The sequence below is a fragment of the Pyrgilauda ruficollis genome, unplaced genomic scaffold, assembly GCF_017590135.1.
Source record: "Pyrgilauda ruficollis isolate IOZ18807 unplaced genomic scaffold, ASM1759013v1 scaffold272, whole genome shotgun sequence".
In the NCBI taxonomy this organism is placed as follows: domain Eukaryota; kingdom Metazoa; phylum Chordata; class Aves; order Passeriformes; family Passeridae; genus Pyrgilauda; species Pyrgilauda ruficollis.
In genome coordinates, this window is record NW_024524067.1 from 1,403 (window position 1) to 145,581 (window position 144,179).

The 144,179-nt window shown below is 37.9% G+C and overlaps 2 protein-coding genes across 49 annotated transcripts in view; one reads left to right on the forward strand and one right to left on the reverse strand.

The window, feature by feature from the left end:
• Nucleotides 1–1,958: 1,958 nt before the first annotated feature.
• Nucleotides 1,959–75,600, reverse strand: GOLGA4 (golgin A4). 10 transcript variants are annotated; one of them, XM_041471671.1, is made up of 26 exons: nt 75,468–75,597; nt 70,206–70,301; nt 61,305–61,403; nt 55,396–55,461; nt 53,999–54,313; nt 51,977–52,024; nt 51,536–51,592; nt 47,877–47,975; nt 47,207–47,345; nt 44,379–44,566; nt 43,334–43,417; nt 42,381–42,528; nt 35,613–35,791; nt 34,463–34,594; nt 32,214–32,369; nt 25,558–29,633; nt 24,745–24,866; nt 23,467–23,597; nt 19,146–19,259; nt 11,781–11,801; nt 11,539–11,607; nt 10,830–10,905; nt 8,941–9,044; nt 7,164–7,250; nt 4,717–4,780; nt 1,959–2,690 (listed from the first exon to the last, which is right to left on the reverse strand). In XM_041471671.1, the coding sequence occupies exons 1-25, from the start codon at nt 75,552–75,554 to the stop codon at nt 4,751–4,753; spliced, it is 6,723 nt and encodes a 2,240-aa protein (XP_041327605.1). In that variant the 5' UTR covers nt 75,555–75,597; the 3' UTR covers nt 1,959–2,690; nt 4,717–4,750. The 10 variants fall into 10 exon arrangements, with proteins under 10 accessions (XP_041327605.1, XP_041327602.1, XP_041327604.1 ...); XM_041471668.1 differs by lacking the exon at nt 4,717–4,780 and adding an exon at nt 5,859–5,982; XM_041471670.1 differs by having other exon boundaries at nt 7,155–7,250.
• A 30,994-nt stretch (nt 75,601–106,594) lies between these two features.
• LRRFIP2 (LRR binding FLII interacting protein 2) overlaps nt 106,595–144,179 on the forward strand; it is a 57,402-nt gene continuing 19,817 nt past the window's right edge. For 6 of the 39 annotated variants that reach the window (XM_041471655.1, XM_041471659.1, XM_041471661.1 and 3 more), the window contains exons 1-3: nt 106,689–107,220; nt 115,322–115,426; nt 124,543–124,629. In XM_041471655.1, coding sequence (XP_041327589.1) covers nt 115,337–115,426; nt 124,543–124,629 — 177 coding nt within the window. In that variant the 5' untranslated portion in view covers nt 106,689–107,220; nt 115,322–115,336. Of the gene's footprint in view, nt 107,221–110,000; nt 110,021–115,321; nt 115,427–123,859; nt 124,047–124,542; nt 124,630–125,275; nt 125,327–129,793; nt 129,848–130,978; nt 131,045–136,861; nt 136,937–137,679; nt 137,728–139,380; nt 139,435–141,921; nt 142,030–144,179 lie in introns of those variants that run through there. The other 33 variants (XM_041471637.1, XM_041471646.1, XM_041471635.1 and 30 more) reach the window with 26 other exon arrangements.

The window sequence follows — 144,179 nt, forward strand, 5'->3', positions numbered from 1 at the left end:
CTTGCTTTGTTTTCTAATTCTGTAAATATGGTTGCTGACTCTATCTATGTTGTCAATCTGGTCAAGCATTTGAATCAAGCAGTGTTGTATAGTATTCAAGATCTCATCAGTCTTAATATGTGTTCATAGTAGTTAGAGGGTGTGATTTAGGTTTGTGCTGACCAAGACAATGCAGGGTTTTAGAACCCTTGTTCTGGTATTCCTACAACTCCTTTTGAGCATTGGGAGTGGTTGTAGTTCACGGTTTTATAAGATAAAGTTGTTAAAAGCACTTATAGATGAATGAAGGACAAGAATGATTGTACTGAGAATGGGAATGTTAATGTTGTTGATAGTTATGATTGTTGCCTTGTGTTTCACCTGTCTGCTTGGATTTTTGCAAAAGGCCCTGCAAAAGTCCATAGCAGTTGTGCTTACAGATCAAAAACAAAAAGGGGGAATCGTGGAAGGAGCTAACAGTGGGCCTGTTAGCTGAAGGAGCAAGAAACAAAGAAATAGCTGATAAGGAGCTGTCTTCAAAGGCTGTAACCAAGGAGACCAAGAGAAGTGAGGAACAGAAGAAAGATAAGAAGAGAACTTCGCAGCTAGATGGAGTATTTTTAGAAAGTTAGTTAAGTCACTGTAACTTTTCACCAATGGTGTTATGGTGATTTATTGTAGCCAATAGTTAAGGTAGAAGAAGTATAAACTATCACAGAGTGTATAAAAAGTCGGACATATTTCGTATTAAACAGTTACCAAATGAGACTGCTTCTAGTCTCTTCGTTGTGTCGTGACCGCCTCAACAGCAACACTGGTGCTCTTTAACATCTTTATCAGTGACAGACAATGGGATTGAGTGTACCCTCGGCAAGTCTGAAGATGACATAAAGCTGAGTGGTGCAGTTGGCACAAGGAAGGGATGCCATGCAGGGGCATCTGGACTAACCTGAAAAGTGGGCCCATAAAAACCTCATGAGATTTAACAAGTCTAAGTGCAAAGTCCTACAGCCTTGGTTGGAAGCACTTCAATGAGTCCAGACTGGGAGAACACTGGGAGAAGAAATCATTGAGAACAGTCCTCTGGAGAACAACTTGGGGGTAGCTGGTCATGACCTGGCAATGTGCACTCACAGCCCAGAAGGCCAATGGTATCCTAGGCTGCAACAAAAGTGGATTTGCAACAGGTTAAGTTAGGTGACTGTCCCCTTCTACTCTCTCATGAGACCCCACGTGCAGTGCTATGCCCAGATCTGACGTCCTCAGCACAAGAAAAATCATGGATCTGTTGGAGTGGGTCCAGAGGAGGCCACAAAGATGCTCAGCGGGCTAGAGCAGCTCTGCTATGAAGGCAGACTGATAGAGTTAGGGTTGTTCATCTAGAGAGAAGAAAAGGCTCCAAGACTACCTCATTGCAGCCTTTCAGAACAAGTTTTTACACAGGCAGATAGTGACAGGACAAAGGGGAGTGGTTCTAAACTGAAAGAGGAGAAATTTAGATTAGCTGTTAGGAAGAAACTCTTTACTGTGAGCATGGTAAGGCACAGGAACAAGTTGCCCAGAAAAGTTGTAAATGTCCCATTCCTGGAAGTATCCAAGGCCAGGCGGGAGAGGGCTCTGAGCAACCTGGTCTAGTGAAAGGTATGCCTGCCCATGGCATGGGGATTAGAACTAGATGATCTTTAAGGTCCCTTCAAACCCAAACCAGACTGTAATTCTACGATAATTTAGAAGTTTTACAAATCAAGCTTCTTTATTTGCTACATTCTCATGCTAGCTTTTCAGCCCACCATTTATCTGTTTTGCAGGCTGTGACCCCTTGGAAACTTGTTGTCTCCATTGACTTACAGTTTAATGTACTTGAATAGTTGTTCTTATGAGACTGATTTCAGCCTGGAAATATCTCAGCTAACAATGTCTCCAACAGGAGTAAGAACAAAACTGGTGTGTCCTTTAAAAGAAAAATCACACCAAAGTTGTTCCAAAATTATACAGTATATAAACTTTATTTCATCTCAGCTCTATTCATATTAGTGCTGTCAACAGTCACAGATCAGCGTATGATACAGTTATGTAGTAACTATTTACAATTTACAGCAACACACCTTTTATTCAGAAAATATAAGTACAAAAGCTAGGAGTAAACAAAGTGCTGCAATTTGCATTTGTTGTAGGCAAAAGCATATAGAAGTGACCTTCTAGCAAACAATCAAGTTCAAATCAGGCGAGAATAGTCAACAAGACTGTCTAATTCATCAGAAAAATCACCTCAATCGCTATCCATCCAAAATGTATTGCACAATTCAATCAAAAATAAAAAAAAAATAAATAGAACAAACAAATCATTTATTTGAACTTTTAGAAAACACCCAGTAAAACCTGTATAGAGATACAGTAGCAGGCAATTCTTTCCTAGGATAAAATTTTTTCTCTCCTTTAAAAAAATAACCTTTAACACAATATAGAAGACAGTATTCAATAGAAGAGAAATAACCAAATAACCCCTGATTAGCATTTCTGCCAAGGCAGTATATTATATTCACAGTCCAAAGGTGGTGCTGAGTTTTGGTTCTTGCTGTTCTGTTTGTGATCTTGAACAATAGCTTTTCTTCTTGTCCCTTCTCAAGAGGCAACAGATATAAACTTAATTTTAAGCAGCAATGTCATGGGACATTCTCATCACAAAATCTTCAAGATGGTCGTAGCCACAACTAAAAGAAATTAAATCAAATGTTACATTATTGAGAACAACTGAGAAGCTCTTAATATTAAAACAATTGCATTGTTTATTAATATGATCAGGAGACAGAAGAATTTCAAGTAAGTCAAACTGCCAATTATTTGAGCAAGCAATTCCATTCCAGTACCTGCAAAACAGTTGAGAAGCTGATGAAAGCAAAACAAGGTGTAACAAAATGGTCAGCAGTCTCACTGGAAATAGTCTACCACATCACTGCATATTAATCCAAACAAAAAAAATTTGGACTCTCTTGCATAAGGCTTATCATCAAAATTGAGATGATGATGCAGAATTTTGGACCTAGCACATAGCCACCTCTAGAGGAAAATATCAATTGCATGCCAATGAAGTCAGCATCCCCCTTAATTTCTAAGTTATATACATTCAAGAATACGAGACAAAAATACCTGAGATTAAGTAGGCAACTACAATCTAATAATGAAGTATGAACAGTTTACATATACATTAGCTGATGTTATGAAAGTGTAACCAATAATTTCTGACATTAAGGTCAATATCAACAAGTCTTTCTGTGATATGTTTCAAAGGCAGCTCAGAACACCTGAATTTTTTTACACCATCATTATAGACAGCATGACAAATGTAAATTTCCGTCATACCTTCTGCAACCTATTATGCAATAGTGTTGTAAATACCTTTGGTCCATCAGTATCTACAATTCAATTGTTTCCAACAGAGGGATAGAGAAAACAGTTGCTGATTTTGTCAGAACTGATGAAGGCTGTTGGCAAACAGTCCAAACTCTACTGCTTTTTAAGTGCAATAATGTGCATTCACTATTTTATTTAAAGATGGAAAAAACACAAAGTAGAAACCATGACTGTTAGACAAACAATTTTTTTTCCTTTGAAAGAGGTATTATTTTGTGTTGAAGACTGTGTTTGCATGACAGCAGGAGAAGAAGATAACCTCCCAACTGCACTGTGGTAAATGGTAAATGGCAATGGCAATAGCCTAAGTTAATTAATTTTGCCTTGGCAGTTATGCAGGCCAACAAATGCATTTCAACCAAGTGATAGCAACTGCTTCACATGCACTGAACGCCTGACAACTCTGCAAAGCTTTCCATTTGCAAAGGAGGAAAAAAAAGTTGAACCAACCATATCCTACAGAATTCATCTGCAGAGTTTATTAAATATCATACACCACTAGTGATTCAAATCGTAATCTTTATCAGCCAGTGCAGAAAGTTTTTTCCTGTGTAGTTCCATAGCCCAGTCCTGTCTCAACCAGCTATTGCATATGTGTTGCTTGTTTAGCTAGGCTAGTCTGATGCAACCTGCATGTTCAGGCCTATGTCAGCTGTTCCGTTCTTGTAATGTTACAACTAGCATTGGAGATTCATAATTGAAGTAGCTTAACAAAACTTGAAGAAAGACACAAACTGAGAGCATAAAGCTCCCCTAATTGTTCTCCATTATCTCTCTGCTTTAGCGTCTCTTGATATCAAACCAAAGCTATGATTCAGAAAGGTACTGATGTTTAAATGCAATTATATCCTAATCCCTCTGCAGAGAATATTCATCTTTTTTAATATAATGCATTTTCATATTTACAAGATGTAGTAATTCATTTCAAGCAGTACAGTATGTCTCCCACAAATCTGATTTGTTTGCCTATTCAAAAAAGGAACTTAGAATAAATACAAAACAAAGCCAAGTGCAATAAAATTCAATATTACATATTAATTGATTTAAAATCTGATTTTATTTCTACTACTGAGATTTTTGTGGCTCAGTCAACACTGGAAGTTATGTTTAGGATTAGGGTCACTCAAAAAGCCTGGTTTTGAATCAAACTCAGCTTTGTAAAGCAAAACATGATTAAGAGGAAAACAAAAATTATCATATGCATATACAACCAGAATTTGTTCTTTAACAAAGGAAAGCAGGCAAGAAAAAAAAGCAGAAGAACCATTAATTGCATAATACAGATTTCATTTTACATAAAACAAGAATGTATTAGACTTCACTCACCCACATGCTAGCTAAACACAGACTGGTGGCATATTCAAAAGATACCACTGCGAGGTGAGGCAAACTACAAAGCCAGAAGGAAAAGAGCTTATTGGACTATTTGACTGATAGTGTTATGTAGTGTTAACAAGTAAGAACTCTGTGGGAATCTATTGATGAGATTGCTGCAGTTAGATCACAACAACAACATAGTAAAAACCAGATTACTGAAGATTACATTAATCTAGCCTATGTTCATTAACCAGGAACTGCTACAAGTTTTCAGAAACTTGTTAAATATATGCCCACTAAGAGGGTATAAAATTACTTACAGATACTTAGTACCACATACTTACTCTAGTAGCACAGTAAGTTAATAATTTACATATCAAAATTACTTACAGATGTTTTAGCAATAAACTAAAAGCTCTATGTTAAAATGCACATTTATGTTGTAGTTCAGAACTTCATTGCTCCTGAGAGCTAAACATTGGATATTTTCATATTCTGGCATCAGTCCAATATTAAGTATGGAGAAACACGAGAGCCATGTCAGTCAATAAATTAAAAAAAAAAGAAACCAAGCATATTTCTTGGTTTCTTTAGTTCTAAACAGAATTATGGAAGACTCATCCCCAGAATAGTTTGTGCTTCAGCAAACGAACAAATAATGTTGAAAGTGAAGGAAAAAATACTTCTTCCTTCATAATATGCCTTAATATTTGAGTTTCTATTAGATGTGCAACTCAGGCTCTTTGTGGATTTGGAAAAGAGAAAATTCATAGGCCATATATGAGCCAAGAAGGGACTGCTGTGTGAAACCCAAGAGCTCTTTGAACAAAGATATTAACAAATCAAAGCACTTGTAGCCTGCAAAAAAACCTCACTGTGTGTTTTAGACAAAATTTAATATCAAGGATGAAAATTTGTTTGATGAATTCAAGTTAAATTTTTATTTTGTATCAAAAGTTGTGAATGTCTGTTGTAGGAAGAACAGGTTTAAATATCAAAAAGCTGAAGTGGCTGCCAAACAAGGCCCATCTCTCTGTTCTCAAAATCTTTCCTAAATATTACTCTGGCTTACCAAAACAAAACAAAAAAGTCTCAGCTTTCTATTTTAATGTCAAAGAGAGAAAATCATGCTTTGAATACATGATACTTACTGGAGCTGCAGTATAATCAAGATTCTTATCGTCTAAAAGTATTTAAAATATTTAATATTGCAAGGCTCTCAACCATACTAAGTGTACAGGAAAATGTTGAAGTATTTAACACTTTCCTCAGATGCTGCAAGATGAAAATACAGACTTTTAAAAATTTTTTTAAAGAATCAACAGGACTTTAATGTATCTACAAGTGAAATGAAATTACTAATATTTTTATTTTATTCTGTATTTGCAAGCATGAAATAACTATATATGCAAGGCCAGTGAGAGAAACTGAAAGCAATTCTTCCTCTCACTTTAATTCCTAAATATTTCATTAAGGTGCCCCACAAAGAGAGGGATCACAGTGTTGATTCCAGATACAACGTAGAGGAGACTATTACTGTAGTTTTTATTTTAATTAAAAGTAGCTCCTATACATAAAACAGTAAAAGTAATACCAAAGAAATGCTTAAGCTCAAATAATCTTACCTCCTTTTGCATCTGTTTTTCAAAGCCAATTTCACCTTTCTAGTAAATAGATCAACTGCTAAATACTAAGCAAATGTAAAAAAAAACTGGGAAAAAAAACCAACACAAACTGTTGATGACTCTTATTTTTGACCTGTCCTGACCCAGAGTGAACCAACATATTTTCGTGTTTTTTCAATACAAAAATAAAGCAGGCTCACACAAAAATACCCAAAACCTAATCAAAACCCCAACCTTGTTAGGATGCCCACTTAAATTTGTACACATCTTACTTCAAACACGTATCTTAGGTGATTGAGATAATCAACTTTCTATTCTACAAGCAAAACGCCTGTTGTTTTTGCCAGAAATTTTACTTCAGGGCTGGAAATGTTTCTTGGTGTATTTTTCATAAAAACTGGTATGTCTCCACAAAAACGTCCAAATTTAAGAAGCATTAATTTCATATATTATATGTATGTGTGTGTATATATAAATATATATATATATATATCTTTAATATGCCAATTACTTTTTTAATTTAGACAACTCATCCACAGAATAGCAGTGATGCTTGAACTTGCTTTGGTCCTATTGTACCCATCACTATTAGAAATATGTCTTAACTGAGGAAAAATACTAGTAAAGAAAACATGCTTGCTTTTTTTCTCACTCTTGCTATAAATTCAAACCTAGAGCTGGAATTTGATATTTCACTGAAGAAGAGGGAAGCAAAGAGAAGAGGAGTCCACTTGAATGTGGACACAGAAAAGAAAACATAAAAAAGTTTTTAATTCCTTATTCTTGAAACCTACTCCTCCTGCATAAACTCGTTTTACTTACATAACTTACCACTGGTCGAGCATCTTCTCGTTCTAGTATCTTCTGAGTCTGATCTGCTGGGAACTTCAGCACTGTTGTTATAACCTTGGCCATTGTCTAAAGAAATATAGGTTATCCATACATAATTCCACATCCACAAAAATGTCTGTAATATTTTTAAATTAATTTAATTTAATAATACTGGATATTATTTTATTAATGTCAATGGAAAACACTGAAATCAGCAAGATGTAACTATTTGTTTCACATTGTATATGCATGATGTGAATTATATGAAAACAATGTTTGCACATGGTCACAAACTTCAGCTACTGTAGTGTGATGTAAGATCTATGGCATCTATGCTCAAATGATAGAGTCCATTAATAAGAAAGCATACTAGATAAAGTGCATGCCTAGAAAAAGCAATCTGTCAGTCTTGTTGCAGATATCCTACCAAGCAAGAGGCAAATAATAAAGTTGGACTGGAGGGCAATACAGTAAAACCTCCCAGCAAATACACATACACACCTTGGTAAAGCAGTTTACAAAGAATGTGGTTAAGTACCCACATTAAAAGTCATGACACTAATTCCTGACTCTTAGATCCACATCAACCTCTACATTTCTCTTATGTCTCCAATACTGTAGATGAACTGGTGCATTCATTAATGTCTTGATTGTATTCCAGTATCATTTACTAGGATGCATAATTGGAAATACGTCCTAGATATTTTGCACAGATTCTTTTGAACTCTGTTCAAAAAAGAGGAAGCATATCCACAGATATCAACAATTCCACTACTGAATCATCCTTGAGACAAGAGATACATATTTGCACTAGTAAAGGGGATCATGCACAGAGAAGGGCCACCAAAATAACCTTACAAGACAGAATTAGATTTAAAAAATGCCTCTTCTTGTCCAGGAAAAAAAAAGTTGAGAGAAAGGACAATCTGTACTGAAAAGATAAATTACAATGTAGATCTTTTAACTTAAGAACTGTGTTGGGGGCATGGTGGAAAGCACAGTAATACTTTACAAGCATACTTAAAACTGTTTTAAGAAGTTCTGTCATTTGCATCATCACTGCTCATGGTTTTCCAGTTCATGTAGCAGGATGAAACCAGTTCTTAAGACATATCCATAGATTTATGATTATATGATACAATTCTGAAGAGAGCACACACTAAGCTCAGTGTCCTCCAGAAACACATCTAATGACTGAAAGGAAACCAGCATATGAAATCAAGAAGCCTATTGTCCAGCTTTTCACTACTTTTAAGAGTGAATTAATAACATCTAAAGTACACAGATTCAGGAATACTATGAAACATCTTTAAGCAATTACTGAAGAGGTATTTTACCATCTTCAGCTGGTAACACAGCTACTAACAAACTGTTATTTAATCGAACTTTAACTTACCGTGTTTGTGTCAAGACTACATCAAAAGATCACTTTTGCTAATATTCTGCATACCAGCTTTCATTTTACATCAAGTTTGACTGACAAACAAACTTTTGCTGATAAAACTGTATCTACCCATAAAGGTTTTTGTCTTCATAGGTGCAGCGGTGAGTGATGTGAAAACCCACTCCACCTACCACTCATCTTGGCAAGCTGATGAAGTTTTGAAGTTATGAATCATGTATCTTTGGGAAAAAAATGTGAAAGCCTATTGAATCCTGTGTCAAAAATAAACAGCATATAACAAATCACAAACACATGGTACTTCACATCATACAGCAAGGGCGTTAAACATTACTCTAACCTAGATCACCTGTAAGCATATACAAATTTCCATACCTTTGTCTCACGACCCATCATATATTCAAAGAGCACTTTCCTCAAGTATTCAAACTCAGTGGGTTCCTCAAATAGAGAAACGTCAGTATGGTGAAGGTTTCCATCTGTGTAAGCAAAAAGAAGAGAACATTTATACTGAGAGTCACTCAACCGAATCCAAGTCTCACTAATGGCAAAAAACCAAACAAGAACAAATGCTGCATTCTGCACCTTAGATGGAGTAACCGCAGCCCTTCAGAAAGGCATCTGGGGGTGCTGGTTGGCAGGAGGTGCAACAGGAATCACCAGTGTATGTGCCCTTGGCAGCCAAGAGGACAAACCTCATCCTGGAGTTCATCAAACACAGCATCATCAGTTGGTCAGAAGAGGTGATTATCCCATCCTATTTAGCACTGGTGCAGCCTCAACCTTGAGTACTGTGTGCTGTTCAGGGCCTCACCATTTAAAAAGGATGGGAAGGTACATGAACACACCCAGAGGGTACCTCTACTACTGGATAAGGTGCTGACAGGCATGTCCTCTGAGAAGAAGCTGAGGAGTCCAGTTTGTCTAATTTGGAGAAATGGAGGCTAAGGGGTGACCTCAGTGCTCTCTACGGTTTCCTGAGGACATGCTGATAGGCAGGTACTGCTCTCTTCTCCCTGGTACCCAGTGCCAGGACACATGGAAAATGGTTGAAACCTTCATCTATCATGGGGAGTTCAGACTTGATGAGAGGAAACATTCTTTACCAAGAGGGTGTCAAACTCTGGAACAGACCTCTTGGAGAGGTGATTGATGCCTGTTTGTCAGTGTTGAAGAGGCATTTGGACAGTGCCCTTAAAGACATACTTTACCTTTTCATCAGCCCTGAAGCGGTCATACAGCTGGACTGTGAAACTGATGTTGGTCCCTTCCAGCTGAAGTATGTTTCTTGCGTCGCTCTCTACCAGTACATGCTGAGGAAATCCTTGATTACATTTCCTCCCAGCCCTGCACTAGCAGAACGCACTGAATACCCACAACCATCTCCCATCATTGGTTCAGTCACCTTGAGGGAAGGAGGCATGGACCTTCTGAGGGGATGAGAGATGTAGATCATCCTGAGATAATTTGACCATTTGCACAAATTTGCAAAAAGCAAGCGTGACATGGCTTCTGAGTTCATCCAGCTAAGATGGATCTGTGCAGGATGACAAAATCCCACATCTCTAACATTAGCAAGGCTCAGTGCTTGAGCCCTCTGTCTCATGCAGCACATACTCCTCAAGTAAACAGCTGCAAATCTTTTGGAGGTGAACAATACCTATTTATTTCCCTGTGCACTTTTCTATCTTATGTGAAGAGTCTGAGAGGAACAGTATACCACCAGAGAGAAGGTCCATAAGCCCACACTCTATCTCCAAACTGTCCAACCACCAGTGTCTAAAGGACAGCACACGAACAGTGCAAGTCTGCTTCTGCCTGGGTCCTGGGGCTGCGCACAGGCCTTGGGTGGCTGGGGCCATCCTCCTGGGACCCCCACCGTCTCCTGCCAAGTGCCCAAGGGATGTGTCCCAGCTCAGCCTGGGACCTTCTGTCCCCACCTGTGCCTTGCCGTAGGTGTGCCCATCTCTGCCCCTGTCTACTGGACGCTCTTGGGTCCTGTACTGCAGAGAGTTTAAGAATTCTGATACAGAGCTCTTTTAACTAGATGACATAAAAAAGAAAACATCAAACAAAACGCTTGACCAAAAAGATTTGGTCATCTGAAATCACACACCAACTCTATTATAATAGACAAGAGAAAACAAGGATGTCATAAGTGCATTATGTAAGTGTTTTAAAAAGACTGATGTTTTATTTTCTAGACCAAAATGTATCTTTCTAACAAACAAAAAACTTATTTGTGATGAAAACTGTGTATTTACCTCTATATGGTGTTCCAACTGATGTGACATACATATTTTTCTCATAATGTTTCAGCTGGTCTTCCAGTATGTGAATCTAAACAGAGAACAAGTTGACATGATAAATGGTGTTAAACCTAAACAGCAGCTAAAATAAGCATAACTGAAACAGTTTCCAGCTACATATCATCTCTTATAAAAGCAAAATGCATTTGCCTTTTATGGAAGGAAAACATTAAAAACTGTGTTATTAAAAACTGTCCCAATGCTGTACATCTGTACATACACGTAAAAAAATATATAGCAAATGTCATGCATATATTATATATTCATGTTTCTATTTTATATATAAGCATATATATATATATCTATCTTTTTTATAGATAAAAAGCTTACAACAAAAATTATACTTAAACATCAAAAAACGTTTAATTTCGAAAAAAATTCCAGAATTTCATAAAGTGCACTGTACCCTTTTTCACTGTGCAATGGCTTTGCTAATCAGTATGACAAGCAGATGTTTTTATTCTCAGGGGATAGAGGAATACTTTGAAAAGTACACAGATCTTCTGAGAGCAAGTATGAGTGAAAACTATTTTTTTGTCTATTATATTCATAGTACCTTGTATGGAGATGTACCACATCATCACTTGAAAAAACAAACCTTTTAATATTGCAAACACCAAGTATCAAACAAGAATACTTCTTAATCATTCAATGTCACCCTTACCTGCTCTTTCAATTCCTGCTCCTTCAGTTTTGAATCATTGACTAGAGTTGTCTTCTGTGCAAGTTGTGCCTGAAAAGACAGTCACATATGGAAATTGCTGAAAATACATCATAGGTACCTTTGCAAAAAACCTATTTCTCCTTTTAACACACACTTATAAGCAAACTTATAAGCAGTATTTCAGCTTTAAAACTGCTCTGCAATGAAAGTATTAGAGAGTATCAATACCATGTAAGACTTACCTTTAGTTCTGTTATTGTGACCTATAACAACAATAAAAATTTAGATTAAAATGTATGAAAAATACTGACTATATCAAGCACTGGAGAAAGAAATATCAACAATCAAGACCTTATACAGTGTATTACTTGAGGATGACAAAACCTGAAATTATCAAATAATAACAACTAGTCTCATAAATAGTTTAACTTATTTGTATTGACAGTACATAAAGCTGATATTTAAATTATCTCATTTGATTCTGTAAGACAATCATCATAAATATAACTTTAAGAACCTAGTGTTTCCAAATCTTCATTAAACGCATATTGGAGATTAATAATAATTCAATGAGTATGAAATACATCACAGGATGCCCTAACTACAATTAATACTATTCAGAATATTTTATGTCTTTCTTAATTCTTCAAGACACATTTGGAAATGTGAACATATACCTGAAAATAGCTTCAGTTAAGAGCTTCATGAGCTGTGTATCTTGCAAAGATGTTTATAAAGTACAGAAAAAAGTCTAAGCTGAAATTTCTATCTTACAGTGTTTCATCTCTAAGGAAAATAATATTTCAGTAGTCATGGGTGTAACTCAAGGCTGTATAAGCATTTCAACATCAAATAATTTATGTGTGATTTCTTTTTAAGGTAGGCTAAACCTTAACACAGAAATTGTATGTATTCCAGAATCACAGAATACTGTAAGTTGGAAGTAAGCCACAAGGAGCTGAGTTCAACTTTTAAAGTGAATGGCCCATGCAGGGATTAAACCTGTGACTCCGGCATAATTAGCATCATGCTTTAATCAACTCAGCTGATCTCAGCATCAATATTACTTTTTCCTTCCCAAGTGTCTTTGCAATTGTGTCAAAAAGGAGATCTATTCCCCATCTCAGGTTGATAAAATCTGTGGGGTCTCCTACACTCCACAAACAGAAAATAGGGGAGAATCATTCCTCTCAGGATCTCAAACCTCTAAGTTAAATTCTTGCTTCTGAAAACCTCAATCAGGCATTTATTTTCTGATATGGAGAGACACTTTCTGATATTTTTACCTCCAAACATTAATACTTAAGGTTGTTAGCATCTGTCAATTTTTTATCACAATCAGACAAGTACTGTTCCAATATCTAGGGTACACTTCATGTCCAAATGGTTATGTTATGTGTAATGTTTGGTCTAGGCTGACAACAAGCAGCACAGAAAGTTTTGTAAGACAAACTTCTGTGATTTGGGAGTCTCTGATTTTAGACAAAATATGTTACCCACAAAAAGTTGCATCCAGTCAATGGAAGACTTCAAACTGTTTGACTACTAATGCTGAAGGGTAAAAAAAACAAAACCCCAAAATGTTGCAAAGCAACAAAATAAAAAAGAAAATCAAGTGACACAAAAAATACCATGGCAAATACAATTCATTTAAATGCACTGTAAAATCCAGATGTGAATTTATAGAGTTTTGTTCAGGTATGTTGACAAGTTCCACAGGCCCTGTCTAATTTTCTCATATAGCCCTGTAATGCTGCCTATATATGCCATTGTAGCCATTGTAAATATGTACTATTGAACCAGGTTAAAGCAAAATTAAGTTTCCTACAAACATACCAAGCAGAGGCAACAGACAAAGTGAGACAGGATTAAAAATTAAAAACAACTCAATTTCTAAGTAGGACAAAAGCAAACTACCTCTTGACCCCAGAACAGATTGTGTCAGAATATGAATTAAATCCTTTAAATTAAATCCTAAAGAATAAAATACTGATAAAACAGGAACTAAAAGCCCACTTACATTACTCTAAATATTTGAGTTTTGACTGGATCAGAAGATATACCAGGAATTATGTGCAAATTCCACAGTACAATCTATTAGAATAGTTCCATTTTTTTAAGACGAAATCACCATTGTGAATCATATCAAATAAGGCATTTACATTTAGTTGAATCAGCTATGCAAAAGAAAGCTTGTGAACAATTTGCTAAATTTGAATTTAGTTGGAATTCTCAAAATTACTCAGAAAAGTCTGATGCCTGTATTCTAGAGAAATCACATATATACACTCGGGGGGGAAAAAAAACCAAACCTGCATTCTTATTCTGCCACTACTTTGAACCTGGATGCTTTAACTGTATCTAAGTACCAGCACTACCACACAACCTGGTCGCCTTCCCCCACAAATGAAACCTCCTTTATCCTTTAAAACTAAGCTGTTTATCAGTCGTGGAGTTCTCTGAACTGGTTTGTACCCACTTATACCCTGGAGAACTGCTTTGAGTTTCTCCAAAGTCTGCCATGGGAACTCCAAGGAGTGGAGAGCTGTGGACAACATTCCAGACACAGGCAAAATTAAATGTTCATTTTATTAATTGTAAACATATTCACTTTTAGACATTTAATATTTGCAATATTCAAATACTTTACAGGTCATTGCCAATCTGTCTGATACATTTCCGGGAACAACTGAGGAATCAATCATAGAATGCTAACAGGTTGGAATGGACCTTAAAGATATCTAGTCTCAACACTCTGCCATGGGCAGGGACATTTCCCAGTAGACCAGGTTGCTCAAGGCCTTATAAAACCTGACACTGAACACTGTCAGGGTTGGGGCATCCACAACATCCCTGCACAACCTGTTCAGTCTCACCACACTCAAAAATTCCTAACAGCTACTTTAAATATCCCCTCCATCAAGTTATACCCTTTATTCCTTGTCCTTTCGCTACAGTTCCTGATAAAAAGTCTCTCTCCAGCTTCCCTGTAGGCCCCCTTCAGATACTGGAAGTTTGCCATGAGGTCTCCAGGCAACCTTCTCTTCTCCAGGCTGAACAGGCTCAGCTTTCTCAGCCTCAGATTTCTCAGCCTGTGTTCACAGGGAAGGTGCTCCAGTCCACTTACAAACTTCATGGCCCTCCTCTGGACTTGCTCCAACAGTTCCATGTCCTCCTTAAGATGGGGACACCAGAATTGTTCACAGTACTACAAGGGGATCACATGTGAGCAGAGGGGCAGAATCATCTCCTGTGACCTCCCAGCCATGCTCCTTGTGATGCAGCCCAGGACTTGATTGGCTTTCTGAGCTGTGAGCACACACAGCTGGCTCATGTTGAGTTTTTCATCACCTGTCACTCCCTGGTCTTTCTTACCAGGGCTGCTCTCAATCACTTCTCTGCCCAACCCATTGGCATGTCTGGGATTGCAGTGATCCAGGTGTAGGACCTTGCACTTTGCTTTGCAGAATTTCATAAGGTTTGCTTCAGCCTACATCTCAAGCCTGTTGAGATCCCTCTGGATGATATTACATTTTCCCTCTATCGTGTTGACTGCACCACCACAGAGCTTGTTGTTTCCAACAGATTTGCTGAGGGTGCACTCAGCACCGACAGATTTCACTGTCTATGTCACTGACAAAGATACTGAATAGTATCAGCCCCAGCTAGTACTGACCCCATGACTGCATCAAAGACACCATCATCAGTCAAAAGAGGTGATTTATCCTACTCTATTTATCACTGCTGCAACCTCTGCATTTAACTGGTCTCCAAGTGGACAACGAGCCATTAACCCAGACTCTGTGTGTGTGGCCATACAGCCAATTCTGTATCCACCAAATAGTCCATCCATTAAATTCCAACAGTTCCATGTCCTCCTTAAGATGGGGACACCAGAATTGTTCACAGTACTACAAGGGGATCACATGTGAGCAGAGGGGCAGAATCATCTCCTGTGACCTCCCAGCCATGCTCCTTGTGATGCAGCCCAGGACTTGATTGGCTTTCTGAGCTGTGAGCACACACAGCTGGCTCATGTTGAGTTTTTCATCACCTGTCACTCCCTGGTCTTTCTTACCAGGGCTGCTCTCAATCACTTCTCTGCCCAACCCATTGGCATGTCTGGGATTGCAGTGATCCAGGTGTAGGACCTTGCACTTTGCTTTGCAGAATTTCATAAGGTTTGCTTCAGCCTACATCTCAAGCCTGTTGAGATCCCTCTGGATGATATTACATTTTCCCTCTATCGTGTTGACTGCACCACCACAGAGCTTGTTGTTTCCAACAGATTTGCTGAGGGTGCACTCAGCACCGACAGATTTCACTGTCTATGTCACTGACAAAGATACTGAATAGTATCAGCCCCAGCTAGTACTGACCCCATGACTGCATCAAAGACACCATCATCAGTCAAAAGAGGTGATTTATCCTACTCTATTTATCACTGCTGCAACCTCTGCATTTAACTGGTCTCCAAGTGGACAACGAGCCATTAACCCAGACTCTGTGTGTGTGGCCATACAGCCAATTCTGTATCCACCAAATAGTCCATCCATTAAATTCCTGTCTCTCCAATCTGGAGACAAGGATGCCATGCAAAAGTGTGAAATGCTTTGCATTTAGTCCAGGTAGACAATGTCAGTTGCTCTGCTCCTGTCCACCAATGCTGCAGCCCCATCAGAGAAGTTCACCAAATTTGTTAGGCATGATCTCCCCCTTGTAAAGCCATTTTGGCTGTTACCATTCACCTCTTTTTTCTTTTTTTCCTATGTGCCTTTACATAGTTTCCAGTGCTCTATGATCTTGCCTAGCACAGACGTGAGACTGATTCATCCATAGTTTCACTGATATTCCAGTTTCCCCTTTCTAAAAATGGGGGTTATATTTCTCTTTTTCCAGTCATCAGGGACTTACCCAATTGACACAATTTTTCAAAAATGATGGACAGCAGCTCAGCAACTTAATCTCCAGCTCCCTCAGGACCCATGCATGAACGTCACTGGGTCCCATGGACTTGTGCATATTCAGGTTCCTTAGATGGTTTCAAACATGATCCTATTCTACAGTGAAGTATTGGTTTTGCTCAGCCTGGTTTTTCGTAGTGGTGGGGCCACAAAGGTGCCTTCTGTGAGAAGCTGCTAGAAGTTTCCACCATGTGCAGCAGAGCCAATCTCTGATGCGTCTAAAGATGGACATGCCGAGGCTGGGCCAATTAGAGATAATGGTAACACCTCTGTGATAACATATTTAAGAAGAAAATCAAAATAAAGTGGTGGTGCAGTTTTAATTCCAGCCAGAGAAGAGGAGGTGAGAACATGTGAGGGAAACAACATGGAGACACCAAGCTCAGTGGAGAAGGAGGGGCAGGAGGTGCTCCAAGCACCAGAGCTGAGATTCCTCTGGAAGTTGTGGTAAACACCATGGTGAAGCACCTGTGCCCCTGCACCCCATGGGGGTCCATGGGGGATGCAGAGATCCACCGGCACCCCATGGGGGAGGTGCTCACACTGGAGTGGGTAGATGCCCTGGAGGAGGCTGTGATCTAGTGGGAGACACAGTGGATAGAGGCGGCCCCTGCTTCCAGGCTGGAGCAGCCTGTCCTTGGAGGACTGCACCCCGTGGTAGAGTGACCTATGCTGCAGCAGTTTTGGGAGGACTGTTTGCTCATGGGAGGGTCGTACATTGCAGCAGTTTTGGGAGAACTGCTGCTCATGAGATTGAAACCAGGCTGGAGAAGTTCACAGAGAACTGTTTCCCATGGGAAGGGACCCCACAGAGAGCAGGGATGGACTCCTCTCCCTGAGCAGCAGAAGAAAATTTCAGGTGACAAACTGACCAAAACCCTCATCCCGTCTCCCTGTGCTGTCATTGGGAAGGAGGGAAGGTCTGGGGGAAGAAGAGGTGTTTTTAAGGGCTTATTTTACTTCTCATTATCCTCTTCTGTAATAAATTCACTTTGTAAGTCTATGTTGAGCCTGTTTTGCCCTTGGAGTGTTTTCTCCTGGTCCTCATCTCAACTCACGAAGCCTTCATGAAAATTTTTTTCTCCTCTGCCCAGCTGTGGTAGGGGAGGGTGAGTGAGCAGCTTTAATGGCTGCCTTGCATTTGCCCAGCGTCAAGCCAAGTGGGCTCAGGGTCTTCATCCTCCCAGTCCCTGTAGCTGCCTTTCTTGACTTGGGTGGCATGGCTGGAGCACTTGCCATTGAAGACAGAGGCATAGAAGTTGCTGAGAACCCCAGCCTACTCTTTGTCCAGGGTAGCCAAGTTTCCTATTTTCTTCCCTAGTCTTTCTTTTGTTTGCAACATACGTATAGAAGCCCTTCCTGTTTGCCTTACTTTTCCTGGCTACAACAATTCTAACTGGGCTTTGGCTTCCCTAACTTTGTCCCTAGCTTCCCGTACAATTTCCCCGTATTACTCTCAGGCCACCTGTCTTCGTTTCCATTTCCTAAAAGCTCCTTTTTTTTTTTTTTTTTTTTACTGAGATTGCCCAGCAGGTCCTTATTCATCCATGGAGGTCTCCTGGAATTTTTGCTTCATTTACTCCTTGTTAGGATGTATCGCTTCTGAGCTGAATACATGAAATACCATTGCTGGTATATAAATTTGATATAACTGTCATATCAGTAATCCCTAAGATGAATGTATAATACAATACTCAATGACTGCCTATATTTATAGCAGACTGCTATAACAAACAAGGAGTGAAACAGTTAACAAAGAAGTCCTAAAGAAAACGTACTCTTCAGACTTTTCATAATCATGTTTTAAAAGTTAGGAGTCTCTTAAAGAATCTTCCTCTAGATAGTAAGATTATGTAAGACTATCAGTAGATGAACAAAGGTTAATTAAGAATACAAGGCAGTCTTAGATTTCTGCTTTTCCTGTTATGAAAACAACTCATACTATGGAAAAGTAATATAAACGGTTTTGTACGCAAGTGCAACGCAGAAGTAACAAACACTAGGTCAGTGAGAAAATTTGTACTTTCGGTTTCTAATGTCAAATATATAAATTTACTCTCCCCAGGGCTATCTGTTGTAAAAATGAAAATATTAAAAGTAAGGTCAATATGAATTCTCATCTATGACACAACAACTCGTACAACACTTTTTCTCTCCTTAATCTAATAACAGCTAGTAGTATTTTCATCAGAGAATTCTTCAAATTAAAATGTAATCTCAGAAAGACAAAAGAATGAAGGCAGTCTTGTTTCAATGAAGGTCTCTCTGTCCATAACTGACATATTCAAGGCACTACTTCAGACACCTCTGAAATACGAATTTTTACAAAATCACTCTAAAAATGACAATGGGATTTTCTTTCCTTCTAAAGGGCTTCCAGTAAAAGCAACATAAACACATGTAGAAGATGAAAAAAACCCACCTTAATAATAACAATAGAACTGCACTTTTCAAAATACCAATTAAAAAGGTAATATTTGGTAAAAAGGCCAAATATTGCAGATTCTAAAGCTATTCGTTTTGTATGTGAAAGTGAAGGCCAGATACATAAATAAAGTCCAATTAGCAATAAACTACAGAATTTCCCATGGACCAAGAATTCCACACTTGGAGATATAAAAACAAATGTCAGTGCCAGCTCACTTTTTCACTGTTGCTATGTTCCTCTTCCACAATCCTTTGTTTATATTCCTTCTGTAAGTCTTCCAGCTGTGCCTGCAACTCATGAACTTTTGCTGTCATCTCTTCTTCACGAGTCTTCAAAATACAGGCAAAAACTTACTTATACAATTAATCATTTAACTACTCAAAACTTTAACTGTGGTGGACATAAAGCAATCAACAAACATTATACTATACACAGAAAGGATATGCTTGATATTTGTGTAAAAGCTAGATACACCAGACTCCTACAGAACAGACCAAGAAAAATAATTGGTGCTTAACAAGATTTTGTAGGTCTCCAACAATAAAGATTACATAGCTAGGATTACAGTTACTTTTTTTTTTTTTTTTTTTTTTTAACGAAAAAAAATATTTTTTTTTTGGGGGATGCCAAAAAAGATCTATTTCTTTTGGGCACTAAAACAGCATTTGAGTATAATCCAGAAAGTGCATGAAGGTCATGACCTTCATGGAAGTGGCAGATGACAATACAGAATTAATTCCTATATTATGGAAGTGACAAGGACCTAATTCCTTTCCTCAGCCACTCTCACAAAGATGCTATGAATGCAGTTTTAAGCACATTTTCCAAAACAATGACCAACAATTTCCTGTTCTCAAGGGTTTGAAAGGCAGTATTCAGTATAGAGGAAAGAAGCAGTAACAAGAATGGTAGGGAGGAAATTAACTCTTCCTTTACAGGAGAAAAGTACAATGACCTAAATCCTAGGGAGTTAATCCATCTATATGGCACTTTGCAAAAACAAGTATTTTTTAAAATTGTGTCCCCTCTGGCCTTCTTGTGAGAGAATATGTTAGGAACCTTATAAAACAGCACTCCAATTCCTAGTGCATGTCTCTGTTGCTGAACAAAACTAAAACTCTACTTTCACTCATGCTAACCATACATGGCTGTCAGTCAATTGATGGCTTTACTAATAGAGTAGTATTTCAAGTCAAATTAGCACAATTAATTAACTGACAACAAGTCCAGAACTGATGATGCAAATTTTGTTCTATTCAAAAATCTTGGGAGTACAAATTATAATGATACAGAATATTCTCTGGAAAAGTAAGTGTAGGACTAGAAAGCTGATCTAAGCTTAAAAGATTTATGGAACGCCATTACTAATAAGAGAATTACTTCCCTCTAAGACCAATTTTTAAGGTGTTCCTTGCACATGAGTTAAGAATAAAACACCTTCCCCATGCAGCCCCACAGTCTAGAATGCATCACCAAAAAGAAATTAAGAAAATCTACCCACAAATAATGGGTACAATGCAGTATCTGAGCAATATGATAAGAGTATCTGAGCCATTTTTACAGCCACAAAGTTTAAAAAATATCCATCAAGAAAAACCTTACTCAAACATCATGACCTCCAAACAATGTTAGCTTCTATTCACTCCCATGATTTTTCTACGCCCTCAGAAGTGCATCAACAATTAATCATATCTAAAAAACTTTTTTTTCCTTTTTTATAGATGGTTATACTCCCCAGTTTAAAATTTCTCAATACCTGGCATATTAAGGGATAGTGATGGTTGTTGTTTTGGCTTTTGCAGATTTTTTTTTATTTTTTCGTCCACCAAGAATCTAAAATTTTACAATTTGTACACAACTGTTTCATTTAGTAAACCAAAATTGAATGCACTTCATTCTTAGTTATAAAAGGTAGTTGAGAGGCTGAAAAGAAATTAAACTCAAAATGATAAATTACACTTTTGTAAAAAGGACACACCTCTGAGCAAGTATTTGGATAAACCCCTGAAGAGAGATTTTTATTCTGAATTCAAAATTATTAGCAATCAAGTTGGATTCCAACATGCTACTGATCTGCATTTACAGTAAGAACTTATTGTTCTATATAGCATCTGGCATACTCTGAAAATAAACTACATGATATTTGGATGTAATTACAATTATAGACTAAGACTTCAAAAATGTTATAGTTTCCCAAATCTTAATCAGAAAGCCTATCCTGTACTCTCGTGGAAGGCATTACAAGAAATGAAAAGATACATAACTGAAGTTAGGTATTTTATTTTTAGCTTACAGTTAGGCTAGCTGGAAAACAGCTGGAAAACTCAATTTTTCTCTAATTATATACTTTAGTTGAAGAAAAAATACTCTGCTCCCTAATTAGAGGCTATGCCAATCTAAAAATCCTTTAATTAGGGAGACTTTAATGAAATCTTACGTGATTAAAGTTTTCATAAAATAAAACAACACATAAAGCAAAAGTGGAGCAATTCACAAGCAAATCATATTAACAGATGGAATGATTATTGCTTGTCTTTGAGGATAAATAAACCAAGTTAGACAATTTTTAGCATCAACCATGTTTGAAGAGCAACAAAGTTATATGAGCAAGGTTCATTCTTGCAATCGGTTTTATTTTTGCTTCATCTTCTTACCATTTGAGATGAACTTCTCTGCACGGTATGAAATTTCTCAAATGCACCGTAAGCCAAATCAAGTATAAGTGAGGTGATAACTGGTAATTTTATGCTAAATCTGGTGATGTATATGTTCCTATTTCTATCAGACATGTCAATGAACATGATATACATCCAATTTAACATAAGTATTGCAAGCATCTCAACCTTTGAGATGCTTGCAATACTTCTTTCAGGAAAAAAAACCTCTATATTTTTTTTAATTCCCTAAAGTAACAGAAATAAAACACTCACACATATACTTATGAAAGACAGATATACAGAATACCCATGGATTCTGTAATTTAAAACTACAAATTACAGTTTATTTCAGTTCCAGGTAACTGTCATTGCCATCATCAATGAGATGCAAAAAAAAGTGTTTATGTCCTCCAATTGCACATAAGTCAAATTAGCCTAAACCTTCAAGATCATGCAATGACTACATCATACTTGTTTCTGACATTAAGGATGAAAGGAGCAGAAAACATGAAAGAATCACAAGTGCATGATTTGAAATCACATACCCATCTGGGCCTATAAACTAAGGACCTGAATGGCAACACACTGCACAGTGAGGTAAGAAAAATTTAAATCCTCCAGAAATGCAGAATTTAGACCTATGTTATGAAAAAATCCCTACAAAACAAAACAAAAACCACCAACAAAATAACAAAACACACACACACACAAAAAACTCCAAAAAACCCACAAAAACAAAAAAAAAAAACCCCACAACCCCCCATCAAAAACCCTTGTTTTTTTAATATCAATCAATTTTTATAAATTAGGAAACAAAAGAAGAGGACTCTAAATGTAAAACCCTGCTAAATGCTATTCATACTGCTAGAAGTTCAAAAATCAGAGTGAAACATACCAGCCTGCTTACATGTTTGAAATTTTTTAGTATGAAGCACTCATAAATGTTAAGTGCATAGATCTTTGGACTGGTAACTGATCACAAGCAAACAGTCCACTTACATCTATTACTGCTGGCTCTATTAATGTAATAGTCTCTTTTTTTTTAAACACTATTTGTGTAAATATTTTTTTACACAAATACATTGTGTACTTTTTACATTATTTTTAGTGTAAAAAATATATTTTTTTTAATTACACTATTTGTGCAAAGAGGACTAAGATTAACAAAGTTAAAGCCTGCATTCCAATATGATGTATAGTCTAGCGCTGAAAACCATTTAATGTTTTCGACACGTACAGACAGGACTGGGAAAAATCACTTCGCTAAAACAAGAGGTATCCTTGGTGAAGTATACTTAAACTGAAATTGGCTGGTCACTTCTGGTTGAAATGCTGTTACAGAAAAAAGTACGTCTGTCTGCAAATGTCATGCAGAAAAACTGTTCATTAAAAACAAAACAAAGAAATCTTTATTAGCATAAAAACTATGTAAACACACTGCACCCTGCATGAAACAGAACTTTAAGGGCTATGGCACCAATCTCAGCAGGGCATCAGAGGAAGGAGATAAAGAGTGAGACTGCCCCATAAACACTGTATTTATAAAAACGACAAACCACTAGCACAATTCCACTAAAATCTTAAATGTCACTCAGTTTTCTCATTCTAGTCTGGCACACAAACTGCTCAAGGATGTAAGGACTTAGCCATCTAATTTTTATTGAGTGATCAAAGTTAGGGCTTAATTTCTGATGTTCTTTCATGCCCATAAACTACAGAAACAAATATTTTAATTGCAAGCTGGGTCACCAGACATATCAAGTGTAATTCAAGCAGTAAGACCTTCACTAGAAAGAACTACAATTTTTCTATCTAGATATGCAATCAAAAAAGTGTAATTTTGAAATTTATGTAGTCATATCACTTTTCAAAAAGGTACCTCAAGGATTTCTTCATATTTTTTCACAGTTCTTTTCAGATCATCATCTTTTTCAACAATTTTTTTATGCAACTGTGTTGTCTCTGTATGATGATTTTCTATCAGTTCATTTTCTACCTCCTGGGCTTTACCTACAAAAAAAAGTTAGGCAGTATTAAGAAAAGCATGGTTTTGTTTTTGTTCTGTTTGTTTGGGTTTTTTTTAATTATGTCATAACTGATAACAAGTCCAGAACTGCTGATGGAAATTTTGTTCTATTCAAAAATCTCAGGAGTACAAATCATAATGATACAGAATATTCTCTGGAAACGTAAGTGTAGGACTTACTACATTTTAAAAATGTTTACAAGTAACTATAAGGAAAACTTGCCAGGAAAATTCATTTTTCCACACTATCAGTTACTATTATGTCCTTTGATTCTAACATGTACAAAATTTGTTGTCTGCAGTTTGGTACCTGGAGCAATTTTTTCTACCTGGTGCTGGAACTAGTTTCTAGAAGATGACAATCAATATTTATTAACCAATTCTATCTCCTATTCTATCTAGAGATGTGACTGAACCATTTGCAATTTTCAGAAACTCCTCACCTGTAGGTGTACTTCTAGTAACTGGAATCAAACCACACCTTTTTCCTCACTTTTTTAATCTCCAAGTTACACTATGGTGGCAAAAGACTGAGAAGACGAAATATGTTGTACTCTAGTTATAATCACATTGTGTTACATTCAGACATCATACCCAGTTAGTGGTTAGTGAATGAAGTCTGCAAGATGCAGCTAAGAAAAGGCAATTCTGATTCTCAGCTGGATCTAAGTTTCTCTAAAAGGTGAGTAAGTTTCTCTCCAGATGCCATATATTCAACAATGGAATGTTAAAGTTTTTACTACTGGAGACAAAGTAGCATTGCAACGGAAATTTACCGAAGCACTTTCACCTTCAAAATTTTGCTCTCATTTTCTTTTATTATATACATATGACAGAAAGATACCTATGGCTATCATGGTTAACTCTTGCCATGGCAGATGTAAAGAGTGCTAGATCAAAGACCCATCCTGCAGAACAGCTACGTATGCATTTTCCTAATTGTACTACAATAAATATTTAAGTTACCTCCTGAGCAAGACAAGTTATTTCCCTAAGTTCTCTAGACACTCATAAAACACAACATGTGTTTATCACAGTCACAGGTATAATCCCTCCCCCAAAAAAACAATAACTGAAGATTCAGTTGTCTGACTATTCTACTGATTACAGTTATATTAATATTGTACTTACTGATTGCCTCTTTTACTGCTGTTTCCAATTCTCTCTCTTTTTGAGCCAGCTGAGTATTGAACTCTCTTATTAACTGCTTTAAGATGGAGTTGTGCTTTAACTCAATGTCTTCTTGTTCACATCTGTACAAAAATGTCAAAACATACAGCAAGGAAATATAACGTTTAAAGAGTGTGTGAAAACACAAGGCAAGGTAGGAGATCTGGGAATTTCTTGAAAACTATTTTAGGAGAGAATGCTTTTGAATTATATGAATTCTATGATTCACGGAGGCATTATCTTCCTCCCCTATCTAATTCACCTGGTAGGCATAGGTGTTTCATTTAAAAACAACCCAGAATTGACCCCTCCAAAGATATGGAGTTTTTGCTGAGAAAGTTGAAGAACTGGAAGAAGAGAATGTCATAAAAAGAAATTTTAGGGAATTTTTAGAATGGCTTGAAAATCTATTAGAAGTGCTAAGCAGTACACCACATTTTGTGCAGTATGTATGAACAATTATTGATCTCAACTGAACATGAAACTCTCAGCACTAAGTTTTAATAAACTTTGTTTCCTGTTTGAGAAAAATAGAACTATATTATATGCTTCAGCAATGTTGTAAATTACCATCACTGAAACAGATCAGAAATGGTATTACTCTGCCAAATGTCAAACCTCTTCTCTTTCTGATTCTCTATTTAGAACAATTAAAGAAAAACATCAGTCATTATTTCCTTGTTGTAAACTGAGATTTAGAAAAGTATTCTTGAGGTCTTAGTGGCTAGAGATAAAATACAGAAATGGTAATACAGACAGGAACAAAGAATTTACCTGATTTTTTGCTCCATTTCCTCTAATGACTCCTTCTTTACTATGTCAAGCTCTTGCTGATGTTCCTTTCGCAAAGTACGTATGTCTTTTTGAAGATTATTCACCTCTTTGCACAGTTTCTGTTTCTCCCCTTCAGTCTCTTCCAGTTTAGTCTCTAAGTCCTTCTGCTGGTTCTGCATATCAGCTAGTAACTTCTGCAGCTCCAAAACAGATCTGGACTTTTCTTCAGCATTTTCCTCAAAAGCTTTCAGACTGTCATTTTTTTCACCCAACTGTTGCTGCAGACATTTTAGCTTTTTTTCATATCTTGAAGTCGTATCTTCCATCTCAATCTTAAGAACTTCATTCTTCTTCGCTATATTATTTTCCAACTCTTTTATCTTGTGTTCTAAATACTGACTGAGTGCCTCCTTTTCCTGCATTTTTTTCTGTAAGTCTCCAATTATATTCTCCATATCAAGATATTTTTGTTCTTTAACTTTCAATTCTTCCCTACTGCTTGCTAAAACACTGCCACAACATGCATGCTCATCCGCTAACAATGAATATTTTTTGGCTTGCTCGTCAAGTTCTCTCCTGAGACTTTTGGTCCTAACCTGCTCTTCCTGATGGCTCTTCTCAATACATTCTAGTTTTTTAATGAGTTCTTTCTGTTTGTTTTGCAGTTCTAGATGACAGTCATTACTCTCTCGTTGTTCTTTCTCATACTTCTGTAATAATGCATCTTTTTCAGTTAAGTTCTTCTGTAACACCTGCATTTTCTCTTTGTATGTCTGTTGGACATTCTCAAGTAAGTTATTTTTTTCTTGTTCTACAGCAGCTTTTACACTCTCTACTTTTTCCAGCATCTCCTTCTCTAATTCTGTGGAATCTCTTGTTGACTTAATTTTTTCTTCTAAGGACTCAATTTTTGCTTCTCTCTCCTGTAATTTCTGCTCCAACTTTCTTAACTGGTCTGACCTATCTTGCTTAAATTGCTGTTCCTTTTCTTCCATCTGAGACAGTAATTGCTTTCTAATAGAACCTATTTTTTGCTCCGCCTTCTTTTTCAGATCAGCCAGCTTAGTGCTGTTCTCTGCATTCAGTCTCTCTTCTAATTCTTTCAGTTCTTCCTCTTTCCTTTTAAGTATCACTGACTTAATTTGATCAAATTCCTTCTCTTTTGCTTCAAAATCAGCTTTCAGTGAACCTATTTGCTTCTCAAGATTAAGCACTTTTTCTTCAGCCTTCTTAAATCTATTCTCCTTTTCAAAAGCCACCTTTTCTGCCTGATGGAGTTGCCAAACTATTTGTTTTTTCTCAGTGTTTTTTTGTTCATTACACTTTTTAAGTTCTTCCACCAAGGAATCATTTTCTAAGGTTTTCTGAGCAATGTCTTTTTCTAGTTCAGCAATTTTTGCTGCTTGTTTTTTTAACTTTGAGGTTAACTCATTTTCTTCCTTTTCCCTCCTGTTTTGCTTTTGTTCCAATTCACTTTTTAAACTATCAAGATTCCTGCTTTGTTTAGCCAGCTGTTCCTTCAGTTTATTTAGCTCTTCATCTTTTTTACTGGCTTCAGTACTGCTTAATTCAAGTTTGCTCTGCAAATCTTTGATAGTATCATGATTTTGTGTAAACCTGGTTTGTGCTTTCATCTTCCACTCTGACAGCTGGGCTGTGCAATGATCTATCTGATCAAAAGCTGATGCTTTTTCTTGACTCAGCATCTCAACTCTGGATGATAACTCTTCTACTTGATTTAACAACTGCATTTGATCCTCTTGATGTTGTTTGCTTAACAGAGATATGGCTGCTTCCTTCTCTGTTAAACTTACTGTGCTTTCAAGTCTAACATTAAGGTCAGTAACTGTTTTGTTGAGAGCAGACACTTCAGACTGTTTTTCCTGGAGTTCTTCCCTCATTGATGTGACAGCAGTGATATTTTCAGATAACTCTTTCCTCAGCTGCGTTATGCAAGTTTCTTTCTCTGATGCTGCTTGCTGCTGATGTCCCCTCTCTTTCTGCAATTGTTTATTTTCTGTTACAAGTCCTGCAATGTCAGCTCTCATGGACATAATTAAATTGTCCTTCTTCTGCAGTTCTTGCATTGACTTTTGCAAAGAAGTAGTGGCAGCAGAATGATGCTCCGTTATTTCCCTAAGTTGAGCTTCTAGTTCAGTTATCTTACTTGTTTTGATTAATATTGCTTCTTTAACCTTTGCAGTTTGGCGCTCACAGTCTGCAATTTTACATGCTATTATGCCAATTTTTTCACTACATTTTTCAATTAATTCATTGCCTTTAGTTTGCAATGAAGCTTCAGCACTCTTCCAAGCATCTAACTGGGCTGTAAGTTCTCCTGACAACCTTTTAAACTCTGTTTCTTTTAGCTTAATTGTCTCTATTTTTTTGTCATAATTTTCATTATCTCTATACTGAGAAGATTGCACAGTTTGGAGTTTTTCTTCAAGGGTTTTCAGGATATCAGTCAGCTCAGTAATTGTGGCTTTGTCCTTCTCTTCAACTGCTTTCTGTTTACTGAGTTGCTCTTGAAGTCCTGTCTGCTGTTTCAGGGACTGTTTAAGATCACTTTCCAATTTTTTTAACTGTGTTTTCATGTCACTTTCCTTATCTGACAAAACATTCACCTTAGCCATTGACTGCCTTAGCTGTTCTTGCAACTCCTTCAGGCATTCCTCCCTTTTCACTCGTTCTTCCTTCAGTTGGATTATTTCTGTTCTGGAGTCCTCCTTTTCAGCACTGAAGATGAAAAGCTTCTGTTTCAGGTCTCCAACTTCCTGCACTTTCTCTTGCAGTTCCACAGCATGTTGTTCCTTAAGCTCTTCAATCTGCTGATTAAGTTTCTCTTCCCAATTTTGGATTACTCCTTCAGACTTCCTTTTGTGGTCCTCAGCAAGACTGTCTAGTTGCTCTTTCTGATTAGATTCCAGTTTTGACACTGCATTGATTCCAGATGAGCTGGCATGAGCCATTTCCAAAATTTTAGTATTGAATTCACTCTCTTTCTGACTGAATTCCAACTGCTTGTTTTCAAGCTCTTTTTTTAGTTTAGCTTCCTGCTCAGCAAGTTTATTTTTGAAAGTTTCCTGCATATCTTTTGATTTCTGTTTCATTTTCTCCACTTTCTTCTCCTGACATTTCAGTTTACTTTCATACTCTCCTTGTAAAGCACTAATTCTCTCCTCTGCAGCTAACAGTTTCTGTTTAAGCTCTTCCACTTGCTTGTTCTGTAACTTCTTCATGTGCTCCATTTCATTTTCCTTCTCAGTCAGACTTCTCTTCATCTCATCAGCCTTTCTTTGTAGGTCCTTCAGTTGACATTCATACTGCTGTGTTACAGTGGTTACTTTCCATATATTTTCACTTCTTTGCTCCTCTAACTTTGCAGACACTTGGACAAGTTCAGCTTCAGATCTTTCTGCAGATTCCTTCATTTTCCGTTCATGTGCCTTTAACTCCTCCAAACGTCTGTCCTTCTCCTCCAGTGATTGTTTGAGCTTGTTGAGTTCCTCTTTGAGTACCTTCTCAACACCTTGAATAGACATTTCATGCTCTTTTAACATTGTTTCAATCACTTCATTGTGCCGTTTCCTCTCTTCTTCCAACTTTCCTTTCAATTCTTGCTTAGCTTCATGCACTTTACTATTTATTTCTGAGAGCTCTTGCTCTAAATCATGACGTATTTTTAGTGCTTCTGATAGCTCAGAAGACAGTGCTTCTAACTCTGTTTGTTTCACATCAAGTTTTTCTAATGTTCTTTCATTCATTTCTTCTATGTGTGCACAGAAAATTGTTTCTTTCTCTTTCAAAATGGTTTGTATCTCTTGTTGTTGTTTCTCTCTTATTTTTTCTATTTCAATTATTTGTTGTTGCTTTAAAATGTCAAGTTTTTCTGTCCAAAGCTTTTCTTGCTGCTGTTTCACATTCTCCAGTTCTTTATTGTGTTTTTCAACCATATCACTGATTTCCTTACTGTGCTGGGATTTTTCAGACTCTATGAGAGTATTTAATTCCTCTGACTGCTTTCTGTCATCTTGCAAATACTTTGCAAGAGAGCTTTCCAGTTCAAGAATCCTCTGTTAGAATACAGTTTTAAAAGAAAATGAATATTCAAAAGGTAAAAATTTGATTTATTTTTAAATGTGAACCAGGTTCACATAACTACTGGTTACTTATTCCATTATTTTCAGTGAATGTCAACTTCTTCAATAAACCTTTCATTCATCTGGTTTGTTCTCATTTTTGCTTCCATTACGGAGAGTTAGCTAATTAATAAAAAACTCCCTATCTCACTGCAGTGAAAATAAATACAAAAAATTGAAAATAATGTAACTAATTCAAATAAAGTAAGTAATGATATTTATGAGAGGTATGTTTATTTATGAGAGGTATGTTCACATTTTCTTCTTAAACTAAAGTACCAACATATAGGATGAAAAATATAGGGAATTTACAATAGTATTGTGGAATTTTATACATGTCTACTGATTTATTATAATTCTACCTCCTGTAGAAATGCTGCTGTAAAGCTTTATGTTTCTTTAGGCAAAACTTTTAAACAAGTATCTGGGAGTGGTGGAATAATGTACAAACTTGCATTAGCAGAAAATACAGTCTTACTCATTACATAAAGCAAAGGACACTTCAAAAATCTAAGCAAATCCTTTTGCTTATAGTGGTGGTGCACTCCCCCCTCCTCACAGGCTGCACTGATATCTGAGAAATGCTTGTTAGGCCTTGGCCTTGAAAAAACAGTACCTGGACTCAGCTCTTCCCAAGCTCATCAAAAACCCTGTCTACTACCAGGGACTGCTGCTGTCTAACAAGCTCAGGTTTTCCTTACAAACAGCACTGGAAACGATTTTTCGTGCCTGAATGGCATAACATCCCTGTTCTCACGCTTTCAAAGAAAGTACCAACACAACTGTGACCAGGATGAAACATTGTTATTGAAGCCCACTCTCTAGCGATCCCGTAAACAGCCATCCAAAATGGGACCCTTTGAGCTCTCCTGGACCACAGCAGGCTGCAACCAGCAATCTCCCTCTAAGTGACTAGTCAGAACTAGTGCACTCTCAAGATTTTTGTACTTGGAGGATCGACAAAAAAATTACAAATACTGGGCCAACATCCTCACTCCTCGAGGTTCAACCCTTCACTCGTTGGGGAGGTGCAAAGGCATCTGAAGTGAGTAATTCACTTACTTTCAAGGGGAATTTTTTATAGGCACCTTGCTGGCACTAACTGTTCATGTCTGTGTGCATGCACATGAGCATATGCTATAGCAAAGCTAGGAGAAATGCTGTTTTCTTAGATTTTTAAGCACCTTAGGTATCTACGTAAGTTAGACCTGTAGTAAGGTTAAGTCATTGAGTTATAAACTACGTGGAATGCTGCTAAGTGTTTTCTTTGCTAAGTTGCTAATTTTAACTTATAGGTTAAATGCTGTTAAATGTTATTCCTCTCTTAAATTGTTAAGGTAAGGTTGTAAGTTGAGTTAGATATAAGTTAAGTGTTATTCCTTTGTTAAATTGTTAGGTTTAAGGTATAATTTAAGTAAAAGTACTCTTAAATTTGAGTGCTGTTAAACTTTTAGGCTGTATTCCTTTTCATCTGTGCTCTCACTGTCCTTTTATCACAAGCACCTAAACACACACACACACCCACCCACATCCTCTAGATAGTTCTCAGTTCATTTCTGTTTGATTGTCTGGATTTTGTTTGGTTTTGTTGTTGCTTGTTTTTCCTTAGTGTGCTTTAACTGTCCTCTAAGTAGCAGACTGAATCTTGCCAACGAACTTTGTTGTGCTGTTGCTTGATATTAAATCTGGTTTTCACTGATACTCTTGCTGTTGATTTTTTTAAGTGATCTCAAACACTCGTTTGTAACACTAACTAAAGTATCCTTGTAAGCATTTGTAAGGTAGCAGTACCCAGAAATTAAACAGCCTGAAATTTAACTCCTCCTTATAACATACCTAAAAAATAAATAAATGGATACAAATTCACAGCGCACACAATGCTATAAAGCGAATGTATTTCTGTATTTTGCTGATGCCTTAAGTTTTAGCTTACATATTTTTCAGATTCTGTGCTGCCTAGGTGTGTAGCTTTGGCATTCATGTTAAGTGTTAGTAAGCTCTCTTCACAGAGCAGGTAGACAAAACAATCCTTTTCCAGCTGGAGACCAAGGACAACCGTTACAAGTTTCAGGCCAAAAAAGCATAAACAACACTGGACTGAAGAGAGAAAACAAGATGGATGGGACTTCATAATCTGAAGCTGTACGTGGACAATTAACCCCAATGTGCAAATCGATAAAAGTGTGAAACCTTGTGACCATTTTGAGTACATCTTGGGAGTGGCCCTGGCCAGGCTCTTGTACTGCCAAAGGTGTATCCTTTTAAGGCCTTTTAATAAATACCTACTTTATTCCCTTAGCTCTGTCTAGCCTCTGTTCCAGAGCAGCCTCTGAAGGCATCATACCACCTAATCTTAAAAAAAATAAAAAACTAGGGGCTGCAGAATAGCATGGCAATATAGTAAACTTTTGTCACTTTAATCTCACAAAACCCAAGCACAACAAATCACCATTTGTAAACTTGTCACAGTTAAACATACTTATAAATGCTTAGTCTTTTGGAATCTTTACTCACAGTTCTACAAGTCTCTACTTCTTGATGCATCTTCTCAACTTTCTTGTCACACTCAGACTGTATGGCTTTCTTTTGCAGCTCTAATTCTTCTAAGGCTAGAGATTCTTGCTGCTCTCGCTCTTGAAGGACTTTTAAGCACTCACTCTGATTTTTTTCCTGCATGAAGAAGTACAACTAAACAATAAACTATAAACATAGTCATCACACCTTCAAGAACATTGTGATAGGATATTTCCAAGTTAATAGGAGTCATACACTTATCACCTTTATTTTCTACACAAAAACAAATGGAGTTTGTATTCAATTTGTGAAAACATAACTGCAATAAATCACTTATTTTTTTTCTTGGAAACCCCTTGTGATAGATGAGTAATGTGATGATTGGCTCTCAAAATTAACAGACAAATATCATGTACATAGGCTAAGAAAAGTTTATAGATTTATAGTTATGTTTTACCCCCTGCGTTGCTATCAAGAGACAGCCAGGGTTGGGACATTTGGGAGGGTCAGCCTGTTACTATGGCGACATCTGCCCTCCAATCAGGATTTGAGGAAGTAAACTCCATCACTGGACAGTGAAGAAGGAGTCGATAGACAGAATTGTGGGAGGGGCTAAAGGGTTACAAGGCAAAACCTCCATTGTGTGGGTGAGCACATGGTGGTGAAAATCCTTTGCTCCTAGTGCCATAACATTTTCTCTATTCAGTCTTCTGTTGTATTTTTGATAAGGCTTAATAAACCTTTCTAAATTTATGAAAAGTGAGTAGCCACTTCTCACAATTTTTGGGGGCTCTCCCTACAATAAACACTTCGCCCCAGTGGTGCTATGAGTTCTTAAAAAGAGGTGCGCCCATGCCACAAATTTGGCGGAGTCTATTGGACACTCCCAGAGCCACCAGTGGTCGCAGGCTGAAGCCCAGAGACAACAGGAGGCTGGATAAAGAAAACACAGGAAGAGGGGTGAGTCATAACTATTTTTGGCCAGAGAATTACTCTGTAATTCCAGCACAGGAAAGTGAACTCCACGCCAGTACTATACCAGACCTGTCCTCGTCTGTTAAGAGTTTTAGGATACTGGGCGGTTGGAGGGAATGGCGGGACATGTGGTGAAGACGAAAGCGGGGATTTCCCCCGTGACCGGTGGCCATGGGGGAATCATCGCACCTACCCTGTCCACCGGGAGCCAACAGCACCTCTGCCAGCTATGACTGTAATGACACCAAAGGGGAAAGTGCCACAGCCAAAAGGCTGTCGCTTGCTCCCTGGTTCTGTTTGTTGTTAATGCCCAAGCTGTTGTTGGTTGTTTGTTTTATTATACGTACTAGTAACGAACTGTTATTCCTATTCCCATATCTTTGCCTAAGAGCCCCTTAATTTCATGATTCTAAAAATTCGGAGGGAGGGGGTTTACATTCTCCATTCCAAGGGGGGCTTCTTCTGCCTTCCATAGCAGACACCCATCTTGTAAACCAAGACAGGAATGAAGTCTGTTCTCACTTGATTCCACTGCTAAGATATTTTTAAGCTTGTTTCTTACAATTAAGGAAGTAACCCATGAAACAGGTAGAAAAATTTACTCAGGACAGGGCTGTCAAAGTCTCTCAGTTCTAGTCACTATCCGTCATGGAGGGGCACAAAAACCAATACACTATTTGTAACAGCTATATACAGATTATATATATACAGATATGTTACATATATATCAATATTCAGGCAAAATTACATAATTATCTACAGTGGATTACAGTTCATGAAAAAGTGCAAAGAATTCCAACAATTCTTCCCAGTTTGATCTCTAAGAAAATTATTTTTCTGATGTCAAACACTATGAATAGTTAACCTTGTTCACATAACACAATACAACCAGACATAACTATACAAACACTTTTCAAACAGCCTTATTTTTTGTATTTCTTTTACTCTAGTTCCTTGGCCTGACTGCCAATGATACATAGAAAGATATTAAAAAAGCAAGTCTAAAAAAAAAATCAAAAAATAGTTTCCACAAGATACAGCTGTTACTGAGCACTGACTGTGACAAGTTATCGTTACTCAGTCTGGATCATTGCAGCTGCTTTCTCTTCATCTTGCTGAAGTCTCTGAGCTACTTGACTTTAGGAAAGCACTCCTATCTTTGCGCACCGGAGGACTCTCACTGTGGAACAGTGTCAACTCAAGACTTCTAATCCTCACTTCTAATCAACTCACACTTAGAGAAATGTCTTTTTATGCATTTTAGGTTTACTTACAAGAGCTGCCTTCATCTTCTCCTGAAATACCTTTTCTTGAGCCTGTAATCTCTCATTTAACTCCTGATCTTTGGTAGCCAGTTCTTTTTTATGGATTTTTTCTAGTTCAGCAACTCGTTCCTCTGAAGATTTCTGTGAATCAAAGTCAGAAAAAACTGATTTCAAAATATTAACTAACAAAACACCTTCTATTTTTTCTTAATATGAAAATAGTGCAGACAGACAGAAGAAACTGGAACCATCTCTTTGCTCCCTTTGAATAAGTTATGATCACTTGTAGTGCTTAATATTAAGTCCTGACAGTTCTTACTTTCAAGCTTGAAGTTATCCATCTTCCTTCTCAAGTCTTTCATAGTTGTACTAAAGGAAACACCACAGTTTCTAAAGACTCTTCTTCTAAGGCAAACGTGGTTTTTTCAGTTCAAACAAGATAATACATGGGAAAAGGAACTTTTTTGTAGCCTTCACAGTATTCTTATTTTATGAGCCAGAAAGTCAAGTGGTGACACTCTATGTAGACAGTTACCTACAACCTACATACATGCTTTATTTAAGAATAATGTAAAGCATGTCAGTGGTCCCTTTAAAGCATCAGTGTATTCTCTTACAAAAATTAGTACCATTGTGAATGTCATTACAAGAACTGTAACTTTTGTTCAGTGTTCAAATTTACAGCTTTGCAAGGCATGTGAAGTGTTCCAGCAATTCCTATCTAAATACACCAGATGTAGCAAATTATAGAAACTTTTAACTCATAAACAATATGTCAACAAGTTCTTAAACATTTGCACATACTCAGCTAGGATAATGATCAAAAATTAAAAGTGATTAAAACCCAAGATCCTGGTGGAGATGTGTGAGCTTCCTGCCATTAATGTCTTCTTATCTCTGTTTAAAGTCTCAAGTATACTTCTCATAAACAATTTTATTAAATACTGTGAAGCAAAGAGTAATACTATTTATTTTTACATGCCATTAATGAACTGATTTAAACTGCTGAAGCAAAAACTTCATCCGTTTTTCATTAAGTAAATCTTTAATCACAGAAAATCATTTTTATGGGTTTTATTAACATATAACAGAGTTATAACAGAGTTCTGTCGTACTGATATATTTTACAACAATGGCTTAACTGCAATAAAGTTTTTACCTTCATAATCTCAACCACTTCTTGTTTCGCTCTGGTTAATTCTCGCTGAAGATTTACTCTCTCTTCTTCACTTGCCTTTTCTACTGCTTTAATTTTTTCCTCCATTTCTATTTGCAGTTTTTTCCGGGCTTCCTCTGTCTTTTGGGCAATACTTACAGCCTTCTCAAGCTCTTCAAAAGCTGTGAAGAAAGAAAAATGTATATGATAATTGAGAAATATCTATATATTTTGATAGAAGAATTTCACAAAAAGAGAAGAATGAACTTAGGAAATCATCAAGAATTCATATGCTTATTTACTAGAAAGCAAATAGAACTGACAAATAGATGTGAATTTCTTCCAGTACATCCCATAGCTTCTATTTCTTTGCCTAAAATCACTATAAAATACATAAACCATATTAATGAATGAACTATAACACTCCTCTTCTGCCTATACCTGCTGAGTAAACTTTGAAGAAGTGGAAAACAGCTGCACAAAGAAAGGTAATTCACACTAAAACAAGCAGACAGAAACAAAACAAGAATGACTACTACGCAGATCAGTTATTAGTGGGTCATGAAGAGTTTCTGCTGAATAGAATACCAATAATATCAGGCACTTTATATATCTAAGAGTAATTCCAAACTGCAAAACCCAGAGAATCGTTTCTTTAAACTGTGTTTTAGAGTCCACAGAGATGGCTTTGCTAATTTCATTATCTCACTATTTACATTTAATGTACACTTCTATCAGTGTAGGAGCTGACTGTCTGGCACTTCTAACTTCACAAATAAAATGGAAAAATAAAAAAATTAAAAGTTAAGAATTGCTCCTAGAAAACTTGAATAGTTTCAAAGTAAGTTGTTTCAAAAGAACACTCAAGCTGCAGTGTTGAGATTTATTTACTGTTGCTCAGGATGCACAAATCCACTTGAAATACATTTTAATTTACAAAACAGAAGCAATAATTCCACAGCTTCATCTCATGCTAAGGAGAAGTATTCTAACATGCTTTATTCACTTCACAGATGATAACTTAGATATATTAAAAAAAAAAACAAATAAATTCCAGTATTGTGAGCATGTTTATTTATTCAATACCCCTAAAACTCACTACCACTGATGTCAGAGTCTATACAGAATTACAGAAGACTAGAGTTCAATCATTGTTAGGGAAATCTTTTTTCCTGAATGGATCATGAATGTGGGAAACTGTGGAGGACGGTAAACTGGCTGCGGAAAAGCTTACCACGCACCCCTGGAGAGACAACCCTTAAACAACCTCTGGTCATGGAGGAAAAAAGCCTTCCCCAGAATGCATTGTTGCCATATGTTGATTCTATGTATCCCATTGGCCCTTCCCCTTTGTTCCACCCCTGTACCCTCATCTCATTCATCCTGATCTTCTGCCCCACGCCTTGCTATCCCTATATAAACCCCTGCTCACTCTGACTAAAGGACTTCTTTATCCCTGGAACCCTTCACAGTAGGAGCTCAATAAACACCCTCCGTGCAACCCCATACAAAGACTCTGTCCCTTCCTTCAGCGTCACCCATTGCTGAAATCACCCAAGAGCTGAAATCACTTGGCAAGAGCGAGACGTGCCTGTACACCCAGGATGTCCTCTTAAAGACACTTCTCTGGGAAGGCTGCAGCACTCTACCATCTCCACCCGCCATGACAGAAACCCCCTGCAGCATATTAGAAAAATTCAGTCTCAGAACATCCTACTACTAAGTTAGCACTTAGCAGAACAGAATTTTGGCAAAACACCTCTGTAAAATTCAAAATCACAATGCCAATATCAAAACTGTAATTTATCAGAGCACAAGCCTCTAAAAGAATATTATTCTATTATACCCTGGACTACTTGGACTTTATTTTGCAAGGAAACAGAAAAAAAACCCAAAGTTCTGAAGTGTTATTTAGTATGCTAAGCTTTTTTCCAATAAATTCTGTTCCCAAAAGAAAATCATAATAGACTCTCACATCTCTAGTTTTATTGATTCATCATTAATTAGTAGGCATTCACAGCAGCTATTGCAATCTTTGCTTTTTTTGAAATTATCTTTAATAACATTCAAGCATGTATTTGAGAAGTGAGCAATAATTTCCATTCCACATTCCATTACAACATCAAAAACTGAAGATTTTAACCACAGTCTATACTTTTGAGGCAGCGCTGCAAATATGTTTTCATGTAACTTAATTCCATAAAACTGGATTCACCCAAATTCTGACCTTCTATGGAATTTTCTTGGTTTTTGAGGAAGCCTTTTTCTGACTACTTACAGCAACAATCATGTTTTAAGGCAAAATGAGGCTGTTATTGGCCCTGGCAATACCAAAGCAGACCACTGTATCGACTCTTCCACTTCTGGTTCTGCTTAAATGCTAAAACTATTACAAAAAATTAAGATCACTAGAGATTATTTCAAGCAGAAACAGTCTACAATGTAATATAAGCATGCACAAGGCTTATTATTCCTTATTTTGCACAGTTCTTCACAGCCCTATGAAGGCATTTTGCCACGTGCCATCTACAGGACTCAAGTTCTCCCCCCTTGCGACACCAGGCAGAAATTGATTATGAATACTGCAGAATAATGCAAAACTGTGTTTGGAGAATGGTAATGACTTCCCTGATGCTCCCCTCAGTCCTAACAAAAGCAAGCCAAGCAAAAGTGGCAAAGTCATTCCGTATTACAGCATCATATTTTTTCAAAACCAAACAAAAGCCGAACCAAACAAGCAAACAAAAATATAAAATAAAACAAAACAAAAATCCACCCCACCCTGTGGACCTTTGCCAAGTATAGCTGGAAACTAAAGCCTGCAAGTAGAACATTGAGTTATTTCACTTTTCCATACACAATTTCTGATTCTTGTTCTGAGCATCATATATGCTATTTTCATTTGAGATAATGTTATTTTAATTTTCATTTATTTTCATTTGTATTCTCTTTCCTTCTGCAAAAGGAAAGAGAATACGTTTGCCATAGCCCACAGATCAGCCAAAGAGAAGATCCAGGTTCACAATAGGATTGATTACTGATATGGAAATGCTGAGAAACATGCAGTACAAAAGCTGCATCACCATAATCACAAGCGGGATGCTAATACAAAAAATAGACAAAAGCTGATAGTTAAAAAGCCAAGAGGGTATGAAAGCACAAAGAACCAATACTTCACAAAAACACAGCTGGGTCTCTAAAAGTTAAATTATATGCATCTCAGGCACATTTAGCCCTTAAGCAAAACACAGTATTTTCATTCAAAGTAGTTAATTCTAGTGTAGCTGGACACAATCAAGTTTCAAACCAGCAGAGGGCTAAACTATCATCAAGCAGACAGAATGTGGTTTCTACTATCACTGTTAATCTTTGAGAGATTCTAATTATTTGTATCAAAACATGAAATAAAGTCCATGTTTTTATTTAAATATACCTACTCTGAATGTAGAAAGTAAAGGCACTGCCTCTGCATTCTTCTCCAGCCTGCAGGACTCTGTTCAGGGAAGATCTTTCAACCAAGTACTGGTTGAATGAAGTCTCACAAAGGCACATGAGCAAATCAGAAGTAGAAACAAGCACACCAACAGAGTCTCAGGTTCGTCTTGCAAAACCCCATTCATGTGACAAAGCCAGACAAACTGAAAACTGTGCAGCAGGTAAGTCACAAAAAATTAGTCTGAGCAGAGTTTAAGGAGTACAAGGTTTGCAAATCTTTTTTTGTTATACAACATGTGGTGGACAGTTGACTACTTTACCTACACCACTCCAAAGTACCAGTCTCGGTTCCCTTCACCTTGCCCCTCCCACCCAGAGTAACACTTTGCACTGCAAAGCCTTCTGGTTTCCTCTGCTGGTGCTGCATACCTTTTCTCTTTGCCTAGAGTGCCTCCGGGTGCTAAACATTGTGAAGGAAGCAAACCAGCTTTGTAAACTGGCTGGTAAAGGAGGGATTCACGTTCAATTTCTGAGGGCTGAGAGCAGGTATCAAGTGCAAATTTTGCAAAAAAAAAAAAGGTTGAAATCATTCCTATAGCTAATTTTTGCATCTAGGCAGGATTTTAAATGCACAGTCCAAGCCTTTTTTTTTTCACTGAAGAAAGGTGCAAAGCATATGTTAAATCAAGCTTGCAAAAGAAATGCTGCCTACAAATAAGATTTGCTTTCTAAAGACTTTGTTTGCTCATAGACTATTAGTAAGTCAGTACCTGCATCCTGACAAGTCAGAAAGTACTTACGCTAGGTCATCTCAGGAGGAAAAAACTTAAGTTTAGCTGGAAATTTACAAATACTAAAAAGATCCTTGTTGCAGTAAAAAAAGAAATGTGCTGCAGTTACCTCAAGTAGAAGTGCCCAAGAAGCACAGAATTTACTTTTTAGAAACCAGTTCAAGTACCCAAAGTGTGATGTAAAAAAACCAGTGCCCTTACCCCAGTCCTGTTCATACAAGGCTTGGGAAAGGCATCATGATTCACTTATTGGCATGTGTGGATGCACAAAAACAAGAAGCTCTGAGAGATTTCAACATAATGTACCTCTAACTACAAAAAGAACTTAACTGGGGAGACCAAATTACAGTTTATACTGTTTTGTACACAACAAAAAATAAGCAGACATATCTTTTCATGATTTCATTACACAAAAATGTATTCACATTAAATCAAACACTGGAGCAATTCACTAAAGTCCTGATTTACAAAGAAAAATGCCAGAGATGTAACAGTAGGCAAGATGATATGGAAAACTATACCACTTTTTAGTCTCCAAGCAGCACTACAAAAGTAAATTTCAAGTGTATTATGCTTATCATTATTTTACTATAACATAAATGAAATGAACATTTCTACTTCACTCCATGGTTTCAGTTCTTCACTAAACCATTATATAGAAAAAGATGTCTAGATGCAGTTCTGTGCCACGTGGTCTATGATGACCCTAGCAGAGCAGGGAGGTTGGACCAGATGACACACTGTGGTCCATTCCAACCTTACCAATTCTGTGGTTCTGTGAAAGTCACCTCATATTAACTATCCAAAAACTAGAACTTTAAATGTTGACCTCAAATACATGAAATTGCCCAGTTCATAAAACCATTACAACTCAAAGGCCGAGGCCTAAAAAGCAATTTCAGGCTCTCCTGGTATGCAAGGTAGTTTCTCAAATAATTTAGTTCAACTGTATTGAACCACACCAACACTGTAGATTACAATACTTTTGGAATGCATTAAGCCCAGGATGTAATAGAAAAATCTAATACAGGTCACTATACAATTCCATCTTAAAAACTAATTTTCCAAGGGTTCCAACACACATATGTGCATGCTTAAAATACTATAATATATAAATGTACTCAAAGGTAAACTTGATACTTATGCACTGTAAAATCAACCAAAGTACTTAAAATTTTTGTTTAAAAAAAAGCACATTTAACACACAAATCTTCCCCTCCAAAAGCGTAGTGTACTCAATACAACATTCATTCAAATTAAATTACTTCTCATTACAATAGAAAGTTTTGCAGTTGTCTACAGAATTTCTAACCTGATTTCAGCTTCTGGCCAAACTTGAAGAAATTACTGTATTAATTAGCATGTGTGGATAGTACATTAATAATAATTGTTTCTCCTGCCTCAAGAAACACAACTGCATACAACTGTGATAATAACTTCACATCTACAGAGTATTAAAAGATTCTTCACCTTCTTTTTTTTAATCATGAAGAGCTTCCTAGTCTCCCAGTACCAAACAAAATACAACTTTAGTAGGACTGACTGACTTCTAAAGTATGAATTTTCAGAACTAAAAAGACACATGCAACCTTGAAAGGGTAGGAGAGGAAGGCATCTAATGAAACTGTTTGTTACATTCACAAGACAATGTTCCAGCTGGTTTTCTGCATTACAGCAGAATGATCTATCCAAATTAATCTTTAAAATTGCAAGTTCTAATCTAAATCTATATAGATTTAAAATAAACCACTATGAACTGCATTGTTTGAACTCTTCATTGCTTTTTAGAGAAAGTATGTGTAATATTTTATTCAAAGTAACACCTGGGCTTCTGCCTAAAGAGTGAGCTTCTTTACATGCCCACGAGAACAAATTAAATTAATCTAAGAGAATTCTGATGTAGTATGAAACAATTTCACTGTTTAAAAAACAATGGTTAAACTTCATTTCGTGCAAAACTAGAACTCCAAGCACACATAATGTTACCTGATTTCCATAAAAAGCAAACTACATCATATAACAATTACATAAATGCTCCACTGTTACAAGCCTGAGGCAAAAGGAATCATCACTGCCATTTCACTTAAATCAGAAACATTTCCATTAAAATAATTGAAAGAAAATGCTTACTATGGTTATAACACTTTTACTCCTTCACAAACTCTTATACACTCACTGCTACGTTTTCTATGTGAATTCCTGGTGACATTATAATGACAATTTATAGGTAGTTGCAAGTTTTTTTTCTTAAGTTAGACCAGAAGAAGAGTCCATCAATTTTTCCCATACAAACAAGGAAGTACAGTTGCCTTTCAGAAGTTTCTTTCCTAAATCCAGTTTTATTGGCAACAGTCAAAAGCATCCCTAAACTCTGCTGTCCATAAGTGCAGATAATGACAGTAGTAGTGAAGATACCATAGGTGATGTGTAGAACAGAAAAAAGAGCATCTCTTAATATCCATTCCAAAAACAACTGTAGAAAAAGACCACACTGAAGCTTTCTGATGTACAAATGTGAAAGCAAATAATCTAGGTATATTCTTACCAGCTTTTTCAGATTTTTCTTTCTGCTCTTTTAATTCCTCGCCTTTTGTAGTTATTTGTTTGATTCGAGCATGCAGTTGGGCTACCTCCTCCTCCTTCATTTCCAATGTTTCATGCATTTGCCGCTTTGTCTCTGCAATTACCATGCCCTATGGAAAAAATCCTTGTGATAAAAAGCTAGCAAATAAATAAGACATATACGTGAAACAATTTCAAGCCAGGGCACAATCCTTGCCAGGAATAAACTGTAGTCTCTTATTATGAGACCAGAGATCATAGGATTTTTCTATGTCAGAACACAGAAAATGCTTGCAAAAAGAAGATAAGAATAGGGACTATTTTTAAGAGTATCCAAATTTATCTAGTGTTGAAAAGAACTCCAGCAAACACGGGCCATCCAAAAGCTTCCTCCTTCTAGCACAGACACGTTCCTTTGAAACACGTATTCTGTAAACAAACCCAAACTAAAAGCATTGTAGAGTCCATACTTCTCCTTCGAAAATACACCATACAATATTAGTCATGTTGCTTATGACACCACCAGAAGTTACTCCAGGTACCAAGACTGTGATTAAAAAACTTTTAAGGAGTGAAAACCTGAGAAACTCCTTATTGTCTGTCGAAAGCACAATTACTTTACTGGTTATTTTAAAATTAATTTAATTGCATCTCATCTTCATTTGTGTTTGGGGTTTCTTTGTTTGTTTTAGAATTGGCATCAAGGATGTATTTAGCACATTTGCTTCATCCTATATAACATCACATTGCAGTATTAAGTATAATTTAACAGACATATCTTATGGTATATATACAATAAAATTCTTAAGTAGCATAAATTACTTGTTTATTAAAACATAGATGAAACCATCAGACCACTAAAACCAACTTCTAATACCAAGAGCTAGATATTTTATGTTTTAAACAATCTTCATCAAAACCTACAGCTTTGTTTACCTTGTCTTGTTCTAGCTGTTCAATCAAATTCTTTGCATCACGTAGCTGTGTAATCAGTTTAGTCTTCTCAGCCATGTGAAGGTCCTAAAAAAAGATCCCAATCACAAGCTGGTTGATAAACAGCTTAGCTTTGGCTCTGACCCTGCACTATGCATTGGAGGAAGAACACAGAACACAATAAAGGGAAACTGAAGTGGGCAGTTTTAAATTACTTTTACGTCTTCCAGAGGTAGGCTGCCTTTATGGCTTCTGTAATAATTCAGAGATCTGAAGGCTTTGTTAGAGCTTCCACACATGGAGGTCTGAGTTGGTAAAGTAAAACAAGAAATATGTCTAAGATTTCTGCTCTATTCTCTGCACCTTGGTTTACAAGAGGATCTCAGCAATGCAATATCAATGATTTGTTACTAGCCGTGTTCTAGAAAATGTCATTCAAACACTCAAGTCTTTCAGAGCTTTTTCAAACCAGTCTAGGGATGAAGACAGAGACAGGAATCTGATCTTGTAACTAAAGTTAAGTACAGCTATACTTAGCACATATTCAGATTTCATTACTATTAGCCACCTTACTTACACTCCACACTCAGCATTAATGGCCTTAAAAGGAAAATTGTGCAAAGTATTAATTTATTAGCTTTGGGATTGCACTTATGTTCACTATATTGTGATCACCACTGTCCTGCCTTCATTTTCTTTCTCTTAATTTACATAATTAATGCCTCATTCCCTATGTCTTAAAGGTTTAGCTCTGCTCCACTTTTCTCACTTTACCTTCTGTCTTCTGTGCTAAAACAGTATTTTTCTCACCCCAATTTCCCACAACTACTTATTTCTAATATCATTCTGATTACTTATACAGTAAGTTTTCATACCGTACTTCACCACTCTTGAGTGTATTCATTCCAGGTGCGTTTTGAACCTTTATCTCCAAAAAAGTACAGGGACAGTTTGTTTCATGGTCTGCCCTATCAATAAATTTCGGAAATACTGAAGGTTCTTACTGTATTTTCATGGTTACCCATAAAGCTAAGAGAATTTTCCATACCTTCATTTTTTCCAGCTCCTGAAGCCTCTCTTCCAGCTGTTCTTGAAGTGCCTCTTTCTCGTTGGTTAATTGGGCACAGCACTCCTTATGTGACCGAATAGTCTCCTTACAACGTTGCAGCAAGTTCTCTTGGCGCTTCACCCTCTGATTAAGAGTTTCCAGTGTTTTAACAGAATCTTCATTACTCTCTATAAGACAACATACCAACATTACCATATGCATGACATTTTCAAAATGCAGATCTGCATTCATTATTCACAATGCAGTGGACTCATAGGTCTCTAAAGAAAGTTGTGTGAAGTCTGCAAAACTTCCAAGTTTCTCCTGTAAGTGCCAGAAATGTTCTACACGTACACAGAGTAGTTAAGAGTATTTAACACCAAGTTAGCTTACAAAACCCCAGTTACCTTTTCGGCTTCAAAATGAACCTATTAATCAACCAGGTTTTTTACGTAATTAAAAAATCATCATGATTTATAAACCTGCCTGCTGCTACTAACAGAATATGCACAAGTAGGAAAAAATGTTATGCAAAGAAAATCACAACTCTCAAGTGCCATGGACACAGATTCTTGCTTTCCCAAAGCTGGGTATGACATTAGTTCTAAAATACCCAGGTTGGCAATATTACATTCAGCAGGATAAAGGTTATACTTAGTGTCTTTCTGAGTAGCACTCATAGAATCATAGACTGGTTTTGGTTGGAAGGGATCTTAAAGATCATCTAGTTCCAACCTCTGCCATAGGCCGGAACACCTCACAGAACAAGTGGCTCAGAGCTCCATCCAGCCTGGCCTTTAACACTTCAAAGGATGGGGCAGCCACAACTTCTCTGGGCAACCTGTTCCAGTGCCTCACCACCCTCACAGTAAAGACTTTTTTCTAACATCTACAATTTAAACCTACTCCTTCTCAGTTTGAATCACTGTATAACTAGCACATTTGGTAGTATTTTACTGTGTGCTTCTGCTCTGATGCTCTGGAGGTTGCAAGAGTATTTGGCATTGTACTGGATTTGCACGGCCAAGCTTCAGTAGTTGAAGGGGAACTACAGGGGTGGCTTCTGCAAGAAACTGCCAGAAAGCTGCCAGAAGCTTTCTTCATGCCTGGCAGAGCCAATACCCAGCAAAACCCCAAAGACAGATGTGCTGCTGGTCAAGGATGGGCAAATTAGAAATGGTGGTAATGCCTCTGTGATAAAAAAATTAAGAAGAAAGAAGAAAAAAGTTATTGCGCAGTTGTAATTGCAGCCAAAGAAAAGCAGAGTGAGAACATGTGAGGGGAACAACTCTGCAGACATGAAGATCCATGGAGAAGGAAGAGGAGGAGGTGCTCCAGGCACTGGAGCTAGGATTCGCCTGCTGCCTGTAGTGCAGACCACGGTGAAACAGCTGATGCAGAGATCCCATGGGGGAGTCCATGCCAGAGCAAGTGGATGCCCAAGAGGAGACTGTGACCCTGTGGGAGGCCCATGGGAGAGAGAAGCCCACTCTGGAGTAGCCTGTCCTTCAAGAACTGCACCCTGTGGTAGAGTGACCCACGCTGCAGCAGTTCGTGGAGGACTGTGGGATGGGCTCACATTATAGCAGCTCGCAGGGAGTTGCTGCCCATGAGATGGACTCATGCTGGAGAAGTTCTTGTAGAACTGTCTCCTGTGGGAGGGACCCCACAGTGGAGCAGGAGAAACACTCCTCTGTGAGTTATAACTGAGCTCAGTTATTCCTGAGCTGTGGAAGAGACCGCAGGTGATGAACTGACCATAAACCCCCATTCCCTGCCCCTCTGGGGAAAGAGGTAGAGCTGGGAAGGGTGGGGCGGGCAGAAGGTGTTTTTAAGGTTTTATTTTACTTCTCATTATCCTGCTCTGATTTTATTAGTAATAAATTCACTTTGTATCTATAATTCGAGCCTGTTTTGGCAATGACAGTATTTAGGCCTCTCCCAGGCCTTATCCCAACTCATGAATACTTCTTTAAATTTTCTCTCCTCTGTCCAGCTGTGGAGGAAGCAAGAGGGCCACTTTGGTGGATGCGTGGCACACTACAGTCCAGAGGCAGACTCACGCACAGAAAACATTTTGAATCGCAATTTTTCATTATTGACTAAGCAGTACAAAAACCATGGCACTAGATAAGAACATCTCTCACCTAACACTTCCTATCATCCCTGCATATAAAAACTATAGCGGATGCTGAACAAATATAATTTCAAGATGTACGTTTACCTCTGTTCTTAACCCTACCTTTTATGAAGGGTACCAATGAAAGACATTTTTATTATGTATCAGCATTATAATGTCCCTTGCTCAGTAATCAAATACATGCAACACTGAGAATCCCACTAATTTAAACAACCTCCAGACCTGAGGAACACTCAGATTATTCAATAGCAGGAATATAAAAATTGATCTTTGTTTTTACTTTTTTTTCTGATAAAACAAGAAAAAAAACCCCAAACCCACAAGAAGAAGACAGAGATTGGCAACTAAACTGGTCTCTCAACTCCAGGGATATGTCCTCACTTATTGGGGACAGAATCTCTTAATTGTATTAAGTTGAGATAGTAAGAACACCTACCAACAAAGCAATAATTACAATGTTATTATCAGTATTGACAAAGGAAAGACATACCAGATCTGAATTCTTACGAAAATTTAGTTTCTTAAAAGGGTTATCCTGTCCTCTAGCTGCCAGATGGTTTTCAAAACAATTGTCTTCTTCTAGAAAATATATCCTTACTATGATATGGTCAGCCCTAAATATTGTTATTCCATCATAAATAACAACAGGTTTATTCCCCAAAATGTAATGTCTCTTGAAAAAGCATACCATTGCTTCCTGGTTCCACAATATTTTCTGCACTGACTTCTTCTGCTGGACTTTGAACTTGTGGTTCTGTTTGGACATTTTGATCAGGTAATTCAGTGCCTATCTGACCATTCTGTAATCTCTGTTTCAGCAACGACACCTAAACAAAATGTTATTTTTGTTAAAAAAAATCCAAGGATTCAAAGCAGATAATTTTTTAATCTGCAAAACTAAAAAGAGTTAAATTAATTTTGATATTAGCAAGTAGAAAAAGGAAAAATCTGTCTGAAATTTTTTACCACTTTTTAAAAGTCAGAATTATGCTTCCAATTAAAAAAAGTAAAATGACTATGAGAAGAGAAACAAAGACCAATTAAGCAAAATACATGAATTTTGCAAAAGCAATCTTAGGTCAGATATCTGCTAATGTTGATACCTGGATAACAAAAACATCACAAAGGTATTTAAATGCAAATCAGCCAATCTTATTTAACATTAGTAAGATTTTTACAAAGGTATCCTCTACCACAAAGACACACTTAATTTCCAGAAAATCCTAAATTCCCAAGACACTTTTCACCTTCAAAGCAATTATAATAAAACATGGATATGCATCATAGGAAGTATATAGCTAAAAGGAAAAGGTAAGAAGAACAGTTTTAAACAACATCTGCTGGGTAAATTATCTTACCTGAGTTTGCAGGACATTAATAAGTTGATCCTTTTCTTCTAAGGAAGCATCAAATTCCTCTTGGAGATGTTTCTTAGCTTGTTGATCCATCTGTAGTTCCTGATAATACAAACACATCTCAAATGAATGTGAACTCGATGAATGTGAACTCTAAAGACTTATGAAAATATTATGAATTAGCATCTAAAATATCTCTTTCATAGTTGTAATCCCAAAATACAACCATGAAGTGTATATTTTTTTTACTATACAACCTTCCACACAATATAGTAAGAACATCCAATTATAATACCAGGATTAAAACAGCAAGAGTCTAGATCTGATGGAAAATTATCAAGGATTCTTTTTCCTAAATATAAGTTTGTATAGGGTTCATTTCAAGCCTGCTCCTGAAAAACCATCTTCCATGCACATGTCTCCTGGAAGTTGAAGACTGCACTTTGGACGATTCTTCATTTTGCCACCAGACTAAGCCAACAAAAAGAGAATAAATGTAAAATTCATTATGTTCATTCAATATGCCACCATTCTAAAATGACAAATGCCATGTATAAGAGAAGAAAGTTGGTCTTTTTATTCCACAAATGTGTCTCAAATGAGAAAGGCAGAGAATGCCAAATAATTTAAGTATGTGGCTTTACTTGATACTTATATGCATTTGTTTGGCTGAACACTTTGAGAAGCTTGTAGATATTGCCTAAATTCTTTAGTAATATCTACAGAGTCTTATATTTCCTGAAGGAGGTTTTTTTTTTCAATTACTTCCTATGCTGTTAAGGTTTAAACATTTAAATTTCTTTAAATAATTATCATTCTAACAGAAAATAAATGTACCTAAATTAATTCACATCTAACTGCTTATTCAGAGAACCAGAACCACATCATGCATGCACTGCAAATATTTTCAGAAACTTTTAAATCTTTTTTATTTATATATTTATTTCATCCATAGATATCTTCCCCATGATTTACTCCAGGAAAAGAATGCTTCTATGACTATTATTCTGCAAAGATCACTTGTATAAAAGCAATCACCACCCATAAACGTGAGTTCCATTAGCCAGGCAAAGACAGAGGATGACAGAAAGAGAAAGAAAGGATGAAAAAACAAATGAGACAAAACAGAGCACTGGATGCTTCCTGCACTGCTTTCCTCCAACTCTAAATCTTGTTTTTATGCTGTCTTGCTGTCTATCCCTTACCTCCAACAGTGAATGCCCTGCCACAGATGAGGCTGACACCGGCTTTGAAAACCACAGCTGTATGAGCTGAGCCTGCCCTGCCATGCACAGGCACAACAGTGAGGGAAAGCATCACTGAAAAAAACATTACTCTCTTTCCAACTATATCCACTTCTCAACACTGCATTGCCTCATATTCTCAGCAATTGCTGATCACACTTCTGCCCTGTGCTTCTGACCTTTAGAAGCAATTTCTTTCAAATGAAGCAAAGCAGGCCAATGTGAGAACAAGTGTCAAAGAGATTTATTGAAATCAACACAGAAGTGGTCCTCTTTGGATCTCAGAGTCCCTTCTGATCCTTTTCTGTGAAGGAGAACACTGAAGATTGCTTTAACTGGTTTTGAGGAATTACTCCTAACAGGAGTAAATTAAGTTAAGGAAACCACATTTATTTCTAGGGACTGTGTCACACTGTTATTTTAGCCTCAAAGGAAGATTCGTTTCCTCATACATGGCCCTCTTAGAAGAAACTTGCCTGATTCAACATATTTATGGGGAAAATGGATTGTATGATGAGGAAAAAGATTATTATAATTATTTTCTGATAACAAATTACATCAATGAATGAACTACTTTGGACCATGTTAGCTTCCACAATGGAAACTTACCATTTTATTTGTAATTTTTCCTTCGTTGTCTGTTTTACCTAATGCTGCAAGACCTGGGCTTCCAAAAGATCAGAAAAATACTTTTTGAAGTGTATCAATTAATGAAAGAGAATTTCAGTGTTAGATTTGAAGGAATCTTTAAATTTACAAGATTGGTAAGAATGAAATTAAATTTTACACAATATATGCATATACAAATGTATATTTATAACACAGAAATATATGTGTAACTTACCTATATATATATGAACCAGAAAGACTGTGACAGAAGTATAAAAAAAATAAAGAGCACATGGTCCAATTCTATCATATGCCAAAGATTTAACTCTGTTCCACATTTGCCTTCCTGATTTCAACAAGTAGCAATAAACTGGAAAACCAATCCTACAAGAGCATGCAGATATGGACCTAACACAGAAAAAGCCTTTTCATTTGACCTTGTAGTGACCTGGAAAAGATACAACCTTGGCAAGCCAATTCAGACAGTAAAGCAATGGTTTTTTCCCTCACATGCACTGACAGCTTAGCTTAGGACATTGTGACAGTCTGGACACAGGCTATAGCTCAGACGAACACAGTACTCCCAGCACTGACCCACTGTTCTCAGCTGCTGGGGCAGAAACAGCACAGATGTGAACCAAAATGCTATCCCACCAGCACACATAATTCACAGCATGCTCACTCTCCAAATCACTGAAGAGTCCCCAGCAATTTACCAGTTACCTCCCTTGAAATGAATGGCTGCCTGACTAGTCACAGGGATAGGTCCTTATGGGTGAGCTTGAGCCTTGAGTACACACATGGCCAGAGGCTCACAGTCACCATCCCTCATTATGAAGTGGACAGGCCTTGGTCCCTGTCTGTGGGTAAAACACCCATTCTGCCTTCAGGCAAAGGTGGAACCTCACCACAGTCTAATGGCTCCTGCAACCTCCATGCCAGCTGCTGCTCAGCATTGCACATGGCAGAAGCAGGTGTGCAGTCATAAGACAAAACCTGTGACTTTGGGCTAAATGGTACCCAGCTCTCCAACAATGCAAGAGCACAGACAGAGGCTCTTGCACATCCATCTCCAAATGTGGTGTTGCACTAGCTCCTGAGGCAATAAAATGGCTTCAGCTTCACATTGTGCTTCATCAGGGTTTGACAATATGGTGTTTTTGATTTTGCCCTTTTAATCTGTTCTGCCCTGTCATCTATATGTGTTTTTTAAGTCAATTGTGTTTACTATTAATACCAAATACACTAGAGCTTCTCCTTTTAATTTCATATAACCTAAGGAGGCAAATCATAACACAACCTATTTGATTTTATGATTGAAACCAAACTATACTAAAATCCATAAAATAATGTAAGTATTACAACTGAGATAAAGAAGAATTTTTTTTAAATTATCCTATTTTTTTTTGATAGTCATTGAAATCCTTACAAAAATGTGCCTATTACTTGTGTTCGCCTGAAACAGTATACGTCATTAATAGAAGAGCAACAGATTGCACAGGGACATCTATGGCTGGGCCCAACAATACTGCAAGAACCACACACACTTCTACCTATTTCACAATGAACAAGAGAAGTAGTTCAATTCCTGATGGGCTGCTCTGTCTTAAGAGTATAGCAATAACCTGCTGAATGGGAAACAAGCCAGTCAAGTAACCCCATATAAACAACAAAAACAACAAAAAAGCTGTAAAAAACCCTTCTCTGTAATAAAAAATATTTTGTGAACAAAAAAGTCAAAAGCTAAATAGAAAAAGATCCTTTGTAGGTGTGATATAACATAAACATGCAATCAGTAAAGGAATTTACCTCTCTCAGTTCTCCAATTCTGCGAAGTGCTTTATCCTGGCTTTGACTCAGAATGCTCTTAAGAAAAAAGGAAGAATAAAGATCGAGTGTATTAAATGTAATTTTTAAATGGATAAATAAATTTAAAAAATTCACAAATGTAATTATTTGTTTCTCTTTCAAGTCACACTTGACATATAAGTATTGTCATAAACTACCAACTCTGAGTTGGCAGTCTATCAATCTATCACCTGAAGTCAGCTGATGCAACAAAAAAGGCTGGAGTACAATACTTCACAGTTATTTGGACAAATTAATTTTACCTTGGCTTCCTTAGAAATCCCAGCTAAGAAACCATCATCTGTTACATATAACACACTGAAAATTAAATCTGTATTGTCACTACACATTTTAAGATTGAAAAAAGGATACAGGTAAGAGAGCATGAAAAGTAATGCTTACCTGTAGCTTCTTCTTTTCCCGCTGGATAACTTGATAAGCAGACACTAGCTAAAATAAATAAATCGGATATAAAGATGATAATACGTCTGCATATAGCCATCAAAATAATCTCCTTAGCTGTATCACTACCTGCATTTTCAAACTCTTTGCTCCACTTCAGAACTTTGTTTCAATATAAATGTACTTAAATTTTCTTGAAGTTTTCCTTATGTATCTATAAAATATCTCCAATGTGTTAAAAAATACAAGCCTACATGACAAAACAATGATGCTCCTCAGCTTTCATACACACTTTTCCCTTCCCTGAGACAACACACCACATACCATCCTTCAACAAAGGGGGTCAAACCCAACAGTATCAGAAAGTTACATCTCAGATAGCTACCCCACAGAAGTGACCACTTGTAAGAGTACATGTCCCAGGGAGATTAAGCAAAAATAATTTTACAAAAAGTGTGCACTAAAAAATACATTTCTAAATTTAACAAAAAAAGGTGCACTGTTCTCATCCCATATGCTTTGCATACATCCAGCAAAGACAGATTCAAAGTAGACAGTATTTCATTTCTCACTGTAAGCTGACAAAAGTAGTAACTTAAATATTTGATTACAACTGCCAAGTAGCATTATGTTGAAGTAGCATAATGGCATTTGGAATTAGAACACTGTTTTCAAATTGAAGAAAAATTTAAGAAAAACGAATCTAGAACACTGAAACCAGAAAGTCAAAATATATATTCAAATTCTAATTTAAAATGAACTAAACATTTTCAGAATTCAAAATTACTTCTAGTTTCAAAGTGATATTTATTTTGCCCTCATAAGAAAATCAAAACTGCTATGGGTGGTTTCCTTTACCATATTTTTGAGATGCTAACTGTGCATCCTACTTCAAGAGGGAAAAAATATTTCTGCCTTAATTACTCATTATATATTGCAACAAGTTTCTTCCAAGCCCCAGCAAAACAATTATTTTCAATTGAACTGAAGAAATGCACAAAACCGGGAAAAAAAGCCAAGCCTTTCAGACACAGAAAGTTAGGGTTTGGTGGACAGATTACACTAATAAAAAAAATCCCAAACGACCAAAAAAAGCACTAAAACGAACTGAAGAATTTTCATTTTAGCAACTACTATTTACATAAACTTCAAAAAAATACTTATTACTCTAGCTGGAAGTGAAGGAAAAATTACTGTGAGAACTGCTCTTTCAGGCATATGCTGAATACTGCAGTCACTGTATACATATTTTAGATTCCAGGAATTTTGACAAAAGTCTGCACAGGAATTTTTGTATTTGAGGGCAGCAAACATTAAAAGAACTGTAAAAAACAGTACAAACATCCAGTTTTAAATACACTTAACAAAACAATTAAGAAACGCAAACAAAACCCAAAACTAATTAAAAAACTCAATACCAAAACTCCACCAAAAGTTTGACAGCTTCAGTAACTTGGAAAATGAGTAGTGAAACTACTTATATACTTGGTTTTCACTATAATATACAAAAAAATAAGATGTTTGAATTAATTCCTCCCAGGGAATATCTAGAAATTATGAAGAATAGAACTTGTTTCTTGAAAACAAAATGCTTGCCTATTGCATATGGCTAGAATATACACTGTGCATTTCAAGAACAAGTTGGAAAAAAAATAAATTTGCTGTCATGGGAGTACAAGTCATGCTCATCTCTGTAGTGAACTTCACCCCCTGCTAGACGGTTTCAGTTGAAATCTTAATAGGCCTGCTCTGTGTGAGTAACCATTAATTAACCTCTACTTCTGGCATCAGGAAATTATTTACAAACAATAGAAGAAAAAGATTTCCATGTTTTATTACCAGAAAAACATTTAACCTCTTTAGGTCAAAAATAACTAGATTTAGAATAATTTAATTCCGTGTTAGTTGTAAATTGAAACATTTGCTCCAAACAGGAAAACAAAAAGATTGTCCACTGCTGCAGTATCTGTTAGCCTAATCTCTTTCCCCTTTCTGCAGAGCTAAACCAGTCACATTGCCTACCTCTGAGTATTTTCCCCTATAGTTGCCTAAACTGCGCTCCATTCTACGCAGACGCTGCAGCAACTGCTCTTTGCTGAAGGTGTCCATATTTCCCAGAGGCTCTTCAGTTTCACTTTCAATGTCAGAAGGTGAATCAAAGGTGGGACTAAGGGCTTCCAAGTCTAGGCGATTCAGTGAGTCTCTTGAAGAACTGCGGACTAGGGACTCTTTAGAAGGAGAGCGAAATAGGGTCTCTTTTACTGGGCTTCGAAACAAAGACTCCACGGAGGGAACTCGAAGTTGAAGCCTCTGGGCAAAAGACTGACTGTCACTTTGCTGCAAAATTGAAAGAGAGTAATTATTTCTGCACTGCTTTTAGGCAGACAGACACACTAAAGTCTAGGAAAGAGACATGACCCGTGCAAAGAAACTACTGTTGTCTAAGACATGCATGACACCAAATAGCTGCTACTCCCTTAAAAGAATCACCTACTTGTGCAGAAAAATCAAGCATGCAACTACCAGATGTGCACAATTTCAGACAGTAACTAAGTCTAATAAACTACAGCTCTGATTTAAACTTTTAGGAGAATACATTTCTGTGTAATCCCTCTAAAAAGTGAGGAATGTGTAACTAATATAAATGGTTATTTATTGTCTCAAACTTGAAAAATATAACTGACTCACTTCTTAATGTATTACACAGAAGACTGTATTTATCTCAAAGACATAGATACTTTCCTATGACAAAGAGAACAAATTAATGGTAGAAATCCTTCTATGATAGCTCTAGCAAGCCATCTTGAACAGTCCTTTTCTTATTTTTATTTTAAATGACTTTACATTTTTTGCATAAAACAAAATTATTGATTTATGCAGCTATAGTACTTACTTCATTCTATACCAAAAGATTCTGTGCTGTGGTATAACCTTTACTTGCTGGCACTACAGAAGTAATGTGAAAGCATTGCTGCACAATGTTCCCTCTACAACCAGAAGCCACTGCTAATTCCACTTCAGTAAGCTAAATGTTTCCCTAAGACATATTAAAAAAATTACCTACATCTTTATTACTAATGACATAATTTTCAACCTATCAGTTCTTTTCCTTCAGCCTTCCAAACATGCAATAAGCCCTCTACTTTTGAAAGTGAGTTTAATGCTGTACAACAAGATGCATATCAACGTTGGCAGTCTGCTAACCAGTCAGTCCTTACAAAAGAAAAGCTGCACACATCAGTAACAATACTTAATACCAGCAAATGTGATTACACACAAACAAATATCTGACCATCCTGACAGGCAACTACTTATCCCTACTTCAGCATGAAGAGAAATACTGGACACTTAAACCAATGTAACACAAAGACAACACAGCAGTGAAGGAGGAAACAAACCCCCCCATGCCCTCCACATACCTGTGGAGAAACAGGTTCACTTCCATTGTTTTCTGTGGATCCAGGAAGTGGTTGTTTATTCAAGTTCTACAGGAAGTAAAAACAACCGTTAGAAGAAACAGAGTACAAGGACTGTAATTCAGTGATTCTTAGAAATCGCATCTATGCTTTTTTATTTGCCTCTGTTTTTAGTACCTTCTTTAGAAAGCTTATTAAGATGCCTTCATGCAAACAAGCTAGCTTGTTAAATTCAAAACAAATTGCTGCAATATGCAGAACTACAAAGCAGCTATGTGTGCATGGATTAGTATGAGACATCTGCAAATACGGGCATCTCCAATTAAGTAAGTCATAATGATTATTTATATAACACTTATGGACAAATCAAAGACACACCAAAAAGACAAAATTATAGCAGGAAAAGTCTAATTGATTACTAGTATTTATAGCCAATATGAATAAGAGTTGGCTATAACACCATCTTTCTCTGTTTCAGTGCATTGGGGGGGGGCAGAAACTACCTGGAAAAGAAGTGCTGGTAATAAACTGTTTATAACTCCAACAAGCATGTTAAGAAAATTAGACTTTCAGAAAATATATCTTTAACAAAACTTCTGCATTCCCAAGGAATGGAAAACAAAACACACACACACATATTAAAAAACTTCATCCAAAACAACAAAACCAATACAACAAAAAACAATGGTCTGGAGTTGGTTGGTTTGTTTGGTTTGGGTTTTAGGGTTTTTTTTTTATTAGTTTGGAGGGTTTTTTTTACAGAGTTTAGATATTTCTGCTCCTAGCCTGTCTATCCTGCCTTTCTTGTGTCCTGTATTCAGGTGTTTGCTAACCCATTTCTAATTTTCAGGAAGGATGACCCTGGAAACTACAGGTTTCTTAGTCTCACTTCATTGACTGGTAAAATTGTGGAGATGATTTTTCTGGGAGTTATTGAAAAACAGCTTCAAGACAGAGAAATCCTTGGTCACAACCAGTAATGGGTTCACAAGGGGACACTCCTGCTTGCCAAATCTGATTTCCTTTTATTACAAGGTTACCCACTGAGATGAGCAAGGGAAGCCACTTGTACTTTTTGGATTTCAGTAAAGCCTTTGATACTGTCTCTCACAGGGCCCTCTTGGACAAAATATTCAGCACACAGCTGGATAAACACATGATGTAGTGTGTGAGCTGCTGGTTCATGGGTTGGGCTTAAAGCTTTACAGTGAATGGGGTGACATCAGACTGGTGAGATGTCATTAGTGGGGTTCCACAGGGCTCCATCCTCAGCTCTGTGCTCTTCAACATCTTCATAAATTACTTGACTGTGGGACTTGAAGGTACACTAAGTTTGATAATGATATTAAATTGGGAGGAGCTGCTGACTGCCTTGAAAGCAGAGAGGCCCTGGAAGAGGGGCCCTCAGCAAACTAGAGGGCTGAGTAATCAGCAACCATACTAAATTCAACGAAGATAAATGCCAAATTCTGCACCTGGGATAGGGCAACCCTGGCTGTATGGACAGACTGGGGAACAAGACACTGGAGAGCAGCATCATGGAAAGGGACCTGAGGGTCCTGGTCAGTGGAGAGTTGGATATGAGTTAGCATTGCCCTGGCAGCCAGGAGAGCCAAGTGTGTCATGGGTACATCAGGCACAGCATCACCAGCTGGGCATGGGAGGGGATTGTCCCACAGTGCTCTGCACTTATGCAGCCTCTCCTCGAGTCCTGCGGGTGTCACAATATAAGAAAGATACAAAGCTATTATTAGAGAGTATCCAAAGAAGGGCTACAAAGATGATGAAGGGCCTTGGGGGGAAGCTGTACAAGGAGCAGCTGAGGTCACTTGGCTTGCCCATCACAGAGGAGACAGAGGGGAGACCTCATAGCAGTTTACAATTTCTCCATGAGGGGATGTGGAGGGGCAGGAGCTATGGTGACCAGTAACAGGACTCAAGGGAATGGCATGAAGCTCTGTCAGGGAAGAATACGTTGGATATTAGAATAACGTTCTTTACCCAGAGGGTGGTTGGGCACTGGAACAGGCTCCCCAGATAAGTGGTCACACCACCAAACCTGTCTCAGTTCAAGAAGTGACTGGACAACACTCTTAGGAATATGGTATGATTCTTCGAGCTGTACTGTGCAGGGACAGAAGTAGGACTTGCGTCAATCCTGTGGGTCCCTTCCAACTCAGGATATTCTATGATTCTAACTTACACAAATCCAGATGTTTTTTTGCTGTATAAATCCAGTCCAACTGAATTACCAGAATATGCTAGAAACCATCTTGGACGTGGATTTTTTCAACAGAAGTAAAACACTGAGGCATATCAAACAAAATAGGGGTAAATTCGCCCCAGAGCAGCATAGCTCTTAACTATTAATCAAGCTGTACCTTGACAGTTACATGCAAGCTGCAAAATCTAAGGCGTACATAGAACTGAAATCTCAATCACAATGACCCTTGTATACATATCTCTCCTACATGATCACAGTCACAGCTTCTACTCTGGATATGCCAATAAGCACACCTGAACATTAGTGTGGCAGAGGAATGATAAAAGAGCTCCAAAAAGGTCTGACATGGAGCAAATTTGAGGTAGTACAGAAATAACACAGAACAAAGAGAAATCCAGATAGTTAAGGAAACCGGAGAATTGAGCAGTTACCCATATGCAGACAAAACAAAAGAGGTCTGGATCTGGAGACTGTGCTTCACCTAGATTGAACAAAATCTGAATTCTGCTTCAGAACACTATCCTGTGGCAGTGGATTTGTTCCTAGTGGATTAACAGTTTTTACAGGTTTTAAACTGAAGCACTTCTACACAGTATACTTGGCTCCATTACCTGTTCTTGGTTTTTCTCCTAAAAGGAAAAGTTAATAATAAGATAATTCAAATAAAAATTATCTTTTGCTTTATGATTTACAAAGCATCTGCTGTGCTACTATAGGACTGACAACAGAGGAAGACAAACACTTTACCAAGACATCACAAAAAGAGTGATTGGGCATTGGAATGGGCTGCCCGGGGAGGTGGTGGTGTTACCACCTTTGGAGATACGTAAAGAAAGACTGGATGGGGCACTTAGTGGCATGTCTAGTTGGCAAAGTGGTGTTAGGTCATAGGTTGGACGCAACGATCTCAGAGGTCTTTTCCAACCTACTTAATACTGTGATTCTGTGACTTACAAACTAAATACACTTCTTTCAAAAATCAGGTATTCTGATACACATAAAAAAGAGTTAAAGGAAAGTCTGGAGGGTTTGTGCATGTAATTAGTAAGCATAATTTAATATTTAACATCTATTTTAAAACACAAGATTAAGTAATTTATTAAATTTAATAATGTTTTTATGAATATAAACCCCATGGATGCTGTTTCTTTCTGTGAAGATGCTTCAAAAAGCTGCCATTTAAGGACCTATAAGGATCCTTAAAAATGTAATTTGAAAGCTAAACTAGTGCTGACACTTTAAAAAGTTTCCTACTCATTATGCAGCCATCTTTGTACAACAATCTATGGGAACAAAAGAAGAACCCATATTTGGGGTTACACTTTCTATTGGCATAAATAGTAAAAGGGATACACTAGTAATCTTTCATATTAAAAAATGGACCACCATATACTGAAAGCCTACATCACTGTGCTCTAGGGCAAAGGATTGTATTTGGGTATCTACACACTGAATGGTAAGCATGAATGGAAGTTGCTATATATAAGTATAGATCCAAGAGGCTTTGAAAAGCTTAAAAGTCCAAGCCTTTCATAAGCCTGAAGAGAGCTTTCAGCAAAATTAGACTCACAGAGCACAAGCAGCCATTCTGAAAGTCTTAGAACCAGCAGTTACATCAGGGTTTCTGGAGACCAATAAAAATTTTTCCTCCACAAACTCATAGAACATACCATCCACATCTGTATCCAAAGACAGCTATACTTACAATATCTAACAAAAATGTTGCTTTTTATTATGAAGATGTATAAATCAGAGTTGGGTTTCAACTGGAGCACAGTAGGGTGTTCCAGTAACATTTGTGTCACCTTACTTCCTTATTTCTGAAATGCAAAAGCATGCTTTTTTCTCAAAGGTATAAATAGATTACCAAGCCTGAGAAGCGAAAGCTTAAATGCTTTTATTTAGAAACATTTACTGCTTTTAATAGTGATACTTTCTCAAGTATTCCAAAACTGAGTAATTATGAAGGGAGAAAGGAAGGAGAGCTTAATGTTTTCTTCCCTCATTTTCCTTTTATTTTTTCTTTAAAAAAAAATCCACTGTGTCCAAGAATATTTTAAACTGCTTTTTCATGCACAAAACCTTTGCAGATTAGCTAGTAAAGAGTTTATATTAACTTCATCTATGCCCAAAAAATCCACAGTTACAGTCACTTTTCTATGCTGTTCAGTCTCAGATCACATCTACAGCTAAAACACTGTTTTGCTTTAGCAGAATTAATATGCATTTGTGGATGTTGGTGAAACTTTCCTCTCTGGTATTTTTACTGTACCTATGCTTTGTAAACATACATAATGTGGGTGTTTCTTTATTTTTTTAATCAGTCATCCTATTCTCTATAAACTTTTCCATCATTTTCTCCCTCTTCCAGTTCTTATTCTGAGTACTGCTCTAGAATTTTCAAGAAGTTCAGAGAACAAAATAAGTTTTACAGGTAACATACTAATACACACTGGTAACACATTAACAATAATTGTTTCATTACTGCAGTCTTGCATATAAATATGTAAGCTAGCAAATATGCCACTGAAGTACATACTAAAAGATAAAGACAACATTGGAGTACTCACACAAACAGTTATGTGAAATTATTTTTTGGCAATAATTCTGTTGTATAGTGAAAACTAACAAAGTTTACTTAAATTTGCAGTGAATCTTTAAGTAATTATTGCTTGACCTGGAATATGGTCAGAATACACTTTCCTGGGACCACCATTTAACCACTGTTTCTGTCCAATCTTGCTTAGCTTGAGAGAGACAAGTCCAACAAGTGTGTTGTGCTATGTCCTGGTTATTAAATTTTGATCCTGTTATAGCTTTCAGTGACTGGTCAATTTAAACCATGAGCAGTAAAAGAGTACTTACAAAGTAATCATGAAGTATAATGATGAGCTGGGAATCTAAAAATTACTGTGTTTTAAATCACTTATGGACTTGGGAATGCCATGCCTCTAAAGCACATGAAAAGTGCCATTCCTGTCCTATGCCAGTAAGAATACGGCTTCTATGTGCCTATTTCAGAAAGCAGAAGTCTGACTTCCTCCCTATGCCTGCTTCCTTTTCCTCACTTCTTGCCTCCTCTCACTGAGCTTCTCCACTTATATATAGTGAAGATAACATTTCCAGGCAAAGAAACACATATTTAAAGTAAAATCTAACTACTAAAAAAAGACTATTTATCCTCGCAATAATAACTGCCAGGTTGTCAACTAGATATAGATTAATTTATGTGTCCATGTGAAATAATTATTTCCTGCTACCATTAGAAGTAAATGACATGCTCCATTTCACCATATACAGCAAATAGCATGTAAGTTTTACACATAACCCTTCCCAATGTTAATTCTATCCATTTATCTTGAAATACATACAGACATACATAAATATGAAGAGGAAATTTCTATGCAACACACATACATACTTGTGCAACAGTTACTTAAATTTGTGTATTGTTGCATGTATAAGAAAAAAAATGTTAATTTTTTTATGTTACAATAAATTCACATCATACCAGCATACCAGCCAGGAACTATCAGCTACTACCTCTGTGAAATTTAGTGCAGGGTTATCAACAAGACAGTTAAGACAGAGGTCTTTGTGAGAACAAGCCACAAGCAAGTAAGTTTGCCTTCTAGTGCATCTCCTCCACCTGTTAAAGGCGTCACTAAGAGGGGTGGGGAGGACTCACCACACCGTCACTCTGTGGCTTAGGCTGTTTGGTGGGATCCAAAGCAAAGATAGTATACTCAGAGAGAAAAGCAGGTTCTGCTATCATCCCGGCTAACAGCTGTTATTCAATGCAAAAAGGAGGAAAATGAAAATAAATCAAGCAATAAAGAACACTGCAAAATTTTACTCCATTTTTCCATGCTATTAAAAACATAACAAAACAATACAGCAGTTTATGAGACAAATATCGATAAAGGGAGGATGTAACCAGAAAATATGCATTAGATCATTTCAGAACAGCCAAAATACAGTTTTGATCAAAACTTCTTTAGAACAAAAGAAGCATACTATTTAAAAGATCCTAGTTTAGCCCAAGATAAAAATTATGTTTCAGGCATTGCTACTCTAATTTTTTTAACTTCTGTGGATGAGTTGTCTTTATATATCACTGAGCCCTATTTGCTCTCAGTTATTAACAACTCATTATTCTAAAAATTCTATCAGTATATAATCTAAAATGCTTGCTTTTGACTATTTACCATCTGATGCTTTTATACACTAGAATGCTGTCTACATTTTTAAAAATTCCTTACCATTTTTTAAACTACTAGCTGACTATTTCGTAAAAAACCATAAGTTGAATCTAACCATTTTATCAAGTCAGTATCTAAGAAGAGATATAAATTCCTAGAGATGAAAACATGAAGCCAAGAGACTGGAATTTTGAATTGAATTTGGATATATACATGTAATGTAATGCATTTAGGATGCTGTAACTGAGAGACAAAAATATTCCTCTCATGATTATACTCACATACTTAAGTTCAAGGTTCAACTTCCTTACAGCTTGAGATTTCAGAATTGTACTGACTGCTGACTGAACCAAACTAAATAAAACAAAATTGTTCTGAAATAATGAGACAAACCCCTCTATCAAGTTACTAAACAGTACTTTTAGGAATCAAATACTAATATAAGTTAGGAGTTTAAATTACTTTTTTGGTGATGATTACATTTATTCCAGTGCTGTAGCAGATTAATTACATAAATTCAAATTGAGAGAGAGAAATATTTTCACACGTAAGATCTGAAAGGCTACATGACTTTGAATTTATGTTTGCCAAACCCTTTCAGAAAATGTAGTAAGACGTGGTAAAAGCTCACAAAGCTTATGGGATCCATACTAGGGTGAGTGAGCAGGAAGAAGAGTTCCTTAAGCCATTCTCCCTCACTTATCATCAGTCTTGGCTAACTGGGGAGGTCTGAGATGACTGGAAACTGGCCAATCTAATACCCATCCATCAGAAGGACCAAAAGGAGGATCCAGGAAACTACAGGCCCGTCAGTCTGATCTCAGTGCCTGGCAAGGTTGTATGAACAGATCATCTTGAGTACGATCACACAGCACCTACAAGGTAGCCAAGGGATCAGAACCAGCCAGCATGGATTTAGGATGGGCAGGCCCTACCTAACCAACCTGATCTCCTTTTATAACCAGGTGACCCACCTGGTAGATTGCAGGGAAGGCTGTCCACCTGGACTGAGCAAAGCCTTCAACACTGTCTCGTCTCCCACAAAATAATCCTGGAAAAGCTGGCAGCCCATGGCTTGGACAGGTGCACTCTTTGCAGGGTTAAGAACTGCCTGGATGGCCAGGCCCAGAGAGTGGGGGTGAATGGTGTTGCATCCAATTAGTGGCCCATCACTAGTGGCATCCCCCAGGGATCTGTGTTGGGCCCAGACCTGCTTAATATCTTTACTGATGATCTGGATGAGGGGATCGAGTCTACCATTAGCAAATATGCAGATGACACCAAATTGGGTGTGAATCTTAAACTGCTGGAGGGTAGGAGAGCTCTGCAGAGCAACCTGGACAGGCTGGATTATGAGACGAATCCAACGATATGAGGTTTAACAAGACAAGTGCGACGTCCTGCACTTTGGCCACACCAACCTCCTGCAGCACTACAGGCTGAGAACAGAGAGACTGGACAGAGGCCAGGCAGAAAGGGACCCTGGGGGGTACTGACTGATGGCAGACTGAACGTGATCCAGCAGTGTGCCCAGGTGGCCAAGAAAGCCAATGGAATCCTGGCCTGTACCAGTAATAGTGTGGTCAGCAGGACCAGGGAAGTGATTCTTCCCCTGGACTCAGCAGTGGTGAGGCCACAACTTGAGTACTGTGTCCACGTCTGGGCCCCTCAATTTAGGAAGGATGTTGAGATGCTGGAGCATGTCCAGAGAAGGGCGACAAGGCTGGTGAAGGGTTTGGAACAGGAGTCCTATGAGGAATGGATGAGGGGTTGTTTAGCCTGGAGAAAAGGAGAGTCAGGGGAGACCTTTTCACTCTCTACAACTGCCTGAAAGGAAGTTGTAGCCAAGTGGGGATCAGCCTCTTCTCCCAGGAAACAACTGACAGTCTTAAGCTGCATCAGAGAATGTTTAGGAGGACATTAGGAAGAAGTTCTTCACAGAAAGAGTGATTGGGCATTGGAATGGGCTGCCCAGGGACGTGGTGGAGTCACCATCCCCGTAGGTGCTTAAGAAAAGACTGGATGTGGCACTTAGTGCCATGTCTAGTTGATAAGGTGATGTTAGGTCATAGGTTGGACTTGATGATCTCAAAGGTCCCTTCTAACCTACTTAATTCTGTGATTCTGTGAGCCAACCTTACAAGTAAAGAAGGCACAACAATACTGAGGCAGAACAGTGAACCCTCTATCAAGATGAAATTTCAAAATATTTCCACTTCAGTAGCCAAGACAAGTGTTTCACACTTCAAATAGCTACCAAAGGCAGAATATATTCAGTCATGGTCCGAAAGTGGCATTTCTTTAATACATTTAGATCTGGCTGCATTTGCCCATTAATGAGTTCATCCTCCACTCTCAAATGTTAGGTGCCCAGCAATGAAAATATTTAAGGACTTGCTTACATTTTTGAGTATTTTTGTTACTCTGTGTGTTGATTTGGCATGGCCTGTTTTTTTAGTAGCGGGGGAGGGCCACAGAAATGGCTTCTGTGAGAAATGGCTACAAGCTTCCATCATGTGGAACTTCCAAACTAGAACAGCCTATCCTTGAAGGACTGCACCCTGAGGATGAGTCAACCACACCACAGCCATTTCAGAAAGGTTGTTTGCCCATGGGAGGAACTCATGTAGCAGCAGTTTTGGCAGGACTGCTGCTTGTAAGATTGAAGCCATGCTGGAGGAGTTCACAGAGAACCATCTCCCATGGGATGGACCCCACAGCACAGCAGAGAAAAAGCTCCTTCCTGAGCAAACAGAAAAAGATCTCAGGTGATGAACTAACCAAAACCCCCACTCCCTGTCTCCCTACACTGTCAGGGGAAGAGGGAGGGGCTGGGGGGGAAGAAAGGTATTTTAAAGGCTTATTTTACTTCTTGCTATCCTTCTCTGACTCTGTTAACAACAAATTTACCTTATACCTTTAAATTTGAACTTATTTTGCCCTTAGAGTGTTTTCCCCCAATTCTTATCTCAACTCATGAACACTCCATTAATTTTCGTTCCCTCTCCTTTGCCCAACTGTAACAAGAATGAGTGTGTGAACGGCTTTTCTAAGTGCCTCGTGTCTGGCTAATGTCAAACCACAACACTCTGACAGCTCCTAACCTGGTATATATTTAGTTAAATTATGGGCAGAGCCCTCTAGTGAGTACTGTAATTACACTACTTAATGCTTCACAATATATACATGTGTTTTTATCTGTACTTTTCTTTTTTTCAACCAACTATTCAGTACAACTTTAAGAACTGTCTAGTTAACTCTGGGGTGGGGATGCTAGGGAAAGGGTTATTAAAAATCACAAAAAACTATTCACCTCTGCCTGCAAACAAGAAGCAACCTGCTAGTCAGCCAATAGTAATATCACATGGGATTATTGTGCTTCAGGATTTGTCCTAAAATCCACTCTGAATTACCTTAACAGCTTAGAAACATTAAATACATCTGGTGTTATATTGTCTAATGTATCACTAGCAGCATATCAACAGTAGGCTGATAGAGCAATCAATAAAACTAGACAAGCTAGAATCAACTGAGATGAAGCATACCGTAAACAGAAGATACAAAGATGTAGGTCATTCTTTAAGCTTTTCTAATCCTAAGAATACCATCATATCACACTTGAAGCTTGCTATAGAAATCCTACTAAGTTCTTCCAACACTTTGTTTCAAATATACTCTGGGGGGAGTAGCTAATACACCTAAAGGCTGTGCTGCCATTTAGCAGGACCTTGATAAGCTGGAGAATTGGACTCAAAGAAACCTAATGAAGTTCAACAAGGGGACTGCACCTGGAAAAGAATAACCCCAAGTATCAGTACAGCTTAGGGGCTGAAGAGAGCAGCTCTGCAGAGAAGAACCTTGGAGTCCTGGAGCAGCTGCAAGTTTACCATGAATCAGCAGTGCCCTTGCAGCTAGGAGCTGGTAGCCTGGGGTACATCAGGAAGACTGTGCCCAGCAGGTTGAGGGAGGTGATCCTGCCCCTCAACTCAGCTCCAGTAAGGCAACATCTGGAGTGCTGTGTGGAGTTTTGGACTCCTTAGTACAAGAAAGATAAGGAGCTACCAGAGAGGTTTCAGCAGAGGGCCACAAAGATAATTAGAGGTCTGAAACATCTTTCTCACATGGAAAGACTGCAGGAGCTGGGCCTGTTTAGTCTAAAAAGAGAAGACAGAGAAGAGATCTAATCAATACATACAAATATCTTAAAGAAGGTTGTCAAGAGGATGGTGCCAGACTCTTTTTAGTGGTACCCAGTGACAGGACATAAACATAATGGCCATAAACTAAACCACAGAAAGTTCCACCTCAACATGAGGAAGAACTTCTTTACACTTAGGGTAGCAGAACACTAAAACAGGCTTCCCAAGGAGGTCACAGAATGCCCCTCTCTGGAGACATGGTCCTACCTGGACACATTCATTTCCTGTGTGACCTGCTCTAGGTGCTCCTGCCTTGGAATGGGGTTGGAACTACATGATTTCCTCTAACATTGGGGTGGGGGGAAGGTGTGGGTCAGAGACAGGGATGACACACACTCCAAAGTTCTTGTGTCAAACAGCCTCAAGTTTATTCCCGCAGCTCCTTTTATAGGAGCTCCAATTACACATGATTCATTGAGGTCTTAGCACCGTCCAGCTCTCTGGCCAATGATACATTTGCATTTAGAGCTGAATGACATTGGCTGAGGGTCCCTGTGTAGACTGAATACAACCTATCCTTGCCCACCCAGGAACTCCAACGCTACAATCTCCAGAGGTTCCTTCCAATCCTACCAATTCTGTGATACTCCAGGTTAAATAATCTCCCTAGCCCATACTGACCTTAATCTCAAGCACCAAATTTATAAGCTGAAGGCTGTTGTTGAGGACTACAAATAGTACAGGTATCTCAGTGTACAATGGCACTGCAAGCTACAGGTGGGTAGCTGGGTAGGTAGCTAGCTATTTCCCCCCTGGGTGGGGGGAAATAGCTGAAACCCCCCAGCGATGAGCCCTTTCCCCAACAAAAGGCACAGGCTTGCCATGCCAGCTGGACTGTGTCCAGCCACCCAGAGACTCTGTAGAACTCAGTGAACAGTGAGAAGACCCCAGATCAAGTATCACCATTAAAACAGGCATACAGAAAGAAAGCCAGGCATTCCTTTGTTCAGGGCCCCTAAAGGAGACACCCAATTCCATCTGTCATTACATTGCTGCACCATGATAAAAATTCTTAAAGAAAGCAGTGACATTTGGATGCATGACTGGTAGGTCACCGACAGCAACCTATCAGCTGCTTGCTCTCAGCTGACAGCAAACTACCACTAGCTTTGTTATCTTCTGCAGTTTGGCCTTGTATACTTGCAAACAAATATAATATTGTAGAACAAAAAGAACATTTTTAACTTACAGGAGCTATAGTGAATATGATTTATGTATTTCACCTCAAACTCTGTTCAAAAGTCAATATGGTAACAGTTTGAAAACTAAACACTATTTTTCCACAGAAAAGAATGAACTCACTAAATAAGCATATTTTAATAGTCTAGGGCTTTTTCAAACAGCAGCATACCAAATCAGAAAGCACTGGATATGCAAATTGTCTGATGAAGTTCTGCAGAAGTAGTTTTACCTCACAACGTAATCATGTTTCACAAGCTACTTGCAATAAGAGAATACAGAACAAGTCAGACATCTGCCTTTTCCTATACGTTAAAAAATTTTGAGGCTTTCTGTAACACTGCTACTGGAGATTCACATATCAAATAAAATACAAGCTGAAGAGGAAAGCTGGCATGAAAAAGAAACTTACCTGACATTACATAAATGGAGCATACAAGTTGTAGGTTTATTTTAAACTGATAGCATCTTGGAATCTTGAAATATTAAAAGTATTTTTTAAAATCTTCTCATTGTAGAGTATAAAGCAAGTATGTTGGCACATATATTTTATTATAATTATTTGATCAGACTAGTGATGTCATTTACAACTGTAACTAATTCTGAAATTATAAGAATAACCCAAAGATTTCAAGTGTGATACTTGCAACTTTAATACTATGGAAGTAAAAATACAAAAACCTGATCTATTTAAAGACATACTAAAACATAGCTCACAGAAGACACAAAACATACAAAAAATGATGAAACACTAATTTGCTTAGCTTTCAGTACTAAAAGGGTTAGCAATTATTCATGTACTACAAAAATGTTTAGCATACAATACTCTTCAACCAAATATTTTCAGTGTATTAAATCCTGTCCAACAGCTCACTGTAATGCTCACTGCCATTGACACCTGCACATAAAACAACTGCCTGGTCAAATGAGAATGCCGCAAAAAAATACCCTCCAAAATACTTAATGCATTCATATAATCAGGGCATGTATTTTTAGTGACAATATGCAATACCTGCATCTTATTTAAGCATTGTATACTGCTGCTGAACTGAATTTTATGAAAATCTAATCCAACAGATTTCAAAGATGATTTGCTTTTAATCATACTGCCAACATTTATGAGAAATTTTTGAAGAAATTAAATTTCTCGTTTTAATAATCTGAACTTAATTTTTTGTAAAATATTCCATTTGATATAAAACAACAAAAAAAAAAAAAAAAAGGTTTTCATCCCCTTAGGATGAAACTACTCACTACTTCTTGAATTTCTAATTAAACAATGTGTTTCCCAAGTAAAACTTGTGATGGCAGCTCCCCTAAGTCCAAGGATAACTGCAAATCTGATGGCACTTCAGTACCTCTGTTTCCATTCTTAATCTTATTTCTCCTTCTGCCTCTCTGGTCATTCCAGTCTAACCAGTCTTTTTAGAGATTAATGTTCTTCCAATGTAACTTGGCAAGTGCTATGGAGAATCCTTTGCTTCTCTTGTTTGTTGTCCGGAACAGCACTCTGAAAATGGAGTTTGCTGGGGACAACACACATCTAATGAAGTAAATGCAATTCTCAATAGAAATCACGAAGAAAACCTTCACCAAATCAGTTCTTTTGCAAGTTATACAATAAATAAAAAAACCCCAAAAACAGGGGAATCAACTCTGTACCAACTCACTCCTTCTAGGCCATGGTACTGTTCTCATGTGGCAATATGCTATTTCTATACCCTGTATTAAGAACAGAAAACTCTCCTTAGTGAAAAACTTAGCAATTTATCCTGGGTGATGCTGCTTGCTAACATTCTGGAGCACCAGTCAACAGAAAATCTTTTTCTAAGGAGAGAGCGCACTCATTACAGACATATATATAATGTATATACATTTACATACACACACACATACACATACATATATATATATATCTCACAGTAGAGAAAATAAGCATTTATTAGAAAATACCAAAATACAAAACAAAATCATGAGGTATTTTCCCTTCAATTTCTATTATTGCAGGAATCAAACTGCCAAACTGCAATCGCTGATAGCATTCATAATGAAATCCATTGCAAATTTCAGGTATAGCTGATTATCTCCTAAAGAAAAAATGGTGTTAAAAATTAAAGTGGATTGTTCCACTGCAAGAAAACATATCATTTTTTGTGGCAAAACAAAGCAACTGAATTTTCTGAAAAGGACACAACATTTCCTCTGAAAAAGTTCACAGAATCACAGAAGCATCCTTTATGCTTTATGCTACCAGACTATGTCCATGCTCACTAAGTTGGGAAATGTTTTGTTTATTTGTATTTGTTGCCTTTTTTTTTTGAAATCAAGTCGCTTCAAAAGAGCCATGGTACTTAATATGAAACAAGGTAAGTGCAGATGATCTTCCTTTTTTGCTTTATTATGCAAGTCAAAGTTACCCATCATCCTGATAATGATTTTAATGATATTTTATGACTGATAAATTAGACTCACTTAAGTTTGTTGTTCAGCGGTTTTTTTTGGGGGGGGGAGGTGAGGGGGCCTGGGTTGGTTTTAAGTTTGGGGGCAGGAGAGAAAGGCAGTGGGGTAGGGGAAAATACCTTTGAGTTTGATACTTATTACAGGCACAGTTAGAAAAAATCACAAAGGCTCTGTATAAACCTTTTGGATCATCCACCTCAAATTACCTGGACTCACCTAGCTTTTCAACTAAAAGTGGGACAAAAACGAAGTTAAGTCTTTCTGAATACATCCTCTGTCCCACTACCCCACTGAGCTCAGTTTAGGAATAAGATTTTTAAGACCTGAAGACTTAAAGCGTTTCCTAATCTGAGAGTTAATCACTACAGCTTAAAGATCTGTTTTATTACTATTAAACACTTTGGTATTTAACCTAAAAATAGACAATTCATATCTATAAATACACAGAAAATAGTGAGATTGAGAAATAAAAAAAAAAAAAAATTAATGAAGGACATAAAATTAGGTTTTTTTAAGCTGAAAAGTAGAGAAAAACAATTGTCAACTGACCTCTTTGTCTGGTGTTAAAGTACCTTCATGATTCTGATCTGTAAATGAAGTTGTTCTGATTCTGTTGCCAGTTGATGGAGGGGATTTGGAAGGGACCTATAGAGAAATCATGTGTATCAACAAGTAATACTACTAACTCCAGAACTAATTATTCTGTATTATAATTTACTTCAAGAATTACTAAGTATATCATCTCAGTGAAGCCTAGTCTAGCTCTTTTTGAAAAAAAACAACTGTCTGTGACAAGTTCTACCTTACTAAAAAGTCCCCAGAGCAAAATGTGTCCTGAATCAGCCACAAGAACAAACAACAAAATGGGTTATTTTGATTATTTCTGACTATGGTCCTCTTAGACCATATTTGAAAAACAAGACTCCTAATATTTTAGGAACATATTACAGTTGCTTAAGGTTTAAAAGTTTTGTGATTTGACAGGGATTCAAGCATTTACAAGTGGAACAGAATCTGATCAAGAACTTAGAAAATTAACAACAAAAAATGACACTAAGAAAATTTATAAATGTTAAATTTGCAATATTTATAACATTGAATCTAAACAATGAAAAAGGCACAAGAAATTGCTATATTTTTCTGATGTCTATATGTACTTGTTGTTCCTATCAGAACTAAACATCTATTCACAGAAATTTTACAACTTCATTCAAATCGAGGTTCTAAAAAGTCACACCAACTCAAACAAACTACCTAGCCAGCCTCATCATTCAAACTTCAAATATAAAATTTCAGTATAAATGTAATGAGTAGTAAAGTATCACAAGCAGATCTATACAAAAGGAAAAAATTAGCAAGATTTCTCATCAGGTATTGTGAAAGGCTGGAAGGATTGTGGACTTAAAATATTTCAGGCATGTGGTGGGAGGAAGAGGAAAGTCAAGCATTTCTTACCCCATCCCTCTGGACCTGTATCCCAGTCCTGCAGTGGCTGCCAATGCCTGGCACATCAGAGGAAATGTGCCATACTCTGCCCCTGGAGCCTAAATCCAGGCCCAGAGTGGTCAGATGACCAGAAGTTCCACCTGCACGAAGGGCCCAGGGGTACTTAACCGAGGATATAAGGCAAGCACATGCATGTTTTGACGTTACCTCTTCAGGAAATTTCTATCAGCTGAACACTGCTGGAACGAGGAGTGGTAGATAGATTTGTTCTATTTTATATCAAAATTATTCTAAAATCAGTCATAGTTACAGGTCTAGAGGTAGACCAATGTCCCAACTTGAAAATACTACTCAAAAGTCAAACAGCTTACCTAGTACCAAATAGCTATTCATCATGAAAGCTTTATGTACTGCTGAAAACAATCATACCAAAGTATTCATAGGGTTTGTAAAAAAACCCAATCTACTAATGCTGACAGACTACTACTCGTCTTTTATTCCTACCTCAATCTAATGCCAGGCTTTTAAAGATTTTTTAAAAATCTATTTCCTTCTGTTTAGTGAGGGCCAGAAACATTCAAGGATACTTTGTCACTGCTTAGAAGCAGTATGAACACATCACTTCACCCTGCCCTTAACAGCTCTACAGTTCTCACTGCTGCATTCAGACTTCTTGTCAATTCACAGTCATTTCAGTGGCACTAAGCTTTGCAGCACAAATATTCATTGATCTTATGCAAAAACAGAAAGAGCAGAAACAGGATAGTATAGTTAAATTGGAAGTGTTCAACTTCCTGACCAGCTCAGGGCTGACTAATAGTTAAAGCATGGCTTTAAGGGAGGGCACTGTCCAAATGCCTCTTCAGCACTGACAGGCAAGGGTGGGGAAGGCACCAACCACCTCTTCAGGAAGCCTATTCCACGTTTTGGCCACCCTCTGGGTAAAAGTGTGTTTCGTCATGTTAAGTCCAAATCTCCCATGACAGACACAGTTTGAGTTATTCCTGCGTGTTCTGGCGCTGTGTACTGAGAGCTCACTGCCTCCCTCTCTACTTCTCCTCAGGAAGCTGTAGGGAATATTAAGGTCACCCCTCAGCCTCCTCCTCTCCAAACCAGACAAGCCCAGTGCCCAGAGCACATTCCTGTCAGCCCCTTCCCCTGCTTTGGTGCCATTCTCAGGACATGTTCAAGGACCTTCACATCCTTTTTACCTGCAATAATTTGAGCCCCTCTCTTCAACCAATTCTTCACCCAGTGCACTCCATACCTACTCATCCTACTGCTGGAAAACTTGTCTGGAAGAATACTGGGAAGAGCAGTACCAAAAGCCTTTATACAACCCAGAAAAACTACATCCACCACCTTCCCTTTGTCTACCAGGCAGGTGAACTTACTGCAGAAGGTTGACTGTCTGATGATTGCACTGTTCTTTAGATGTCTTTCAACAGCATACAGTATGATTTTCTTAATAATTTTTCCAGGTTCTGAGGTTAACTCTGTAGTTTCCTGCATGTTCCCTCATGCCCTTCCAGTAACCTGGAATAACGCTGGTTAGCTCCCAATCAGCAGGGACCTATGCAGATTCCCAGGATGATTGAGAGGGGTCCTACCATAACATCTGCTATCTCCTTTAGTACCCTGGGTTGAATCCCATAGGCCCCATGAACTTATAAACATTCATTCAACTGACACAACTCAACTTGTCTGTTAAAATTCCAGTGTTCACAAATAGAAAGTTAATGTGCCTGCAGTCATGGTCCTCTGACTCAGGACCAGGCAGACCAAGGTCTGTCAGTACTATTAAAAACTGAGGCAAAGAAAGTACTGTCTCCATTTTTTCTTCATCCCTATTTGTCAGGTGACAAGTAGCAGTTTAACACACCTGTAATTGTAATAGCGCTTTTTTCCACCCTGTCAGCCATTGGAAAGAGATGTGTTCCTCAGACTATGAGGGACAGGTATTCTCAATTTGACAGATGACATCAGTTAGCTAACCATTCATATGAAAGAGGAAGGCCTACAAACATCCCCTCACACAAGGTTATATTTCTCGAGTTATACTTGAAAAATTTTACCTCTAGGTTTACACCAGTCTTAAGTTAGTAAATTTAGTCTTGGACACTACAAACCAAAGTACAAATGTGAAGTTCTAGGTCTCAAAATAAGGAATATGAGTAGAGCATATAGGGTATAGAGCATAGTGAGTGAAGCCTCTCTGCAAGAGGGTGTAGGAAAGAAAAGAGCAAAAATTAATGCAAACATAAGTTTCATAAACTAAGAAATTGTAAGAGTTAGAAAAATTTGGTCTGAAAATGTTTTGACAGGAAGGAATGCATTGTAAGAATCTGAATTCCTGATCTGAATAAAAGCAAAGGAAAAAAGCATATCCCACACTTTTTGCAAGACTACAGTATATTTTATAATCCTCAAAACCTCACATCTTCCTTCACAGACTGTTTTCAAATGAAATACAAGAAGTGAAAAGACAAACTTATTTTACTTTTAAGATCAAATTTAACTACTTCCCCCTAGTGTTACTTGAGAACAACCAAAGAGTAAGAAACATTGCAAGACAACTATTTTACACAAAAATAAAAATATGTTGTAATTTCTTGCTTCTGCCTTTCCATTTATGTCAACCCTTGAGTTACATAATCTGCTCTGTCCACAGTACAGCAGACTAGGTCAACAGACTAGGTATAATTTACTATAAACTCTCGTAGCAGGTTTCAGAATATTTGTCAACGTTAATTTTTCAAGAGGCAGATAAAGACTAAAGTATATTACGCTGTTGGGTGCATATATGCACATAAGACCATATTTATTCAGTAGAATGATTTTCAGGAAGTATCAACTCTTGAACACATGCACAGAGCACCCCGAACTAAGTGGATTACAATATCCTAAACTAAGTGTATTACAATACTGTGTGAAAGGCATCATAATTCAGCTGCTGCACATTGAAAACAGTAAACTCTGCAGATCAATCTCTTTTACACTGCACTGAAAGCTCACTACATATGGCAATTAAGAAAGCACTCTAAACTGTAACTAACAAAAACATACTTCACTAACTAGAGAAGGCACAGAATTAATACTGTGGAAGGCCTTAAAGCAAGAGTCAACAAGCTACTCAAAATTTCACAATAGATCCATTTCCAAAAATGAGTGATTTCTCTATTTCACAAATGAGTGATTCAAAGAATAGAACACAACTGTCAGTTTTGAAACCATGGTCCAATACTGTGACTATGCAGTGCCAAATCTCCCAGTGGTTCAAATTACACTCAGATCAAGCCCAGGTAACTAATCACCTATTTGTCAAATTAACTAAATTACCTGTCTGTAGCTTAACATTCACGGGATTCAGAGTTTATATTAGTTTTTATACTTTTATATTCCAAGATACTCAGGATACTTTACCTAGCAATGAGACACAGGCAGACATTATCCGCAGACTTGGCCAATAGGAAGTTAATTTGCTGAAGTCTTTCTACCCAAAATTTGTGAAGAGAGAGTTTATTCTGCTTTGACACATGCATGAAATCATCACAACTTATTTTTGGCCACTTTCACTTAGATACTCTGCACACATGTCCTATCTAGTGTGTATTATTATCACTTAAAAATAGCCTTTACTAAAATACATTTATAACAACTTAGTGAAATAAAGTACATACGAGAGGAAAATGGCCAATTAAATTATGACTAGAACAAATAAATAAGTACCTCGTTCTCAGATTTATACGATTTTCTCAATTAATCTACAGTTAAAAAAAAATGCAAGAATAAGGCTGAGGTAAGCAAACCAGCCCTCCAAAAGATGTTAACAGAAGAGACGTACAGAACTGAAAGAACAAGCATTAAAATGAGAGAAAAGGACAACTAGGGAACTCAATGCTGGATTGTTATTCACTACATGTGAAAGTGTCATTACTTTAAATGCCAAGGAAGAAACCCATTTCTGTTTCATTCTGTTCGATGCTCAGGCAAGAGATGTTTTTTACATTCTTCCACAAGACAGCTTTTGTAGAGTGGACAAAACGAAGCACGGTTTCTAGCAGGAGGAGAATCAGTAAAAACTTAGATGACGAAGTTCTAGCGAAGCCACCTCGCGCTGACAGCGACCCGGGCAGCGACTCCCGCCAGCCCACCTACCCCGGAGCCTTCGGTCGGACCAGGGCCCCGCCGCCGCAGCAGCAAAAGCCGCGGGAGGGTCGCGTCGCGCAGGCCTGCCCGACCGACCCGCAGGACACCAAGGCCTCCCCGGGCGAAGCGCGGCCTTGCCCCGCCAGGTGAAAGGCCGTCACAAGAGCCCACAACGGTCCGGCGGACACGTCTCCCAGCGGCCCCTCCTCGCCGTACCTGCGGTGGGAGAGGGCTCGCTCGTCCACCCGCTCCGCGCGGCAGCACCTGCTCCTCGCTAATCTTCTGCTTCAGCTTCTTGAACATGGTGGCGGGAGGGAGAAGAGGATGAGGGTACAGCTTTCCGGGCCGGCTGGTCAGGCGGCAAGGGGCGCCCAAGGGGCGGCGGAACCGATCTGCCCTCGCCCCGGCCCGCGGAGCCACCGCCGCTCCGCCCTCGGACCCACTCCGCGGGGCACAGGCAGCCGCGACCGCTGCGCCTGCGCAGCCAACGTGGAGCCGAGCGCTTCGGCCGGCACGGTGTGCGGCGAGGCACAAACTTCCGAACGCAATGCGCGGCGTAGTCCTCCCACAACCCGAGCGGAGGTGCAGCCTGAGCGGCCCTGGGCCCCGGGACTGCGGCGGGGCAAAGCGGCGTTGCCTGGCCCCACTTTTTCCGTCTCTCCCGGAGGGCGAGGGAGGCGGTGCCGTCCTGGGAATGTAGCAGGCGGAGGGGGGACCGCTTCTATCCGGAAGGACGAAAAACAGAGCGGTAAAAGCTGCCACCTCGCTGCGCCTTTCCGCCGCCGTAGCCGTTTGATTCCGTACCTTAAACCGCGCCACGGAGACCCTTGATTTGCCAGAATGCTGATGCTCTGTAAGTCCTTGTGTGAGAGTCTTCCTGAGTCGGTCAGCGATAGTGTCGAGAACAAGTTTTCACAAGCCGAAGAACCGGACAGCAAGGTAATAAAAGGTGCTCGGTTCTAAGACTTGTGAAAGCTTCGGACTAAAAAAAGCCCAATAGTTGCTTTTTGAAGCTGCCTGGACACGTATCTGCTAATAGGAAAGTCGCGACGTTTTTCTTTTGAGTGGCCTTCTGTTTGTAAACCTGACATACACTGTTACAACTAAAGTAGCATTGAAGGTGGAACGGCATTTTTGCTACTATTGTTGTTACTACTGTCTCCACGAATCTATGGTAGAAATGCTCTTGGCTGCGCAAGGTTAAAACCTTTAGATCCCTTGTTGGATGACATTTGTGCGTGTGTGTGTGTGTGTGTGTGTGTGTTCAGTGCTGCGGATGTACATGCAGAGGGCTGTCAGCAGCAGCCAGCATTCACTCTCCAACAAAGGGACTATTTTGAAATTTACTGTGTTGACAATGACATTGTATGAAGTCTAAAAAAATACATGGTGCTGTTTGCAAGAAACGATGAACCACGTGTTCTTCTGTAAAGCTTCCTACTAGGGAGGCTGTATGCAATAATCACAAATGCCCAGAAATGTTTTCACTGAAATACACTCCTGAAATCTCTAAGTAATTTGAGAGGGGGGAAAAGTGAATAGGAAATTATTTTCCAATTTCTTTTACACTAACTAAAAAAACAATCAAGATAAATCTACAGCAAAAATAAACTGCTGGTTTTCCAAGGGTTTTTTTGCTACATTAAACAAACATATTTTTATGTTTGTTTAATGTAGCAGAAAAAAACCACCTTTTTTTTAAAAAACAAAAATTTTTTTGCAATCTGTTTAGTTATAGATAAACTGTGACTGGTTTACTGTTAAGACTACTATACATACTTCAGATGACAGCAGTGACTTGCAGACTCTACTGATTTTTGGTGAGAATAACTGTTGATTCAAACACCTTCAAAAGAGTTAATCTGAACCTACAAGCTGTAATAGGCAGGTAAGTATCTTGAAGATTTGTAGGGTATCTTTCCTGTAGGTTGAAACAGAATTGCAGGAAAAAGTCCCCAGGACTAAAAGGACAAAACCATCTGAATAGCAATCCATAAGGAAATAAGATAAAATGGGCAATTAAGTTTATTGCATCCATAAAAATTAAACATTTTCTGCTTCAGCGAGGTAGCCTCTGTTTTCTCTAAAAATGACATGCAGCAGCATGGCAGTAAAATTCAGAGATTATCAAGTGAGAGGAGCATTGCCCAGTGAATGCTTTGGGAAACCCTTTAACAACTTTCAGTAACCTAATATGTGAATTTGATGGACAGATGCATAATTGAAAGGCCACTAGCTCCTGTAGCTATCAAATAGCAAAGCACAGCTTTTTTAATTCATTCCTAAAATGTATACAACACAAAAGAGAGCTCTGTATTATTTCCTTGGATGTAATGTAAGGCTTGAAATGGTATGTTGTGAGCGTTTCTCATGTACTGATGTTTTTGTAGGACTAAAGACTGTGTGGAATATAACAAATCTGAAATGAGAAACTATGATAAAATAAGTAATTTTTTTCTACACTAAATTCTTAATTACTACAGAAAATGGTAAGGGGATTTATTAGTTGAAACTGTGATAATGGGTTGTAGTAACACTAATCTGGTAATCATATGAAAATTGGATATTTTCTAGGGGACTTTTTTTACTACAGCAAGGTCTTTGTGTAAATTTCAAGGTACTTAATCACCTCCTGTTCTTCATAGGAGGTGCCAAACCTGGGTTTTAGAAAGAGATGAAATAATATTTGTAGATATAATTTAATCATATGTAGATTGGTGGCATTAAAAAAAAAATCAATGTGAATTTTTGTGCTCCTGAATTGGTATCTTTTGTGATACATAGCTATGTGCCTAGTATTGCTCCAATAATACAAAGTGGAATCCCACATTAAGTAGCAGTATCCAGATTCTGAAGATATGTATGATAACTCTGCAAAACTCTATCATAAGCCTTCTAAATGGGATTTAAATGTTTTAGCATCTGAGCAAGTTTGATTGAAACATACAAAGCGTTTACTCTAAACCCTACAGAAATCCTGGGGAAAATGTCTCAAACTACATTCTTACACACGGAATGTCAAAATTCCTTACTTAATGATACCTTATTTCTAAAGGGTTGATCTGAACCTAGCAGATTTTTTTGTGAAATTAAAAGAAGTAATTAAAAGTGAAGATATGCCCCTCCTTTTTTATATTCCTTAAGTACACCAGTTAACAGATTGCAAAAGAGAAACATGACATCATGATACTGTCTGCAAAAGATAAACGTATACTTGCAAAAGGCACTGGTTGTGGTAGATAATTAAGAATAAAGGTCTGTTTAAATTCAATATATAGCAGTCATTAAGGTATTTCTTTGGGAAAGAGTATTGGATAAAAGATAAAATACTCTTAACTATTCTTATGCCAGTCTAGATTTTTCTAATTGTCAGCAACATCAGCCCACACATGCCTGCCTTCTCATTCCTTGCCTTTTGTTAGCTTCAGTGCTTGTGAGATCATCTCCTTAGTCATTGCAGTCATCTTAGTCATCTGCTTAGTCTCCTGCAGAAAACTAACCTGGCAAATGAGCAAGTAATTTCTCTAACTTACTGTGCTGAGTTTCCCCTGAGAACTAGAGCCTGCTGCAGGGGAGATATAGACAGACAGGAGCTGGACAGTTTTATGTTGCAAGTTATTTCAGATTGCTCACAAACATTCAGATTTCTCTTCACTGAGCAATTTGCTTAACTTTAAACTCAAGTAATCCCACTGAGTGCCTCTTCAAGTTCAGAACTGGTAGTAGAGTGAAAAAAGCTAAGAATAAAGGAGAACTGGTCATGTAACAGGAGTTACTCTCCAGAGCTTCTGTGCAAACTGCTGTTCTTTGCACACAGTTTGCAGAATGTTGCACAGGTAATCATTTTCAGTTCGGAAGTATTTTGATCTCTACTTCAATACAAATGTTACAAAACACAGCACATTACCTGACAGTGAAAATTGTGGCTACTCATTATACTCATTATACTCATTAAATATTATGTATTTATTAATACATAATAAATATATTAACCTGCAGCCTACAGAATAAGAAGCAGTTGTGCAAAGTGAATTCATTATAGTCCTGTGATTTGAACCCTAAAAGCTTTAATCTAAATAAAAGAGATAATCAGAGCATTTTTCTAGCCTGATCTGATTGCTAATTTGACTTTTCTATTTAGATGTTGTGACTTACAACTGCCACCAGATGACACTTCTAGGAGATTATGCCTCTGCAGAATCATTGTCAGTATTACAAATGCAAAACCATGCCAACAATGAGATAGGGTTTAACACCATTCAAGTCAAGGAACAAAAAACACCAAAGTTTCTTTGTCAGCTCTATAATTCTTCTCTGTACAAAGTATAGGTTGCTCTAAGTAAATTACTGGATATCACATACAAAATTTCTTTATCATGTGCCTGAGTTCATAGCAAACAGTCCATGCTGTTTATTTATGCATTCATATATTCACCTGCCCAGATACTGGCCTGAACACAGTGCAAGTAAAAAAGAGGAAAGAGGTTAGTTAATTAATCGAATAAAGATGATTAGTGGCATGAGGGAGAAGTCAGATTTGTGAGGGTGTTCAAAATGCACAAGGCCATGAAAAGAGCAAGAGCAAGCACTGTCTGAAAATGCTGAAAGGTACTATAAAGGCTGAAATTGTTCACACTGAGAAGACAAGAGGAATTAAGTCTTATTCTCTTCAGAGAGAAGAAGAGATGATAGGCATTGCTGCTCTGCACCTTGGGAGGGAACAGAACCTCTCTGTTTTAACAGGAAAGTTGAGTTCACATTTCATGCCATGTACCTGTCTTTTCAAAAGTACAAAGTGCAATCTCAGCCACTAAAGACAAACTACTAAGAACCATTGCAGTAAACTGGCTCACTCGAGATATCTTTTTTTATATGAATGGGAATATAAGAGATCAAGAGATTTAAAATTGAGTGGCATGATTTGATCTTGCAAGAGTCTTGTTTTTTCCTAAAACAAAAATCTTAATTTTATCACTACCTTGTTAAGTGGTATTTCCTTTCTGCTTTCTCTAGAGTGTCAAAACCTTTCTCTTAAATTCTATTTTACTTCAGTTTTACCTTAAAAACTCTGAATACCACGGAAAGGGAGCTAATGATGAAATAGACCAGCAACCATTTTTATCAACAGTAATACTAGAAATGAGTTTGACTTTAAATTAGTTAGCATAAGATGCTCAGTTGAGTACTTTCATCCTTATTTCTGTAATCACAATATAAACAAAAAACTCCCAAACATTCCTCCCCGCTTCCACACCCCCACCCAAACAAATCTATATGGGCAGGAACCTTGATCAAAAAAGAGAAAATAACTTGCTCCTGAAGACAGAGCTGCTTCACAGCAGAGGAATTGGCTGGTTTTATTTTAGGGAGATTACTAATGTGTACTACAATGATTAGGTTAAAATCACATACCCAAACTTATAACAATGCCTCTTGCTGGCAGAGTTTAATGAGATTTTCTTTTTCCGGTAAACCTGTCTGATTGAATCTTCTTGCAATCTAGGTCTAATTTTCAAAGTTCTGTTTGCTTTTGCCGAGGCATCCTGTTATTAAATCTCTTGTTAACCAGGTCCAAAGTCCATTATCTGTCTTGTATCCCAATACTCCATGAATCCAAGCTATATTCTGTTGAACCTCTCCAACTGGTCTTCTGGGTGGTGATTGTCCCTCCCAAAAAGGATAGAATCCAGTGGTGTAATATATGCTCAGGCTGAGTGGGAATGCCGAGGTACCTCCCTTGGCGGGGGGTGCAGTTTGACACAGTCTCTTGCAGCGGATTCTGGGTCAGTTGCATCCCTTTGCATCACATGCAATGCTGTGGTGCAAGGCCTCAGAAATAAGTCTGGGGAGCACCTTGGGGGGGGTCTTTGATGGATTATGACACCCCCTCAGTTGCCTCTCACATGAATGTCCTGTGGATGTGGCCTGTGGGGCTGGGATTTTACAGCTGGGCTGGTTTGTGTACAGGAATATGGATGTTCAGTGCTTCTGACCAGAGGTTACACCATACTGTGATAAATTTATTAAATTCATGCTCATATAAATATGATATGTTTGTAATTATAGAAATCTAATCATGCTTTTAGAATGTATGTTATAGAAAGCACCTAGGTTTTAGAAATCTTGCACAGAGTTGGGAAATCGATTACCTCACTAGATTGTAACACACACAGGTGTTCACTGAATAGAAGTCCAAATTAGCAAGTGAAGGGATTAGCTCCTGCAGAAACTCTGAGTGAGTCTCAGAACACCCAAGCCATCATAGGCCAACGACCTGTAGATAACCGAGGACAGCCCTGGACTAGCATGTGAATACCCAGTTCCTGTAACTCAGACTTCACATGCATCGGTTCCGGACACAGTATTGTTTTTCCCAAGGCAGCTTTGTCCGAGCAGGAGACAGAATTCCTCTGACACCAGATGGAGGACAGAGAACTGCATGAATATTCAAATCCTTCCCTGGACACGGTTCTGTCTACTCGAGGATAAGATTCTTCCAACACTGGACAAGGGATGAGGACCGCATGAATATTTGGGAAGAGAGAAAGAAACAAAGGAAAGGAAATGTTGCTCTGGGCAAGAAAAACAGTATATAACCGCAGCTCACCAGACAGGCTTTGTGAACTCTGATCTGATGCAAAAGGGGGTCAGATCTGTGTTCACCCTGTAATAAATGCATCAAATTCTTGCTCAAATAAATGTAATTAATAGATTTGTACTTAGGAATATATATATATATATATATATTATATATATATATATAAAATCACGCTTTAGAATATGTTACAAAAAGCACCCAAGTTTTTAGAAATCTCACACAAGGGTTGGGAAACTGGTTACCTCACTAGATTGTAGCACACACAGTTGCTACTCGAAGACAGAATTCTTCTAACACCAGACAGAGGATAAGGATCATATGAATATTTGAAGAAAGTGAAAGAAACCTAGCTTTGGGCAAGAAAAACAGTATATAACTGATGGAGAAGGAAGACTTCTCACCAGACAGGCTTTGTGAACTCTGATCTGATGCAAAAGGGGGTCAGATCTGTGTTCACCCTGTAATAAATGCATCAAATTCTTGCTCAAATAAATGTAATTAATAGATTTGTACTTAGGAATATATATATATATATATATATATTATATATATATATATAAAATCACGCTTTAGAATATGTTACAAAAAGCACCCAAGTTTTTAGAAATCTCACACAAGGGTTGGGAAACTGGTTACCTCACTAGATTGTAGCACACACAGTTGCTACTCGAAGACAGAATTCTTCTAACACCAGACAGAGGATAAGGATCATATGAATATTTGAAGAAAGTGAAAGAAACCTAGCTTTGGGCAAGAAAAACAGTATATAACTGATGGAGAAGGAAGACTTGCACACCAGATGATGAACAACAAATCTCAAAAGTTTATTGGATAGGCACACACATTTATAGCAGTGTTAATAAGGCTAATGCATATTGCAAAAATTGAGCTCATCATTGGTTAGTCATTTATCAGTCAGCTACGTCTACGTTTACATTCTTGTGTTCACCTTGTTATGGTTTCTGCTATCGTTCCTTCATTCTTGCTAGCTAACGAGTTTCTCCCACAACCTCAAGTTTCGGCAAGGGCACAGTGACCTTGCCGCTTTTATCCTCGTCTCCTTCTTGCTTTCAGCATGATCTTTGTTAGCTAGCTAACTATCTACAAAATCCTCTACATTTCCCCTGTTTGTATCTCGGGCAGATTAATCTGGCTGTGGCCCTTATCCAGGAGCCAGCTTGTTACAAAGCTCTCAACATATAACCACTATTGGATTTTACCAATATTACTGAATGGGACTGCCTTGGCTTGTCTGGTTCCTGCTGCTGAACCAAATAGTGGCACCTGTGGTCTTTTCTCCCCAGAGACGCTATTTAGCTACCTGTGGTCACAGCTGAGCATGTGGGGACAAGTCTGGGCATGGCCTGAGCTCCAGTGCTTATGGGCTGGAACTTGCTGTTGAAGAGAGTCACTCCTCTGGCCTTTCTAAGCTGGAGAAACCTTTAAGGCGATGGTGAAGGAAGGAGTGGGTTCTGATGGAGAGTTTTTAATCCAGAGTTTTTATTTTGGGCTGCATGGCCTCTCAATCCTGCAACAACTCCAACAGAACTCCCAACCGCGTGGAGTGCTTGCCCTTTTACCTGGGGAGAGGGGGGAGGGGAGTGAATACAGGGACCACCAACCAGGTATGGGGGGAGGGGGTCTCAGGTGAAAGGGACACCTGTATGGGCCAATGGCCCCCCAGGGGGTGGAGAGCATCCTTTGAACCTGCCAATCACTCGATGCCATCTGGAATTTCTGGGTTGATAGACAGTGCCCAGCACGGGTAAAGGGTGGGGGAAAAGAGAGGTGACTGACACCTGGGGAATGACCTGGGTAAGTGAGGCAAGCCATGACATCACACTGGAACAAACCACAGCTCGCCAGAGCGGACTTGGTGAACTTCACAGATCTGATGCAAGAAGGGGTCAGACCTGTGTTCACCCAGGGTTGAGTCCGGGGCTCGATGCTGTCCTTTTGATTGTGGCTGGCAAAGACTGTATTTCAGTTCATGAAATAAAATCTATTCCCTTTTTATTTTAATATGGCTTTCTCAAATTATTTATTTGGACTTATCTGGTTGTTGTCTATAACAACACTGTGAAGCCTCTTCCTCCCTCCTCAGTTGGGGGAAGTCGGTGTAAACCTGGTCTCTGGAGGCTGTGGTGCCCCCACAGCAAATCCAGCCAGGGATGATTTTCTGCTGCATTTGGCTTTCTTGTGGGTGCATTCCTTTCCCTCAGCTTTGTTTGTTTCTCCCTATACCTGAGATAGTAGAACAATAGCATCCCCTTAATATTATTTGCTTTTCTCATAGTCCAAAGTTTGAGACAGGCAACTTCAAGGATGGATGGGCTTCTGTGGTTCTCTTTACAGTTTTTGCTATAATGGACAAAACCCATTCATAACAATGTTTAAGGCATAAACCATGCACACAGAACAAATACACTTTTTTCCCCCTGTGTTTGCGCAAAGCCATTACAATTTCACAAAGCAAAAGGACAACAGTTTTATGTAGCTAGATCTATCAATAAGTGCTTGCATTTAGGACATAAGATCTGTGAAAGTAAGTGTCATGGTTTGAGGCTTACCACCATGAAAATACGCTTTCCTTAGTGGCTCGTAAGAGATCTCTAAGAGCACCACTTTCAGATTAGAAACTTGTCAGCATTTAAGGTAATATCTGGATACTGCTATATTGTTGCTTGAGTATTGGCATACTCAATTCCCTACTCCTTATACTTTTCAATGAACTGTTTTGGAGGGAGGTGTTTCTCATCCTACTTAACTCCCTTTCTAGCTCCCAGGATTAACTACAAATTTTGCCACCCACTAAATAGGGTGGAGTATCCAGCTGAAGAGACCAAAGGCTTCAGGCTTGAAATTCCTTTCATGTCTGATCTACCGCAATAAGAGACCCATAGGGCACTTCTACATAAAGAAGAGTAACTTGCCTCTCAGTTGAAAATAGAGAATACTTCATCACCTCTCCTGAACTACTACAGAACCACAGTTATTATTCAGTATTGATTTGCACACATAATATCTGGCTTTCTTGAAGTGCTTTAGAAACAAATGTGTGGTAGGTCTGATGGCATGCCTATAAAATAAACACAAGTAATTTTACAGGTGAGTAAAGTAAGTTCTGGAAACCTCAATATACTACACAGCAGCTTAGTGATGGCAATGGAATTGAAGTGTGGACTATTTGATACTGTTCTCAGATTTATAATTTAAAATATTTTTAATCCTTTAGCTAGAAGACACTTATGTGTACATACATCTGTAAATGCATAACGAAAATAGATGATTCCCTTGTTGCATTTCCATGCTATTTTATCATTTCTAGAAGCTCAGCTGTATATAAGGATGACATGCTGACGTGCTTCCTTTTTATTCCCCCCCTTGTCTACAAAGAAATACTGCAAATGGAGAATCTTGAGATGTGAAAATCTTTGACTTGGAAAATATATTTAAAAGGAAGCAATTATCAAACTGCTCAGGATGCTGTAGGTATGTGACTCTGTGTTTTGGTATCAAGACAAATTTCATGAGAAAACTCCCTGGAATGAGCATCTTCTCTAAAGAGAAAGAGCTTTATGACTCCCTTTTATTCTGTCATAGACAGAAATGGATACCAGCACATGGAAAAAAAAAAAAAACAACAAAAAAAAAAAAAAAACCCCCCCAAAAAAAAAAAAACCACAAAAGCAAAAACAAAAAACCATAAAAGCCAAGCAACTGTTCATTATAAAAAAAAAAAAAAAAAAAAAAATTCCATTTCAAAATCTTAACCCCCACCCACCACCAGACTTCATGGCCGTGAGGCAAAGATGGTGGCTGCCCCTGTGTCTCAGGGAAGGAGAGGGAAGAGTTCACTAAGCAGCTGGGAACCTGATGGATTTCTGGCATGGGTCTCCTCCTTGCAGCAGGCAAAGTTGGTAGGGTTTAATGTCCCATTTTTGTGTTAGTTCAGCTTCTCTGAGGTCTCGGGTTTGGGCCAGCTTCCCCCGGCCAGCTGCCGGAATGGACTGAAAAAACCAAAAAGACCCAAGCTGAAAAAGGTCAAGAAAAACAAACAAACAAACAAACAAAAAAAAAAACCAAAAAACCCAACAAAGCAAACAAAAGGCCGCTAAGAGGATTTGCTGGTAAAAAGCCTTCAGGCCAGGGAAAGGAAAAACATCAGAAGCTCCTTGCCTAAACTGACAAAAACTAATCCAGAGAAGGCAATGAAGTAACAATCCCTGCCACATGTGACCACACTGGGGCGAGGAGAGTTTGAACACCTTGACCACCGGGATTCTCAGGCTCTGGCCGCTGGTTAATCTTAAAGCAGCCATTTTCAGGGCATAAAGCAGATGATTAGGGAATAGAGTATCATCATAAAATCTCCCCAAGACATTACGCATCTTCATCTCTTACCATGCACTATTTGAAATTAAATTAAAATTCTAGTAATCTAAACTGTTCTCTCTCAGACTTTGCTCACTTTGTCACTTTGTCACTTTGTTCATACTCCTTTCTCACGCATTAAGTCTTTCTCTGCTTATACAGAAAAGGCTGCAGAGGCTGGTTTTCTTATTTGTAACCAAATTAATTGCCTAGTACAAGCTAGCTTGTACTGTAACAACGTATTATATAATTCTTGTTCAAACTGTATTCTAACGGATGCATTGAAACTGTTTCATGCAGTATTTTCTTCCCTTCCTCCATGTACTAAAAACTGGTTTATTTAAGTTTATCCATATAGGCACAATATGAAGTATCACACATTCACTAATTTTATTATTCAAAGTATTTTTCTGGATATTTTGTTCTTTATAGTCTAGCGGTCCAGACTTTTGCTAGTCCATTAGGAACAAATAAGCAAATATCATACTCCTTTCCTTCTTCCCAACCTCTGTTAAAACCTTTTCATTTCTTACAGGTATGAACAATGTCAGAAAGTCTCATTGGGTAATACAGTACCTACAAATTGTATGGGGCTTGGGGTCTTCTGGTATAATCCATTTAGCATGTGCTCAAGCAGGAGCCACGCAGGAGGGTTAGGTATGGGGAGGGAGCTGTGACCATTGTGAAGTAACCAAACACCACGAATGTGAGTACTTTAGCTTCTGTGGTCTGAGTAATGTAGAGTACACAGTGTATACTTTTAAAACGTTCTCTTGTTGACATCACTTTAAAGCCTGCAAAACCGCCGTGAAGCTCATGAGCAGGTTTAGAAGTGACTTTGCTTACCTAAGCAGCCTGAAATACTTCAGAATCAAGTATTCAGAATCAAGGGGGTACTTCTCTGGACTTCAAAGAAGAAATTGCCACTTCAGGAGAATACATAATCTCCAAAAAGCAAACTGGAAAAGCAGACATCACACAGGTAAATGCAGTTGATGCTCAAAAGAAGCCTCAGAGCAAAGAGAACAGAGAGGTCATACTCTGCTAAGACAATCCAGAGCAGAGAGACAGGTACATGAACAGTCTTCAAATCACTCTTTGTCCAAAAGCAAGTAAAATGTATTAAGTTCAAAGATTTACACTTTTCCTGAGTGCAGTTTTGTCTTTTTTTGCACCAATTAAGAAATGTAAATCCAGTTGCATCATGCATGCAGAGGTACTCCCAAGAAAACAAAAGAATAAAAGACCAAGTGAAGAGGTTTTTGATATGGTGCAAGGAAAATAATAAAGGGGAACAGAGTTCCCTCATGGCTATTTGAGAGGATTACCACTGCAGACAAGAAATTTAACTATTACTGCTAATTTTACTTTTAGTTAGTGAAGCTAATTACATTTCTGCAGACATGGAAGACTATTGTTGTTCTGTTAATTTTGTCTAATAATAAGACTGCTGAAAGGTGAAGGTTGCATGAAGATAGAAATCCTGAAGGCATAGAAAACTGAAGTTTGCCTCTAACGCCTCCAATGTTTCCAGAGAATATGATTTTTAGGAGGGAAGGGAGAAGAGTGTAAATACTTAATAGGCTTGATGATGGAAATAATGCTTCCTTTAAGAAGGAAGATACATATGATCTGGTCAGCTCTTGGAAAACAGATAAAATTAACAACTATTGCAGAAGAAGATGTCAACAGCGCTGAAAGGGCTTCTGTGCCCATGTTTTCATTATCATTGGGTGGCCAGCAGCCTGTGGGTGGAATGGTTAAAGCATTCCCAGTACTGAGGGGTGACGGGACTGCACCCAACAGGTATGCTCCCTTTCAATGTCAGGTCTCTGAATTACGCCAGCTAGCCACCAACCATGGACTGGGGTCTCCAGCAGTAGCAAGTGCAAGCATGCTACGATTTTTTACTACGGATGAGATGACACCTTTTGATATCAAGCAGATAGAACAGCTGCTTTGTACCCCAGTCCAGTATATGATGTTCAAGTCCACATGGCGGTGATATACAGAGGACCAGGGGTTGTGGAATCTAGAGGTTCCGCAGCAAGATCCACAATTTGGGGCAGGAGTTGTTCAACTTATGGGACTACCCCGTTGACAATCTACAGTTACAGGCATGCTTACATCCTCTAATACTGGCACAGGCCAAAGACTTGGGAATACAAGCCCTGTTGAAGGTTGCAGACATGACAACACCGACTCAAAGGTATTCTACAATTAAACAGGGCCTTAAGGAACCATGTATACTGTTTATAGAGATATTAAGAAATGCCATGGATAAACAAATAATAAATAATGATACAAGAAAGCAATTAATACCACAATTGGCATAGGATAATGCAAATGAGGACTTCTGCAAAAGAGCTATCAATTCATTATCGAAAGAAAATCCATCCTTAAGTGAATTAACTGATGTGTGTGCAAAAGTTGGAACAGATTCATATAACATGGCTTTATTAGCTGATTCTTTTTCATCTGCTGTGGGTTGTCACATTGGTGTTATGGATGTGGCCACATAAGAGCAGATTGTCCCCGCAAGCTGAATTCACTAGGGACACATCAAAGACATAGAAAGATTACTACTGTGGGAAATTGTAACCGATGCGGGAAGCCCGGTCACTCGGCCAAGCAGTGTTGGTCCAAGTTTAATCTTAATGGACAGCCCCTCAATGAGCAGGGAGATAGGAAGGAGCACGGTGGGAAGGTACACACAGAGACAAGCATCTTCCCATCACCCAGTGCGAGCTTATGTGACCAGTTAACTGGAAGAACAAGAGAGTCAGCAGGTATGGATGCTTCCACTGCCATCACAGTAACTATAAGTTCATTACAGGTACATAAAGTTCCTCTTGAGGCCTATGGACCTATAGGGAGAGGGTTAAGTGCTCTGTTGCTGGAGAGATCAAGTGCAACACTACAAGGCATTTTTGTTCACCCAGGTGTCATAGATGCTGATTTCACAGGACAGATATTGTGCTATGGTGTCAATGCCTTCTCCTCCTGTGTCTATCCTAGAAAACACTCATATTGCCAGCTTATACCTTTTAAGTCTTTTGTTCCCACAACAGACGCAAGGACACGAGGAGACCAAGGCTTCAGATCAACTGGACAACCTCAGGTGTACTGGACTCAGGTCATCTCTGAACGGAGACCAAATATGGTTTGTACACTCTCGATGCCTTGGGCAAGTCCATCTTATATGGAGGTCAGTGATATGGTAGAAACCGTAGCAGACATTGCTGTGATTTCTACAAACACACGGCCTCAATCATGGCCTACCAAGGCTGTAGTATCTGTTGTTGCAGGTCTCGGAGGTACCACACAAAGTTATCCAAGCAGCCAACCCATGTTGGTTAAAAATTGTGAAAGCCAAACAAACACTATACGTCCCTATGTTACTGCTCTCCCACTTAACTTATGGGGAAGGGATTCTTATCAGCATGGGGAGTCAGGATGGCAATGGATTTTTAGCTGGGGTCACTGTAATAAAGGGTGTAAACCAGCCTACCTTAGCCTTGATATAGCTCACTGAACAGCCTGTGTGGGTTCAACAGTGGTCCTTTGAAAAGGAAAAATTAAATGCCCTTAAATTCCTAGTTCAGAAGTAATTGGCTCAAGGTCACATTGAGCCTTCAACAAGCCCAGGGAACACACCTGTGTTTGTAATGAGAAAGAAATCAGGAAAATGGGGATTACTCCATGATCTAAGAAAAACTAATGCTGTTATGGAGGGTATGGGTGCTTTACAGCCTGGAATGCCATAACCTAATATGATACCTGCCAATTTGGACATACTGATTGTTGATTTAAAGGATTAGTTTTTTACTATTCCTTTACACTCAGATGATACCCAAAAGTTTGCCTTTACAATACCTTCCATTAATCATGCAGCACCAATTGAACAATACCAATGAACAGTGCTCCCACAGGGAATGAAGAACAGACCCAAAATTTGCCAGCGGTATGTTGAACGGGCATTTTAAATAGTGAGAGAACAATTTCCAGGGGCATATTGTTACCATTATATGGATGACATCCTAATAACAACACCAACCAAAGGAGGCCTTTTACAAATATGGCCATAATTGATGCAGGCACTACAAAAATTTGGCTTACAAATTGCACCAGAGAAGGTACAACAACAACCACCATGGAAATACCTGGGAGTTAAAATATTCGATCAATCCTCAAAAACTTCAATTTTCAACAAAAATTCAGATTTTAAATGATGCACAGAAACTTTTGGGTATCATTAATTGGGTAAGACCTTATTTAGGATTAACCACCCCACAACTGGCACCTTTATTTTACATCCTTAGAGGGGAAAAATTAACACCAGAGGCAAAAACTTCACTTGAATTAGTAGAACAGGCCATAACAAACAGACACATGTATCGGATATGTCCAAAGGTTTGTGTTACAGTATTTGTTGTTATTGCTGATTTACATCCTATGGGTATCATTGGACAACAGGACACTCAGTGGTCAGACCCACTACTTATTTTGGAATGGGTTTTCTACCACATCAACCTAAAAAGACACGACCTTCCATATTTGAATTAATTGCTCAATTAATTATTAAGTATTGCCAAAGATGTATACAATTAAATGCCAAAGACCCTGCAAAAATTATACCTGTTGCACAGGAATATTTTGAATGGTGCTTTGGAGACAGCACAGCACTATGAAGTGCTTTACAAAATTATTCAGGACAAATCACCTTCCACCTACCTAGTCATAAGCTGTTGATATTAAGTGGGTCCATTGAATTTTCACTGAGACCACTGAGTCGTTGTACACCACTGAAAGGTCTCACTGTCTTTACTGATAGTTCTGGGAAAATGGGGAAAGCCATTGTGACCTGGAAGGAGGACAAGGGGTGGCAAACACTCAAAGGTCAAGATATTGGATCACGCCAATTACTGGAGTTACGTGTTGTCACTATGGCTTTCCAAAAATTTCCTCACACTTCCTTAAACATTCTAACTGATTCTGCCTATGTTGCAGATACAACACAAAGATGAAACCAAGCTTTACTGAAAGAAATTGACAATGCTGCACTATTTGAACTGTTAAAAGATTTGTGGCATAAAATCAAAGTCGGAGTATGTCCTTATTATATTTTACGCATTCGGAGTCATACTCATTTGCCAGGTTTTATAGCAGAAGGTAATGCATTACAAAGGCAATTCTTACCAACACAGAGGCATGCAAGATTGTTAACTCTTGTGCTGACTGTCAAGGTCACATTACACCACTGCAGATGGGGGTAAACCCCTGTGGTCTGCGAGCCTTACAAGTCTGGCAGACAGATGTCCCCCTTGTTCTAAATTTGAATGCTTACAGTATATCCATGTTTCAGTGGACACCTTTTCATCAGCCATATGGGCCTCAGTCCACACAGGGGAAAGAAGCTGTGATGCTATCGCACATCGGAGTTGAGCCTTTGCTGCTGTGAGTGTTCCCAGTACAAGAAAAATCAATAATGGTGCAGCACACATTTTGCAAAATACTCGGCACTTTTTAAAACTCTGGGGTGTGTTTCACCACACTGGTATTCCTCATTTCCCTACGGGACAGGCCATAGTTGGGTGTGCCCATGGCACCTAAAAGCGTGTATTTGAAAAACAAAAGGAGGGAATGTGTGGTGAAAGCCTACAGAGTAAGGTAATATCTTGGTTTGAAAAGATAGGTTCCTCTTAAGGAAGGAGTAACCTCCTTTGAAATGGAAAATGTAAACACTTTCTCTCCAAATTATTATAATTTTGAAATTAAGATGCTCTCAGGCGAAGATATGGGAATAGGAATAACAGTTCTTTACTAGGAAAATTAAAAATATAAGTGCAATAGTACAAACAAAAAAAACCCCACTGACAGAGTCAGAGTACAACCTGACACCCTGTTGATCAGGGTTAAATCTGATTACATGGTGGCTGTAGTCTTCTTGGAGTGACATGTGTGGTTTTGCTGAAGCAGTGCTCTTGTGGAAGGGTGTAGTTTTCTTCTGAAGGTCCAGGGCCCAGTGGTGGTGTAGATGGACCTGGTCTTCCTCTGGGAATCCAATGAAGAAGAAAGCTGTTCCTCTGAGAATCTAGTGGGAAAAGGCTGTCTCTGGTGTTCTAAATCTCAGATTATATCTAGGTAGGAATGCTTGACTTCTCCACCTGGGCAGAGCATCTCACAATGAAATGATGTAATTTTATTAGTCATGCAGTGAGATTCAATGGCCCGTTAACAGAAGATATTTCCTGGAGGGAGGATTGGTTGTAGAAAAGATAAAGAAAACTGCTCAATTAAAAGAAGATACCTGCCCTACTTTGAACAGATGGCAAATAGAATACTCATCCTTAGCTACATCTTTCAACTTAAGTAACTAAAGCACTTTACACTTTAAATCACTTAACAGTACATGCTAATTCTCAGAACCCTGTCATTTAAAATAATTTTTTATCAATGCAATCTTCCAGTGACATTCAGTCACCCAAACCTATGGTATTGGTAAAGAACCTCCTTACCAATAAATGGGAAGGTCCCTAGGACCTTGTTACTTGGGGGTGTGGGTAGGCCTGCATTTCCACCGACATTGGCATCCGATGGGTGCCTGCTTGGTGTGTGCATCCTGCTTTACACTCTGCTTGAGATCACCCAACAATGTCTCCCCAACAATCCCACGGCAGACATAGAGCAGTAACTGGAACAACACACCACTCCAGGCAGATGTGGGACCAGTGGAATGACAGTCTACCTCTACCCGTAACTTTACATAGTCTCAAGAAGACAGACATCTTGGGAATAAAACTAAGCACTTGGATTTGTACCTTTCAATGGAAAGAAACAAGCAAAGTGTTACCCTTAATTGTTTTTAAGGTTTAACAATTTGAAAATAATTTATATGTTTGTAAAATATTACCCATAGTAGTTTTTAAGGTTTAACAGTTTTGTAAGAAAGTTGTGTGTGTGTTGTAATTGGGTTATGGTTGTGATGAGTTCGCAGCATACCACCCTGCAAAGCTGTTCCTGATGGCTCACGGATTATATAATCATGATTGTTCTGTACATTATGCTGTGTTTGTCTGCAAGGGCCCTGCCAAGGATGACAGACACTGCCTTTGTATTTAAAAACAAAAAGGGGGAACTATCATGTCTAACTGCTGGCCTGGAGACCTTACAGTTTAATTAATCCTGATTATAATTTTATAACTGAAATGTAAGTAATTATATAATTACCTTAATTATATCACTTGACTGATCTGGGCCATTGGGGAGTAGGTCTAGGCTGATGGGGACATGGGCACCATTGGCCAATTAGCTGGGTGGCAACTAATTTAGCCAATCAGAAATAACTATGCAGACTTTCAAAGCCATATAAGGCAAACAGCTCTCAAAAATTTGGCTACTCTCTCATGAATATGGAGTTTTGTGTCATTGCTGCTGTCTCAGCTGTGATGGGGGCCTTTTTTCTTCTTTCTTTAAGAAATGTGTTTTTGTTTTTTCAGTAACAACATGTAGATATTTCCTAGGTTGAGAAGGAAGTGAGTTTTTTGGGAGGTTGTGGTCAAATCAGTCAGTGCTTGGATTTGAATATTGTCACCTGGTTTGGCCACTGAAGGTATGGACCGCCTCTGAGAACATGGGGCTAAAAGAGCAGAGAAGTCCCACAGGAACTCTCTTGGTCCCGGTCCATGAAGGAGGTCAGACCTCCCCTGCCCAGCTGGGGCTGGCTGGGGGAGGGGAAGCCATGCGGCCGGGTGAGGTAGGCCGGAACCTTGGGCAGAGGAGGGGATGAAGGCTTTGCAAGATAGAAGGGTAGAGGAGCCCTGAGAGGCATCGGGCCTCCCCCACTACCCTCCAGGACAGAGATAGAGAGAGAGAGAGCCAGTGCCTGTGCTGCCTTGAAATTTGATATCATGGACTGGCAGCACAGTCAGCCAGAAGGGGAGGTCGGGGATGCAGCACCGAGAACCAGCCTTCGTGGGAGTTCTGGGCAGACAGAGGTGAAGACTTTAACCCCTTTCTTGAATAATGGAAACCTTACAAATACTGATTCTCCTGAATCTGAATGAGGAGAGAGAGAGACGAAACAGGAGCAAATGGGTAAATGTGATGAAAGTTGGTGCAAGTGAGCGATGTCGGAAGAGGTGAGAAGAATCCTAGGTGGGAGGAGATGATAGAGTGGCCTTGGGCTGGACTCTTTTCTTGTATGGCCGTGGACAGACCCATGTTTTTCCTGTGACACAGAGACTGCATTTAGGGGGAGGGAATGCCTTGAAGCCAAAGAGAGTGCAGTGAATCAGTGGCGTGAACAGAGACGGCGGAGGAGGGTGTGGAATGCCCTCTGTCTTCAGTGAAGAGGAAGATCTCTGTTCACGAGGCCCCTCGGCCCCAGGGGGTAAATTTGGGGGGGACTGGTGTCCTGAAGTTGAGAGACTGCTGCTTTTTTGGAACTGGGCAAAGCATCCTTAAAAGGGGAACCCTAAAAGCAGTCCTGGTCCATGTGCAGTGGTGAGAGCACTGGACATGGAGGGAAGAAGGCACAAGGGCAGATATTCTCCGGGCGGTGCCACGAGTGACATGGAAACACAGGAGGTTTCAACTGTGTTTCCAGGGGAAGCCTATGGTGCAAGGGGAGACTCCTCTCTCCCTGATGGACTTGTGAGTTGATTATTTGAGGGGTGGTGATGGACTGAAAGTTGATTATCTGAGAGATGGTGACTGGGTGAAAATCTAAGGTTTTATTTCATGCTGTGGAGGAAAAGGGGGGAGGAGGAGGAATGTATTTGGAGGGTTTTCATTCTTAGTTTTGTGTCTGTTCCTTTTTAGATGTTGTAGTTAATAAAGTTTGTTTCCTTTATTCCTGAGTTGGAGCCTGCTTTGCTCTGTTCCTGATCACATTTCACAGCAGCCACTAAGGAAAGCGTATTTTCATGGGGGCACTAGCATTGTGCCAGCGTCAAACCATTATGAGATAGGAAGCCACTTTTTTCCTGTTCTAGGATATACTGTCTTATCAATGACAAATTATGAGAAATACAACAAGTATTATGTAGTTCCAATAAATTAAATTCTAGTTACATTAACTCATACTTCTATCTTTAGAAAGCAGTTTTCATCCTACTGGTTATTCTTGGTACCATTTTTTACAAGCAACCCAGCCAAATGTTCTCCCCTTAACATAAAATATAGACAAATGTAGATGCAGAACTGGTTTTTCTAAAAATATGCAGGGCTGTCTTGCTTAACAGGAATTGAGAATTGTAATATTGCCTTCAGGAAAGAGGCAAAGCTTGAAAAGTCAGTACACATCTTACTCATACTGGTCTGGTGTCTATTTGAATTTTTTCTCAAAAGTTTTGAGGCAAAGCAGACATGGAGAGTTAGGAGAATACCATAATGTCTTTGATGAATTAACAACCTAACAACAAGAAATGGTTATTTAAGTAATTGCTTGTCATTAGACACTGGGACATGTTTTAGATTCTGTTCAGTCTGTATCAGTTTTAATACTTAATTTATTAGCGTATGATGTTCTAGTTTATATATTTTGCATTTATCTGTATTTTATATATAAAACCAAAAGTTACAGTTTCAGTGGGTGATTTGAAGGACTCTTGAATTGGTGGATTAACCCATTCTATTATTTACAAATCCAAAAAGCTTTTTTTTCTCTCTTAAGTGATTAAATAAACTGATGTCTGTAACAAAGTAACAGAGCTAAGTTGTTGCATAAAAGCTTAAGATGTGGTTCAAAGTATAGCTTTGCTCAGAAAAACTCCTATTAAAACAGCATGAAAAAAGATCCCTATTTGTTTTGCCTTGATTCGCCTTGATTCTGACATCACATATGCTTTCTGTAGTCATGTAGAGAGATGGGATTTGGGGTTTTTTGGGTTTTGTTTAGGTTTTTTTGGTGAGTGCACAGGTATTTTTGGTTTTTTACAAAGCAAACTGCCAGACATACAAAACCAGCCTTCGCTCCTTTAATCACCCAGCATTATTTCTTGCTCCCATCTCACTTCCTGTAACAAATGTCCTCCCTTGCAAAACTATATCCCCATTACAGCTGTGTAATCCCATTTTTAAAAAGTATGACTTTGGTGGCATCTGTTAAAGTTGAGCTCAGTTGCAACCGTCTCTCAAGTGGATGCTGATAAACCAGTCTGCACAAGTACCTATAATCCAGTTTGTGTGTGCTCTCCCTCACTTTTTAAACTCAGCTAGTCAGAACAGTAAGTGTTCAAAATATTCAGGCATGAATCATCACAAAAGTTACCCTGTCTCTCCTTTCAAATTCGACAGAAGTGTTAAACAAGACTCTCATGTCACTTTTCAGAATTAAATAACGTCTGGAAGTAGAATTGTCCAGTATATATTTAGAGTTACATCTTGTTTTTATAGTGCTTTTACATTTGTCCAGACTAGAAACAGTTGAAGACAGATTCTTCCACTTCTGTAATCTATAGCCTTCTTTACTCTCTTTCAATTGGTTTGACTTTTGCTAATATAATTCAAGAAGTCTCACAGAACTGCATAGTTATTATGCATAGGTATAATTTAGGATGTCCCTTAACAATAATGACTATTTGCAAGATTATCTTAATAAACCCTGAAAAGGCCAAACAAAATATCAGAAATTGAATATAATCTTTTTTTGTTCATTCATCAAATATAGAATTCTACAATATTAGTTTTAGATCAGAACTACACATTACATACAGAAACATGAATATTTGCTTTTTACTCCTGGCTCAAAAAGGTTGAACTGCCATCACCCTCAGAAAATTCAACATAAAGTACACATAAAGATAAATTTGCTACAAAATCTAATTAAGCAAGTATATGCAAGCTCTAAAATGCAATGTATATTCAAGGAGTATTATCAATTTAATTTAGTTTAATTAATTTGTTTAAATGTTTAAATTATTTATTCACTTTTCACTTTGGCCACTATGAATGTTATGACTAGGTATGTGGAGTCTTCTTTTAGCTCCATTAATTTCATTGAAGGAAATATCTACATAGTAGATTTAGTAATTAAAGACAAATGTAATCAGGCAATATTTTACTGGAAAGTAAGACACAGTTCAAACTGTATTTAGTTTAAATTAATTTTTTAATTTAATTGTTTTTAGTTACATTAACTGTTATGTGAACTTTTCACATTTTTCTTCTCCCTCATTGATTCCTAGTGTTTGAAATCTTTCAGCTCTGCATGTCTCTAAATGTTCTAAATTCTCTAAAATGTTAAGAATATAAACTTACCTTTAAAAAACCCCACAAAAATCCAACAAACATTTGTATAGCATGATAGCCCTAAAATGTCAAGTGTTTTAGCTATTATCTTCTCTAATATGACCTGCAAAGCTGGTTTTGCTCTACATCTGGAGTGCATGTGCCTTGTAGACAATTATTACTTAATTCCCAGTCTTCTGATTTTCAGTTCAGCACATGAAATTATTAAATTAAATCTGCTTATTTGGAACAGACTGTTTTTCTCAGGAGTGTTAATCATCTACAGCAGCTATTGACTGAAGAGGGAGCAACTGCTCAGGAGCTGGTGATTAAGCGCAAAAAAGAAGATACAAGGTTATCATTGACTCTTTTTGTAAGCAATAAACAGATTGGACAATCTCAAAAGTACAGTTCAGACCCTAAGATTTAAAATTTAAATTTCAGTCCTTTTGCTTCTCCACTTTAACAGTACTTGTTACTGTTCATATTCACCTTCATATTCAAATGACGACTCAAGTTAATGTTAGACATAGACCAACAGAGAAGTAAACTGAAGCTGCGAGCAGCAGCATAGTCACAACACTAATGGAAAAGAAGCACCTCTCCCTGTCTGGCTGTCAGTTATTCTAATTGGTTACTTAAAAAATATATTACACAGCATCAGCTTTGTTGCTGGAGAAAATGAAGGTTTAGAGAAAACTATTTTTGCTGTATGAAGAATCTATGCATTTGAGATTTTGAAGAGAACCATAAAGGAGTGGTTTCTTCATGTAGGAAGAAAAATAGGAGCATTAAAATTTTTATTATATTTTCTAAAAAATGCCAAAAAATCCATAGTAGATATGTCTTTGTTATGAAGAATTTCTTTATCTCTGCATACCTGATGGGAACACTGTAATAGGTAAAGATAATTTGGGTTGTGGGGACATCAGGCATAGAAGAGTTATGATAAATGTTAACTAGATTTTAGTGTATTATAAAAATAAAAACATGTATTAAAAATGTGTATTTAAACTTTTCATTCTAATGACATTTCTAAATTTTAAAATATAATGGGAGTCAGAAAAGTGGCAAAGAAAAATGAGTACATACTGAAAGATCCACGTTTACTCACACAACCCAGTGACTGCTTTTAAGTTTTACAAGCTCAAAAAAAATACGTAAGAGCATGTGATTTCCTCTATGTGGCTTGTACGCCGTCAGTAAAATCAATTAACATTTACATACTCTCTCTTCAGTATATATAGCACATATAGAATAGATAGAATGGATTTCAGATTGAGTTTTCAAGAAGGATCTTAGCATAGGAAATTATCAGCATTTCTATATAGATCAAACAGAACATAAAGACATCTGGAAGTATGTCTATCAGGTCTCTAAGGATGATGACACTTGGATCTCTAGCTGGAATGGAGAAGTTTTATGTGAAATTAAATATACTGCTGTTGAGATCGGCGGGAGAAATGCGGCATGCAATATGAGTGATCAGCAAGTCTCAAAAATTTATTGAATAGGCACACAGCAAACTTCTTGAATTCTCTGCTGGAATATTTCTGAAATAATAATTGAAAGGAACCACAAAACTGGCAATCTGGATAAAAACTTTCAGAAACATATAAGTAGTTAGGAAATAAAAAGACAGGATCCTGAAGATCCTGTGTCTTGCAATTGATCGCACAAAAAGATAGAAAAACACATGAAAGCCGGCTACAAACACCACAACAACACACCAATAACAATTCTCATCACAAAAATCTGAAAACTCACCAATAAAAAGTGCTCAAAGGGGTTAAGACAACCTTCCCAAATCATTCATCTAATATTAACAACAATCATCATCTATCAGTATTACTTACAAAAACTGAAAATAACAAAGGTTATAAACTTAATATGAATAATTCTTAAAACTTTAAATCATTGGGGAATCGACTGATGACCCCACAACAGGATTTGATTGACCTTTCCCAAATGCTCTGTCTTCCAAGACACCTTGGGTAATTAAATCTTTACTAATACTTTCATCCCATCTCCGCCTGCTCCGGCACAGCTTCAGCTGCGTCATCTCGGGGGTGTGGAAAGGAACGCCCTCGCCCGGACCCGCGCAGCCCCGATCTCGTTTGGGGTGCGCTCCGGCTGGCTCTCCGCTCAGGCTGGTTCCCCCTGGCCCTGCGCCAACACCCGCAGCCAGCGGGAGCATGTCCTACAGCGCTTGTGCCCTTGTGCACTTGCAAAATGTGAAAAAGCCCTCCCAGTTCCAGTTTCAGGGTTTCGTGTGACTGGTGCGTGTCCGCCGCACTCCGCCGCCACTACCACTGGCACTGTGTTTGTCGCTGCCGCATATTCGGCCCCCACGTCTGGCGCTGGCCGGCACTTCCCTCGTGACCTGTGCGCTTTCCCCACGGACAGCTGCCATGCGAGCTTTTGTCACCATGCGCGTCACTGGACCCGCGATGCGCGTGCCCGCTGCCAGCACCGAGCATGCCGCCGCCACCACACGCGTCCTCGCCGCCGCCACGTCTGCCCCGGCCTCTCCCGCGGCCCCTGTCGTCCTCATGGTCCCGAACTTACACCACTCCGTTAATTCATGTACTGTGGGAGGATTCTGAAAAAGTCCTTGCGCATACCCAAAAGCTAATGGCTGGGGGAGCTGTTTCTGCAAATCTATGTCTTTAACCTGACGCTTTTTTAAAAAGCAAGTAAATAAATAATATGCTGCTTGCCTTTCCATTTCTATTTTGAGAATTTCAGCGCTGATGCAGCTTCTACAAAGGTGTCGGCAGCATGTATCGGCTGGGCTCTTCTTTAAGATTACCCAGGGTGCGGCACTTTTCGCTTTTTCAGCAGTGTTTATTCACCGTCCTCACTGCGACAGGACCTGAACTTGTTCACTGATCCACCGTGGTTGCCGTTCCCGTTATCACGTCGGGGTCACCATTTGTTGAGATCAGCGGGAGAAATGCGGCACGCAATATGGGTGATCAGCAAGTCTCAAAACTTTATTGAATAGGCACACATATTTATATTAGTGTTAATAAGGCTAATGCATATTGCAAAAAGCGAGCTCATTATTGGTTAGTTACTTATCAGCTAACTACGCCTACTTCTACATTCTTGTGGTTACTCTGTTGAGGCTTTTCTTATCTTTTCTTCATTTTCCTAGCTAACGATCCTCTCCCACAACCTCATGTTGCAGCAAGGGCATAGTGACCTTGCCAAGTTTGGACACTGACTGCTGACTCCTATCCTCATATCCTTCTTGCTTAACTAACGGTATTATTCCAGCATGACCTTTGTCAGCTAGCTAAACTGTCCACAAAATCCTCTACATACTGCTATGTATACTATAAACTCTCCAAATTTTAAAATAAAACTTTAATTTAAAAAATATTATTTTTAGAATACTGTTTCATATTTTTCTTTACAAATAAAAAGTCTTCATCTACAAACCTTCTTAAGATATTTCATAATTTACCTGCATCTAAATGGGATGATCAAAATAATGCATCTTCCCGTAATTCTTATGAAGAAGTTGATGTTGGAACATTGTTCAGAAACTCCAGTTCTTAACATTTTACTATATAACCATGATGTTGGAGGTTAGGATTTTTTTTCTTTTTTCTTTCAAGGATTTTTCTCCCATTTGTTGCCTAAGAGATTATAACAAGGGTACTTAAGAGAGACAAAAGATGTAGCCAGTGAGGAGGAGGAAGAGTACAGCGTGCTACCCAGCTGGTGGGCTTTCTCTTTGCAAGTGCAGAGATACCACGAGATTTTGGCTGAGGGGTGAGGGCTCAGCTCCTCACTCTCTCTTGCTCTTGGGACCAGGGGAGCAGATGGTGCTGTTGCTGCTGTGGGGAGAATTCCCTGCCACTGTGGAGTTTGGTCCTTCACTGCTTCTTCCTTTCCGTGAGTGAGCCTTTGGTCCTAACAGCGGCCATTGAACTGAGACTTTATTAACACCACTCACCATCTACTCAGGTGCCCCAGAGGAAAACCTAGGACCCCAATCCCTTCCCCTCCTCTACCAAGGGAGTGTCACACAGCTGTTGGTGGGAACTCAGCTGCTACTGTCTGGCCCTCTCTTTTCTGCTGCTGCTTTGGAGATATTGCTACTCTTTAACCCCCCACAGCTCCTGCTATGGCTGCGGAGTTTCTGCTACATTTTGTTTGCCACCCCGGGGTCTGCTCGCCTCTGCCATTCCAGCTTGCTCCTCTGAGGTTCCCACTATAGCCCATTTTGCCATCTGGGGGGGCACCGGGACCAGCTGCCTCCCATGAGTTTGTAAAGGAAGCCCCTTTCTATCTCTTCCCCCAGCAGTGCTGCCATTAAACAGTGCAGAGGCAGCTAGCCCCCATGCTGCAGCGCCCCCTGCAGCCTCGGGGGAATCATCGCACCGGCCCTGCCCAGCCAGGAGCCAACAGCGCCGCTGCTGTGACTGCAACTGCATCAAAGGGGACAGTGCCGCAGCCCAGAGAAGCCTCTTAATGGCTTTCTGTTCTTTTGTTTGGTGTTGCTGCCGTTGTGGTTGTTTGTTTGCCTTGTTACGTATGTATATGTATATGCATATCTACACACGCTAGTAAAGAACTGTTATTCCTTTTCTCATAGTTTGCCTGACAGCCCTCTAATATCAAAAGTTATAATAATTTGGAGGGAATGGGATCACATTTTCCATTCCCAGAGAGATTCCCACCTTCCTTGGCAGACACCTGTCTTTCAAAATAAGACTCAGGGATACTGATCCATAGCAATTAAAAAAAATATTCCTAAAACACATTCTAAACATAAATCACATTATTCTAGTGCTTGTTTCTGAAAGACTTAAAAATACCCCAAACACAGAAATAAACCAACACACACACACACACAAATTACCAAAACTGTGAAAATCTAGAATATTGAGAACAGTCTGTTTTCAATTGTTTGGTCAATTAAATAATCTGTGTTAAAATGGAAGTTTTCTAAAAAAGATTGTATTTACTTTGTTGTCTAAATTTTTTTAGAAAACATTAGAATACAAATTTTTTAGTTAGCTCTACCCACAGCTATTCAACAGCCAGCCTCCTTCTTTTCCTGCTGAGGATTAAATGGATTGGAACTTAATGGAAACTCGTGCAGTTCTACTGCTAGAGAGCATTCATCAAAATGCATGTATATGTGCATAATTCCTACTGTGCCCTACAGATTTTTCCAGTGCTAAAGTAAATGAGGTAAAAGCAAAAACTAAATCTCACTCGTTCTGCAGTACCAAGCAATATCGGAAACTTCGTAGTCTATAATAACAGCTGTGAAATGTGCATATGCCCAAAAAAAACAGACAGGAATTTTGAATGCTTGGTTTTTTTCCACAACTTGGTGAATGTTATAAGTATGCAAAAAGCTCACATGGAAAGTCTGACGATAGTCCCTCTATACTCCAATAAATTCTGTGGAAGATTTGAAAGATTTTGTAGAGATATTCTAATAATTTCTGAGTTAACAAATTGGTGGAGAGAAGATCACATACAAAAGGTCACCTAAAAAAAGGCACATTTTGTGCTTCTTTTCCTCTTGAAATTTTAAAAACCGTACCAATGCTGGGATTGAAAACGCTTTTTTTTTTAAGTATTTGTGGCTGTATCTGATGACAGAAATGTATTTTTTGTAGAAATTAAACTCTTAACAAAAGGTGACGGAAAACAAGACTGAAAGGGCCTGGCAGAAGCTCCTGTTTGCACATCCAATAATTGTTTTGAAAAGCAAAACAAATAAAAAACCAAGACTTTCTTCCTACATTACAAAAGCGGTTTACACTTATTTTCCAGTGTAGACACAAAAAGTTGATTTTGCACCTGTCACAGGGGAGTATTACAAGGTAGCAATGGGGAACAAAGACACCCCAACCTCCTTGTGCATATGAAGGAAATGGCTTTATTGTAGAAAACACCTCCCATATATACCTTTAGCTTCCAGTGGACATAAGCAAAACTTAACAGAAGAAGGGCACCCATTGGCTGCTCAGCTGCAGTGCTGCTATTCCATGCATCTCACCAGCCAATCAGCTTCCTGCTCACATGTTGTCCATGCATCTCTTCCCACAACTGCTTCACATCCAACCACCCAGCCTGCTGCTGTGCCCTCCCACAGGGCTTTCTGGTAAACAGAACCATTATCACCTTTTAACAAACACAATCCATATCCCACATTGTAACACCCCTTTTATAGGGAAGGGTGAACAAGCAATTACTAACAATACAGGGAATCTCCAAAAGAGGATCGACTACATCTGGGGAGGAAAAAGAAAAAAAATAAAGTATGTTGTGTCAAATGAATTGCTGAGTGATGGTACCTGAACTGAGGAGATGGAAACTACTGGAAAGGAAGGACACAAAATGGAAATGACAGAAACAATTAGATGAGGTTGTCAGAATTTCTTAAAGTGCTCTTAAATAAATGAGTCTTCATCAGTAAACCAATCTACCAGTTAAATTAACACCTGGAAGCTATTAATTCCACAAAGGGAGAGTGGCAGGGATGAGAGAGAGAGAGAGAAAGAAGAATAGGGAGAACACAGAAGGGAAAATACAGATCGCCATCAGGAATTAAGTTACGCTATGATCTTATCTTAGTGCGAACACTATTACATTCTTGATCAGAAAGTGCAATAATCATGAAACAAAAGATTCATGGGAAAATTATAAATGCTAAAGTGTGGGAGCAAAAAACCAGATGTTCAGAACTGCAGAAAGAGAAAACATTGCAGAAGTAAATATATTTTTTCTCTTGTGGAAGTTATTACAGTGACAAAATATTTTAAAATTGTACACATATTATTGTAGGAAGTTGACATTGTTCAAAGTAGTCCATTTAACTCATTTACAGATTCATCCTAGAAATAATTTCTTAGCTGACAATCACTCTGAAAAGGACTAAGTAAGAGTCCATCCATGGAATGCCTTAATTGAGCTAAACAGTTTTAGAGAGAGATTTCCAGAGAAAAGGGAGACAGTAAATTAGCAAGTTAATTACATATGATAAGTGATCTATATTAACCTACTGTATAAAACAACAACAGTGAAGAGAAAAAATATTCAAAGGCAGATCCAGTGATACTTCATTCATTCATTTACCTATTTTAAGCTGAAACTCATTATTAATAGAGCAAGCTTTATACTAGCTTCAGTAATAATTTAATCAAGGCATATTCATAAATAATTGATCATTTTGTAACTGCAGTCATTTCATAGCAAAAGTTCAAACATAACTTTCATTTTCTGGTTTCTAATTGAAGATTTATAAATGAAACTGTATATAACACGTTTAGCAATTCATTAAAAATGCTGAATTCAGAATTGCTACTGTGCCATCCTGTACCACTGCCTGCTTTAACTGCACTGTACACTGCTTTTCAGTCAAGTAAACAATTGCTCTTTCAAAATGAAAGACAAAAATGCATGCCTGGTCTCAAGGAGATATGCATTTTACTGCATCATTAAAGAAAAATGTGCCCTCTATGATATCAAAAGACTAGCAGTATGAAAAAATCAACACTTCATTGTAGAAAAATGTACAAATGATCGAAAAAAATTCCTCTTTAACAGCAATGTTATACTGGAGATCCCATAAAGACCTGGGACATGCCACATTTCAGAAAGCTCTCCACAAACCCTCTACTCAAGAATGAATAAAAGACTCCTCCCACCAGCCAGGGGAAACCAAAACAGCCCAAGATGTTTTTAATGATGATTCTCTACAAAGCCCAGAAAATCATCAGGTGAGTCCTTCTGCAAGAATAAATGTCAAATAAAAATGAAGGTTTTAAGCCAGTACTTTTTTTGGTCTTTTCTATAGACGGTCCATGAGAAACTTTTTACTTCACCTCCCTCCAGTGAGATCATCCTCTCTTACTACAGAAATTAATGTGATGTTAAAAATTAGGATGGTGAGGCTATACTGTATGATCAGATGAGGAAAAAGACTGAGAGACTGTAGGTTTTTCACACAGAAAATTATAAAATACTAATGAAACACAAGAAATATGTTATACATCTGCTTTAATAGATTTAAATCACTTGCATATCCCTTTTTTTTACCCTGTGCACATCCACTTGAGCTTATTTTAGTAAGACATTTGAACTCTGTCTGCTGCATGTTTTTGAGTCTTACCACTATGCTTGCCACTTTAACTATTGCTTTTTCATTTCCATGTGATTTCCAACATACAAATGCCATCTCCTCTAATTATCTCTACACTCTTAAGAGACACCCTGCACTTAACTACAGAGGTGTTGGAAAGCAAATTACTACTAGTGTGATCCCAAGTCTATCTCACAGCAGAATCTCATCAATTTTCATGACTGTTTGTGTATAACCTGCAATACATGTGATGGTACAGTAATTTCTTTTTTACTTGTATTTTTTCCTTAGGGATTATGCCGGCTACTTGTATTTAAATTTTGATGTTACACAAGTCTGATCGTGTTTAGGCCAGTCTAAGCGAAGGTGCCAATGTCTGCAAACGATTTTTACTCATAAACCTTGTCTGATATCCATCCGGTAAATCTTCCGAAACGCTCTGGTGCCATGTAGAAGCGGTGGGAACTGGGCACCCAGATGAGCGCGGCGACTCCCAGCGGCCCGGCCGCGGCTGATGCAGGCAAGGCGCGCTGCTGTTCCTTAGCGGCGGCCACGGTCTCCCGGACCTCTCGCATGCCTGTTCCCTGGGGAACGCCGATCAATAAAAACAAGTCCTAGCTAAACCCGGGAACGAAGCTCAAATCAGGTGGCGTCAGACCTACCTCTACCCACCACAGCACTGAGTGAGCCGGCCTGCCCGATGATAAGGGGGGACGAGGCGGAGAGCGTGCACTGCAGTACGACACTCTACAGAGAATGACGCCCCCTCTCTTCGCTGCCTATTGAGGAAAGGAGAAGCGGGGCGAGAGGAGGGCGCTGCTCCTTCGGATCGCCTTCTCGCCTTCCCTGGGCTGAAGAGCCGCCACAGGGCGCAGTCACCCACGCCGACCCGGAACTCGAGTAGGCCATCAGCCGCCGGGGAGGCGGTCAGGACGCCGGCAGCAGAGCCGGGCCGGGCCGGGCGGGGCGGGGCGCGGCACCGCCCACCACCCTTCACCGCGGTCCCCGCAGCTGCGCCCGCTCTGCGCACGCGGGCGTACCGCCGTCCCGCCCTCTCCTCCGCGGCGCCTGCGCCCTTCGCCCCCTGGCCTGTGTGGGGGCCGCGCAAGTGCGGTGGTTGTCGGTACCAGCGTGGGTCGTGGTATCTCCTGCGCTCTCTCTACCTCTGCTCAGCGCCGGCCCCTTCTTCCTTCCGCAAGGCCATGCAGGCGGTTTGAAATTTACCGCAGTCTCTCACTCGAGTTCTCGATGTGGCCGTAAGCGCCTGGCGCTGAAGGGGAGGAGGCAAGAGTGCGGGGCGGGGAAGAGGAGGGCGGCCTGGAGCGGAGCGGCTTGTCTGCCTGCAGCTCCGGTTCCCCCAACCGCTCACGGGGAACGGTTGGTACGGGACGGTGGAGAGGGTTAAGTGAGGTAGCATTTCCCTCGTCGCGGCCCGTGGACGGTCCGTGTGTGGTGGGTACTGTGGTCGCCCTGGGGCGGCTTTTGCCACTGTTCCCCTATCTCGGCGCAGGGAGTGAGGGAAGGAAGGATCCTGAAGTGATTCCGGGATCTACGAGCCCCTCACACCCCTGGAAACGGTGGAGGGAAGAGTAAAACAATTCTCTCCTCTCTCCTGAGGCGTCCCGGTTCTGCGGCAGGCTGGCCCGCAGGTAAGACTCCCTGGGGCCGAGGCAGGGTAAGGGCGAGAGCCGGGAGGAGGAAGGGTGTCATAGACACAAAACTCGGGCGACGAAGCGGGGCGGGAACCCGGTTCTTCAGGTTTGGAGGAGCGGCTCAACCGGAACTCGTTGGTCAGGTCGGCGAGCAGAAGTAGAAGCTTGGGGCGGCGGTTTGCGGCCCCTTCCGTGTGGCCGCAGTGGGCTTGGTGCGGGCGGACCAGGGGAAGCCGAGCCCGGCCTGGCCCGAGCCCTTCCGGCTGCTGGTGCTCGCCGGGCGCGATCCCTCCTTCCGATCCGCGGGAAGGTGCCGTGCGCCCTTTGGGGGCTGAGTGGAAACGGCGAAATGAGGGAAAAAGGAAGATGTGCTGAAATCACAGCGGTGTGTGTTTCGGTGCCTTTCTCCTACTTCCTCGGAGCACGTTACCACGGCTTCGCTGTTCCCGGAACACTAGGGCGTGCCCCCTCTGCAGCGAGCTGCGTTGGGAGTCGGTCACTCTTGCTGATGCTTAGTCGTTTGGTTTTTTTACATTTATTTTGGAGCCCGCTGTTTTATTTTTAGTATACCCTGTTGCTATAATTAAAAAGACGTTGTTGAGGGTGATAAGAGAGATGAGCACATTCATGAGTTTGGAAGGAGCCCGAAAACAGACTGTGATCTGTTCAATGTGTTTTAAGTGATTTTCCGTTTGAATCCTAGCATGACTCTTTGAAGGGCAGTGTTATGTATTTCACTGATAAGAAAAATATTTTGTAGGTGAAGTAGTACTGTGTTGACTTTATATGATATACTCAGTGATTTTCTCGTTTTAGAGAGACCTACATGCATTCTTTGCTTGAAATGAGGAAGGTCTAGGATCAATTTTCTCCCTTCAAAATATCATTATTAGGGTGAAACATCTCTAGAGATATGGGGCGGGAGGTTTGCTACAAAGTGGCAAATCAATTAAATCAATGTTTGTCTGAGCTCTTTAAACGTTCATTGTGTCTTGATTGCGAAATGATGTAGTTAAATGTGTTGTGGCCCAGAAACAGTTGCCTTCTTAAAATACATTTGCTTCCTTGGTTAATGTAATTGTTTAGTGATGACGTAAGGATAGATAAAAGGTTCTTTAGCAGTACAAAATTGTTTGACATACATGACATAATCTTCCTATTGTTTCCTGTTACTTGGGTTTGGAGGTATTTAGCTTAATTTGAAGTCAGTCTTACCTGAACTGAATTCTTGGCTATAACTGGAAACTTGTGAATAGAAGATGGTTGTGTGAAATGTGTCAGGTGTAGCTTGTTGAGCTAAACACCAGCGTTTCTTGTGAATTGACTCCAGAGGAGCTTATTTTTTTTAAGTCTCCTTCTCTCAGAAGATGGCATAGTATTTTAATACATGTGAACTTTCAGAAAGTGCTGTTTAGACTCTGTAATGGGGATCTGTCGAGCTTATTAAGGTCTAGATTTTCACATAGCATGCAAGTTGGCGTGTGCATATACCAAAAAAACCTAGATCAGTATAATACATAATTGAATAGCTCTAGTATATAATGTAAGCAGAGTATAAGAAATAACTAATAGATTTGATACTTTGTTGTTGTTTGTAAGGTCCTAAAGTGAAGATGTGTGGTTTTAGTAATGAGTTATAGCATTTTTGTAATGCTACTGGACTGCACTAACTACTTTCAGAGAAAGTAATTCAATTTTATTATCTTAATGTCTGGAAATTAGGTCATGTGTAATTGTAGGTACGGGACAGTTTGTGTTTATGCATTACATGCCCTGCAAAATAGTTTATGTAAGTAACACTGTCTGCTTGAGAAGGTGATATTAAAGTTCACATTTCCTTGAGCTAAGCCAGCAGTGTTAGATCTGCTTTAAGGGAAGAGCTGAAGGGGTATTTACGAAAGAAAGGTCAAGTGGACATAATTGTTTCTAAGCCTACTGACTTCGCTATCATAGCAGAGAGCGAGTCAGCAGGAATGATGTCAGCTGATATTTTCCTTCAGCTGCTGTTTCTTCTAAGGGGTACCCAGGACAATTTCTTTCCCTTGCTGCAGTAGCTTTTCTTAATTGTACTGTAACTGTAGCATGAGTAGGAAAGGGGGTAGGACTGTATTAAATTGGTGGGGGAAAAATATTTTAAATAGTTGCAACTTGTTACAGCATGTGGGTTGTTACCATGGGGCACTCAATTTCATTAAAAAAAAAAAAAAGTGGAGCCTCAATATAGCAGCAGTGTTTGGTTTTTGAATGAGCAATGAATCATTCTTTTGCAAAATGTCAGGGTACTCATTTTAGAAAAGCTGACAGTATAAAAATGATGGTTTCTTCATTTTAGAATAATCACTTCTGGAAGAGCCTTGTGGGGTTTTTTTAATTATGCCTTTTCATAATTTTTTATAGTGCTCATTTTAGTACTGTCATCCCCTTATGTTTTAAAGTTCCATTTTAATTCTTAGTTTGTTCCTGGATTGTCAGCATTTATAGTAGCACTGATTCTAGAAAAGTCAATCCGTGTTATACTGCTTTTCTGAAAGTTATGTATGCTTTATATTGTGCCCCTAGAGATCCTCTGGTGAGTCACCATTATAAGAGCTTTCCAGATGCTGCCTGTAACTGATGATAATATTGTGTATGTAATGTATTTTTTGCAGTAATGGTATCTGCAGTTGCAGCTGTTGGAAACTGACTGGTGGAGAAGTCATACTTCATAAAACAAGTTGCCACCACTTGAAATTTTAAGACATTGTTTTGGAAATTTGGTAATTTGCAAAGACTGGTGAAGTCCACCCAAGACAGCTTGGTAGGTCTAGAAGTGTCTCGTAGTTCTACAGGGCTGTAGGATGCTTCTAGTACATTGACTGTCTTTCAATGCTTTATGTGTGCCAGTGCTAGTCAGGCACTGTTCACTTCATGGATACATCAGGCACTTGCAGACTCTTGCAAGCTGCATAATGGCTTTTTGATTGTTTTAACTGGGGACTTTCTGTTGGTCTCTAACTTCATAACACCAGCAAACTGAGGGACTTCCAACTCCTTCTAAGGAATTGTAATTCTCTTGCTAAATACCATAAACTCCTAAGAAATTGTATTTCTCAGATTTTAAAATGGCAAGTAAACTGCAAATATACTGCATTAAGGGGGTGGATTGTGCAGTTGTCTAAAGAGTAAGTTTTTTTCCTGAAAAAGCTGACATAAGCTTGTCCACTCAGAGCAGAAACTTTGTGCTAACAGTTTTTGAAGTGGGCCATGATTAGAGATGAATGATGTCTTAAAACAGAACCACTATTCATCAGCTGGAATATCTTTGCCTCCAATATAGTTGTAAGCACTGTAATCTTTTGGCAGATTGTAATTATATGCTTTTCTCAGTCTTTGCATTTTCCCTTTAATGTTAGCCTCTTTCACGCATAGTAGCAGCTCTTTTTTGGCAATAGTTCTTGTTTCAGTTAATATTCTGAACAAGGTTATTCTGAGTGAAAATTCCAAATGAGTCCTTAAAATTGTTGCTTTTAAACTATTTCTTTCTCAGTGCATTAAAACCTAATGTATTTCTCTCTCTTCCTACATGCCCCTTTGTTGGATCATGGTCACCCTATGATCATGCAGCCCTTTTTCTTTCATGGGTGGTTTTGGACCTATGTGCAAACATTAATTGCAAAGAGAGTACCCTTGTATGGGGTCTTTCCTCTGAAGAAGACTCTTGTGTCTGTCTTGCATAATTAAAAATTTTTCTTTGTCTGTTTGCTTTGTATCCTTTGAAGTTTGCTTGGACAAAGATTGAAGATCAAGCAAACAAGATTGTGGTTTCCAATATCATTATGCTCCTTCTCAATTATGACTGCAGCTGTTGTAGTACTAATACTACTGCATTCAGATTCAGTTGCTAAAAGACATTAGTTCTAGAGCAGTGCTGTTCTTCTCAGTGTTGTTGAATTAATTATACAGAGATGGTGTCTACACAGGTGAATTTTAGTGATCTTGTAGCCTTGCTTGAAAGAGAAAAGGGGAGTTTTGGTCTGTTATTTATAGCCTGTTCACACTAAGATATCTGGATCCTATGTATGTAATGCCAAGTATGCTGGCATACACCCAGGCATTTAGAACAGGTGGTGCCATTTGAGGTAGTAAGTGATAGGCCCTGAACTTGTAGTGTAGCTTATTTTTTTTCTGTAAGACAAATCAGACTTTTTTCTAGGAAGCAAAAAAGAGACAAGGAGAACCTTTAGTCGGAAGGTAAAATGGAGGAGACTAGACAGCAAAGACTTGTGGAAGAGATAAAATGTATATATGCCTGAAGTGGAGACAAATGAGAGGGCATTTGAAGGATTTCATCTCAGGTCTTCTGTTTTGTTTGGGGACTTCAGACACTTCCGTGTTTTGGAATGAAATGAAAGAGGATGCCGCTTCATCGGTTGTGTAATACAATGTGCTACCATGCCTATAGAATTAGGCATGTAATAGATGTGTCTCAGGAATTTTTAACTGTAAATGCAGCAGATATTATAGTGTTCTTTCCTTTTGTATCTATCTTTCTAAACCATAAAGGACAATAGCAAACTGTTCTTTGTCTGGTTTTGTTTTGGTGTTCTCTTAGTTTTTGTGAAAATTCTAATGTGATAGCATGTACTAAATTCTTTATCCCATGCAGAAAAAGAACTTCTTATGTAATCAGAAAGTTATTGAAGTGAAACATCTCAAAAGTATTTCTGCATGTCTGTGAAGTATTGATATCTTATATTTTCCTGAGAAGTAACAATGATATTTATAGTATTAGGCTAATTAGCATTTTAGGAATATATCTAGGTTTCTGTAGTACCGAACTTAATAACAAGAAATTAAATACTCTGACATATGTCAGCCTAATTAAAAGTTAAATGGAATGGAAGGAATGGTGACAAGACTCTTGAAGAAATATTAAAACATCTAATTAAAGAAAACTTATACTGAGGTGTAGTTTCAAAATTGAGAACAATAATAAGTGTAGAACCATGTATTTTATTTTAGGAAGATTCTTTGGAGGTCATCCTTTGCCCAAAGTATTGTCAATTGGAAAAGGTTTTTCAGAGCTATTTCTAGTTAAGTTTTTACCATCTTCAGGGATGGACATTTCACAGCCTCTCTAGGCTGGTGTTTAACTGTTCTGTTCTTCAACTGCAGTGTCCGCTATTTACACATGATTTCTGCTGGAGATGTGGACACTCTAGATTTGTGGGTATCTGTGCTGTTCTCTAATATGTGCTGTGCTATGTCCCAATGCATATGCCAGTGATAGCATACCTGACAAGCTCACATTCACATGCTTAAGGTGTGTACTGACCACCTGCTAGCTGGAGTACAGGATCTTGCATCCACTAGGAGGGATGCTGTATTGGTTTAGCCTGGGCAGATACCATGCAGTCAGTGGGGTGACTTCTGACAGCATCAAACTTGGGTTTTACTGATGCTGTTATCTTTCCAAAGTTATTGCTACTGTCACTACTGTTGACTTTGGTTTTATTTTCAAGAAGATTCCTTTACTTCAAACAACTGCTTCTGTCTAATTTCCTAGTTTCTGTTTAATGTAATTGACAAGCCTCTTGCTCTGTAACATGACCAGGTTTGGGGGCCTGTACCCTGTCAGACAGTTTTGCTTATTTCATTCACGCACATAGATTCCCATCTTCACATTTGTTATTATCCAGACCATTCTGCCAAGGGTGGGACTTGGCAAGCACCCACCACTCTCGCCTGTGTCACTAAACAGCGGCTCTAAAGTTTTCTTAGTCTTTCTTGTGTTCCCCATGTCCTTAGAATAGCCTTTCTCTTTGTCCTTATCAGCCTTTGCTAGTTTTGGCTTCAGCTGAGCTTTGATTTTCTTAATTCTTCCTTGTAGGCAAAGGCATCATCTCTGTATACCTTCTGGGTAATTGTCCTGTTCCCTTTTGTGTATTTGGGCTCAGTCAGGAGTTCTGTGCTCAGTCTAGTTGAGAAGCGTGGTAGATCGCTGCCACACTTGCCTTCCTCCACAGTGACTGAAATGTAGTGTGTTTTCCTAATTTAAAGCATCAGCATCTAATTTTTATGAAATTAGTCCTCTGCAAATTAATACTTCCTGTAAACTGGACATAACTGTACTAAAATTAGCTATATTTTAGCTAGAAACCATTACATTCCCCAAATCAGTCTGCCAGCTAAGAGCATTTCACTGAGTTAACAAATCAAAGTTTGTTGTCTATTAGAAATGGTATGTTGTTTAGAGGATGTCAACAAATGCAGTTCAAGTCTATGGTATGTGCAGTTATTCTGCAGTTTTTACTTATGTGGTAAGTACTTTTTAAAGCCTTTAATGTGTCAATTAAAATAATTTTATGCTTAGTGACTTTTTAGTAGATAGATTGGATTTCTGTTCTTATATGAACCTATTTATTGTAATAAACATTTCATGATTTTTCTTGTGGCTGTATAACATTGTTAAAGCCTTCTGTAGTACGGGTAGTATTATTTTGTGTTCATGTAACTTTTAGTTGCTCTTAATATGTGAAGTCAGCTAATAAGAATTACTGAAAAAAGATGCAGTTTTTTTGAGACATTCAGAATGTGGACAGCAGCTTGTAGTTCTGCGCTTAAACCCTTGCCACGGAGATCTCCAAACTGTTTGTGCATATATTTGTCTAAATTTACTTGAGTACAAGACATAAGTTTACTTCCTTCTTTTTAAGACTAAAAATACGGACTCTTACTAAATAGAATAGCAGTGACAATACTGAGCAGATGAAGAATAGTAAAATACCTGTAAAATTTGAAGCAGAGTAAAAAAATCTTCTTGCTTGCAAGGAAAAGAAAGGAGTAATAGTATAAAGTTCTTACAGGAAGGGTGATGAAAAGGTGTAGAAGCTAAAATATAAGTGAAAAAAAAAATCTTATGATGCTACTTCGTGTCTTTCAGTGCCAGAAAATACCTCAATATATTTTGGCTTTGTGATTGCTGTGTAAAAGTAACAAAGTAAAATCTCTGCTTGTACAAAAATAGCCATCACTTTGGGGTTTTTTCCTCCTTCCTTTTTGACTAAACTATAATCAGTTACTGAGTCTTTGCTAGTCAGATCCAGTAAGAAAGGTAGTTGTTCCAGTTCAGTTTCAAAAGGATAGTCAATACTAGATACCTTTTAGATCTCTTCTTCCTGCAAATCGAAGTTTTTATTATAACTAAGGTGTTTTCTCAAACCCTGTGTAGGATACTTATCTTGTAAAATAGCTGGACTACCACCAGATTCTAGCTGACATTTGAGAGGAGCTGGATGTCTGGAAGTAGGATTTCTTTAGGATATTTGAAAAAAACATTTATAGTTGTGTTTTTTGATTTTTTTTTTTGATTGTGTCTGCATGGGCTGTGTTTTGTTTTGTTGGTCATTTTTATATGCTTGCAATTCATAAGAGATTTCTGGGTGAAAAGTAAGGGTATATGATGGTAGTATGTTTCTCTCTTCATTTCCGAGTTTGAGAGTCTTATTAGGTAAAAGAGTGGAGTTTTTTGCATAAGGGTATCTATTTCTGCTATAGTAAACCTTCTGCTTTAGAAGACAGCAGTTCAGTTGCATGAGAACAGCTATGTTAAAATGTAAGTCACATCTACCTGTTGGATGCTTAGTAAAGTTTATCTGTTGAGTCTTTTCTGCGTTGAGGAGAACTCTAATGATCATGCAAATTTAATTCTTGAACACTTCGTTGTCTATAGGGTTTTTTTTTTTCAACATCTGTAACTTAAATGGATATATCTTTTTAGAAGTTCCATAAATCGACAGAAAACAGAGGTATTCTTTTTGAGCCAGGAGCAGTTTACAACTGTGCCTGACTTTGAAACTGCAGGTAAACTGATGGGTTCTGATCAGTGGAAAAATTCTATATGTGTACTTTGAAGGATGCAGTGGTGTTCTGTAATGCTACCACAAGCTTTTGTCATAAAATTTTACCATTACATGCCAATTGCACGTAGATATCTTGAGTATTATGTAGCTAAAGATTGGAAAATTTAGGACATTTTGGCATGCAAGTTGGTTGATTATTTTTAATTCCAGATCTTAATTAAAACTGAGCTTTGTCCTATCTGTGTTTTCAAATACAGATTCAGAGAATAAAAATGGGAACTCCTGGATCAGGACGGAAGAGAACTCCAGTGAAAGACAGATTTTCTGCAGAAGATGAAGCTCTAAGCAACATTGCCAGAGAGGTTTGCTCATTTTAAAGTGTCTTGAATTCAGAAATAGGGATGAAAGTAATCTCATTATCTAGGAAAAGTTAATTTTTTTATAGATGTGCATAAAAAACTGTGATTAGCCAAAAATATGGCAATTAATACAAGCTAAGAAAATTATTGATCAAAAAATCACATTAACTGAAATGTCAACAGTCAGATATTAACTGTATGACTAGTGTAACCTCACAGATTTACCCTTAAGCCTAGCGGCTATTTCTACAGATGGTTCAAGATAAATGAAAAATACAGCTGCTATCTCAAGTGTAAAACTGAAAAATGTACACATTTATCCTATTACAGTGTGTAATATTCTTAAGATGGTAAGTATAGTGTATTGGTATTGAATGGGTAGTAGTCGCTATTAAAATATATTTGTAATAGAATCTATTTCAAATGTGAGAAGTCACATTTCTTTCCAAATAAGCCTAATATGTACACTGTACCAGGAATTCCACCACCTAAAAAAAAGAGGGCTAGAGATAACCAGCAAATAGTGCAATTAACAAGAAGTTGATACAAAGGGGAATTTTGTCCCATGGGATTTAGGCAGTTGATGTCTGTTTGGACCAGAGTTTTTCTAGGTGGAAATGCTGTGACTAGGGAACAAAAGCCTTAATATTGTTTGTATACAAGTGAATCCAGGTTCTTTGGGGCTGCATTATCTAAAAGGCTGTTTGCCCTAGTTGACATAAAGGACTGCAAAATACAGATTCTAATTGGTTTTGTAATGTAAGTAGTTGTCTGTATATGTGTATGTAAGACAAAGTAGGTAGGTGATAGGTCTCTGAAGAGAAAGATACACTTGAAAATGCCTAAATAAGCTATCATAGACTGTAGGCAAAAGATATGCCTTGTCAGTTAAAAAAAAAAAAAATAGTTGGTAACTTTTCAGAAAGTTACATTCTAATTCTAATGGAAGTTCTCACTCTATCAGCAAAGTCCTGTGTGGGACTCTGGATCATGTATGATCTCACTCATCAAGTTCTATCACTCATTTTTTGGCAAAAACAGTGAGTAAAAAAGAAAGAATATGGCCTTAAATTTCTTTGAGTACATACATGCTTCCATAACATCAACTTGTCGTTTAACCTAGAAAAGGTTCTCAATAGTAAGTAACATGTAATACATATTCTCTTACTTAAAATTACTGTTTGGCTTAGTTGTCTTACATCCCATCCTTTTAGAAGACATTACTTACTAGAATTATATTGAATTCTGTAATCCATGTGTCTTCTGTGGAAAATCTTCCTAAAGAAGTGTTCTAGGTATTAAGAGATGGTAAACAGAATATGCAGAAACAAAAGGCTGCACTCAGGATGATCTGAGTGGTGAAACTGCATAAAAGTGCTCTGGGACTGAGAGCAGTCACAAAATGGCACTAGGAAGTGTCGGAATTTGTAATACGAAGAAATGTAGTAAAGTGACTCTAATGTAGTGTGCAACATTTCAAGGTGTTTTTTCTCTAAAAGTTCAGATTTCAGAAAGTGCTATTCTTATTCTTTGTTTCCGCTTTTAATTTGACAAAATTGTGATTTCCTTGTTCTATGGCATGTGTCAAAAAAAAAAGAAGATATCTTCCTTTTAGTGCCAGTAAACATTGTTTTCTAGGAAATTTGGTTTAAAGAATTCTTTGGCACTGATCTACTAAGTTCATTTCCATATAGCCATTTTTCTGCACCAGTTGATTCTGATGTCATTTTATATGAAAATATTTAATGGAAGATAAGGGCACCTTTAGCATCTGAGGTGCATCTGGAACTTGATGAGTGAGATCATACATGATCCAGAGTCCCACACAGGACTTTGCTGATAGAGTGAGAACTTCCATTAGAATTAGAATGTACTTGGTCAGACTGCTTCCTCTTTGATATTTCTTTGGTTTTTTTGCATCTTTCCTTCGCATCAGAAAACATTTTTCCTCTGTTGGTTGTCCCCTCCCCTTTATTTCTGCCTTATTCCAAGATCTTTTGAGTTGCTAAAGCCCTTTCTTAGGGACCTACTTTTTATACTACGGTGTATTATTTTTCCTGGCATTGAATTTCCTTGCTTACTGGAACTGAGGAAGAGTAAAGGTGATGTACATATACAGGGACAGGGCATCTGTGCATCCTTTCTTGGAAGCAGTGCACTCTCCCTGTTTCACAGTGTCTGAAGTGAGAGTACTTGCAGTTGATCAGTTTGGCAGTCTTATCCTGGTACAACAGTTTATCATGCTGTCGTAGTTTTAGTTTGAACACCAATTTTGTGTGGTGGTTTTGGCTTGCCAATTTGAGATTTCTTGGCCAACACACTAAGTAATGTAGTGGGTTTGGTGCTGGCTAAATGCCAGTGCACTTACTAAATATACTTATTTATTTCCTTGTGGGATAGGATTAGGAGAGGGCAAAGCAGACTCGAAACTTTAAAAGGGTATAAAGAAAACTTACATTAACAGAAAGTAAAAGAATAATAACAATAAAACCTTCAGAACACTTCTTCCCCCCCGCCTCCCTAACACTTTCTTTTTCTTTCCTACTGATAATGTAAAGAGATAAAACTTAAAACACACATGCTTTTTTCAAAAGTTGCAGGAGCAGGTGTAGATATATTGTCCTTGTGTTCCCTGAAAGGAAATAATGGAGCTATGGGTTTAAAAACACCCAACTACATTAAAATTGAGTAGTGCTAATTATAGCCAGGTTAATTAGAAGTCAGCTTATCGCTTAGAAGAAAAAGAAAAAGCCTATCTCCTGAAAATACAGGGTTCCTTTATATGACCTTTTGGTTCTTTCTCCAGCTTTTATAATGGATTCTGAAACTGTTAGCTTTCTAAGATTGACAAAGAATAAGTCACCTGGTGTAGAAGATAGTTTCATGTATCTTATGCAAAGTTTGAGCTTCCCAAAGTGCAGGTAATGATTGTCTAGTGTAACTTCACGCTCCTGGCAACATTATATTCTCATTTGTTAAACAAAAAGACTTAACTGCTTGAAAATTCCCACATAACTATATAAATGAAAATTGAGGTTCATATTCTCAAGGTTATGTTCACAGTCTACATTGAATACAGCAGATATGATTGCAAGATGTTTTCCTTGTGTCTTTGTTGTGGGGATTCTCTGCTTATTAAATTCTTTTGTGGACAGAATATCATTTGCTGGGTTGTGCGTTGCTGCTTTACTTGTCTGTATTTTCATACAAATTGTTAATTTTAGATATTTAGCTGTAACCTGTCATCACCATCTTTTAGGATTACATGAGACCTCTTTCTCCAAAACCAGTTTATGTGAGAACAGAGATTTCAGTCGCTTCTGTGTTCTTACATTGCCTGTGGTTCATGCTCAGATATAATGAGTATCATGGCAGAGAGTGATAAGAGTCTGACACATATCATCTCACCATCCTCAACCTGCTAAACAGGAGTTTGAAGGCACAATCAGGTTTTACCATTCGTAGCCTTTTTTTGGGTGTTAGTATCAACAGCTCTTCCATTCTTCAGGGCTGTGTTACTAGGTGACAGAGAACTAGAGGTTGTGGACAAGCAACATTGCAACAGTGTTCACTGGGTTTCTACCTTGTAGAATGTTGTCTCTGTGTTTTGGTTTGGTGGGCTTTTTCTCAGGAATTGTTCTTGTGACTGTTTTCACTACATAGCAAGAACGTGGAAAACTCGTAAGGTGTTTTCCCATGGGAGAGAATAAAGATTCATTTTGATTTAAAATTCACTTTGTAGTAGCTCAACTGTGAGTAGAGTGCAGTTGTTCTTACTTTGATGGAGATGTAATGTTACTTAATTGCCATGATAGAAAAAGCTGAATTGAATATTTTTAAATGTTTGAGGGCTATATAATGAATTTAGAAGCAGCTAACAACAGTGTTTTTCATATGAATCTATTTAAAGTTTAGTACATGCTTTTCTCTTCATGTGGGTTCAGCTTCTGTTTAGAAAGCAAGCAAACTCCCAAAGAATTCTATCCTCATGGATATTGTCTTTGTAGATGCTAGGTGATTTGTTTATTTTGTTTTGGTAAGAGGTCACTAAATATTTTCAATTGGCTATTTCTACTTTAGTATTAATTCAAAGCCTGTTCGTTTTTGTTTTTAAAAGTGGTTAAGGATATTTTATAGGATATAAGATATTCTAGAGCTATAATAATATATATGTGAATCTGTACAATATATGGAAGAAGAATGAGACATCAGAAGTAAAGACTCTGAAATCTTTAAGTCACGTTAAAATGTAAGATTCTGTTGTTTGTAGGCAGCTGGGGCAGAGACATGAGATGTAAATGGAAAAGAGATTTCTGAGGAGCTGTAAGAAATACTTTTGGCACCTAAGTGGTGGTCTTGCCTTGATTTCATGAGACATTATGGAGATAAGGGCAAAAAGCATGGGAATGAGAATACAGAAAAATTGAGCAGCAGAAAGAATCATAGTTGAGCTAAAATTTTGAATTGAAAGGGACCTTACAGATCATCAAATTCTAACGCCCCTGCCATGGGGGATTGGAATTGGGCACAGAATCCTTTGTTTGCTTGATGAGAAAAGGTGAAATTAAGTTGCTACACGTAGTTATCTATAAGAATTACAGTGAACATTTTTAAAATGCTCACCCTGATGCTTAGCCAGAGCTGACAGGGTGTCCTAGTGCCGTTCCATGTGCCCATGGCAGACAGGGAGCAGTGGGTCCCACAGCAGGGGCAGTCAGTGCCCTTACCGCTGCCATCTGGTGGAAGAAGTAAAATGCTCCTTAACCGGGCCTCCTGCATTGGGAACTGCAGGCACTGCATATCCCTTAACAGAAAGAGAAACGAGTTCTATGTGATATGTATACATCGGCCCATGATGACAAAATAATTCTGATTTTTTCAGAGGTGAATAACATTTTAGGATAGCCTGTATTTTAACCTTATGCAGCTTTTATGCTGAATCCAAGCTAATTAAAGAATCACTGTCTCCCGAATATAAAAATTAAAAATAAAATACTGTTGCTTTCTAGTGAATTCCTTCTTGCAGGCAAGGGAAGGAAAAAGATGCATATCTACACTATGGAGATAGATGTTATGCTTCTCCCTGCTCAACATGGAGGGAAGCCTCTACCACATAAATTCTGTGTTAATATCATACTGCTTACCTGGGAAAAAACATGGTTGTTGCTATGAAGAGACTAAGAAAAATGCAACAGAAAGGAGAGACTCCAGACTCAATCTTTACAAAGGCATTCAAGTTAAAGTTTCATCTTCCTTTTTTTTTTTCTTTCTTGCCAAAAATATTTTTGATTTAACTGAAGAACTACATGTTGTCCTTGAAAGTTGAGCTAAAAGTCTTCAAAAGATTGTGGTAGAATACATATTTAAAAACAAAGTTGAAAAAATTGAAGAAGTAGAGATAGCTTTCTAAATTACTATAAATAGCTTATAACAATTGATTTTTAGGTGGAAATCAGGAAACTGTGCTACCTCCTGGAAGAAGAGTATTGTTTTTCTACTTCTGTAGGAAATAAAATAAACCAATCAAAGTGAACACTGCTGTAAGGTTGTGCTTAACTGCTTGAAAACAGCCAGGATAATAATTTTCTAGAATGAAATGCTTTTTATGCAGGTACAAGAAAACACTGGGGTTTTCTTTTGTTCATGTAATGGTTTTTGGTATTTATTTTGAAATGAGGAATTCCAGAACTCAGTGGTGAACAGATTGCTTTGTTTTGTTACTTAGACGAGAGCTAATACCCAAAGAAATACAGGATTAGTTTAAAAACACAAATTTGTCCCAGAGTAGAAGGTAAATATGAGTAGTATGAGTGTGTTCATATACAAAAGAGAGTTTAAATATTTAGTTATAAATTAATAATTTATTAATTAGTCCTTTTTTCTTACCCAAGTAAATTCTCAAGGACCTCTTTCTTGTTTTCCTACCCAATTTCTTTTGTTACAAAGATCTCCTCTGTAGTCTTCTATGTCCCTTTTTGATCAATTCTCTGAATAAATTCCATACTGAATTATTGTATCTTTACCTGATGGCCTGTGTGTCCTCCAGATTTTATAACATTCTTTCCATTTAAGCCACTAGTGTAAGTGTACCAGGTTTAAATACCTCATATCTTATTTCTTCAAGAAAATTCAGCTATCCCACTTCTTTTTATCAGTTGAAAGTTCCCTTAGGAAGCTTCTGAAATAGTGTCAGAGTTGCTAGATCTTGGACAATACACAGTTGAATTTTTACTTCAGAAAAATAGAAGCTTGGTGTGTTCTATCACTTTATAATAAGCTGTACTTCAATTAGATAATATTACAATGGATACTTATCATAATATATTTTATTAATGTGTGTCTGGTCTAAAGACTGTATAGAGAATAATGACCAGTGAAACTGAAATCAGGACTGTAGTGGCCAGTCTATCCTTTTCTAAGATTGGACTTTGTTTTAATGCAGGCTGTAGAAAGCAATCTGTATTGGCTCCCAAGGTACTATGAGCAATGAATAGGGATGCATTTCATATGCCCTCTCAAGTGAAATACTAGTTGAATTGAAAAGCATGAGAGCATGACTGCCTCTACTTTTGCTGGTTTATTTAAAAAAACCCAAAATGAGCAGTCTAGTGTTTCTGTTCTGCCCCTGTAGTGCAAACTTTATCCAAAGCTATTGTGACTCTACATTTTCCATAGCAGATATTTAAAGACTTTATTTCAATGCAGCAGATGAAATATTTTGTTAAGGATTTGTTGGTGGTAATTTGTTTCATGACTTTCACGGGCGTTTTCAGTAAAGCAACAGAGTGAATAGCCTGGGAAGAAAACTGTGTCCTTTTGAATTATGGTTGTTTCTCTGTTATTGTTGATTCTGAATTTCAATAACATAGCTATGAAAACTTGTGTGACTGCTACAATCTGTGCTCTAACAGAGCACTAAGAATTACTTGGTATTACGGCTTTTCTAATGGTACTGCAACGTGTCTATTGCTCTGAAGTATGGTGGAGGAAGCCTGAGAGCTGTCCTTTTAGTTAACTTGCTAAGGTTTTTGTCTTTTTTGAGATTGTGTGCATTTTACAGGAATCTGGTTGCTCAGGTTACAAATTAATATAATTTTAAGCCATTTCTTAAGAAAAATCTAAAAAGATAAGATTTTCTTTTTCTTCTATTTCTGGCACCCATTTTATGAGAAATATTTGTAAATTCACTTGTGTTTTATCAAGAGTTTAGTAAATGATAAGAAATTGAGCTTCCCTTTTACTGTAGGAATTTAAAGTTAGGTTTCTGGGTGTACGACTAGGGGAGAGTAGTGAAATGTGAATTGATTTTTAACATGAATCAGTAAACCAATTAACATTGTATCTTAACAGTATTATCTTTGTATTAAATTTGTAACTTAACAGTAAAGCCTTGCCAGAGCATAAAGGCCAAATGCATATATCTGCTATTTTATAGACAAAGCTAAACCCAAACTTATCAGCTCTTTGAGTCCTTTTTCTTTCTGTGCTGTATACCTGTCAGTGTGAAAGTTTATATGCCACAGAGCAATAATGGAATTACTTCCTCTTGCATGGCAATTTCCTTGCTTTACTTGTGTGTTATCAGGTAGAAAGAAGAGTAGCTTTATGCTGCTTTGAAAAATGATTATGTTATGGCAGTCAGGAGTGTTGACACAACCTTGGAATTATTTTATCTGCATATGCAAAATTCAGAAAAAAAAGTCTTCACAAGTCATTTGGAGTTAAGACAAACTATTTTGAGTAATAAAGCGATAGTGAGTCTGCCTTCTGTCTTGTCATTATTTGATATTTTTGTGCCTGTAGTCTAATCATAATTTGAAGTTAAACTCCCAAGTTATATACCTGTTTCATTTTCCTGAAGCACAATAAAACAGTTTTGTAGGTTTCCAATGTTTGACATAAACATTTACTGTGACAGTGGCAAAAGCAAGGAAAACTCTATCCTTAATCAAAAGCAAAAAATCCGTTGGGTGTTACATTTTAAGAACTTCTATAATTGGTTGGTTGTTAGGAGTTCTGAATTTTTAGCTGCTGCTGATTCTCAAAAAGCTTTTAATTAACATTACATAGGCAACTGGAATCTTTGGTGGAAAACCTGTCTTCAGTGGTTTAATATTTGAAGAATTTGAGAGAATTTTTGTCAACTCATTATTCAAATATGAAAAAACTGAGCTTGTGCTTTCTTCAAACTTCAGCTATATGGCAAAATTGTTTCCCTCATATTCCCAGGGCTGTTTAATACCTTTATCAATGACTGTCAGTGGGATTGAGTGTACCGTCAGCAAGTTTGCAGATCTGTGAAGCAGAGTGGTGCAGTTGGCACAACAGAAGGATGGGATGCTATCCAGAGCCACATGGACAAATTTGGGCCCATGAGAACCTCTTGAAGTTCAACAAGTCCAAGTACAACATACTGCGTATCAGTCAGGGCAATCTCAGATGTGAGTCCAGCCTGGGAGAAGTTGTTGTTGATGGCCACAAAGATGCTCGGAGGACTGGAGCACCTCACCTATGAAGACAGGCTGAGAAAGCTGGAGCTGTTCAGCCTGGAGAAGAGATGTATTTGCGGAGACCTCACTGTGACCTTCCAGTACCTGAAACAGGCTTATGGAAAACAGGGAGAGTGAGTTTTTTTACAAAGGCAGATAGTGTTAGGACATAGGGGAATGTATGGCTTTAAACTAAAAGAGAGTAGGTTTAGATTAGATGTTAGAAGGAAATTCTTACTAGGGGAGTGTGGAGTTCCTGGCCACTGGAACAGGTTGGCCAGAGAAGTTGTGGATGTCCCATCCCTGGAACTGTTCAAGGCCAGGTTGGATGGAGCACTGAGCAGCCTGGTTTAGTTGATGGCACCTGATCTGGGCATTGGAACTAGATGATCTTTATGGCCCCTTCACACCCAAGCCGTTCTCTGACTTTTTAAATGATCATCTAATTCTTTTGACTAGCAATGCTCTCTTTAAAGAGTTAGGTACATATTCTTTTTGAAATTTCATTCTTTATTACTTCCATATTATGATGTTAAAATCTTGATGTGTACTTTTGAAGAGATTTGAGTACTCAAACCATTATTCAAAAAACTTTTTTTTGAACTTTAATTATTTTCCATCTGCTTGTAGGCAGAAGCCAGACTTGCAGCAAAACGGGCAGCTCGAGCAGAAGCAAGAGATATACGTATGAGAGAGCTGGAGCGACAGCAAAAAGAGGTAGTGTAACTCACCAGGAATTATTGCAAACCTTTACAAAAATTCGTAAAGTATTTTATTTCTGCATTTCCGTAAGATTTTGTCTTTTAGTATAATTCAGTTTTGTACAAGTATTTTCAGCATTAGAATTGGATTATACTGAAAGGATTCACAGTAAATACCTGTTGTAAAGATCTTTCTTTTAAAAAAATATTTAAATGGAGTAATATTTACACGTACAGTTGTGTGTTGCTCCATATGTTTCTCCTAAAGAAAGTTTGCATATCTTGAGAAAAAAAAATCCTAGAAACTAGGTTTTCAGCAGTCTAGTTATCGCATAGTTGTTGCATTTAATTCAGGTTTTGACATCGCATGTAAAACACTGAGAATTTATTATTTGTCATGACTGCACTCAAATCCATGTAATGCTCATACTTGGTTGTTGTGGGGTTTTTTTCTGTGGTAATATGTGAAATATGCAGAACATTTTTTGCCTCAATTTTATACGATTCTCATTGTACCACAGTTTGAGATTTTTGAATTGCTATTAATATCTGCTATTATTCTGTAGATCTTTCTGAGTGTTCAATTTAGGAATCCAATCTTGTGTGGTGACTATAACTTACATTTTAAATGTTTTGTTTGGTTTTCTTTTTACATTCTATAGTTTTCTCAGCATTTATATGATAGAAAATGGGCTCATATCCAGAAATGGATGGTAGGCTAAAATCACCTGTTGTGCATGTTTTTGTCACTCAGAGAACTAACACAGGATTTTGGGAGAAGTAATTTACTAATGGTTTGCCGTGTGTTATTTCAAAGTGAATAATTACGTGTAAAATATAGATATATGCTGTGGTGCGTTTTGAGGTGGGGGCACCCCGGGGTGTCCCCGAACTATATATGTATGTTGTTCAATTATATATGTACGTAGTCCAGGCCTCCCCTGACTGACTGTTCCCTTGGGTCCTGTCACTGGTCACCACAGAAGAGATCAGTCCCCTGCCTCTCTACTTCCCCTTGTCACTATGTTCATACTGCAATGAGGACTCCCCTCAGTTTCCTCCAGGCTGAACAGATGGGTGACCTCATCTGCTCCTTGTTCAGCTTTCCCTCCAGCCCCTTCACTATCTTGGCTGCCCTTTTTGGGGGTTCTCTAACAGTTTTGTATCTTTCTTATACTGTGCACCCAAAACTGCACACAGGACTCGAGGTGAGGCTGCAGCAGTGCAGAGCAGAGCAGGACAATCCCCTCCTTTGTCCAGCTGGTGATGCAGTGCCTGATGTACCCAGGACACAGTAGGCCCTCCTGTCTGTGCGGGCACTGCTGACTCACATTCAACTTGCCATCAGCCAGGACCCCGTGGTGCTGCTCTCCAGTGTCTTATTCTGCAGTCTGTCTGTACGTCCTGGGTTGACCCATCCCAAGTGCAGAATCCAGCACTTGCCCTTGTTAAACTTCATATGTGTTGGAGGTTAGGATTTGTTCAATTTTTTTCTTTCTTAGGGAATTCTTTTCCCATTTGTTGCCTAAGAGACCAGAACAATGGGTACTTGAAAGAAACGAAGGATGCAGCCAAAATGGGGGAAAGGGGTGCAGCTGGCTGCAGTCTCTTAGCTGGAGGGCCTTCTCTTAGCAAGTGCAGAGATACTGTGAGAGTTTGGCTGGGGAATGAGGGGCTGGGCTTGTCCCTTGTTCTCTCTCACTCTTGGAGGGTAGACAGTTGGGCTGCTGCTGCGGGGAGAATTCATTGTCAATGCAGAGTTCTGTCATGCACTGCTTTTCCTTACCACGGGTGAGCCTTTGCTGGTAAGTGTGACTTTTGAACTTGGACCTTATCAACACCCCATCTCACTGGAAGGGACCCTCACCATCCACTTGGGTGCTGCAGGGGAAAACCCAGGACCCTGACCCCCTCCCACTTCTGGAGGGAGTGTCTCCTGCGTGTTTGCGGCAGCTGCTTGCAGAAAGCCGCCTGCCGTTGCCCAGTGCTGCTGTTTTCTGCTGCTGCTTCCAGCTTTTTGCTACACTTAAACCTGATATCCTGTGCCTGCCTGCAGTTATACCCTGCCTGCGGTTCCTGCTGCAGTCCATTTCATCATCCAGAGGGGCACCAGGACCAGCTGCCTCCCATGAGTTTGTGAAGGAAGCCCCTTTCTATCTCTCCCGTTGGCTGTGCCACCATGCTCATGCCACAGCGCCCCCTCCAGGTGTGGGGGACTCATCACATGTACCCTGCCCAGCCGGGAGCCAACAGTGCCCCTGCTGGCTGTGACTGTAACTGCACCAAAGGGGACAGTGCCACAGTCGAGAGAAGGCTGTTACTGGGTTTCTGGTTCTGTTTGTGGTCACTCCCACTGTTGTTGTTGTTTTATGTGTGTACATGTGCATATATATATGTATGTGTGTGTATATATATGTATATATTGTTGTTTTTTTATGTGTGTACACATACTTATATATATGTATGTGTGTGTATACACACACTAGTAAAGAACTGTTATTCTTTTTCCCATATCTTTGCCTGACAGCCATGTAATGTCAAAGTTATAATAATTTGGAGGGAAGGGGGTCACATTTTCCATTCCAAGGGAGGTTCCCACCTTCCTTGGGAAGCACCTGTCTTTCAAACCAAGACACTGTGGTTGGTGCTTGCCTATCTCTCTGATTGGCCGAGGTGTTGCTGTGGGACCTCCTTGCCCTCGAACTCCTCCCATTTGGTGTCATCAGCAAAATTATTAATCCTTGAGTTCTGAATCCAAGTATTTATGAGGAGACCTGGGCCTAAGATGAGCCTGTGGAACCCTACCAGTGACCTGATGCCAGTTTGATGTCACCCCATTCACTACAACCTTTTGTGCCTGACCTGTGAGCCAGTTGCTCATTCATAACATCATCACATAACGTTATTCAGTTCTGTGTGGGCCACTTTGTCTAGAAGGATCCTGTGAGAGATGGTATCAAAAGCTTTGCTGAAGTCAAAAAAGTGCCTGAAGTCAAAAAATTACCCTGTTGTATAACAAAATGAGGTTTGACAAGCAGGAGTTTCCCCTCATGAAGCCATCCTGGCTGTGACCAATGACTGAGTTTCCCCTAGGTGTTTTTCAGTACCTCCCAGAATAGACTTTTCCATTATTTTACCCAGCACTGGAGTGAGACTGACTAATTACAAAGTTTCTTTAGAGGGTTCCTTTCACAGAATTAATGTGCCTCTTAAAAGGGTATATGGGAGATGTTGGGTTTTTCTGGCTGTTAGGAAAGTGTTCACTGTGGGAATGTTTTGAATCACCAAGATTTAAGAGACACGCTGAGACTAGCCATCATTTCAAATAGTTAAAACTACAATGGCAGTTAATATCTGTTGAGAAATCCTAGGACTGTCATTAGAATTTTATTTGCAAAGTTGTATTCACTCTTTATTGTCTCTTTGCCTGTCTGATATGTGTATACATTAGTTCTCATGTTCTCAAGATCAGCATAGTTTCTGTATTTCTTGGCGGAATGTATCTTAGAAGGTTTTTTTGCTTGAGATCAAGGGTTTCCAAAATATGGTATTTGAGAGGAATCTCACTCAAAATTAATGCCACTCAAGTGAATGCCACCTTCCTTTTGCAGTCCTAAGGGGTGCGTCTGCTGCAGGAGATTTCTAAACAGATATGCACTCCTTTCCTGGTTTGGGAGATGTAACCTCTGTATTGGATAATATGCATAATTCCAACTTGAACTTTTAGAAATTGAGCTTGAGATGCAAACAGATAGATGCTGCTGGTAATACATACTATAGTACATAATCCTTTGACCTGAATATACTGAACATTTAATACAGGCTTTCTATCTTCTGATGGAATGTCAGGAAGAGACTTGTTACCCACCAATTAAGAGGAATCTTACATAAGTAGCAAACTTTCTTCTTGTCTGATGCAGATGTTACTAAGAGGTACTTGTCCATTTAGACCAGAGATATAAAGAATATTTAAAAAGAGCAATGATCTAACTACATTGTGTTGAAAAGTTAAATAGCTTGAGCATTCATTTTAAATCTCAAAACAAACAGTACAGAGAGGAAGACTAAAATGTCATTATGAAATGAAAGTACGCTCCCCCCATGGCAGTTCTCTGGCAGATTTTTAAAGAGGCCTGTTGAATACTGAATAGTTGTAAAATAGTTTTAAACAAATTAATGTATCCAGTGAAAATGCAGATGACAACCATGTGACCGTAAGCAATAAGAAATCTAATTTTTAGATATCCATTTATGATCTGGAGACAAAGCCTTTAATTCTATAAATAATTACAATCTTTAAAATAGTTCAATATATTGAAAACTGTAGGAAATAGGTAAGTTAAGGAACAATTCCTACTTTTAGAACTGTGTTGTAGCTTCCAGATGAGATAGCTTTAAAATTATTCTTAACATGTTTTCATACTGTAGCAATTTGAGATGCTTATGGCGTGTGAAATATGTTTTGATTTTAAATTAATTGTGGTTTTTGTCTTGCATCTTTCATGTATTCTCCTGTGTAAACCAAAATGAACATTCTCTCATCTTTAAACAGAGTAAAAGATATTAAGGTGCCTTAGGTAATTGTCATCACTCAGATTTTGAGTTTGGTTTATTATTTTCACTGTCAGTGTATAGGAAAACTAACTGTAGAATTTTAAACTGGTCAATTTGCTTAAGAAGCTTTGTTCCTCTAATAGAGAAAAAAATGCAAAATATATATGAGGCAACTGAGAATAATAATTTCTCTTAGAGCTCAAATAACTTGGTAAATTACTTAAAATCCCAATATAGTAATTATATGGTACATTTCTTACTAGTGTACTTGTAATTTTGTAAAGCTCTCTATTTTTACTTTTATTTCTTAATTTAAATAGTTTTGTGCTTTTTTTCTGCATTAATATATTAATCATAAGAAAGGCTAACTGACTACTGAAAACTAATTATTAGTTATATTAACCTGTCTTGCTTATATTCCCTAATGTGATAACTTGGCATACTTAACCAAATCAGGTGAAATGAGCTCTTCTGACTTGAATGACTTTACTTGCCACTATGGATTATTCAAAATGACACCTAGCATTAAAAGTGCTAACAGCATGTTGCTCACTTTAGCTTCCTAATATTGTGTCAGGGTTTTTTTTCCTTCCTTATGAAGTAACTCTGCATTTCTTCTTTCTCAGGAAGATGTAGAGAGGGCCAGATACTCTCACCACTCCAATCGACATTCATATTTGGTTTGTGTTCAAACTGTATACTTTTTCTTTTTGATCATAGCCCTCAGAAACCAATCCAAAGGAAAAAAGGGTTTGGGTTCTGGCTTATTTTTCTAATGGAGAGGATGAAGCTTCAAGTCTCATAAGTATTTGTAGTTTTAGTCATTTTAAGTCACATATAATGTTCAAGTTCATCTGGTGTTTTCTTTCCATCAATGTTAAAAAGGTAGTTTATTTTTATGTTTCAATCTTCCAGTCTTTTCTTGCACTTTGAGCATTACTGTGAAAATGAGCATTTGTGTATCTTTCACAAATACTCTGAGCATTTGTGAAAGAAAAAGTATCAGTATCTTAAGATATAATTTGAAGAAGAGTTTGGTATGATGCAAGATTCTTTTTCTTGGAGAAGGTGGGAATATATTATTCATTAATGGCAAAATATTTAACTGAATGATATAAGGTATCCCGACGACTGCTAACAGAAATATTTTTTGTATAGACTCTTTTATATCATCTTTAGGCCATATATATATTGCTAAAGAACAGTTTTATTGAGGTTATGTTAACAATTTCCTGGTCTTGGATCTGCCTAGAAATCAGCTGGTCATTGATCTGGGTATACAGGCCAGGAAAGGGACAAATTACTAAAATACAATAGTATTTTGGAAGTTGGAATGAGCTGTTTCTTTGTGTGACTTTAAAAAAGGTAATTGTCACTTGCTAAGAGATTTTTGCAATTAAATGTAGTTTCTGATTAACTGAATTTTGTGTAATATCATGCAAGTACTACTGTTAAGTATTTCTGCAATTTGCCACACACATATTTTTACCAAATAATTTTGAACAGTAAATGCTTTATCAAGAAAACATGCTATGTGCAACTCTTAGAAACTTGTGAGCTGATATAGCTTTGCTCAGATCTGCTCTTGTCTTGGCTGACATAGCAAATATGCTAAGATGGAGATTAAGTAATTGGCTGTTGTCTAAATGAGAGGGTTTGAATTGGGCAGATAACTAAGCTCGTTTTTGGGGGGCTTACTTAGAATTTCTTTGACTGCCTTGGTTATTTTCTGTTATTCAGTGAAAAGTAATAGAATTAAATTTAAAAATGTATTTAATATGTTAATGTATTTTTATAATTTCATTCTCAAGAGTTCCTCAGATGTCAGTGCATCTCACAGGAGCAGAGCAAGTACCTCCAAAAGGAGAGCTCTTGTGGTGTGTAACTTGGAATGAGCACTTTTTACTTAGTGTGATGTGTTCACATTCTAATGTTTTCTGTGTTTACTTAGCAAAGCAGTAGTTTGGTGAAAGCATGCTTATAGAACATGGTGTTAATGGGACTGCTGCAATGATTGATGTAATCAAGTAATTTGTGATATCAAATGTGAGAGCTGAAAGAAAGAACACTTACAGTTGTGAAGGGAATTCATCTCTTCAGTCGCTCTCTCCCCATGTCCCCAATAGAGAAGTAAAATAAAATGGAAAAGGCTGTCCATCAGCCTTGACAGGTACAAACGTGTTATTGAAAGTTACAATAGGAGACATTTTTCTCTTTTATGTTGTGATTTTAGAACAACAGACAAGGCTGAAATACAGAAATTTTGCTTTTTCAGTAATGGGTATTTCTGTTTATTTGTGGTATTCCTAGTTTAGGCAAGTTAAGCGTTTTTTAGTAGACTGTTATACCTTTTATATTAACAGTTTAAGTTAGTGTCGGGATGATAAGTGTCTGAGTGATCTGTCTTCATTCACTGATAGCAAGGTTGCTTATTGGAGGTAATAATTAGAGACAGAAATTGTTTTAAAAAAATAAAGTTGATTAAAACTGATCCGTTGACTTATGGGTCCTGTAGGTAATAGTTTTAGCAACACAAAAAGGACCACAGTCTATAAATTACATCTACAATATTAAAATATCATTTAATATATTGTTAATACTGGATATATTGGAACTATTGAGATAATATGAATACAGTATGAAATAATAGCTAAATCTGGGCTATATTGACTTATAAACAAATATAAAATCTAAATCTGGGGAATTTCTGGTATTAATTTCATGTCTAGAAGAAATTTTCAGATATAACAATAGACAAAAATATTTTTTCTTGAAATCCTCTCATTACTCCTCATTTTGAAAATTACACTGGGCAATACTCCAGCATGCTACTACTATGTAATGTAATATTTTCAAACTACCTTCAGTTTCTTTTTTCTCTTGTGTTACAAGTAGGCTTAGGTTGATATAAAATTATATTTTGTATTGCGCATTACCTACAGTTAAAATACCTGTGACATTTTTAAATGAACTGGAAAAAAACAAGCTTGCTGTGAAAATTTAAGTTTTCTAAGTTGAAAAAAAGAAGTATAAATTTTACAAATTTTGCTGTTACTGAGTGACAGGAAACATAGGACAGTTGCTAAACTATTATTACAAAGCTGTTTTTATTAGTATTCTTAAGAGCTGCCAACTCTGGTAAACTCCCATTCTCTTTACGCATAGCTGGCCCTTTCATCACACTGTTCCTTCTTTTTCACACATTTGCTCTTCCTGAAAACACTTAATTCCTCTGTTCCCACCTTTAATTCCTCCCTGATTACAAAATACTATTTCCCCTTCCTTCTGTAAAGTCTTTCATGTCCTGTACACCATAGGCAGTGACCTTCCTGAGCCTGTAAGGTACCATGGAAGGTCATTGCATCATGGTGAGTTGCACAGCTTGACAATGGGGCTGATGATCCTTTAGAGTGCTTTGCCTGTGTGCAGATTTGTATGAGCCTTTTGTTACATAACCTTGTAAATGTTGTCTCAGTTTAATGAAATCTACCATATAAGACTTGGCTTAATTTTTTAAAATTCTATTACTAAAATCACATAGTATAGTGCTGTCCAAAATTATCTCATTTTTCATAAATTGGGATGCTGTTGGGGAAAAATATTAATTTTTATTGAATGGTCCAGCCTCAGAAAGCACTTCAGATCTGGATAAATGGATATTCCTTCCTGTTTAAATTTTCATTATTAGTAGAATATGTTTTCTTGGAATTTTCTTGAAAGTCTTTTTAGTCATTCTTTGAAATAAAAGCAATTTAATTTTTTTTTAACATTGTGATTTTAATTTAATTTAATTTTATTTTACTTTAGTACGACAAAACTAAGGATAAATCTGCAAGATATTTGGTCCCTATATGCTAATACTTTGCATCTCTTTGAGCGAAGACTGTTTTTGTGCTTTGTTTCTGAGGTGTAATGGTATTAACTAGTGACTTTAAATTCTTGACTTTAAAAAGTATATAAATTTGTACTATCACATGTTCAGATCTCTAATAGTTTTATACTTCTAACACTTTCTGTAGCCTACATGTGTAATTTTTTTTCAGGGAGAAAAGACACCTGTCTTACAGCAAGCACTTTCTATTCCTGTTATTTTTAAGTTTTGTAGTAAAGTGTTGTACAGATTAGACGTGGAGGATACCTTTGGGGGGAAAAGTGTGTATGCATCTATTTGTGTTCTCTATTACCGCATAGAAACTTCAACTTAATCTAATGGGGAGTTACTTCAGTCCAGGGAATAAGCAGCTAGTTTGTATATCTTTACTTAAAAGACATCTGTCATATTTTTATGAAGTGATAGTAGATGGCATCACATTCTCAGTGGTATTATGCCACATAAAATCTGTTTTTTAAGAAGAGGCAAGCATGAAGTACCACCAAAAGGAATATTTAAGCAGCTTAAAAAGCTGTATTTGTTCAAATAACATTGTTATCTGAATTAGCTAGCAGATAGGCAAGCACAATATAGTGCTTAAATTAGTCTATATTGTTAAGCTTTTTTAGTTTGTTTATTGGTTGAAATTCTTCTGTGAGATGTGAGCACTAGCTTTAAGGCAAGTCTATATTAATGAGAATAGGGTTGATTATAGTTTCAATTGCCAGTTCTTTTTAACACAATGATAGAAGTGTGGCCTATTTTTTTCTAATTAGGTAGTTGGAATTTCCTGTGTTGTTTCTGCTTTAGGTGATAAAACTCTTAAATCCTTATATCTGTCTTTATATTTTAAGATTGAAGATGCTGTTATATAATGGTATTAATTCTCTAAATTTCATTCTTAGAGTCATGCTTACTCTTAATCACAAAGTTCAAAGGAGAAAGCTCTTTATTCTCATGATGGTTTATTGGGTAGTTTTGTCATATAATATTCCTTATAAATATACTAAGCATGTGTTGTGGTTTGACCAGGAAGTGAGTTTCTGGGAAAGCTGTGGTCAAACCAATCAGTGGCCAGATTTGAAAATTAACACCTGGTGTGGCTACTGAAGACCTGGATACGCCTCTGAGAACACACAAGGGTTAAAAGCAAAAGATTCCCAAAAAGACTTTCTCTTTCAAGTGCAGTCAGTAAGTTGATCTGACCTCCTCTCCTGCCCAGCTACCTCTGGGTAGCTGGGCAGCCTGTGGGAAGGGAGGCCGGAGCCCCTGCAAAATGCAAGAGTAAAAAAGATCTGAGATGTTTCAAACAGCCACCCTCCACCCCGGCTCCGGGAGAGAGTGGTAGAGACACCGTGCTGGCTTAAAATTTGATATCTTGTGACAGCATCACGGCCGAGAAGAAAAAAGAGGGAGGTAAGGTGCCCAGCCGACGGCAAACCGGGGCAGAAGTTTTAGCCCCTTTTATGCTAAGACAATAAAAGCTGTAAAAACACTGATCCTCCATAACTAAAAATTGAGAGGAGACAGAAGATAGGCAAATAAGAAGGCGGCTTGAGAAAGGGAAGAAATATCAGCAGATAAAAAGCGCCCTAGATAAAAGAGATTATTAGAGTAGCCTTTGGCTAGACTTTTCTCTTACCTAGCCATGAGATAGAGCCAATTTCTTCCTGTAATTTAAAAACTACAGCTTAAGAGAAGCAGTTAGCCAAAAGCCAAGAGTGACAAAGCTGTTACGAAAAGAAGTAAAAGGAACAAAGACTGATGGGGAGGCTGTAGTAGAGCTGTCTGCCTTCAACAGAAAAAAAATCTCTGTTCCTAAAACCCCCAAGCCCCAAAAAAATGAATATAGAGAAGACAAATGTCCCAATAGTAAAAAACTGTCACTTCTTGAAACTGAGCAATACATTCTTAAAAAAACCTCAAAAGCAGTTTAAATCCATAGACAGTAGTAAGAACACTAAACATAAAAAAATACTCACCACAGCAAATTCTCTTCAGGCGGCTGCCACGTGTGACATAGAAGCACATGAAATTCCAACTGTGTTTCCTAAAAAAGCCCATAGTGCAAAAAAAAAAGCCCTCCTCTCTCCTAATAAACTAAAAAAAAATTGTGAAAAAATGATATTGAACTGAAAATTAAGTATTAGAGGAGTGGTAGCTAAATTAGGAATTACAGTCTTGTCATATAGTGTGATAGTATTAGAAAGATAGAAAGAGAAAAAAATATTTTAGAAGTTTTCCATTGTAGATTTTTGTGTGTAGTCTTTTTATTTCCCTCTTGACTTTGTGTTGTAAATAAATAAAATGGGTTTTTTTTCCTCCATTCCCAAGTTAAAGCCTGTTTTGTTCTGTTTCCAGATCACATCTCACAGTAACCATTTTAGAAATACACCTTTCATAAAAGCACTAACACTATGCCAAAATCAATCCATAACAGCATGTAGCATCATGGATAAATTTGTTAGCTTCCTGACATTTGCATAAATGTTTTTAGGAAAAAAAAAACCCTCATATTGATCAGATTCTGACTTCCAATTTGTGTTTGAAACTGTTTTTGTATCAGTGCAATACCATCAATGGAATTAGATGAATAGAAATCATGTTTTGCTGGAGGCCTGGATAGGGCTCTTGGAACTATTTAAAGGTGGCACTTCTCTGGATTAAGGTTTATTCAGTTGGGATGGAGATATGTGTTCTATTACTCCCCCTTTGTCCTCTATCAAATAGTTAGAAACATTTTAAATATAGATGTACAGCAGATTGAATTTGCCAGAGATCTTGATGTTAATCCAGTGATTTATTGAGAAAGGCATGAGGATTATTTTGATTATGTAGAAACTATTCCAGAAAGTTTGGTGTTTAACATGTGGAAATAGTGTCAATAAATGAAATATTTTGGATGTAGTTTTTCAGACAGTTTTTGGTACTGATGAATTAGCAACTGAATTAAGGGTTGGGGGGATCAAACCAGCTTGTGTTGAGACTAGGCTGAAGTAATTTTGTATTTACTTATTATTGTATTATAGCATTTCTTAATGTACTTTTGAAGGGCTGTTCCCTTAGTTCCTAAACAAATGAGCAATATGAATATTTCTGCTTTCTGTTGCCTGTTGAGATAAGAAGTGCTGTATGCTGCAGGCGCTACTTTTTGTTCTGTTTTTATCTGTCTGGATTTTCTTTTTTGTATGTGTGTAAGAATTTTTTCCTCACATGTGCCTATATATGCAGTTTGTGTAGAGAATGTCAAAACACAACGGAGATAAGCCAAAATATAATTGCTAGACTTTCAGTATGTGCACTTGATGTAAAGAATAGTGGTAGAGTACAGGCTATGCTAGTGTCACATAAACATCCAGCCCCAATTCAATTATTAGGACTTTCTATTATTCTCCCTCCCCAAAATGCTTTGATTCATAATGGTATCTAATGTAAAAAAGATAAAGTAAATAATTGTACTAATTATTAGCAAGTCTTTTCAGTTACGTTTTTCATGTATTTCTTGCTGCACTTGTCAAGCTTTTGGAATTTTTATTTTATTATGGAGGAAAAATACCAAAATTAGTTACTATTTTGTTTGAGCATGGCATTAGAAATACAGTTAATGCTGATATACAAAGTACATAGTAATTTTGAGGCTTTTATTATTTACTTCCTTAAGAAAGTTAAATGGATTTGGGGTCAACATTAGGGAAAACTTTACAGCATTTTGCACAAGATCTAAGCTTGGGAACACATGGGTAATGTTAAGATAAAACTTCTGTTTGCAAGATGTACAGATGCAACCTTTCTTTTCTCTCTTCTTTCCTTCCTTACCTCTCAGAGTGGAATTTACTATGATCAAAGAAATTATAGCAGCATTGGATATAGTAAACCAGTTCCTTCCTACCATGTTTGGGTCTGTCTCCTCTTTCTATATTAATTGAATTATTTATATAAAATACATATATGTGGTTTTGCTTACTTATGCCATATGACACTAACTTATCTCTCTATGACACTTGCAATTATTGCAGTTAAAAGTAATAACAATTGTATTTTTTGCTTGTAAGGGTTGTGTTTTATAAAATTAATGTGTAACATGCAGATTACGCTGTTCTGCATGTGAGGTTTTAAATTTAAAATAACTTCTGTGTCATGATTCTGTATGATATACAGAAAACAGCCAGCAGCTGTAACAGTTGCTGTGTCAAATTCCTGTCTTTTAAAAACAACAAAAAGAAGTCTTAAATGTTTAGCACCATTGCAATACTTTTTTCCATCTTAACATAAATTATAAAATACTGATATATAATGAGATGAGTAATATCTTCCAGTACCTGCAGCTGTGATCATGGCCAGGTTTAAATAACTAGCTAGAGAAAACTGACATGTTATTTGAGAACTCCTTAATTTCTTCACTCTCTTCCACAAATCTACTTGAAAAAATACTAGATTGGTTTAATAATGTTTAAATTGATTTCAAAAATAACAGGTTTTCTTGGAGGCTCTTCCACCCTTCCTGAAAGTTTCTGTCTACTATAGATAGATTAAAATTTAGTATTTAAATCTTTAGGACTTTAGTGGAATATAGAACATAAATTTTAAAATTTATGTATGCAGAAAAAGTGTTTCTGACTTGTTCTGTTCTTCACATTATAGTCATCTTCTCTATACAGTGATCCAGTGGCACCAGCTAGGAGTTACAGGGTTAGTACAATGTAAAACAGTATTTTACTTACCTTTAGATGTTTGAATGGCCCAATATAAATATAAAATTACACTTTTCTTCATAGGTGTCTCCTTTAAATACTGGTTTGATAAGAAGTATCAGTTTGTTTTGTAAGCACCATATGCATGGTTGCCTCAAATTTGTATTGTATGGCCATGAGGTTTGACGTGTGCATTTTGCACATGTGCATGTGTATTACATGTGCATTTTTTGGAGTTGCATTTTCTGTGTATAATTTTCTGGAGGCATTCAGTTTAATTTTCTTAATGTTGTTAAATTGCCTCTTTAAAGTATTTTAGCAGTTGCTGTTTTACTGCTCTTTTTATAAGCAAGCATAAAGTTAAGTGAATGCAACAATAATGTTGAAGAACACTGGGGTTAGAATAAGTTAATTCAAACATACTAAATAACAACTGCATGTATAACACCAAAACCAGTATTTTAAAAAGTTAAGCATTTGGATGGAAATCAGGAGATTACTGAAGTTTGTGGTAAATACACCTTGAATACTTTTAAATAGGATGCCATATTTAGATTTAATAAACATAAAAAAATGCAGTAGCATGAAAACCTAATCTGCATCTTTACAAAATCAAGAGTAGCTAGTAGTGCCATAAGAATGGCTAAGGTAGCTCTGCAAAAAGTTATCTTTTGAAGCTGGCATGAACGTCTGAAACTTTATGCCTTTTGCTGCTGTAGTAGTTCAAATACATCTTACACTGCCATTTAGAGACATGCTAAACCTATGTAAAAAACCATCAAATATTGTGTAGTATTTTTAATTAGTTAGTGAGATCTTCTTTTGCACTTGGATTACAAATAGATGATTTACTATTTTTGGCTTTTGTGTATGTTCTCAAGAAAATGTTAGAAGATTCAATGAGAGAACAATACAGTAAAGACTGCTATTACGGATAACTCTGATACATATATACTTCTAATTTCTGCTGGTGGTTTCTTCATGGGGAGGGGCAAAGCAGCATGAAATCGTAATTTTTTTTTCTTTTTAAGTTGCGTTTCTCAGAGCTGCTTTTATTATTCACTGCATAAATAGATTTCAGCCTTACACCTTTAAACATAACTCAGGAGAATGTGCATGAGTGACTGTAACATAAAACCACTAAGTGTACTGCATAGCTTCAGTTCCCAGGGTGTGTTAAAACTTCTGCAGAGCAGTTAAAACAAAATTGTAATTTAAATGTTTAATTCAGTTATGCAACTAGTTAAGATTTGATTTTTTTAAAGTATTTGGCTGTTTTTTAAGGGAATTCTTAAGTGACACATGGAAATAGACATTCCTGCTAGTAGTAGTAAATGCTACTGCGAATCTTAAATTTTTTTTTTTTACTCAAGAAGTATGCTACTAACTGGAAATATGTAGATAGGATAACAGAGTACGTGACTGTGCATAGGAATTACAGCATATGAGTGTGGCATGATAATGTCTGAGTCTCGGTATACATGGTACTTCATTCCTTCTTTGTCAGGCCTCATTGTGTGGTGATGAATGACATAAATAGTTCTTGCATTCTTAGTGTTATAGGCTTCTGGTTGTTTCTTTCATTATCTTTGTTTTCTGCAGACAAAAATCTATGAAAGTTGTGAAAGTGTCCTTCATAACTTTTCTTTAGCCATCTGAATGCAGTTATTCTTCAAGAGCAAACTCAGTCCGAAGTAGTCCTGTGGTGAGCATTCCTATGCACGATTTGATGAATGTTTTGGTATTAACACATCAGCAGTTATGAGTATGTCCACTTGTGATTGTTTCACTGAGCAACACACAGATATGATTTTTCCATTTCGCAAAGAAGTTTTGATTTGTCAGAGGTATGATTTTTAACAAGATGTAAACTTTTAGCAGTAAGACGGTAAACTGTAGAAGGAATTTGTTTTTCTAAATATCTTTTTCATGTTTGTAATAAACAACTAGTAACTGAAGTATAGCACATAGTTGGGGTTACCACCCTATGTCATAGATGGGTCAAGCACATGAAACACACTACAGTACATGTGGAAAAGTCTTTCTTTGGGGAAGAGGATTAATGGAAACTGTTACATCATGCAGTAAGAAGTTTGATCATTTGTTTTTATGATAACCACTATCCAAAATGAGAAAAATTTGTTTCTGGGTCTGTATTGTATTAAAAGTGTCATTCTAAACTTGGCTCTTTGTGCTGCAAAGTGATTTTAAAGAGTTTTATTTTGCTTCTGCCACAGAACAATTGTCTGAGTTTCATTAATATAGCTGCTCATTTGTCACACCACACAAAACAAAATAAGTTATCAGTGTTCTAGTATGAACTAAATTGAAATGTTTAGTCCTTTTTAAAATTTCTCACATATTAACAGTGTTATATGTACTAAACAAATAAAACCACATTTGTCAGAAACGAATGCTTTTAGCTACAAGAGATATCAGTGAATTTTTGAGAGTTTAGGAAAAAGGTAATTTTGCTGTTGCTTTATGAAGTTCTAAAATGTAACAGGTATTGACATATATATATATAGTCTCTTGCATTGTGAAAACGCTACTTGTCTTCTTAGACTTTCTTAACACCGAGATACTTTCTTAAAACTACTTTAAGATATATAGGAATATATATATATAAATATATATCAGATCTCACTATGTATATCTTATACCAGTAGTGCCAAGGTACATTCACACTAGTGAATGCTTAATAGAGTTCAAAGCATTTGTTTAATGAAATAATCTTGAAAAGCAGATGAGGTAAAAATCTTATGAATAATGTAACATTAATTTCCTACTGTTTCTGTGGCTTTTATTTTGGTTTTACTCTGGATAATGCATTTGAAGTCAGTTTAGGTCTCTCTGAAAATCAGAAGAGCAAGTAGGAGAGATCTAAAAGGTAGAAAACACTTGGGAGAAACTGTGTGATGCTTCTCCATCTTAAAATGTTTAAGTTTTGATGAACCCATTGGGAAAGATGCTAGGACTGCAAAAAGTATGGAAGGAGGGACAACAAGGTTTATTAGGTATATGGATCTCAACAGCAAAGAGAAGTGGATTTTGAATTATAAAAATCCATCATAGATTGTAGCCTGAGTTGTTCTTTTGCTATAATCATAAATAAGAAGAATTCTGTTCAGTATCTCTATACTTTGTGAAATGCAAGTGCAATAGGACAGTTTAGCCAAATTTCCAACTATCAAAATTTACCTAGCTAGCTACATTTAATGAAAGTTAAGAAACTAGTTGAAATATAGAGGTAGCTGAAAAATAGCTGGAAAATTTGTTGTCAGAGAAATAGAACATAACATAGCAGAGACAACAATTACAAATTCTGTAGTCCTAAAATAGCATAATCTGAGCCAGGTGTTCACCAATAAACTGTTTTTTGTATACCAATTATATATGTAACTTTTTAAACCTTGCTAGCTTTTAATCACATACATCAAGAATAAAGAATTTTTCTTTAAATTGTGAGAATTGGATAAGGACAATATATTTTCAAACTCTTCATAGAAGGATTTTTTTCTCCTATAATCACTTCCACTGTGAAGATTGTATTTAGTTTTAACTTTCTGCCTTTTGAAGTAGAATGTTATCAATAAGCTTATGATAATTCCACTCTTCCCATTTAATACTGTGTTTTACATGGCATAATGTATCTCAGTCGAATGTTTCATTTTAATTCCCATTGCAGATGTAATTGCACTTGGATATATTTTGCCTTTTTTAACAAGAAATGTGTAGCACTAGCATTTTCCCCCGCCTTTTCAGGTGCCAGTCTGACATACATCTTTGGGGAGTAACTTTGCCTTCTAGTGTAAGATGTCTTAAATTTAGGAATGAGAAGAAGCCCAGATTATAGCTAGCACTGTTGGGTTTGTGTTGATATGAAAAAAAGACAACATTTGTAGAGAAAAATAGTTTTCATTTATCAGTTTATATAATCTGTCTTTTATGATCTGCAAACTTAATTTTTGTAGTTTGTATTTGACCTTAAATTAATACTAAACCCTTTGTTATCTGGTTTTATGTTTTTTTTATATAACTCTAATTGAGGAAGATGAATCAATAATAAATGTTCATTGTTTTTAGTGCAATAATGGAGATTTAAGGTAGGATTTTTTTGTTTTAAATAAACTTTTGCTCATTCAGTGGTGTCATATTCAGTTCTCTTTCACCTTCTCCTTATCTTTTGAAGTCCTCTGATTTTTCTGATCAAAGTGAAACTACTGCTGATTATTTCAGTCGTTCCAACCACAGGGGAAGCATTGTTTCTGATGCAGATTATGGCCAAGTTTTGAATAGTGTGAGTGTAATGCTTTTTATTTACACTTTGGTGAATACAGCAAAACCACGGATTTTCTTTTCATACTCTGAAAGAGTAAATACTGTTAAAGCATTGTAAATTACTTAATTGCAAATTGGTTTATTGCGGAGTTGGGACTTGCTTTCATATAAAAATTTACTGAGTGAAATTTTAAAAAGCATGCTCCTTCTTTTAAAGGAGATTTTGACTGTTGCTAGAAGCATGTGACAAGTGTAACACTTCACAATTTTGTGTGTGTGTGATAAGCTTAACAATCTTTTAAAGACCCAAATATTTTACATTTTTTTCTTATGGAAATTAACCATGCTAGGGAGGTTTTTGTGTGCTTTTGGAATACTATTACTTCTTTTAGTGACAAAGATACTTATATCTGTGCCTGCATTAGTGCATTTTAGTGTTCCGTCATCCCATATGAGATTTTTTCAGAATCCATTACGGAAGCACTCCTTGCTGGCTATGCACTTGTACAGAATCCCATGTCAATCAAGAGATCATGTTACAGGAAAATTACCATGATGGGTTTTCCTGTGCAGCTCCCTTTAGGTTGAACATTGTTTATACCAAACCTAGCCACCTTCTCTTTCTTGCTGCTGTAACTTCTAAATATTCTTGTTACTTGCAGGCTAAACTTTTGTGTTTAATAGCATGGAGTAAATGGCAAATTTCTGTTCTTAGTTATATCTTTTGAAACAGCATTTAGGGTTAGCAGATGCAGTAGGTAGGCAGAGAGACTGGGAGCACTGTGTTTATTTAGTTGAGCAGAAAGAATGGTATGTGTTGATCAGCAGCATGTAATTGCTTGCCTAGGTGAGAGCCAAAGTCTTTGTACCCTTGCCAAGCAGTGCAACAAGGGCCAGCAACCTCACACTGCAGTTTAAGAGTTCAGACCAGACACTCCAAGAAGCTCCAAAAGGATGTTACTGTTCCAGTCTGTCAGCTTACAGCAAGGCTGCGGAACTTCTGTGTTCAGGAGCTGGTGACAGTTTGCTAGATCAAACCACAGCTGTTGGCTGTGGTTCTGCTTTGAATGGGAGACTGAGAGCTAGACTACTCTCACAATCACTTTCTGTGGCTTAGCATTTAGATGATATTTTAATACTGTTACTGTGCTATATAAGTTGTAATAATTCATGTTATTTTTCATCTGTATCATTCTCAAATAATGAGAGACTAATTATGTCTCCAGCTTAAACTTCAGCGTTTTTTCCCATAATAAAGCTTTCTGAAATTAATGCTCTGCTGAAAGAAATGTGGAGGCTGAGACTGGTAGTTATGCTGCCTTCTTAGTTGCTTGTGTTATCATCATTATTTGTCATTAGATTTGAATTTTATATTTTTATTTAGGTTAGTCTAAATGTATCCTTCAGATCAATTGGATTCTTCACATCATTCTATCATCACACTGGTAACAAATATTTGTAATCTATAATTTCAGTACATTATTGGAGGTAGTGAATTTGTCATGAAGAAGCAATGTTGCTTTTTTAGAAACCACAATAAGAAGGAAAAAGAAAAGTCTTATAAAGTAGTGTTTGTTTCTTCTGTGATTGCAATAGACTTCCAAAACTCTTCTCCCTGGCATAGAGAAAAACAGGTATTCTTTGAGAAGCAGGATATGTGAGAGACCATACTAAATATGTGTCTAATCCCACCTATTTTGATTCATAGAAATGTAGAAAATGTGGACATCTACAATATAATTTTGCAATAGCAGTTTCCTAAGTAAGAAGGGAGTGTGGTAGTTCTTTTCCTTAGTCTTCAGTAGATAGAATATGAATTGAAATTATTTTGTAGATTGCTTTTACTTCGTACACTTCAGTTATAGGCTTTTACCCGAACCAGTTTTATTGTGATGTAATTGCAGGTGACACTAAAGAGATTGAATGTACAGATGTGTTTTCTGTTAACTACAGCATTCACCCTGCTGTCACTGACTGCCTGAAGTGTACCTGCATGAAGCTTTGCATCTGTTATGCCATCTAGTATTGTAGTAATAACTCTTGAAATTTAAATACTACTTGAAACATATATTTAAATATACTTGAAATTTAAGAATAGGCATGTTTTGTTGCTCAGTACTGGTAATGACATTTTAAAAACTTTAAAGAAAGGTTTCTGGCTTTTTTCTT

Bases quoted from the DNA above. Each gene is read 5' to 3' on its own strand.
- GOLGA4 (XM_041471668.1), bottom strand. From the start codon at position 75,554: ATGTTCAAGAAGCTGAAGCAGAAGATTAGCGAGGAGCAGGTGCTGCCG. The intron at 42,529-43,333 runs GTAAACAAAGCT...TTTTTTCCATAG, and splicing joins AACAGCTAGAACAAGACAAG to GGCATGGTAATTGCAGAGAC. The intron at 9,045-10,829 runs GTAAATACACAG...TTGCTTACACAG, and splicing joins AGTTGGAACACCATATAGAG to ATGGAAACCTTCACCATACT.